The following is a 144179-nucleotide window of genomic DNA, read 5'->3' as shown; positions in this document are numbered from 1 at the left end:
TTCTCAAAAGAGGATGAGAGTCAATATTGTTTGCTCTAATTAATGGCCTCATCAGCTCAGGCACCAGCCCTGGGCAAATCCACCCCAAAAATCCCCTGGAATAAACTCTAGCACTTTGATGATAGCTAGGAGGTGACTTGCCTTGCGTTACAGTAAATTGGCATGTGGGAAGAACAAACCAGCTTCGCCACTTCCCAGCTCCCTCTGGAAAGCTCCTGTGCAGGCTGGGATCCTCCACCCTCCATCTCCAGGGGACTGGGACAGTGTCCTGTGAGTCAGAGCCATCACTGCCAGGCTCTGAAGCCTGATGTAAAGGAACAGGGGCAGGGAAGCCTCTTGCTGGTTCAGCTGCTGTTAGGGTGACTCCAGCATTTTCAAATATGGATTAGCTCTGGATATTTCCAGGCATAAGAGTTTGGCACTGGAAACCCTAAGAAAAAAGCACTTGAATTAAAGCAATTGTGGGGATTCTTATATTAATATTATTGTTGTGTTTTCCTTGTTACAGCTCCAGGGAAGACAGCATGCATGGAAGGATGGCTGGAGGCACCTCCACAGGCAGAGCTGATCTGACAGCAAAGCAACAAATCCTGGTGGGCACAGAGAGGATTCACCCACCTCCAGCACGATGTGATAGCCAGGAATCCCAGGAAAGGTAATTTTCTGCTACAAAGGGGGAAGAAAGAAGAGATTAGAAAAGAAAAATGACTAAGAGTTGCCTTCAAAACTCCAGTAGCAGATTGAAATGGAATCTCTGACTACTTCTTCACCTCCACAGCTCAGCTCAAATTCCTCCTAACTGTTTCCTTTACATCAAAGAATTGAAACTTGAAAAAAAAGATAATCAAAGCAGCAAACAAATCATAAAGGAAAGAGGGCTTCTTAAAGCAGTGAGTGAGGCAGGCCTCCATTTGCCTAAGGAGAGCCCACAGACAGAGCCTTGCAGTTGCTTACTAAAAGATGGGGTCACATGGGAAGGCTCTTGGCTAAATCCTCTGCCCCAAAACCCACATCTAGGCTCAGGTAAGCCTGGTTTAAAGCCTTGCTTCCAAACTGAGCTGCTTGCACTGAAAAACAGCTGGGGGCACAGGAGAAAATCTGGAGTCATTGCTAGGGGCTGGGAAAGGGGTCAGGCACCTTGCCAGGGGTTCCCAGGGGCTCAGCCCCAATTAGCCTGATGGGAAATAAGAGTTTTCATGAAAAGACTTCAGGGTGGGAGGATGTCACTGTGTCACAGGTTTGAATCATCTGCTCAAAATGAGATCACAGCATCAGTCAAGAATAAACATTTCCATCCTCATCTCGGATTTATTGCCATTGGAGGCTGTGAGTGCACGAGGACCCACGGCCACCTCATATAGGATCACAGAATCACAGAATGGTTTGGATTAGAAGGGACCTTAAAGATCATCTGGTTCCAGCCCCCTGGAACACTTTCCACTATCCCAGATTGCTCCAAGCCCCATCCAGCCTGGCCTGGAGCACTTCTAGAGATGAGGAATCCACAATCTGTTTGGGCAACCTGTGCCTCACCACCCTCACAGTCAAGAATTTCCTCCTAATATCTAATCTCACTCTGCCCTCCTTCAGTTTTAAAGCCATTCCCCTTTGTCCTGTCACTCCATGCCCTTGTCCAAAGTCTCTCTCCAGCTCTCTTGCCAGCCCCCTTTATGTACTGGAAGATGCAATAAGGTGTCCCCAAAACCTTCTGTTTCCCAGGCTGAAAAACCCCAACCTTCTCAGCCTGTCAATACGGGGCCCAGCAGGTTTTTCTTCCCAGATGGCCTAGTGGGAAGCAGCCCTCAGAATCAGAGGGTAATTCATTACCCAGCCTGCAGTAATAAACACTGCACGCGCTCCCGACGCGGGACCGATGGATCTGGCAGGGAGCAGCGCACTCCTGGGGAGTTTCCTTTGCATTAAGTGCTTTTGACACTAATGTTGGAGCCTAAGCAAACACATTAGGATGACTAAAAACACCCGGGCTGCTAGGAATCACAGGGCTACTAGGAATCACAGAGCACACACTGGGAATGCACTGGCTGAGAGGAAAGCAACGTGCTTTTGTTTTTAAGGCATGGGTGTGTTGGGTTCTGTGAGGTGCCTGTGGGTGAGACGACGACACTTCCTCGCAACACCCCTCTGCTATTTATGAAGCAGACCTAAATAGTCTGCATTAAAAAGTCACATATGTGGATTATGCTCATGTGAAGTGTAATTGGATTTGATTGTGCTCTTTGCAGATACAGGAAGTAAACCCACAGCCTGCACTCAGTAGAATTAGTGTTGCAAGGAGGGCTAAAAGGGGAAGAAATTCAGTTTCATTGCCTATATTTCCCAGTGCTGCCACACAGCACTAAAGGTTTTGTTGCTCAGATCTGCAGCCCAGATATCCCCGTTTGGAAGAACCTGAGATTCCAGGGATTATAAAGGATGCGTGGGAGTACTAGGCAGATCTCCATGCTGAAGATGAAAAAGACTCTCACAGAAATACTTAATGGCCTTTGAAGCAAGAATAAAGCATGCGGGATATTTTTAGCAGCCTGCCTGCACTTGCCAACACCTGCATCTGCTGATGGCAGAGGCTCCCCAGGGTTGGCACTCAGCACCTCTCGTTGCCACTCCACTCTGGAGAGCAATACCAGAAAAGTGGGAAACGCACATGCTTGGCTGAAGGAGGGAGAGAACCCCGACTAAAGGATCCCTGAAAAATCACCTCTGAAATACGTCAGGGATGATGGTTCCCCTTCTACCAACCTGTCTGTGCTTCAAAGATGCCACCCTGGAGCACCGAAGGTTGCATGGTGGGAATATCCCTTAGGACATGAGAAGGACCACGGTGGGACTTACCCATCAAGACTTCACAAGCTCCCTCCTTTGCCCACCTCTTCTCTTCATTAAGGACATGGTATCTCCAACTAGACCCTCTGTTCTGGACTTCTTTCTGGAAAGCCAGATGGTGGCTGTTGCCCCAAGACACCAGCACTACCCAGCTATGGAAATGCTGAAGTGATGCGAGTTAAAATTTCTTTGGAACTCGCACTTCAAAGCATCATAAAAATACAGAGTGGTTCAGTGTTTTGCATGTTTGCCTACCACTCCAAAGCACAGTTAGGAGCAGGTTGATAAGTGGGGCTTTGTAATTATCCAGTGCATTTTTCCTCTCACCCCATCTGCCATGAGTTTCTTTAGGAACAGGCACACACACTGGAGTGAAGCATTTTCCCATGAAAAACTACCAACACCAGATTGTGTATGTTCATAGGAAATTACTTAGTTTTACTTGTTTGGTTTTTTGACATTAAAAATTTGTAGTGTCTGAATTTTCCAGTAAGAGAAACTTAATCTTATTGTACAAGAATTCTCCCAAGCCAGTAATAACATTTGTGAAGGAACCAGTCATGGAAAACATATTTCTCAGCACGGTTCTCAGGACAAGAAATTTCCTAGGCAAATCTAAAACTCAAAAAAAACCAAAAAAACAAACCCCAAAAAAACAACAACCAAAAAACCAACCAACCAACCAACCAACCAACCAAAAACAAAACAAAACAAAAACCCCAACAAACAAACAAACCCCCCCCCAAAAAAACAAACACTCCCCTCCCCCACAAAAAAAAAAAGAAATTGAAGCCAAGGGTTTGGGATAGAGGGATGGCTGGAACCACTGTTTAAGAGTGATAAATGGGAATTTAATAAGTTTCTGCTCCTAATAAGAGGATTTTCCTGCTTCACCAGGATGGCCAACCATTGTGGTTTAGATTACAAAGGGTAATCTCACACTGGAATAAAACTATCAGTTTATAGGGGCTGGGCCATGCAAAGCTACACACCACTATTCATCAGCTTTCCAGCTTGATGAGAAAGTCCAGGATGAGTTTCCTGGTTGCCCAGAGAAGCTGTGGTGCACAGTCCCTGGAATTGTTCAAGGTCAGGCTGGGTGGGGCTTGGAGCAACCCGGTCTCGTGGAAGAAGTCCCTGCCCATGGCAGGGGGTTGGAACCAGGTGATCTCTGCCTCCCTTCCAACCCAACCCACTCACATGAAAAATACCTTTTGCTGACAGAGTCATATCTCTCCATTCTCCTGTTGGAAAGGGAGACATGAGTTTTGTCTCTTCTAAGGCTTGCGTGTGCAGTAAAAGCCCTTCTGCCAACAGGCACCACGGAAACGAGCTGGCTGCATCCCAACTAAACCATGCAAGATCCAATCTACACCTCGCAGCCTGTTGGATTATTGCCTGCTTGAGCTGAGAGCACTCAGCTGGAGCACGGTCTGTGACCAGGGCCCGAGGAAGAAAGGAGTCACATCACCCTTGAGCCCTCCTTTGGGTTTGCCTTTGCCTCTGCCACCGTGCTTTGTACTCACTGTGTTCCTTTCCATGGAGAGAGCACATTCCTCCTCTCCATCAGGGCATCCTCACTCTGCACTCTGATCATCCAGAGAAAGTCTGGCTACACAAGGAGAAGAAAAATTAAAAAAAAATATTTAAAAATATTTCATACCTACCAAGGATTTAAAGAGAATCAACTTGATAAATACAGTTCACTGGTAATAGTAATTATTTATTGATTTTTTTTTCAGGAAACAGATTAATTTAGAGCCAGTCTGATGCAGATATTTCTTCTCCCCTGAATTTATTGCTGCTGCTCAAAGTCTTTCACTGTGATCTGTGGGCATGTTGCAGGGCTGAGCACTGCAATGAGCATGACTGTCCTGGATTATTCACTTACCAAGGAGGATCTTTGTAACAGGAGGCCAAGGGCAATTCCAATCCCATTCTGAAAAGCTGCATTTCATTTTTTATTCAGGCATCCTTTGAGGAGCAGAGTTTCTCCATCATCTGAAGCTATTGCCTTAATTTAAATTGTTGATTCAATTGCTTTCCATGAATTTAGCACTTAAAGAAATTAGGGAAAAAAAAGCTTCATTTTCCTTCTGACCTTTTAACATCACCAGATGAAAGTTGGGTCATCAGTAAAAGGATTTTAAGTCAATAATTGTTTTGTAGTGACTGTGTTTGTGAGCCAAACACTATCCCTGCCCTAATCCTTGCTCCCTGTATGGAGCAGAGTCATCTGCTATAGTCTTCTGGGTTTGGCTTCACAGCAGCCTTGCCAACAGGACAGAACTTGCAAACAAGGCAAGAGAGAAGTGATCCAAATAAAAATTGCAGAGATGAGGCTGCTCTGCTGGAGCCCCAGCAAGTTCTCTAAATGGGCTGTTGCTGAAATCCTGACCTTGTTTGCTCTTGGGCTGCCTGAGTTGCTGCCTACCCTGTAGCCAAGATTAATTAATTCTCATATTGATGTGTCGAGCAACTGCCATGAAACCATAAAACAGGCAGAAAGCTGTCGGCATCCTGTAAAACTTGAGGAGGAGACAGGGAATCAACACGTAGGGATTTACAGAGTGGCATGCCAAGTTTGCACAGCTTTCATCTCAGGTTGTGTTGCCTGAAAAGAGGCAGATCAGGTACCTCATTCTGGGCTGTTACCTTGGGCAAGAGTTAATGGATTTACACAGGCAGAAAGCAGGCACAAGTGAAAGGACAGTAGCTGAGGAAACCAGATCCTTATGCCTTTGATGTCTCTTCTCTTCCACCAGGTAAGAAACTGAACTGAGAAGGCTGCCTTTGGCAGCCAGCTTTAGTTACAGTGATGGGCTGTAGGTTTAGATTTCCTTTTGGCCCCCAGCCTCCTCCCTGGCCCCATACTGGTTTCCAGTTCCGTCACTTCACACAGTTGCAGTGATGTTGCTGGAGTTAGAACAACTATTTTAGAGCAGTGTGGTCCACGCTCATGGAGGAGATGGAGGGCAAAGCAAAGCAGCTGTGCAAGAAGCAGCAAGGCTGGGAGGAGAGCTGCAAGGAGCTCCTGTGGCAGGAGCCTCCCATCTCCATCCCCTCAGAGAAGAAGGTCCATGGGGGTTGTGCACCACTTGGCTGTGCTGGGGTCGGGGTAGGTGGCTCGAGCCACGGTGGGGCTGTGACAAGAACCCACAGGATGTCCACGAGGCCAACTCCACTTCCTTCTTTCTGCTTCTGCAGGGCTGTTCACTGCCTCCTGGGGAGGGATCTGGTCTTGCGACATCTCTGCAATTTCCAGCACAATGAGCCCCTGTCAGGAGCCTTCACTCACTCCTCTACCAAAGCACAGGGAAGCCACAGACAAGAACGTGGTGTTGCAACACCATTGTGCTGTCACAAGTCATCTCAGCTAAAAATAAACTGCTGCTAAACAACCTTCGGACTCACTTTCACCAAATGCTGTAAGGAGGACATCCATCAAGAGCACTAACTCAGGGCACAAATAACTTCAGAAACTCTGAGGAGCTTTATTTTTTGTCTCTCTTCTGAGAGTAAGTCCCCCCAGGCCCTCTCCTGATCCTCTATCCTGATCAAGTACCCTGGAGCACCTGTGGCTTCTCCACAAGCTCTTCAAGGTGAAGGCTTTTTTCCCTGCTCTCCTCACTTCAGGGTCCTCATGGAGCCCCAGGAGGGCAAATCCCCCGGTGGGGACAGGAACAACCCTCACCTTTGCTCTGAGCTGAGTTGAAGTGCCCTGTGAGCTCTGGTTCTCAGCTCACCCTGTCATGTTTTGTGGTGAGATGCAAGTTTTGCACAGCTTTGCAGGGAGTGGGGAACCAGCCTTGCGGAAAGCTGCGGACAAAAGCTGGCAACAAAGCCCAGTGAACTTTTTTGTTTTGTCTGAGCCAGGACTGCTCCATCTCCGGCTTCTGCTGGTACTGGCAGCAGTGCAAAGCCAGGGTCATTTTCTCAGCTGATTTTGCTTCAATCTTAGCAGGTTATCTCAAGTTCAGCTCTCCCCTGCTGCCCCTGTGTGAGAATGTTGTGTGATAGCTGCCCTGAGTCACAGCCACACGTTGTCCTGTTGCTGGAAAGGCTGTGCTAGGCAGGCTCCTGTCAGCTCCTCACCTTTTAAAACAAGCTGGAGAGAGTGAATCTGCCCCACGATGCTCCTGAGGACACTTTTGCCAAGTGGCTCTGTGCACATCAAACCCAGTCCCACTGCAGCAGCTGCTTCCCCTGTGCCAAGACAACAGCTCTCAGCTTCAGAGTGTGTCTCATTTACACAAGATCTTCCTTCCCTGCCCCACACACTTTCTTTCCATTTTTTGCCAGCTCTGTGAGAAAGACAAAGAGCCTGGAAACAAAAAGTTGGATCTTTTTTTCCCCTCCCTCTCTCCCAAATGCAGAGGTGAGCTGCTGCCCCACGAGACCCACCAGCCTCTCCCACGGGCTCAGTGGAAGCCTTCGGTACCTCCTCAGTCCTACCATCCTACAGACCTGCATAAGACACCAGGATGTGGTCTGGAAAGTTTTGGGATTTTGCCAATCTAAAATTGATGAGGGGGACAGCACAGCCCCTGCACCAACCCCAGCTCCAGCACATGCTCAAGAACCCCACTGATGGCAGCAGAGACCCCATTACCTCCCACCCTGTGTGCTTTGTTTCAAAATAGCCACACGCTTAACCCACGGGGTCACTGAGCCATGCCCAGGAGGAAATTCCCCACCCTTTATCCTCCTGCTTTGCCTTTTGGCCTTTTAAGAAGACTTGGACTAAGTAAGGGGACAGGACATGGAGCTGGAGGGCAGCTCAGGCTGCCTTCCCACCCCGCCCAGGCACAGGCAGTCCTGCTCCTTGGAGAGGTGACATTCAGTCCTCACCTGGACCCTGTGGTGGGTGGGTGTCCTGTCCTCAAAGCTGGCTGCAGAATTATGGGCTGGCTTGTGCTGATAGAGCATGGGGAGAGCTGGGAAAAAAAATGCCCCTGGCTCTTCATCTGCCCTCATGGATCATACCCCTGTTACCAGCACAGAGCAGCAGTGGGACATGCAGGGGTGGGAGGTGCAGTGGTGGGAGATGCCCAGGGGTCAGCACAGGCACCCAGGAAGACTTACACAATGTGCCCAGTTGTGGGACCAAGCCATGGAAAGGTTTTGATTCAGAGATAGGAAACTACTTCTAAGTTAGAGCAAATATATCTTTGATGTTCCTTCATCCAAGGGTTAAATTTTTTAGACTAGCTCAGCATGACACCTCACTGGGACAGTGCTGAGTGAGGGCAGAGCATTTCTAGTGCACAGATCTCTGATGGAGGGCTTTGGGGCTGCCACTGGGATCATTTGCTGCTTTGCCAAAAGATTTCATCACCAGAGCCCCTCTCAGGACTGCTTAGCAGGGAGCAGCACCGTGCTGAGGAGTGTGGAGTGCCAGAACAGGGCCAGACCACGTCCAAACACTGCTCCGACCCAAATCCCAATTGGAGCAGGCACAGGCGTGAGCTGAGCCCATGTTAAGCAAATGAAAAGGAGTTTTGACTGGAGCCTAGTGAGTGGCAAGCACAGGATGCACTCCAGCTCCTCGTAACAAACCTCATCAGCTTCAGCCCTGTGGAAAGGTTTGTGCTCACAGAAACTGCTGAAAAGCCCTAGGCACAGAAATCTCTGGGCAGATCAGTGTGACCAGTATAGAATCATAGAATGGGTTGGCTTGGAAGAGACTTTAGAGATCATCTTGTTCCACCCCCTGCCAAGGGCAGGGACACCTTCCACTATCCCAGGTTGCTCCAAGCCCCATCCAACCTGGCCTGGAGCACTGCCAGGGATGAGGCAACCACAGCTTCTCTGGGCAATCTGTGCCAGGGCCTCACCACCCTCATAGCAAAGAATTTCTTCCTAATATCCCACCTAAACCTACTCTTCTTCAGCTAAAGGCTTGGGTTTCTGTATTTTTTCCATCAGCCTGATTTTCTCTGTTTCTGCATAAATGCTTAACATTCTTCTGAGATGGCCTTTTAAAATTTTCCATTTTGAATAAAATCTGGAGGATAAAAGAACAAAAATGAATTTTAAAAAGTTGCATGTAGCCAAAACAGACTAAATTGCCAGTATAGAGGATTTGTGCTGAATCATTGTTACATTTGGCTCTTCCTTATGTCAATACCCCCTGTGCTCTTAAGGCTGCATTAAAAATATAAAAAGGGACCCAGACAAGGACAAGGACAGTTCAGGCCACACTTTGGTACTGATTAATTGGTCAAATATACAAAGCAGCTGCTTTAAAGTCCAGAATCAATATTTTCACATCGGAGCACTGCACAAAACACAAACCAGAGAAATTGGGGAGGTTTGGACAGGATTTTCTTTGGAAAGTCCTGGCTGGGCTGAGGTGGCCTGGGAGGCTGAGCTGGCAAGGAGTCAAGGCTGCAGGAAGCCTTTATAGGACCTTTGTGCAGGGAAAGATCCAAGTCTTTTATGGCTTTGCAGCTGTATGGATCGAAGTGGAATTTGCTGGGCTACAACAATTTTCCACTGGATCTACTGGGAGCTGTAGCTGCTATTCTGCAGGATAAATTTGGTTATGTGGTGACGTGAATTTCCTCACACTAAGAAAAAACATTTCCCTGCCTGGTTTATGTGTCCTGAAATATACCAAGAAGGGGAAAGCCATGCCAGATGGCACAGAGCAGATAGGAACCCCACGGTTTGCACCCCACGTTATCCCCCTGGCTGACTGCACTGCTGAATAAATGGTGCTGCAGGGATGATAAGCTGGGATGCTGCTGCTTGGAGGGTAAATTACTGCTTTGTGAATGAAAGCAGCAAGGTCTGTTCATCAGATATAACTTGTTCCTATTAGGATGGAAAAGCTCAAGCCAAGGAGCTTCTCTCCACAAAAGCAAAATTTGTGAAGCAGTTCATGCCAGGGAGTCATTACTTTTCTGATCAAAGAGTGTTTAAGATGAATAGAGGATGTCTCCATGTACAACATGTAGATGCACATGAATACCATGTCTCAACTGCTGTGTAGCTCCAGGAGATGGGAAGGTGGGGCAGCAGTAAGAAAAGCTGGATTCATCCAGACAGCACACAGATAGCTGGCTTCTGAGGGGGAAAGAAAGACAGAAAGACAGAAAGACAGAAAGAAAGAAAGAAAGGTTAGAAGAAAATGCTTAGGGTGCTGAAGCACAAGTTCCCCACAGAAGCTGTGAATGCCTCATCCCTGGAAGTGCTCAGGGTCAGGCTGGATGGGGGTCTGAGCAACATGAGATGTCCCTGCCCATGGCAGGGGGTTGAAATGAGATGGTCTTTAAGGTCTCTTCCAACCCAAACTATTCTGTGAAAACTCTAAATAAACTCTAAATATCAAAAAAAAAAGAGAAAGCCCTGAGGTGTGAAAAGGATGCTCAGTGATGCAGTGCTGGGCTGGATTTATCTTTTGTTTCTAGAGTCTCTCTTATTAGTTCAAATCACAAATTGAGAGAAGTCCTTGAAAATGAAACTGGAGTAAACTCTAAGAGCAAATTCACTTGACTGTGGCCTCCCAGGGTTTGCTTTTGCCTGGACAGGTAGGGCCAGGCTCTCCAGCTGCTTCAATCACCCCTGCCAGGGAGGGAAGACACCACCAAGTGAGGGACAGAACAAATCCCTCCAGGCCACTGCTGACCACCACACACCGCTACTGGAAATCACCGCGCCGTGAAGGTGATCCAGGGGCTCAGGCAGGGCAGGGAAGGCAGGAATGACCCACAGATACACCCCCAGATACTCTCCAAGAGGGCAGAGGAGCTCATCTCCCCAGCACCTCCTATTTATGCACCCTGCATCCCACAATTGCCTTGCTCAGAGCTTTAATCAGCCACAGCCCAAACACAGGGGCGCAGTGAACTGACGCCACAGGGAGGGAGCCTCACCCTGCTCAGGCTCCCTGATGGCTGTGTAGGGTAGCCAACACTTTTGTGTGGGGCAGGGGGGAACAGATCTCAGATCCAGGCCCCAATGGCAGTTTTTGGGTGCTGCAGGGGTGCCGGCACAGCCCTGGAAACATCTGCTCCACACCCCAACCTTGGCATCTCAGGGCAAGGGCTGCACCCACCCAGCTGGAAGTTCCCTGTGTGGTATCACCTGGTTTAGGGCCACATCCAGAATTTGGGCATGCTGCAGCTGGGATGGCATGTAAACCTGAGAAAGGCAGCCATGAATTGAGCTCCTGAAGCCCCCATCCCCCCTGATCTGCAGAGGGGAGGAAAACGAGGCACTAGGCATGCCCAAATGCATGGTGTTCAGGCTCATTTCAGGATGGAATGAGCCTCTGGGATACTCTCACCTCACACCCCAGGCCCCAGAGCACACTGGGGATGGGCCAGAATGTCCCAGGAGAGATTTAACTGGTGTGATTTAACCCAGAAATGTGCTGGGTGCTGCAGCTCTATCCCCCTGGCACAGTGAAATAGAGAATGCTTGGGAAGGCAGTGGGAAGGCTGAGCCAGGATGGAAACCCCAGATTGGAAACAGAGCTTGGAAATGCCCAGTGGGTCAGGAGATGAACCCTGGTGTGCTAGGAAGTGGAAGGGTGAAGTAGAAAAAGCTCTGATAAGAAGGGCCATGTAACCAGAACAAATATTGAGTGATTCAGCAGCAACTGACCCAGGAAGGAGTAAAGGGCACTCCCTGCCATGTTTGACTTGTCAGCTGGGATGGTGCAACAGCCCCACACAGGAGAAGTGGCAAAGGCAGCGAGCGGGCAGCTTCTCCTCACTGCAGCACCTGCTTGGCTTCTGAAGCTGGGACCCCAAAAAAACATCTCTGGGCTTCTCTCAGCTGAAAAGATTCCTCTTTCTGTGGTAGGCTTGGGTCTCCATCCCACAGGGATGGCAACAGCCCTTGGTATCTGTCAGGGTCAGCTGGTGAGACCCCAACAGTGTGAAAGTCTTTGTTCCCCTAGCCCGGCAGCCGAAGAGGAGGTCTGGAATGTGTGAAGTTGAGCTTTCAAGGTTGTTTATTTCTCCTTATCTATAAAATTCTCTCTCTGACCTGCCGAGGTCCGCCTAGTGCAGAAGCCATAGCAGTCTCTCCTGAGCCTTGGGTGGCTCCCACATTATATACTCAAAATTACGTGTGGTATGTTTACAGATTTGTGCCCATGCCCACCACCTATGTTAAACAGTGAATCTCTGCCTTAAACCAATAGAAAAGTGTCACCATCACACCAAGACATGGAGGACAAGATGAAGGAGAAGAAGGCCAGGACACGCCCAGATTCCTCCATCTTTTACCCCTGAATTACATTCTAAAAAAACCCCCAAATTCTACTTTTCCACCCTGTGTCAATTCACCTATTACACTACTCAAACCCTCTTGGCTTGTAATTCCTCGTATAGAGTTGGCAGCCTCTCCCATGGGCTAAAATGGAAGCCACAAGTGTTTTTGACTTCTTGCCAAGGTCCCCGAGCCCCCTGCTGGGGTCTTGAGACATCCAGGGCAGCCAGAGGGATGTGCTGGACTCTGACAGGTATCAGCTGCCAGGCAGGCGGCCAGGACTAACAGCCGAGTTGTTTGCTGCGTGTGCCAGTGGACAAACACTGCCACAGCCCATATTCCTGCACCAGGGATGCTGCAAGAAACACAGTCCCCTCCCAGCCAGTGCCTTGCCAAGAGGCAACTAAATGTCCCCACAGCCTGTGTTACTTGTGGCTGGAGAGCAGGTCTGCCTTTAGCCCTCATTTCACAGTGCCAGGATCCACCCCCACAATGTTCACACCACCTCAGCCCTGGGCTTGGCAGCTGGGTCAGTGCCCAGCATGGCTCTTGCCTTTTTTATCCCCTAAATCTCTGCAGCAGGTAGTCAGGAGTGGACTCACTCACTCTCTCCCCATGGGATACACTGGAGGGGTCACACAATGTGTTCAGGCTTTGGAAAGCTGATGGTGTTTCAGGTCACAGACAGGATTTCCATTGCCATCACCAGGAATACAGGCCTGGAGTCCAGGCTGAGCACCCACCTTCAGGAATTCAGCAATGTAAGAAAACAAACAGGAAAATACCAATCCAACTGCAGCACCTCCCAAAAACATGACCCAAAGTTTACTTCTGAAAATCCAGGCTCTCACCCCATATCTAAACCACAGGTGTGCTTCCTGCTGGCTCCACCCTCTCACCCTGGGCATGGCTGTTCTTCCACAATACCCAGCTGGGAGACAGATCTTCACCTTTCAAGCAGAGACAGATGCCAGCTGGGGGTCTCTGACATGCAGGACCCCCATGGTTTCAGCCCTTTTGCTCTTGAGCTCTCACAGATGGGCCATGGCTCAGAGGAAGGCTGGCAGGACACCTCTGGTACCTGTGGAAAACTGGCAACGTTCATGGGAAAAACAGGCAACAAAAATGGTGGTGGATCCTATGGGGAAGAGTAGGAACAATTCCCTGTGCTCAGAGTGCCTGTCTCTTTCCATGGAAAAGGAGAGTGTCTGGCCCCACTATCGTGCTGAGCAAAGGGAAGCACTGCCCTCCCCACCAGTGATGGGGAGGTGGCCATGCCACCCCCAAAAGTGACATTCAAACCAATGGCAACACTGCTCACACCACAGCAAAGACATCCCTACTCTGCTGGACAGAGCTGTGCTCGCTTACACCACCTCCAAGTGCTGACTGAGCACTGGAGCAGCTCGGCAAGCCGGGTGAATGAACAACAAATAACCCCCCCCAAAACAAAACACAGGCTCAGGGAGTGATAAAATCCACTTTTCAGAGGTCACACTGATAATTTTTCCTTGGTACAATGCTGCTCTCCCCCAAACAGGGAGCAGAAACTGCGGTGGAGGATCACAGATGGGCAAAAAGACAAAAGGAGGAGGATGAATAAGACAATGCACAGATCCTGCAGGTACAGAGAGAGGTGTGGCTGTGGGCTGGCTTGGCTGAGCATGGATTGCAAAGACTCGTCCAGTGATTGACCAACCTACAAGTGCCAAGGTGCAGCTGAACATGGCCAGATGGAAAGTCCCTCAAAGACCTGCAGTTACTGGCTAAGAATTAGGGGGGGAAATCCCAACAGATTTTACTGCTGCTAAAGAGCACAGTTCATGGGACAAAAATGCTTCCCCATCAGCATAAGGGAAACATCATTGGGGTTGGAGCAACCTGGTCTAGCAGAAGGTGTCCTTGCCCATGGCAGGGGGTTTGAACAAGATGATCCTCAAGGTCCCTTCCAACGCAAACCATTCTGTGATTCCATGAAAACGTGAAATGTTTGTCACAGGCTTCTTGCCACAGGCACTTGCTGCTAATTTAACTCTACATCAAGGTTCTGTGCTCCACCTACAGTGTCCCTGGCCCTTGGGAACACAGGTAGCAAAACACCAGGGACCTGCCAAGAAAGCCAATAGCTTTGGCTGCCCCTCCAGAGCCTGGTGAAGAGCTGCTGCCATGTCACAGCACCCTGGCCGCCCAGCGCCGGCTCCGGACACCGTGGACACTTTCCCTGCCCACGCCCCAACCATGGCAGTGCAAGAGCTGTGGCTCATTGCATCATCCCCACTCCACCTCCCTGGGCCAGGTCTGCCAGCCCCAAACCTGCCAGCTTTCCCTGGGGGATCTTCACCAGCTGGCCCCAGCCAATATTTGCCCCATGTCCCAGAAAATACGCAATATTTCAGATCATTTCCTGGTCACAGGGCATGCCAAAATTAAGACCTTTTCCAGTACCTGGTGAGCAGCACTAGTTCCTGGTATTCTCCTGAGATAGAATACCAAAATCCTTGCTTCAAGCCCTCTGTGCCAGCTCCTGCCAGCTTGCAAAGAATTGCCCCAGAGGGATGGGGTTGAAGGGTTTGGAAGTGCCTGGAAAGGGCTGCTATGGACATGTATTCAGCTTTACCCATCACAAGCAGGAGGATCTTACTCAGATTCGCAGCAGACCAGAAATGAAGGCAGAAATGGAGCAATTAGCCTCTGAGGAAAGGATGGAGAGGGAAAGGTTTAAGGGCAGGGTGGTTGTTGCACAGCCCCAGGCTTGACAGAGCTCAAGAAATATTTAGACAAGGCTCTCAGGCACATGGTGGGATTCTTGAGGTTGTCCTGTGCAGGGCCAGGAGTTGGACTTGGATGATCCTTGTGGGTCCCTCCCAGCTCAGGATATTCTATGTTTCTATGAAAGTGGAGCCTGAATGTTCCCAGGAATGTCTCAGTAACAGTCAGAGATAAGCTGCTCTAAAACAGTTGCTCCCTTTGGGCTGGAGAGCAACCAGAGTCATTGCACCCCTGTTTCCATGGCTATCCCTGCCTTCCTCCTGGCCTGGGAGGCACTGGGAAGCTCCCTGTTCTCCTGCCCTCTGCAGCAGGGTGGCCTGTGGCTCTGCCACCATCCTGACACAGCAAAGTCCTAAAAGCAGGTGCAACTGCACATTAATATAAAGTCATCAAGAGCTTTTGGCCTGAGGGATCCATGAAATCTGAAGAGGAGGGGCTGGTGCCAGAGCCAACTGAGGACCTTGGACACCTACCTGTGGCTCAGGGCGTGGGGAGGGAGGGCATCACTGGGCATCACTGCATCACACCCACAAATTTTCAGCCTTTCCTTTGTGGGCTATTTTTGACCTTCTGCCTAATCACATAAGCTGCTTTCCAGAGCAACTACAGCCTTTGCAGCCTTTATTGACTTCCTCTGAAAACATGACTGAGGATTGCCAGGAGGGAGATGCCAGAGCCACGCTCACTTTGATGTGGTTTATTCACCTGGACAGTTCGTGGGCTTCAAATAATGCCCAGCTGGCATCTTGAGACTCAGAAGCAAAATACATGATTAAAGCAAGAGCTGTGTGCTTACAGCCCTCTCCACGCAGCAGGGACAGAGCTAGAAAGCCAAATCACCCTCCACTTCACCATAAACACTGGGTATTGGGTTTTAAGGAGCATCTCACTGTGACCTCGATGGCCCATTTCACGCGTGGTGGCATGGAAGGGAGCCCAAAGGTGAAAGGCTTAATTAGTAATACTTAAGCTGATTACCATGGCCCATATATAGGGTGACCTGCATCTACTATCACTTAGCATGGCAATGACTAAGTACAGTTTGTGGTTTAAATATGTCCCTAACGCTGAAGCTAATGCATCTATAACCCTAACCCTCTAATTGACTGATTCTAAATATGATAGATTAGCTTTCCATCTCATTATATGTATCTAATCAGGGGATGAGGGCTTCTATACCCTTGGACACTTGGTTTTTCATCTCTACTGTCCTACAACAGCAATTAAAAGAAAATTACTTCTCTACTTGGGTTTGTTGCAGGCTTATCTTGTACCCTGTCTCAGGAAGATGCTGGATTTAGTTTATGATGGTCATAAAAACAAGCTGCAGAACACTGCTTTCTATCTTGGTGGACACCAAGATTTAGAAGCTCAGATGTTGTCTGTGTGACCTTCTCCCAATGACCCCAAATCAGCACAGGGCTCCTGCTGCCTGTGGTCATCACTCCATGAACAACTGTCTCAAGGGCAGCAGTGCTTTGGGGGGAAAGGCTGGGAGCAAGGAGCAGGGGAGGGTCTAGGCACCACCAGCAGCTTAGGGTTCCATCACCTTTTCTCAACTAAAATGCTCATTTAAGTATTGTCTAAATAAGGGTGGTCTGGTGCAGGGCCAGGAGTTGGACTCAATGATCCTTGTGGGACCCAACAACTCAGGATATTTTATGATACTGTGCTTAAAAGAAGCTTCCTGATTTCAGTCTCAGGTGCCTTTTCATACATTGCCCAAGCCCAAGGTCCTGCACACCAGGTCGGCTCCACTCCCCCAGGAGCTGCTCACCATGGCCCCAGCCCGAGTGCACAGGTGGGTGGAGGACTAAGGCAAAGTCCCTGAGTGACCTCAAGTGCCTCTTGCAGCCCCACTGAGCACTAATAAGCTTTCTGCTTTAAGGCTTTCACTCCAGGCCTGGGTAGCTCCAGGCAACTCCTTGCTCACGCCTTGTCTCTGCCTAGGATCCAGTCTCCAAGGCAGGACACCGTGGGCCACTGCCTGGTGTGGAACTCCAGGTGCTCCAAACCCATTTGTTAGGGCCCTAAATCAGCTCAGGGATACACTTGGGATACACTCATGCTCCACCAAAACTGTGAGACACCTCTATCAAATCACCCTGAAAATTTGGCCACCACCACCAGGCTCCCTGGTACCTCCCTCAGTTCCAGGAGACACATCCCCTCTTGCTGAGAGGAGAGGGCATCCACCCATCCCTCCACCCCCTCTGCCCAGGCCTGGCTAAATGGGAGGGAAGAGGAGGTCGATGGCTTTTTGCCCAAGATGCTCCCAGAGGAACTGAGGACCACTCACCTCTAACAACTGTTAGGCCATGGGTATTCTGTTTCCCCAAAAACAGAGGCCGTGTTTAACCAAACACAGAGGCCATGGAGCCAAAACAAAGACTGGATACCTTTACAGTCACCCTGGCTGCTCCAGACTATGTGTAGGCACAGAGTAATTGACCACGGGGAGATGAACTATGTTATAATTTTGTCATTTTCCACTCAAGCATCCCAGGCACTGATTGCAGCTTGGGGATTTTCTGTGTCAGACAAATTACCAGACTCCACTAAAATAGCTGAGAGAAAGCCCCGTTCTGGGTTATAACATCTCCACCAGATGGGTACCAGCAGAAGACCCCACTGTGTGTGCAGGAGACTTGGGGCCGTGGTAAATTGGTGCACTGGAAGAAAAATTAAAGGAGTCAGGGTAACAGATGAGGGAAGACATCCCAAACTGGCAGAGGAAACTCTTGCTCATGGTAAGGAGAAACAAAAGAGCCTTTGGTTGCCAGGGTCTAATTTAGACACAGGCTCTACATGGCAATTTCCATGGGTCTGCAGGGAGCCCTGGTGAAACTTGGGGATGAAGGTTCCCACAAGTGCAGGGATTTTGCTGAATTCCAGGCCTAGCTGAATGTGCTTAAAGGTCCCACTTGCCTTTTTTTTTTTCTCCAGTTAAAACTGGGTTTTAAACTACTTAGATTAGCATTTGAGAGGGAACATTAACCTGTGACATAGGGCACACTTGACCCATTTCCTCAGGCAGCTGGAGGCAGGTTTTCCCCACTGTCCAGGGAAATGGTAGAAGCACCAAGCTGTTGAAAACCATCACCCGGCCTTCCCTTTGGAGAAAGGGCTGGTGATGAGTAAGAATAAAGGGCCTGAGAAGAGGCAAGCAGAAAGGCTGCCCCAAGGAGAGCAACATGTCCAGATATGTCTGCCAGATAACAATACCTCAGCTCAAGCTCTTCACAGAGCTTAAAAATAATGATGACTCAATTCCAGGTGAAATACTCACCTGTAATGCTGCCCTCCTGCCTCAGTCAGGTTTGAGCTACTGATGGTGCTGCCATTGTTCCAAAGTGTGGAGACAGCAACATCCCAGAGGCTGGAGGAGACACTGGCCAGAGTAATCTGCAAACCCAACAACCCTGTTCTTGGGATAAACGTGACACTGTGTCTCAGTTCAGAAGAAAACTGTGCTTAGCACCAACCCCTAACAAAGCTCTTGATACCCTGTTTCTTCCAGAGAGCATTTGTGAAAAGAAAGCCAGACTTTTGTGCAGGAGGCATCTCTGGGCAGCAGACAGGCCTGTAATGACTGGGAGGTCTGGAATTGCTTCCTGTCTGGGTCTAACAGCAGATAAGATGGAGATACATGAAAATTGCCTCTCACTCCCAGCTGAACTACAGAACACCTTGGCCAGTCTCCAAAAAAGGCTCATTAACAACTCCTGCAATGTTCTTCTCCTGGAAGATGTGGTGGTTATAGTGGAGGTGTTGAAGTTGTTGCAGTGGTTTGAAGATCTGGAGATCCTGTTCCTGGAATCAAATGAGGTTCCATTTAAGAAGAAATGGAGTTTTAATTGTCACTGTTGTAGAAAAACTGAGGCCCTGACCCCAGTTCATGGTTGGAAATGAAAAGCCAGGTGATGAATAAACCCCTCATTTGAAGGAGGGGGAAGGAGGCACTGGAGGAACTGAGTCAACAGTTTTGAGCAATCCTGAACTCACTGCTGAGTTCTCTCAACTCCACTTTTATAAGAACTGCTGCCAACAGCAGCTGTGGGAGCTCAGAGCTGGAGCAGAACTGACACCACGGGCAAGTTAAAACTGTTTCAGGACTAACTTCACACTGACACGTTACCTGGGGGAGCCCACACAGGGAAGACTTCATCTTTGTCTGACCCAAGCTCGTTTCAAGCTTCCTTCTTGAGATGAAAGGGTTTGGGGATGTTCCTTTTCAATCCTGCCCTGCAGCCTCTTGCCACAGCGCCGTCTAACTCCCACATCCCTGAGACCTGTGGTCCCCAAGTCCCTTCACTCAAACTGCCCTCATGGAGAGATTTCCCCAGGGTGGATGGGGCAGAATTGATGATTCTTGTGTGCCTTCAGTGGCCTGAGGCACCTCTAAAATACAGCGAAATCTTCTCAGTCACAACCCAGAGCTGTGACCCCATTTCTTGAGGGCACTGCCCTCTCTCCTCTCTTTTTTAGCTGCTATTAAAGGCATGAGAGGGGAGACAGCCCCTCAGCTGCCAGTCATGTATATGGGCATCACCAGGACACTGGCTGTACCAAAGAGCCCATGAGAAGACACCAAGGTTGCCAAATCCCAGCACTGCTCCCTTTCCTCCATGCTTTATGACCTCCTGCTCTTCCTTCAGGCCTGGCTCCATCAGCAGGGCACTTCCAGCCCGTGGCAGCCTGAGGGATGATGCCGAGTGCTGTGCCCAGGGGAAGGCAGGACGGGCAGTGTGGGATGCAGAAGGTGACAGGCTTGTGCAAGGGCTGATGCACGTGTTCAGAAATGCTGCTGGACAAGCCCTACACACAGTGACTACACAGCACATAAATGCCTTCCCCAGCCTTCCTCCCTTCTCCTTCCTCACTCCTGTGCTTTCTGCGTGCCCTGCTCTGTGAGTTTGGAGACAAGGATGCAAGGGAGCACACTGTGGTGATTGTACGTAAACAGTAGGAAGAGATGGAAAAATACATAAACCTATGCCTGCTCACAGTTTTATCATCCAGCTCTTGGTGTTTGGCATTTTTCTCCATGCTCCAATGCCTGGCTTCACATCAATTCACAGACCTCAGCTTTCATCTAAAAAAATTATAATTGCATGACATTCCTGCTCCTATTGATGTGGAGAAGTGAAAGTCAGGAACTACAATATTTGTAATACAGATGTTTAAAAAAAAAAGAGAAGAAAAAAAGAAGGAAAAGGAGACATTTATTATTTTGGAAAGCTCTTGATTTCTGAGAGAGCTGCAATTTTCAGACAACCTGACTCATCATTTCTGAATGCTTTGGTTTGGCAGCCTTGTATATATTTAGTAATACAAACCCTGACTTGCAGCTTCCAATGAGAATCCTAATGGCATGATAAGACAGATTTTCATCTCATTCACGTCATTTCCAAATATCAGGACATTTACTTTGGGGGAAGAGTTGTAAAAGCTGTGAAATGGTCTCCCTGGGGAGGAGCAGAAACCTTCTGGCTACACGCTTGAGCAGCTGAACAAACCGAGGGAGAGCAGGCAGCAGTGAACAGCTCTTCCCTTTCTGGCCAAGAGACAGAGCAGATGATCCCAGAAACATTTTCATTTCACTGCTCCTGGCTCTGGGCTTTGCTAATCAAGTCTACTGCCATACCACAGCCACGGGAGCTGTTCTCAAAGCTGACTGGAGAAAGAGCAGCTTCTGTAGGAGGAGCACACAGCTCCAAGGGAAAAACTACTGTTGCAAAGCATTTAGGACTTCACAAGGAGTGAGGAACCCGTGCCAGTCCTTGGGAATGCATTCAAAGCATCCTCAGCCAGCAGTCAGAATTGAATTTTTTACCTTAAAATCCTTTGGGCACTGGAAGTCTGTGAGACTTTTTTCCATTGCCTATCAAGCAGCGGTATTTAAAACGATGGCTTTGGCAGCACAGCCAGCATGAGCAGTTGCAAGATGATTTTCATCTCTTCATCCCAGACCATCTGCTTCTTAGCCTCAACTTTCAAAGGCCTTGAAGGAGACGTAGGCCACTGAATTTTATAGCTAGACTTCATGAACCTCTTTGAAAATGAAAGGATTGCACCGAACACAAATTTACAGACATCAAAGGGATCTTCTTTTTTCATGCAAGCACTAAAAGCAGTGCAAAGGGAACTAATTACAATTTGCTCAATTGCCAGTTTTCACACTGGAGCGAATACAAGCATTTTATGCTTTAAACCTTACAAACTTGTGGCTGCCAGCTTAATATACTTCTAAAGCCAGAAGCAAATTAACAGACTAAAACCATCTTGTATCCACTGAGGCAAGCAATGAAGCCAAAAAAGCTGCCAAGGTAGCTCCTGGAAAATTCTTGCGTTTTGTACCCTTGCTTGATTTTTTCTTTCTTTAATAAATCAATATTTATTTACATATCCAATTGCATGGCAAACACTAATCCAGCTTTTCAAAAGCAAAGCTATTGCATTGATACTTTTTATTGAGCTGATCTTCATCCACACTGCTGACAGAGTCTCAGGGAACTCAACTGAAATGGCAGCTCCTCATAAAAAGTATGGGAGAGTTCAGGGATCTTGGCCAAATGTGGCTGACTCAGGATCTGCTGACTCCAGTGGCTGAAAGCATTACCCAGACATATGAGTTCCAGGCAGGCAACGGAGGGGAAGAGCTGCCCTAAATTACAGATCAGGATCCAGGTGAAAACTGTGAAAATCAAGAAAATTCCTATATAGCAGAACCTCAGGCTTCCAAATCCAATCACGGAATTGCCAATGAATTTGCATCAAGGGTGATGGAAGGGTGCAGTGACCCTGATGCCACTTTAAATCAATGAAAAGTGAAGCTGGGGGAAAAACTCCCTTTGTCACTTGAACCCTGCCCCATTAAGCCAACAAGCAGGTAGTGGCTGGCCACAGTGAGAGCTTTGCTGCTCCCCAAAATACCATCTTATATCCTCCAGAAATGCACGAGCCTTCTGGTTTGCAGTTCACCACAATCCTAACAGACCACCTCCAGAGGTGACTTAGTTGTCACTCTCCAAGCTTTTAGGACACAGACTGGTTGGTGAGTATTGATATGAAATATGATACAGTATTGACACAGCAATAAAGCTCTCCAAAGGTGACTACTGCACATTCTTCATGCTGTCAGCGACGTAAACTCTCAGATCCTGGGGCCAGGGAAATGGTACCATGTTTTCATGCTGAAGGCAACACTGTGGCAGGAGCTTCTCCAGCAGGAACTATTCCATAAGGTCTCCTGAGCCCCAAAGAATAACACAACCAATGAAACCCTGGGATGATGCCACTGTGCTGGCAAAAAAAAGGTCTATCACTTTCTGTTCTCCAGCACTGACACCAGGGAAGGAGAGGCTGCTCACAGCAGAGTCAAAAGTAGGAGACTTCTTTTGAGAGTAGGAGAGTCAAAAAGCCACTAACACAAAATTCAGACAGTTTGGGGCTCCCACTCTTGGTGGCCAACTTAGCTGCACTTACACCTTGGCAAGCGAGCACTGCTGCAGTTGTAATCCCACGAAACTGAGAAGGAATTGGAGTGAGGAATTGCCTTGGGTCTCATCTGCACCAGATGGGTGCACACCACATGTCATTCACACGTGACCAAGGTGCCACAGTGCCCCCCTCATGCAAATGCATCCATCCCTGTACTGCTTCTTCCTATATGGGAAAACAACTCAAGCCAGCCTGCACGGCTGGTTCTGGGATCATTTTTCTGGAAATCTGCTCTTTTTCTCCCACTTAGATAACAAAACCTGTCATTCCTTCCTTCCTTCCTCTCTTTCCCTGCTTTGGAGGAGATGGATATCTACACACCAGCAAAGGGTTGGGCTACAATGTGACCAGAAGGTGCCCATGGAAGGGAAGGGAGATCAGAGGATGAAGCTGTACTTACTGGAAGAGGAGACACAGGAAAGAAAGAGGGAGAACTGGTGGAACACACAGGCACAAAGACAAGAAGAGTCCATGGGTAACTGAGCCTCTGCCCCACCTATCAGACAATTCAGAGATGCTTCAGAGGTAGAAGTGACTGAGTCAAGTAGAGGGGACTGGAGTGAGAAGGAATAATTCTTGCATGTACATCTCAGCTTCTTCATCTCAGATTTCTTCTTCACAGCAGGTGAGCATGTACAGACCAGTGGGTCTGTGCTGTACCTCTGTAATTTCCATGCCCAAGGCTCCTGCTCCCCTACACAACTTCCACAGCTGCAGTGGGGCAAGGTCTGTGCAGAACTGTCCCTCTCTGCTGCACCTCACCCTTCTCTCAAGCTAAAACACGTGAGGAGCCCTCTACAAACATAATCAGTTTTGCAAGAGGTTAGACTCCTTTTCCTTCTCCAGGAATTCATATCTGCCCAAGGAAGAGGCTATAAAACTGTCATACAGCTTCAAGCCCAGCAAGGAGTGCAAAGGTGTGCCAAGGAGCTTCAGAAAAATCATCCAGCTTCCAGGAGAACAGGAAAAGCATAGAACCCTCTCCCAGAGCATCTGGGTTCTAAAATCTGCACAGAAAAATCATCTCAGTCTGCCTGTGGCAGAAGCTTGAGGATGCAACCAATAAGAAGTGCCCTGTGAGTAATGAGCTCTTCAATCCAAACCAAGTCACTGTGTATCTTTAGATAAGGTTTATCACTCTCATGGGAGAAAAGTTGTCCTTTTGTGTTACCTATTGGTTGACAACTCTGCCTTCAAGCAGCTTGCCAGCTCTGTGGCTCCCATCGCAATAATGCTACAAATAATTTAAGTGCTACCACTTTGGATCAAAATTTTAATGAGGCACTAAACCCACAAAGGGGGCTCTGTGTAACATAATTAAATAGAAAGGGCCTAAATAAACAGTACAACAAGTTACATTATAGTTGAAAACAGCTGGGAGGCAAAGAAAGGAGCATTGAAGATGTATGATGTAAAAAGGCATTTCACAGAATGCAAACACTAAAACTTTTCAACACGCACAAAGAGTAAAACACTACGAGCACATGACTTCCCTTTGATTTGGAAGAATCTGTGTGGGGCACAGGGCATTTGTTGGTTTTTTTTTTTTTTTTTTTCCTTCTGCTAGTCAGCACAATGAAATATTTCACATGGGAACCCAAACAGTGTCAAAAAGAGCCATTTGTGCTTCGGAAAGAAATAAATACTGCAGGAAACAGGTAAAGTCAGTAGGAACATCTGGTTCAGTCAGGCCATGGGATGTTGGGTGACGTCTCCAAAACGCTGGACAGTGCTGGGACTCCTTAGAAGAGTCTTGCAAACAATCAGCATTGTGACAAGTCTGTTTGGCTCAGGGCTGCAAGACACTTGCTTCATGCTCAAGCCAACTCCTCGAATCCACTGCAAGCAGTGACACTGAGGCTGAGCCAACCAGCTCAGCATCCAAAGCTCTGTCTGCAGCAGCTATTTACAATATCATGTTTGTTCTACCCTGTCAATATTTGATCCAAGAGCTGCAGAAGTCCTACAAACACAGGAAGGTTTCAATTTCACATTAAGGTAACACTGACAGTGGTGCTGCTGTATCGTGCCAGTCAGTGCACTGCTACTCCTTGAGAATGAAATTACTGGTAAACTTGGTTTTCATTTGATTTCCACCCAGTCCTCTCAGTAACTTTTCTCCAGAGCCACAGCTATTCATACAGTTCTGGGCTGGTGAAAGAAAAGTGTCTAAATTCATCTTGATTTATCATTGGAAGGATCCCTTCTTCAATGGGGGTCAGGATGGGCTCCTCTTTTATAAAATCTGGATCAAAGTTGCTCACGTCATCTTTGGATTTCTGTCAAATGGAAAACACAAAGGGAAGACACGTCAAAAGTGTGTATCATCTGCTTGATCCTTGCTCTGTATCTGAGTGCATTGAACCATCACTTCCATAACCCAGGCTGAGCTGACTGAGAGCTTTTTCAGGGCTTGGAGTAGGAGCAGCTACCCCCACAGAGCCCCTCACAGAGCAAAGCCTTTTCCAGCCTCTGAAGGTTCTGACAGGGAACCCCCTCTCAAATTTAACTGACAGCAACTCTGGGGACTTCCCTGGCCAGACATGGCAGGGCAGGGAACATAAATCAGTCCCTCTCCTCAAGTGGCAGCACAGCCCCCGTGCAGTTACCAGCTGTGTTCCCAACTGGCTGACTCCACACAGTCCCTCCTCATCTGCAGAGTGTCTCAGCTGGGTTTTGGGGAGGGGGTGGAGGGCACTCCTCTTAGTGCCAGCCATTAAACTCGCACAATACTGAATTATTGGGCCGTGGGAAGACAAATGGCTGGCCTCCAGGTGTTGGATTCCTTTCTGTGTGCCACAGAGTGGGGCTGTTTAGAATGCACACACACAAACTGTGTTCGTAGCAGATTTTCATGAGGTGTGTTTTTCCCGCACCCAGAGCAAGATATTTTATTGACATTGAGGTCAATAAAATTTATTGACATTGAAGTCTAACATTCCTAGATCCTGCCCAGCTTGTGGCAGACTGAGCAGGCTGCCTTAGCCTTTGATTCAGGCTAAGGGGCAACTGAAGATTCTGCTTTTGAGCTGTCACACCTCCCCAAGTACCTGATCCTGCACCCAGTGCTCAGGGAGCAGGACTGGGTGGACCACTGCCACTGAGAGCTCGCAGAGTGACCACAGCATGAGACAAGCCACCCCAGGCAAGGAAGCCACAGCAACAACCCCAGAAAGGCTGTCCATGAAGAGCAGTGCTCTTCTCTCACACAGCATCCTGAGGGCTGTGTGGCACCACTGTGTCCTGTGCAGCCTCTCTGCCATGTGAAGCACTCACTGACAGTGGCCTGAGCAGGGAGCACTGTGCTGGGTGCTGAACAGACACAGAGAGACAAGGGAGAGACAGCCCTGCTGTGGAGGGGTAGGTGGAGTGAACAGTATGAGGATTACTTACCCTGTTTTATCTTTGGGGCAAGCCAAAGGGTACTTTAGCACCTAACCTGCTGCAGCTGCTTTTACAAATCTGCATCTTTTCACTGAGCTGCCTTTGAAAATCCAGCATGGAAGGGAAAAGAGGTGGCTCACCAGGTGGCCAACCAGCAGCCAAGCCAGGGTCAGAGGCCTCACTTCCCTTCCTTCACCTCTTTCCTGTCTCATGGGAATAAATCTGCTTACAGAGGCAAAAAGAGGAAAAAATCCCGAGGGATCCCCTTGCCCCAGCCCTCCTCCCCACGTACGATGCGGGGCCTGAAGGGGGGCTCCATCTGCCGCCGGTTCAGCAGGTCCCAGTCCAGCTCCTTGAAGTAGGGGTGCCGCAGGATCGCGCTCTCGCCGCCCAGCCCGGGGCTGCCCAGCCGCATCGTGGGGTTCTTTGTCATGAACTGCAAAACAGAAAGGGCTGTTTGTTCCCTCCCATCCGGCACGGCCACGGGAGAGGGACCCATTAGCAGTCACACAAAAGCTTGTCCTCAGCTTTCCTGTTGAACCCAGCTGCTGGCCGGACTTCTCAAGTTCCTCGTAATGGAACTGCGTGCAAGGAACTTGACTCACTCCCCAGAGGAAGAAGCTGGGGTGTATTTCTCCATGGTCCTCTTGCTTTTGGTGAAATCCTTGATTATCACAGTAAGAAAAGAAAGTTGAATTGCATCATTTGCAATATTACAAATATTGCCCAGTGTGTTTGGTCATTATTTGTTCCTGTATTAATTTCTCAGGAGTACAAGCTTTCTCTCAAACGCTGCCCAGCAGCCAGCCAGGCTTTGGCCTGGAGTCAGTCCTGAGCTGTGCCTTTTTCCTAAACCTCTCCCTGCTGAAGCCCTGCCAGATGCCTACGCTTTCCTTCCTGTCATCTCAGGAAACAGAGGAAAACAGGCAAGGCTCTGGCTTTTAGAGCCCTCTGACCCTGAGCTGATGGGAGCAGACAGGTGACCGTCTCCTCTCACGCTGCTGAAACGCCAGTAAAGGATTTCATTTTGTAACATTTTTATTCTGCTGCCAGCAAAAAAGAAATCTCAAATCTCTGCCAAAGTGCCCTGACTTGCCAGGGAGCAATGAGGAAAGCCATACATCACACAGATGGTGTGAGAGGGCCCCGGTGGGTGCGCTTTAGGTCCTGATGAAAATGATGAAGTGTGAGTGCTGTGGATATTATTAAAGGGGAGGAGGAGAATCCTTTCCCCAGGAAGGAAAAGAGCTGGTTGGCTTGTTAATTTAGAATTACAGTTCTTGAAAATTCAGTCATAAACAATCTTTCCCCTTCCCCCAAGTATTTTCAATTCACTGGAGAAATCAGGTTATGTTTAAACTGGGAAAATAGCTGCTTTTATTTGCCTATTGAAACAGCAGCATAAAGCAAGCTGCACTCCGGTGGAGGTGTCCAGACGATTTCCTGGAAGATGAAAGAGCATTATGTTTAGCAAACAGCTGAACCAGCCAAAGCAGACAATCAGTCACTGTTTGGGAATGGCCAAGTCTGCTGCATCTCAGCAATGGGGGAATGAAAAGGGGAGGTGCGGCGAGAGACCAACTGCATTCTGACTGCAGGAGCCTTTCACAAGGTACAAACTCTCCTAGGACAAGTGGATAAAGGGTCTAGTCATTCCCCATCTAGAGAGAAGGTGGGGAGGAGAAAGATGACTGCCTGATTTATAGAATTCTCCCCATTTGAGGGGGGGCTACAGGGACGAAGCAGATGGGGCACCTTTAGCTGACACCTTGCAGCTCACCTTGCACCTTTGGCATCAGCACAAACCCCCCAGCTCTACCCTGACCCCCTGAACCCTCTGAGGTCATGTGCTGCCACAGGATAGTAGAACTGTTTTCCAGCATTCTACCCAAAACATCAGTAGAAAGAGCTGCCAGGTGCACCCAGATTTGTAGGAGGAGCCACAGGACAGGAATGAAGCCAAGGTGGCTGCTGCAGCTGGGCTCTTCCCATGTTCTTCTGGACTCTTCAGCCCCTGGTGATGCAGCATTTCCAGGGTCAGGCTCAAGGACAGGCAGAACTTCTGTATCTCCCTAACCCTTCCAGCCTGTTCTTCTCCCTTTCTACCAGCAGAACTTCAACACAATTTCTTTCTCAAGAGACTGCCCCAACATTTCTGTGGGATAGTGATATCCCCAGAAACAGCTTGGTTTCTAAACAAGAAATGGGTCAAGCCAAAATCTCTGAGAGACCTGGTTCAGACAAGCCTTTGCAAGCCTTGAACTAGGCTTCTTTGTTTTGCAAAACAGACCAGAAACCTCCTGGCAGCCCTGTCTTTCTCTAGAGATTCATTCTTTGTCCCCACAGATGGATATCTGCACCTCACTAGCTCTTATTTGCATTGCTGGAACACCTAGAAAGCTCAAATAAGACCAGAGCTTGCTGGTGCTGGGAGTTGTATAGACTGAAACATTCCAAAAAGACAAGAAAAAAATGGAGAAAAGATCTGGGAATACATCACATGTCTCCTGGCTCCTGCCCTACCGCCACCTCCATTACACCAGGAACTTTCTGTTAAATGTGGAAAGGGAAAAAATAATCATGAAAGTAAATAAACTCTGAAAAGGACTGGCAACAAACTTTGCTTGGGTTCCCATTCATGCCCAACCATATAAGACCAAAACCTGAACCCAACTGCCCATTTCCAGACCAGTTCAGAGTCCTGGGATATAAAAGTGTGTTTATATTCCTATTTGCTTGATGTATTCCATGTGATGCCAAAACTGCAACAAGCAAAGAAATCCAATGCAACAAGTGAAGAGCCAATATAAATTCATTCCTGGCTGCTTAAAACACCCTTTTTGTTAGGACAATGAGGATTAGGCAAAGGCCATCCCTTAAGATGGGCTGTTTTGAGGTCTGAGAAAGTAAAACAACATTCAAACCAAAACTGTTCAAATTCGAGTGGCCAGCTCCGGTTTGTCCATTGGACCCAGAGACTGGGAAACCTCAGCTGGGTAACTCCAGGCACCATCCACTCCACAAAGGAGGCAGGAGAAGAGTGAAGAATTCATCTACTGCTGGAGCACATTTCCCTGGTTGGCTCCTGAAACCGATGCCAGGTTTCCACAAGACCCCTCTGAATTATTCCTTGTCTCCAACAGGAATGAACTGACCTATGGTCAGTGCTGCTGCCTCTCTGGCTACGTAAAAAGAGGGCTGAGAAGCACAAGGGGCTGCAGTGACCCCAGAGTATCATGAACCACTCTGGAGAGGACTCTCTAAGCCTGTTTCCCAGGTGCTGGAAGCACCCAACACAGGCTAACAGAACCTTGGAAGTGAGTTATAGACCATGCACTCTACCAAGAGTGTGAACACAACAACGTGAAGAGGCTCCCCTTCCATGGCAGTCAAACACACTTGGTCTGCTTCAGCAAAAATGTGGCACAGGTTGCCCAGAGAATGCCTCATCCCTGGAAGAACTCAAGGTCAGGCTGGATGGGGCTCTGAGCAGCGTGGCACGTGAAACACAGCCCTGCAGTCTGGGCAGTGCAGCACCCTGCCAGGTTACCCAGCCTGGGGATGCACACACACCTCTGCACCCAGGGGTTGTGATGGAAAACCACAGGCTGGCCATGGCTGCCCCTCCCTCACATAAAATCTCCTGGTGGATTTTGGAGGTGCCAGATCCAACACAGTCTGGTGTTTCTCTGGGAAGTGGCTCCAGTCATTTTCTGGGCTGAAAAGCAGGAGTGCAAATGATGACTCCAACAGAGACACACTGATGTTCTGCACTGGAACAGCTGCCTGCTTTGATGTAAGAGGTATATAAAATGACAGAATGACATTTTTGAAGCCTGCTTGCACTAAAATGAATAACAAAGCCTCTCAAACATGATTTGAATTCACCAGGAATTATTACACTGACACAGAAATGATAAATTTTCAGTTTGTGTTGCCCAGTAGGCAGAAAAACCTGAAAGACTCCAATGACCTCTCAAAGGCTCCAAAACCCATGAATCCTGCTTCCTCCCTGCCTGAGGCTGCACTGACATTTCTCTGCTGCAGCAGGGCAGCATCTGGCAGACCATCTCGTGCTGCCTCTGCTGTCTGATGGCACTAACAGCAAAGCAAAGAGCTCAAGACTTCTGAAAAACTTAAATTACCAGCTCAGTCTCCATCTCTGAAATGAGTATCTGCAGCCCATGCCCCTGTCCTGACCACGTGAGAGGCTCTTGTGCAGCAGGAGGGGTGAAGTGCTGAGACTGCACAGTGTCCCCTACACACACAGGGGAAAGGTTTTCAGAAGTGTAGCTCCTCTTCCCCGTGATCCCCTTGGCTGCACTCAAAAACAGCTGGAAAATGTCTTACAAAGTGTTTGCTGTTCTGGCATTCCTGGGAAGGCCAGAGGTTGACACTTGCTTCACAGGTTTGATAACCCTCAATGTCCTTCCAAGGACAACCTTTCAGTGCAGGTGGTGAGAGATGTTCAACAGAAAGCTTTTTGTGGAAAGATGTCATCTCTTAATGCTTAATTATCTCTATTTTTCCACAATAACCATGAATGCAGCACAAACCTCAGCCTCTGGCAGGTGAAGAAACACAAAGAAAACAAAAAATTAACAGTAACAACAAGGCAAACCAGAGATGTTCCTGAGCAAAAAGAAACCCAAATCCAAGATGCCTCCCAGCAAAACCAATAACAACACTATCAAGCTCAAACCTGAACCAGGCTGTCAAGCCCTTGCTCTGTGACCACATCCAGCCATGGGAAATTACCCCATTCCCAGGGTAAGGAGCCCCTTGGGAGCATCCTCAGACTGGGATCCTTTGGGCTACACCAGTTTGCTGAGCAGCAAACTGGAGCAAAGCTCTCCCTGACCTCAGCTAACCCTCCTAGCAGCCTCACAGCCAAAACCAGCAGCTGGCATGAGCCAAAACCATGACTTCACGAGATCATTTGAAAACCTTTAGTGAGAGAAAATGCAGCAAGCCATGACAAGAAATTAAAATCTGGGGATTAGTCCACAGAGGGCCCGTGAAGTTACAAGGAAAAAATGCTGCTATAGCAGTGCCAACCATTGGGGAAAATCTGTGTCAGCCTTGGGAGCTCAGCCTGCAGCAGGAGAGGGGTCCTCCCCTTCACCCACGGCTCAGACCATGCTGGGAAGGGCTCCAGGACTCTTAGGACACTGGGCAAGGCAGTGGTGGACTCTTCCATTGTTGCTCACATGCAGTATTGCAACTTCTGTCTCAAGAGGCTGAGTCTGCAAATCAGTCTAACGGCCTGGGAGTCACTGCAGGGATGTTTGCACAAACCAGCCATTTCCTTGCATTAATTTCCTTGAATTACAAGTCTTCTTTCTCAATACTGGAATCCCTGATTTGTTTTATGTAGCTGATTATGTGTTATTTGCATCAGGACAATTAATTTCATGAGTAATATCACAGATTACGTGAGATTGCATCACGTTCTAGAAAAACATTAACAAGGCTCAATCCTATCACAGGAGTGCTGCACTTCAGGAAGAGAAATACAACTTTCTGCTCAGCCACTCTCTTCACACTCTCAGCCATCTGGACAAGAAAGAAATCATTCTCTCTTGTACTAAAGAACCTTTTAGACACACCAGTTTCTACCAGGTCTCTGGTGTATTTACCCTGTAAGAGAAATCCTGTGTCCCAGAAGTTCTTTCAAACACAAGCACACAGCAGAGAGGGAGGATATTCCCAAACATACAGGCAGGGAACAGAGGGAAATTCATCATTTTATTTTGCCTGTCACAGATAGGATGACAGTACCTCAGTATCACCTCTGCATCACACCCCGTGCCTCACAGGACCCCTACTCAAATTGTGGCACTGTAATAGTCAACTCAAACTGTTAAAGGATTGGAATATTTCCCTGGTCATGGTTTTAAAATTTGCCTGTTGGTGTTTCTCCCATGTTGGTACCAAAGTAAAGAGCAGCAGCAACAGCACAGGAGATTAATGCCCCACAGTCTTCCCCCCAGTAACGAGGGAGAACAGATCAGAGATACCCAAGGTGCTTCTCTTCATTAAGATTCATGAGCTAAACTAACAGGGCAGAAATTAACTGGAAAGGAAATAAGATTTCTCAAAGATCCATTTGATCTGAGACAAAAGGGAATCATTATATAAATAGAGCAATTACTCTAATTAAGGCTTCCCTACATGAATCTCTCAACTGAATGCTGAAAACAGTTTGGCTGCCTATTATGTAAGGCAAATAAACCCATGGTCTGGAGTGTCATTAGCCCTCAAATAAAGAGGAAGAAAGATGGTTCTGTGGTTCTGTCTGTTAATGCTTATATTATTTTTAATGACTGGAAGCCAAGAATCTTCCTTTTCTTTTCTTTTTTTTTTTTTCTTTTAATACAAAGCTGCTCATTTCGAGCCGGAATTGTCTTTCGCTCTCTTGGGCAAAGCTCCCATCAGCCTCCATCCCAGTCCTGCCAGGTGAATCTCACAAATGTGCCTTATTTCCCCAGGCAAGAGCAAGCCAGGCCTTGGACACACAAGTGGGTTACAAGAGCTGAGGGAAGAAGCACAGCCCAGTTTCACTAAAAGGTGTGGCCAGAGAGCTGCCTCATGGAAGTCCTTGTACTTAGGGCAGCTCAGCCAGTGCCTGGTTGTGGCTGTGAGCCAGGCACTTGGAAGCTGGACTCTTCCTGACCTTCCCTGAGTACTGCTGAGAGCAGGCCTGGAGTCACCGTGGCGCTCTCAAATGCCACCTCTGTCTCATCTGGGGATTTGTCCTGACTGCAGACATCAGAGGCCACGTGGTGTTTCTGCTCCTCTCCTGCACACAGAAGGATCAATTGCTGGAAGCCCTGATCGCTACCAGTGCAATTCGTGGTGGTGCTGAGGCAGGATGTGACCCCAAGGGTGTGGGTACCCCCACACTGCAGTCCTGGCTACACAAAACTGGGAGCAGGTGAAATCCTTCAGTGCAGAGAAGGCCCAGCCAGCACAGTGCCAGGGTTCAGAAGTACAAGGCTGCCCCGAAAGCATTTTAAGGAGAGGGGGGAGGAAGAGACAGAGTGTGAAATATCTGTTATCTCCTTTTCCAGATAAAAAGGGGAAGGGAGGTAAAAATAAGTCTTCAGCTCAGCTCCCTAAAAGCCAGAAGAATGTAACAATAAGCATGACAGAAGTCACATGTCCAATGTGCTAGCCCCAGGCAAGAAGGACAAAATGTCAGTGCAGTGGGTATTAAGCAGATAAATTTGATCTCACTTTCCTCTGGTGCAGAAATGGCTGCTCGATGCTGCCCAGACAGAGCTCAAGGGAACAAGAAGGACTCACTGGATTGCAAACAGTGCTGAGCAAGAGAACAGCAAAATAAACCAAGGTGGACTGACTAGCAAAATAAACCCAGGTGGACCGAGCAACTCCCATGTGGGACAGACACATCTGGCACCAGATCTCCCAGTGGTGTAAACTGATGAGACTTTGCTGACTACCACAATGAAATGTTGTCTGAATAGCTACAAACTTCCTCCTCACTGTGCTAAAATCTACCTGTTTCCTTGCCTCTCCCCTCTCATCAACAACAAACTCATCAACACAAAAGTAGAATAAAAAGGCCACAAGTATCAAGTGCATTGGCCCCTGAGGATAACTACTGATTTTTGAAGCTTCTGCTTTTGATACTTCTGTAATAAGTAATAATAAGTAGACACTAACTTCAGTCATTGACTATGTGGAATATTTGACAAATGTTTTAGTGAGTGTTCTGTGCTTTCAGAAGTGAGGAGTCACCCCCCACAGGGGTCACCAGCTGCAGAGGCTGCTCCGACAACATCAAAATCCTGCTGCTGGTTTTCAATTACCACAGTCAGGCTACAGGTACAGCTTGGGGATATGCAGGTCCATTACTAAATCAATACATCAATCAGAGTAGCACAAACACGAAGGCAAAATGAGCATCACACTTATTAACAGACAGGGAGCATGATCCCACTCTCATTTTAAGCAGAAATAAAATCCTCCTTGGGTTGCAGGGGAAAACAATTAATCCTTTTCTGATAGTCCTGTCAAGAGGAACTGGGAATCTGTTACACAACCCTGGGTGGTCTATTTACATAGGGTCAAGTACAAAGGGGACTAAAGTGCCCTGAACAAACCTGTAAAGTCCAATAAAGAAAAAAAATACTTCAAAGAAGCTTTTTTTTTGTAGTCCTGGTTATATTTCAATTCTTTTAATTTTAAAGTTCCCGAGGAGACACAGCATGTCATAAAGTTCAAAGCTGGAGGGATGAGTAAGACCTAAAGCCCTGGACAGTTCAGTCAGTCAGAGTTTTGGTACCTCTATCACAGTGTGAAGACCTCCCAGTTAGATGGACTGGCCCCTTCTGCCAGGGGCTGCACAGCCAGAGCTGGCCCCATCCCAGCAATCATTCCCAACCCCAGGCTGGACCCAGGTTCTCAAAGGAATCCTTAGGATTTGCCCCAAGACTGGATTTTAATGGACTTCACCAAACCCCTTTTATGGGTCTTCGGTATCAGTTTAGATATGGCAGAGCTGAGGAAGGAGCCTGGGCCACAGGTCTTAGGCTCAGACATGGGAATTGCTCCTTCCTGAGCACCAGGGACTAAGGAGGAAAAAAAGATGGGGAAGACAATGTTGGCACTATGAATACACCTTCACCTTCCCCCATCCCTGGCAGGAAAGAGGAGGATGAGTCACATTTGATGTTACAATAGGCTGCTTCAGGAGCTTTTTCTGAAGTAAATCTGAGCTTGCACGCTGCTGACTTAAACAAGAAGCTAATTTCAGCCTGTTGGAAAGGGAATGGTAAAAGACCTAATGACTACTTCAAGATTAATTTGGCCTTGGCAAGCTCTATACAGATATCTGTAGTTTTCTTTCAGAGTGAATTATTCAGAAGCATGGGACTATCACTGTGGGGAAGAGAAGTGCTTCAGAAAAAGGTGTGATCAATCAACAGAAGAGATTAAAATCACTGGGGAAAACTGTTTGCTGTTTAAGAATTAGGAGGGAAAGAGTAAGAGACAGCAGGTTACAGATATGGATGTAGAAGCTCAGGCAAAAGAGGTAAGAAGGCAACCTGTGGTGGGGCACAGCCCTGTCACCTCACCACGGTGTGTTAATAGCAGAAATGGTCTAGGCAAGAGGTCATTTAAAACTGCAGAGTTCCTCCCCAGCTGGGAAACAACAGGCTCCAGAGCCCTGCTTTTGCAGCAGTGGTTGTGGAGCCAACCAGGAAATGCAAGATGAAAGCATTTCTGAAAAACAAAATAAAGGAAAAATGTGTACACAGATCCAGCACGGAGCTTCACAGAGAGATTTCAATATCAGCCTCATGCTGAAAGCCAAAGCTTAATCAAATTGTGCAAGAGAATTTACGGAGACTGCCAACTCTGAAGAGATGCCAAGGAGAATAATTTATTGGCATTTGAAGGCACTTTTAATATCTATCTGCCTTTGTTAGCAGGCTCCTCAGCTCTGAGGATAAAGCAATGAGCTCATCCAGCTCCCTCTTTGATTTCAAAGAGGTCCACCATCGTGCTGTTCCTTTTCCTTTTGAACTTTGCCTAAAAAATACATCTGGTTCATTCAGAAACAAGTTCATTCTGTCTATTCCAGCACTGAATGTGAAACAGATTATCTGCCTTTCTCTGTCACTTGGAAAGGAAGAACCTGGCTCAGATCTGCAGGACACAAATGCAAAGGGGAGACACAACTTGAGCAGTGACACAAAGGCACCATCAGCATCTGGCTGCCTCTTTTCACTCCTAGGAGGTGTTCAGGAGAGGCCTGGGGAGCACAAACACCGGGGTTTGGTCGAGTTTACACAGGGGCCAAAGTGACTGCCCAGGACTTAGGGAAAAGGTGAGGCATGAAGGCAGCAGAAAGCACAGATGTTACAATGAGTGATGTGCTGAGGGAGGAGGCAGACACCCCTGTGACATCTGAGCTGGTGACAGCTACTTCTGACCTCCTCCTATCCAGAGGTGCTTGACCCCAAAAAACTGCAGAATATGAACAGAATAAACTTCTCCAAAGTCCAGAGGACCTCACCCTCCTGCTGATGTCAGGGGCGAGCAGCTGCAGCAAGTAGGCAGCTGGGATCATCCACACCTCTCCTGAATTCAGACATCCTCGTCAGCAGTTTGGAAACAGACCTTTCCCCTCCACTCCTCTGTCACAGCAGACTGTTTGTTTTGATTACATTAAAAAATCTGCCTTTAAGTCTTTCTGCTGTAAGAGCTCCACCCCTTTGCCTCCTCTCCTCATCAAGGCATTTCCAATTTGCCCACAGTGGTGGGGCCAGTCTGGTTCAGCACAGAGCATTCACCATCCACAAAGCCCTTCTGAAAACAAGGGGTCCTCACTGAAGGCTTGGGCACTCAGGGTGGCACCCTTAGGGCGGGCAGCTTACTTTGCTTTCTCTCTCTTAGCAGGCCCTGGATGAAGTGTTCCAGGGAATTTTCTTTTTTATTTGTATGTGGACACTTCCAGTATTAGAAGGGAGCTTATAAAAAAGAGGGAGAAGGACTTTTTACACAGGCAGATAGGGACAAGGGGAACAGTTTTAAACTGAGAGAAGAGATATAGATTAGATATAAGGAAGAAATTCTTGGCCATGGAGTGGTGAGGCACTGGCACAGGCTGCCCAGAGAAGCTGTCAATTATCCCTGGAAGTGTTCAAGGCCAGGTTGGGTGGGGCTTGGAGCAACTTGGTCAGGTAGAAGGTGTCCCTGCTCATGGCAGGGGGTTGAAACTAGATGGTGTTTAAAGTCCCTTCCAACCCAAACCATTCTGTGATCTCGCCACTCTTTTCTTCTCAGGTAAGTGCCTGCACAGCCTGAATCTCCAGGGGCTCTGCTGGAGCTGTTATTCTGCATCCAGCCAAACTGGACTGCCCTGTGCACTGGCCATGTGGGACACAAGGAGCTCCTCAGTATTTCTTTGGAATGACAACTTGTACTCCCCAGGGAGTCCTGGATTCAACGCATACACACAAACATAGCAATAAAATTTATCTCACTTTATCATCACTTAGGATTCCTGAAAAATGATGGGAAACACTGTTCCTTTTCATGACAAGGAGGGACAGAGGAAGGTACCCTTCAAATACAGTTTTTCCTCACCTAGTGTCAGCTGCAGATTTAGGGAAGAAGAAAATCATACACATATACGCACTTTCCTAACTTCCACCAAACTTATTTCTATGTATGCACATGGGTACACGTAGGAAATCCCAACTCCCTCACCTTGTGGTCTGACAGCCAGAAACAAGTCCATAAAACATAGGTTGTCAGAGCAGGACCCTGCTCCTGTTGACCCACAAAGCACCATTACTGCTGCAGCTGAGTCTGCAGCACCACTCCCAGACAGGACAGCCTCCTGGAGTTAACCTGACAGTGCAAAGGGGATTTTACACAATTCTGCAAGAACAAAGTCTCAGTGGTGTCTGGAGGTGGGAAAGGAACTCAGTGACACAAAGCAGGAAAGAGTTCACTCAACCACACCATTTGCCTTTTGAGTCACTTCCAGGCTCTTGTTCTCTAGAAACACAGCTCGAGTTTTACTTTTGCATCCTTGGCACTGTAGTGCTGATGCAATTTTTCTCATGCTTGCCCTCAGCCAATCTCCCTCACTTTCCCACCCCTCTCACTCTTCACACCAATCCAGGGGCATTTGGGCACCCTGGTGCCATTCCACCTGCACTGAGAGAGAGCACGGGCTGCTAAAAACACAGCCAATTTCCTCTGCACCTTCTTCTTTTCTTGTCTGGTGTTTATTTCTCACACAAAACCCACTTGGAGGTGGATATAACCACTTCTGCCCACTCTCTTAACTCCAGTAGGGTTTTTCTCAGAATGCACGTCTTTAACCAGCTGGAGGAAGAACAGGCTTTAGTCTCATTTGTGTCCCCAAAACATAAAGCTACAGGCAAGGCTGCCTAAGCCTCACTTTTGGAAGGAGCATTTCAGCTAGGCCAGAAGTATTTCAGAGCTCTCATTAGGACTGGGGGTTAGCATAAAAATGCCAAGAGACATCCTTGGCTTTAGCAAACTCAGCTGTGACAGGAGTTTGGAAACCCAGGGTGTAGAAGGCAAAGCAGTACTAACACTTCCCTAGGGAGATGCTGCTTTCCAGCCCCTGCTGTTACCAGGCTCTGAGGGTGAAAATATCTAAGCTGCACTTGTTCATCCAAATTTCCAAGCCTTTGGGCCAAGCATTGCTACTTGAGATCACCAATCCATGGAGGGACTCAATAGGCTTAGCCCTTCTCTCCTCATCTGAAACCAAGCTCAGAAAGGAAAATCCCTGCAGCTTTCCCAGGGAATTTGCTTCCCATTACGCCATCGACTTCTGAGACCTGATTTTCAGTGTGTGCCTGCATTCTCCCCTCAAACTAAGCTGCCTGTGAGCCAGGCAGGGTGGCTGAATTGCATTTGAGAAAGGCATGCATGAAGTGAGTGAAACACGCTGCCAAAAACCCACCCCGCTTATGGGAAGCAAGAGGATTGTATTTCATTTTGCAGTTCACTCAGCTCAATCCCAAAGCTTCATGCTGCCTGGAAAGCTCTCCTCTGTGCTCCAGCACTTTTTGGTGGTGACAATTAACAAATTCAGAATATTGATATGCTGTAACAAAGTAATCTCTAGCTGCACTCTCCCCGTAAGAGATTTGCTGCAGCAGTCTCTGCGCACTCACACAGTTTCTCCCTCACAGTTTCTCCATGATCAGACCCTGGTTACTGCTTTGTCAGTTGATGGCAAAGTATTTTAAATAATTTATTTGACACACACACAAACACAATAGCTCCTTGTAACTGCCATGAACTCCTTGCAATTGCATTCAGGTAGGGCAATGGAGAAATTAGGAATTAAAATCAAAGCAAAACTTATGTCTAGAATAAGCTGAAGTGGTCTGAATCCATTCAGCAGCAATCCTCCTGTCCTGCACTTTTATTACTCCTACAAGCAAATCCATGCCCAGTTTGACTTGCTCACACAAGCAGAGGAGAGCTCAGTTTGAGTCCTCTCCTCCTGGCTTCAAGCATCAGTACCTGAATTCCCCAGTGACACATTCTGACACAGCAGAGTACACAAGTGAGATGTTCAACTTTCCTCCTCTGGGAATACTGACTCTATCAAACCTTGCTGATTTACCTCTGTCCTACTCCCTTCCCCAGCACTCCAGGGGAAATTTCAAGGACAAAAAAGAAAAAAAAAATCATTAGAAAGGGAAACAGATAAAAACCTTTTTTTCTGGAGCACAAATATTTCCTATTTCAATTCTATACAAAGTCGGAGGGCACTGAAGTCAGTTTTGTTTTCCTTGGTACCGGTGTTCACAAACCCTCCAGGAACACCCAGTGACGTAAATGAGGTCTTAAGAACATAGTTTTGTTATGATCAAGAAACTGCAAAGATGAACAGGGTGCAATCTTCAGAAACCATGTGGTTTCTGATGGGGGGAAATTGGTGAAATGCAATTACGCAAAATGAAAGCCAAACAAGGCAAAGAGCATCTGTGAAATGACTAATAAAAGTCACTATCCTCGTTTAAAATGAAGCTCTTCACAAAGGCAAATGAATCCAGTGCTTTCTAAACCTAGATATATCTATTTGTAGAGCATCACTAAGCACCTGTACCAAAGTACACCTAAGAATTTGATTTTCATTTCAGAGCTTTGTACCATTCAAACTCGGTGAATTCTCACTAGTCCTGTTCAAGGTTAGAGACCAGAACTTGCAGTGAGGGGATAATCCAGTTACTAAGGCTACTAAGGCCTTAGCCTGCAATACAAGAGAATCCAGATTTAATTCCCTGATCTTCCACGGGCTTCCCATGCCATGTAATTACTTACAATCATTTATGTCACTGAAGTAGTTGGATGCTGATTTTCCAGAGCTTTTAGCATCATGGCTAGAAAGCACCGTCACAGCTCCAAATAGAGAGCTCAAGTGCATGTTTTGTTGGAGAAAAAAACAAAACAGTAATTAGAAGATGCTCATTTAGTCATAATGCTGCATCTAAGAGAAATATTAGCATCAAAAGTGTGTATAAAAGAAAATCTACATATTTAGCATCTAGAAAATTTACTTTCTCAAAAAAAAAAAAAAAACAGGTTTACCACTCTGTGTTATACTAACACCTAAAAATACTGACCAAACAATATCAAAAATATAATGAAAAATGTAATACCTCAGCAGTGATAACATTTGTTATCATTCAAAAGAAATCAAAGTGTCTGTGTGTGTGGCTTCCATTTTAATCTAGAGCCCCAGAAAATCTCTTGACAGGATGTTTCCTTCCCATTAAAGCCATCATGCTCTGATGCTTCTTTAGAACTCAGTGTAAGAAGGAAAGGAGGAAAGGAGGAGCTCTTCCAGTGAACAGCTCTTGGCACAAAAGCAGCTACTGTGAAGCTGCAGAAATTCAGCCTGTAGGCAGCTATCACCAGTGCTGTGAAGTGAGATGCAACAATCACCTCCAGGCAGCAGAAACACTGAGGAGCTGAAGGTCCAGTGAACATCTCACTTGTCAATTCCCAAATCCCAAATCCAAACTGTCAAATCCCAAGAGTTTTGGTGAATGCCTCAAAATCCAGCCTTTTTCCCCAGAGCAGACACAGTGTAGTGCTCTTGAGCAGTGCATGTGCATTTCAGAGAGGCAGCTGTGATTTCATTTGTTTGTCACCAGCAACAAATAATACAGCAGACAAGCATAATACAACATACAAGTGTTTCAGGCAAGGAACCAGCAGTTACTGAGCTGACTGGTTTTGGAGATGCTCAATGCTTTCTATTTAAATTCTCAGCTCCCTGCTCAATTCTGGCCTTCTTCTTCCAGTGCCCCTCATCAAGTTCCTTGTCTATTAATCACAGAAGGGACCTTAAGCTCTTAAAATCTGAGCTGTGAATACAAACTAGAGCAGCCTGGGGTGACTGCAGCTTGCATTGGCTGTTTCTGGCAGGCCATATCAGCATGAGGAAAACACTCATTTCATCAAGAAGCTAAAACACAAATCATATTTTATTACACCCTGAGATTCCTGTTATGACAAGCATCTACACGACCACATTTTGCCTCCATCTCATAATTATGCAATATACCTGCAACAAATCCACTCCTCTAGGACTTGTCACTGCAGAAGAGGAATTGGTACTTAAGAGGTACTTAAAGTCCCAGTTCAACCACATAAACACTGCTCCAGAAGCTGCAGTGAGTCTGAAGTTCATGTTTATATTTAAAATATGTAGCAAGTTATTTACAAAACCCAAGAGGGCCTCCAGCATCACAAACAATCACTTCTGAACACAACCTGTGATTTCAAAGCTCCTCTTACTCCTCCAGGAGTGGATTTTATTGTCAGTTGACGTCGGTAAAATTTATCAGATGTATTTTCAGCTATAGGAAGCAGTTGCTTGACTCACAACAGAAACCCTTCAGCAGAAAATTTCCACATTTTCGCAACTAAAAACTCTCCTCTTTCCCTCAAATGGTCCCATCACTGACTACCCCATTTCTCTGGGCCAGTGCTCCATGAGTTTCTATAAATTACTACCTTATTCAATGATTTCTTAGATCCTCTATTACCATAATATTTACTGGTATCCACTCTTAAATGCATCTTTGTCCACAGTGCTTTATCAAGAGAAGGGAATACTCTGATCCTTCTCTTTCCAAAAGGTTCTTAGAGATATTTGGTGATGTGATGAGGGCCAGGAAGAAGTCAGTAGCAGAACTGTCAAGTTAGGTCTCCCAGTTCATAGTTTAACACTCTTGTCATAAATCACCTTTTGATTCCTTACAGGCAGGCAGTTCCAGTACATTAGGCTCACACAGAGCCCAAAATCTTCAAAGCTTAGTTCCCATGTCATAGGCAAAGATGTGAGGCATGTGGATAAAGAACTCATGGAAAAAGTTGGGAATACAGGACAGAGTGTTGCCAGCAACAGCTCTCCTCAAACTTTTTGCTGTTTCTTTTCCTCCCAAACACACAAAAAACAAACCCCTGTCTTTGCATGCAGATAGGCAGCAACCCTGGGGGACGTTGGCATTACCAGAGGATTATCAGGAAGCCTTCACTTCTTGGCCATATGGCTGCTACTGATTAAACCCTGTGTTTGCCTGCTGCTTCTGTTCTGGGAGATGACCACACACTGTCAATCATTAAGCAAGCAGGGGAATGCCCAGACACACAGACAGGTTCACACTCCACTTGCCAAATTGGCTACTAAACCATATAACTATGCAAACACACCTAAGTGTGGCAGGATGTTCTTTCTGTTTACCCTTCAATCCGAGATAAGAAGAGGGTCAGGGTCAGACTCTCACGCGATTTCAACGTGCCAATACCCTGGCCCTGCTCTCTTTTGCTGGAATTAGGCTGGAGAAAGCTAGGACAGAGAGCAAACAGCCAAAGGAACTCACTGCTTTGAGGATTGCCACTGCATCCTGCTGGAGCCACGTCGGGTAGACGACTTCATCATTCAGAATGGCCTCGAAGAGGTCGTCCTCGTTCTCGGCCTCAAAGGGCGCGTGGCCACACAACATCTCGTAGAGCAGCACTCCCATGGCCCACCAGTCCACATCAGGGCCATACAGCATCTCCTGCAGGATCTGCAGCACAGGGAGGAAAGAAACACCTGAAGCTTCATATAGGAGCAGGGGAGGAAAGAAGGATTTGGAAATGGTAACACAGAAGTTCTCGCTAACAGCACTCTCTGTTTGGTTGTCCAGGAACATGAGGTGATCTCACTCTGGGAACCCCCAGATCAGCACAAAGGTACATCAGGTGCTTTAAGCAAGGGCTGAATTAGCTTGGCTGGGTCACCTGGGAAGAAAGGCCTTAGAACAATGCTGGGGCTGAGCTGGAGGAGAAGGGGCACTCCAGCAAAACTGGCTGAGCTCAGAAGCAGCTGAGCAGCCACGTGTGTGAGCTGACATCGCCTCCTCCTTACCCTTTCTTGGGAAGAAAACACCTACCTGGCTCCTACAGCAAGGCTTTCAGCTGGACAGGGGAAGCAGTGTCAGTGTGGGAGAATGGTGCAAACATCAACCACAGGCAAATTCAATTGTGTTGAAGGATGTGAAACCTTGTCGGAACATCTGGCAGCATCTGGAGGCAGCTGTTCCTTAAAGAGGTGTTTATTAATTTTGTAGTGAGACTGGGGAATGACAGGGAGTGTGAGGAGGTAGAAAAAGGAACTGTGTAACGAAGGAGAATTCGATCTCCTTTCAAATCAAGCTGGGACAGCATCTGTATGTGCCTCTCAAGATTTTTGCAGCTCTATTTCGATTTTTCACCTCACATTTTCTAGAGAAAAATATAGGCTTATTTTGGTGTATACAGCAGCCTGAAGATTTACTCATGCTTTACTTCACAAGGGGCTGATAATACATCTAAGGAGGAAACCTTGAGCTCAGCAATCAAATGAGGCAAAGCCAAAGACACTGGCAGTTCCAAAAGCTAACTTACACTTTTCACATGGTGGCCATTTTCCTGACCAAAGAAAGGTTTCCTCACCTCTGGAGCGATGTAGTCTGGCGTGCCACAGAAGGTGGCTGTGGTGATGCCATCGTGAATGCCCTCTTTGCACATTCCAAAGTCTGCCAGCTTGCAGTGCCCCTCGTAGTCCAGCAGCACGTTGTCCAGCTTCAAGTCCCTGAAATGAGAATCATTCAGAGTCACTGCGTGCTTGGAGCAGCCCCACACAGATGCAGGCACCATCCCAGGCCTCCAAAGCTCAACCTGCAACCTGGACAAACCTCATCTTCACAAAAAATATAACAAAAGTCATGCAGGAGAGGTTTTCTTTTGCTTCATCTCTTACAAAAGGGAAGCAGGAAGAAGCATCATTCTTCCACTGCCATTTAATGCTGCATGAGTTTGCCCACATGGGTTTCCAAACACACCACAAACCTGGCTGGCAGGGCTCCTGCTCGTTTAGCTCTGGGACTCACTGGAGCAGAGGTTGCCAGAGCTGTCAGATTGTGTAAGGATGTTATGATGCAGCAAAATGCTGCACACAGGCTGCACTCTGATTCAGCCAAGCTGCACTGGAGCAGCCACTGGAGCTGGGGAGCACAGCAAGGCCTCTGCAGAGGGTAAGCACCTTCCCTGCTCTCCTGAGGTCTTGGGGCTTCAGTCCCAGATCTCCTTGTTATCAGCCTGACTGATAAACCCCATCTGGAGCATCATCCAAGCTGAGAAGAGAAGAAACTCCCTACTGACATCACACCACATGGGCAGGGGGAATCTTTGGGCAGCACAGGATGTCTCCATCATAAGGCAAACTCTTATAGTCCTCCCAGCTGTATCAATTCCAGCAGTGCACTAATATAAGCAGTGAGCATCCCCCATAGCCCTCACTGGAGTGAGGACCTCCTTGTCACTGTCACAAGAGACCTGCAGCCCAACAAGCTGCAGGGGGACGCTTTTTCCAATACGTCACCTCTAACAGCCTGGGAACTCCTCAAGGAAAGCAGAGCTGCCAAAATGACAGAGCCCTAACAAAGCTTATCAGCTTGCCTGACCTTGAGATTGCCCATGGGAATAGCCTGCAGCCAGAAGCACTGTCAGGAACACCACAGGTCATCTGCAGACTTAGGCAATGCCTGCCTAAAAATAGTGCAGCTCGTAGCACCTCTGCTTTGCAGTTGCCAGACAAGCTCCAGGCACCACTGCAGATGCAGGAGAGGAGCTCTGATGGGAGCTCTGTGCAGCACAAACAGCTCACAGCTCAGTTTTTGAACTGTGTCAGGTGTTGGCCCAAGAGCTGCCCAGAGCCATCACAGCAGCACCGTGACGGGGTGGCTTGACAAAGCCATCTTTAAAGTCATTCTGATGCCCACATCAGGATCAAAAAACAAAATACATCCTAGGGTCTCAGAACTCCTTCATGTGAGATTCTTATCCACTTTGCCCTTTGGTTGGATATCTCCTTCCCTAGGAAGGGAGAGCAGTAGGGAGGGTGGTAACATAGGTGGTGACATCTCCACATGAATATAAAAGCCTATGGTTGAGCTGAAATCTGAATCCAGCTTGATCCTGTTCATCCTCTATCTATGATCCTAAAGTGAGCATCAGGGGGTTGATGGCTGTGTTGTGCATTGGCATTTCCACAGGACTCCAGACCGCCCTCCCGCAGGGCTACACTGCGGCACTGGAAAGATCAAGGACACATTGTGTAAGACAACCAGAGCCACATCCTCTCCTAAAGAGATAAGGAAAAGTATTCTTAGCCTCTTTTGAATGGATGGGAAAGCACAGGATAGAAGTTAAGAAATTTGCCCATGTCCTCCAGAGACAAGGCTGAACAACAGCTTCCTGAATTCCAGCTCGGATCTTAAATCACAAGATCACACATCCTCTCTCTTCAACTTTAAGATGGCTTGGCTACACGAGCCAGCAAAAAGCCTTTCTGCAACACTGCTGCCCTTCCCAGCAGGCCCACGAGCTGCCCAGTGGCCAGTGAAATTTGGATGCCAAGGGCAGTGCCCATGCCTGTTTCATGCCGCAGTGTTTGCTCTGGGTGGAATGCTCAGCAGGAGACACTTATTTTTTCCCTTCTGAGAATCACAAATGATGGCTGAGGCATGTGGGCAAAGGCTTGTCCTGGAAAGGCTTTAGGCAAGCACAGGGAGAGGTTTGTGCATGGTTGCCCAGAACAGCCCATCTTCAGCAGTAGTTTACAGCCAAAGCTCCTGTTGCTCTTCCCTGTGGTTCCTGGCAGGGCAAGGAAGCCCTCCAAGCATGAAGGCAGGCCTTGTTTTCAGGAATCTGCCACAATGTGGCTGAAATGCACAGTTTATTCTTGGCTTGGGTTTAAATGCAGCACACACCTTCTCGGTCCTGGGCAGTGCTGGCTGTTGCGGTGTGCCCCTAAAGATACAGCTGGAAGGGGAATTTTGGTGAACTTGCTTGGAGATCCCCCTAGCAAACCTTCTTCTGTTCCCTGAAACATCCACCATGTCCTGGAACACCTTGGACATACCTCAAAATACACCATCCTTACATCTGAGCCAGCAGAAACACAGTCACGAACGTGGAAGAGCAGAGGCAAGAGGCAGCTACGGGGCTGGGCCAGCTCTGCTGACCACGTCGCTAAGGCACGCTGCCACTTCCAGCCTCTGCCCCACAGGACATGCTGCAGGAGCTCCCAAATCCCTGTTAGCTGCACAGTGCACCATGCTCATCCCAGCTCTGAGATGGCAGGAGCCGTGCAGGTGCGAGAGCGCTGCGCTGGCTGTGTCCTCCCAGAAAGCCTCTATCTCTGTCACTGCCATTCAATTTAAACTGTCTCTCGCCGGGTAAGCGTAGTTCTAACCACATGAGGCAAAGCTCCAGCCCTTGGCTTCTCCACACTGCACGTTAAACCCATTAACAGTGTCTGTTGTCTCCTCCTGACTTCTGTCCAGCAGTGTGAAACCCAACACTTGCATTTTCTATTTTCACATAACCTGTAGTGTGACGTTACTCTGGCTCTCACTTGCTCAGGCCCTTGGCTACGTGCAGATCATTTCAGAAGAGGACCTCCCATGACCACAGAAGGCTGCTCAATGCTCTTTGCTCGGCAAAGTGACAGGAGATGATCCTACGCTTCCCTCTCAGAGGTCTCATGGGCCAGCACAGTGGCAGCCTCAGCCACGGGCTCCTCTGGAGCCTGCTCTCTCTGGCTGCTCCATATGATAAATCCCTGGGAAAGCTGTGGTTTGAGCATTTGTCCCAAGCCATCCCAGCAGTTGTGAGCTCTGAACTCACTGCTTGATGCTGACAGGTCTCCCCACGCACCGAACCCTGTAAGCCAGCACGGCCACATGAGAGGAAAAACACTGACAGTTCTCTGAGATTTACAAGGAGCTCTTCATTTTCGCAACAAGGATTCCGGGAAGCTGATGAAACTGGAAGCCATCCAAGCTCAGAAAGGCCAAATCTACCTCATTTCCTTAATACTTGCATTTTCCATCCAGTATTTTTAGCAGTTCCATGAAGCAGTAACGGCAGAGAGGTTTTCTGAGGCTGCGTTTCTAAGGTCCAGCTGAGGTTCTGCCTTTCACTGGCAAACCTTCCCTGGAAAACAGGCTTCATCCTGACTCAGAAAAGGCTGTCTTTGTCCTCACCCTCAGCTATGGCACACTGGCTTAATGGTCTTGTTTAGTCAAGACCCAGAAGAAATGACAAAATGAGCTGCTTCAGTGTCACTCACTGGGAGAGGTGTTCTCTGCACATCTGCTGCTCAAGTTTGACATTCATAAAAAATCCAAAATTACAATTGCAGATGATCTGGTCCTTTTCCAAAGCATCTGTCAAATGCAATTTCCCTGCACCAGGGACTTTTGCCAGGGAATGTGTGTGATACACGTACCTGCCATCTCACTCCTGATGTAGAAACTGTATTTGAAAGGATGAAGCTTAGTGGGCTTTTTCCTTATTTTGGTTCCATCACCCTGTTTTGGTAAGGGCTGTCCATGTAGTAAAGAACCAGAGGTGTAAGGGTGGCAGACACTGGCTTCCTGCCTCCCCTCAAGTTTATCCCAGGGTTGCTAATCTCAGAGGTCCAGTTTAAAGCTCATTAAAGCCTGGTGCTCCCATCTCAATGCAAATCACTCAGTTGTGAAAGCAGTGGGTGCCAGCACAAAGGTAAATGTGGCTAACAAAAAACTCCAGCCAAATGGTTTTCAAAAAATACACAATGAAAAACAAAATCCCCAAACCTGAAATTAGCTAAATGAGTAACTTTGGCTTTTCTGAAGGGGAAAACTTTCCCTGTAGACACTCCTTGGAAACACTTTTGGGTGAGCAAATGTGCATTCAAGTCCCTTTGCACGCAGGGATAACTTTTTAATTTTTCTCCACCTCTTCTGCTGAAGTCATTTTACTTTGCAAAAATACTGCAATCTCCATCATGACGCAGAAAAATGCATTTTTATTGCCTGCTCTGGTAGCCAAAGCAATACACATTTCCAACTCCTGCTCCAAAAACATTGTAATTTTTTTTTAATGAAGCAACTTCAACAGAGGAGAATGAAAGATGTACAACCAGCAGAATAGCACAGTTGGTAAGATAGTTAAGGAAAAGGCAGTAGTTTTCAAGTTGGAGGCTTTGCTCCAAATACAGTGGACAACAGATTTAAACCCATACTTTGATTAAATAAGGAGGAGAACAGATGGAGGTCTCAGTTTTATGTAAAGCCCTAAATACTCCTCTGAAGCTCATAATGTCTCCCATTTTCCTTTGCATTCATAAGGAACATCCAAACTAAAATACTTCATTTTACCTGAAACTAATGCTGTCTTGACTTGCAAAAAAAAAAAAAAAAAAAAAAAAAAAAAAGTAAATTGCTTTTAAAAAGCCTTAACATTTATTTTGGGCCCACAAAACTATTTTCTATCTTTCTTTCCATACTAAATCTGGGAGACTCAGTTAGGAAACTCAAAGAAAATAATTATTTTCATGAATCTATTCCCACCAGCTTTGGACTAGGGATCTCCACATTTTGTCCTCAAGATTTTATACTACTTTGGGAATTAAGGCCATTTCTACTGTAAGTCTTGGGTTGTAGAGAACTTGCTTATAAGTTCCTTCGCAGAAAATGGTTCATATCTCCCACATTTTTCTAATAATAACCAAACATTATTTATTTCTATGATCAAGTAAACTTTTATAACCAGAAACTCATACTCTCATAGCCCCAAAGAAGAGATAAACGTGTCCTAGGCAGTGGTAAAGCTGAGTGGCAGCAGTAAATACAGGCTGAAGCTGACACCTGCAACATATTCTACCAGAGCTAAGACATAAAAGCCCAGGCTGAGCTGCTGGTATTTGCTTAGGCACATCTTTAGGGCAGGAGGAAACACTGAAATCACAAGTGAAACATCAGCTTACTGGCCTTTGATAAAGGGAGCCACAAAGCAGAGATCAGAAAAGGATCAAGCTGCAGCAAGCTGGAGAAAAACAGTTGAAATCTGAGTTTTGCTGCCAAATAAAAAGAGATAGGACACTGTTGTTACCCAACATATAAGCAGTGTGTAGGCATTTACACACACCACTGTCTGGGCATTGCAGGCTGAGATGGAAAGTGTTGCTTTACACACCTGTAGCTTCTAGCACAATTCCCAAAATCTCATGAGATTCAGTCTGTGTGCTCCATCTTCCCCAGCACGGCATGAAGTAATGTCAAAATACACAGGGACTGCAAAACGTAACTTCAACTCTTTGTTTCCTTGAAAAAACATTCCTTTGGGTAAAGAGAACATTTATTTTGGTTTCCAAACAACCTCTGAGGTGAAACCCACCCAGACCACTGTCAGCCACACAGACAGCCTGGCTACAGCAAACTGCAACCTGCAGTGCTGCGTAACAGGACAGAAAGGAAGGGAAGATCTCTCCAGACATTTGTAATTTGTAATGACCAGAAAGTAGGCACAAAACATAGCAAGTGCCCTTCTACACTGGCCTAACAGCCAAAAGTTGTTTCCAAAATCTGACCAGACTTCAGTGTTTAGGGACTGTAAATACAGCCACCACGGCTCCAGGCTGACCTTCTCATTTCTCACAAAGAAAGCAATAGCAGAAATGTGATATAATGATTCATGGATCCAACCCAGAATTCAGGGTAAGTGGTACAAGTAAGTGAAACTCCACTGAAAATCCACACCCATTGCTGGGCCACTTAACAGTAGACAGCTGCCTGTCCTTGCTGTCCACGGGAGCCAGAGGAGGCTTGGGGGAAAGGTCCATCCTACAGCCACCTCAGCATGTGAGCAGTGCTCCTGCCAGGAGCCCAGCACCATTCCTGGGGCTTTTACAGCCCCTTCCCACCACAGCACATCCTGCAGACTGCACAGACAGCTGGGGAGGGGAATGTGGCAGAATACAACAAGAGCCTCCTGCCTTGTCTCTGCTTCACCCAACACACCCTGCTGCTTCACCACACACACCACACAGAGCACAGACCTTTGGAAATGCTCTTCAGCCATGTGTTAGGATAAAGGTGTGATGGATTAGGGATACTCAGCCTCCAAAGCAGGCTCCACCTCTCTTGCAACACAAGATGTTACAGACTGATGCAATATGGACTCAAGTCCAGGGTCAGACTCAGCACTGGATCATGCTGAACACTCTCACCACAGCACATGGCTAAGGACTGCCCTGAGGGCAAGGTCAGGAGTGGGTGAATTAGCCCAAGACAGATCCTCACACCTGCATCTGTGCTCTTCAGGATGCCTAAAGGCACTTGGTATCAGTCTTGCACACTCACAGGGTAATTCTGATTCTTGCTCTGCTGCTTGAGCTTCAGACTAAACAGACTGGCAGGCACTGTATCCAGAAGTGCTCTGTTATTAGTATTTTAAAGTCAAGCAGCCCTCGAAGCACAAGGACAAGTTTCTACAAGGAATCTGCCTGTATTAAGGCAGCACCATGGGGTTTTTGGCAGAGATGGGCTGGCACCCAGCGCTGCTGGCTGTCCATCTGCCTGACCCCTTCCTGCCTGCAAGGGCTCCCCAGCCCACATTAGAGCACTGGCCCTCTCCTGCTGAACCCCGGGCTGCTGCTCTGAAGACAAAGCAGTGCCCAAGGCACTGACTTCTCTTACAGCACAGGAGATGGCACTACCCAGCATCCAAGACCTCTCCCGTGGTTTGAAGCACCAGCACTCCCACCTCCCCTCCCTCTGGGCACTTCAGAAGGGCACCAGTGGAAGGTTAACACAATTACTCACAGGACTTCATTGCTGCTGAGATGAGCAGGCATGATTCATCCTCCAGTTAAAACAAGAGTGGTAGGCTCAAGTATGAAGGCAGAGACTAAAAACCCTGGGCACACCATGAGAGATGATCACAGAGCTTCCCCCACGCTGGTTGGTGGTACAGATCCAGTGGGACCTCACTGAGTCTCTCTGGGGTCAGGCACACCCACAAGCTGCCCCTTTACTACAGCCACAGCAGCTCTAAGAGGGCTGATGACAGTGTCCAAAGGCAGCTTTACAAGGGCAAAAAGACATGGGGGACATGTGAAATGGGGCAGCCATGAGCCAGAGCCATTACTGGTGAAACACAGGCGTGCTGGAGGTTGCCACACTGGAGTAATCCCAAAGATGGCACAATCCCTATAATTTATTTATACATCTAAATTGGTGTGTGTGCGTTTTTAATGGATACTTATATATAATCTATGTATTATTTGCTGCACTTTTATATGGGACTCTAATCAGGAAAGAGGAGCTACACTTGAAGTGTTTCCTTGAATCCCAGAGCATTTGTCCCCCCGTTTACTGCAGGAAGGGGAGAGGTGGAGGGAAAAAGGCTTCGTGTCCAGCTTTTGGTATGGATGCCACACGTTCTCTCTCTGGATGAGCTGCCAGCCTAGTCCTGTGATAGACTCCTCAGTCCCACTGGGCAGCAACACTGGAATTTGCTGGCCCTGAAACATTACTTGCTGAGTTGCTCCCAACAGAGCTTTTATTCTACCGTTGCCAGAAAAAGAGGGGAAAAAAAAAAAGAAAAAAACCCCACCAACCACAATGCTTCTTTTTGTGCATCCCATTGCCCAAACTCTTCAGAGGAGGCACACAACAGACTCAAGACCCAAAAGCAGGAACAAGAATCGGGACTGATGGAGCTAGGAGAGGTTAAAAAGCACAAGCCTGTTGTGTCACTTGGACAGAAATAGATCAATGTTGATTCAAAGCCTGATATAGAAATTAAAATGAAATCAGGTTTGTGCCTGCAGCACAGCATGGTCTCAACACTACAAGATGGAGTGAGAGTTATCCAGGATTACTCATCACCAGCTGCCCACAGCCCACCACAGGGCTGCTGAAGGCTCCAAGCTGTCCTGGTAGCATCAGGGTTGGTCTGTGCTGCTGCAAAGGCTCCTCCTTCCCCCAGCACCCAGCAACACGTCCCCACTGTGTGCCACTAAACCTGCCCTGGGGGGATGAGCCAGCAGCCCACACCAAAGGGACTCCTGCTCATCCCACAGCTGCCATGGAATCCACCCTCCTCACACTCCAGACTTAGGGGGAATATTTTGCTCCTAGAAATAGCAAAGAAAATAAAAATGAAGGTGTCCCTATCCATCAGGATGATGTGTGCAGACTGCCTCTAGCACTGGCTTGGGCAGCAAACCAACCTGTGCTGGTACTGGCAATGCCAGCACAGTGCTCTGTGGGAAGGACACTCCTGCCTGGAACCTGTAAATCTGGTCAGGCAGACTTCTCCACATTCAACTGATACAGGTAAGGTTCACTGTACTCTAAGCCTGACTCTAAGTCTAGGGAAATCAGTGAAAAAAACCAACTCCTGTCAAGTTCACTCAATTCTGAAATAGGCCCTGAGGAAAAAAAAAACTACTTAACCTTATTAAGGCTCTGAATTACAGATCCAGATTTATAAAGCTAAGACTACAGGTGCTAATCTCCTTTCTATAATGGAATAAACAAAGCTGAAGGCAGAAGTACTGTATTTTTAGATAGGATTTTTAAAAGCACCTTGCTTTGGCCTGTAGATTTGCACTGCCAAACTTACTATTAACTTTTGAGAGAGCATCTGTGCTGGCCCAGCAGGGCTGCTTTTGAAAACCTCACTATCTGAACTGAATTTTTATGCACAGAGCAAAAGAACAGTCTCCCTGCTAGTGACACATTGTGGGCACAAAGCACACAGCCATCCCACTGCTGCACAGGAGGGGGTTCTGCCTGGTTCCCCTTAGAAGAAATGAATGAATTTATTAGGAAATGCTGTCCTGAGAGCTGTTTCTTAAAAAAACAGACCGACACCATCACTGATAAAATTGGCTCTTTTTTTTTTCCAAGACTCCAGGGAACCTTTAGGCAAACAGTGCTTTTCTGACTGCTCTGATCTCTCTGCTTTTGACCACAGCAATCACTTAAATATAAAATGGAAGAAGCTTTTCTAGGAGCCTAGAAGATGGGTCATTTTCCCAAGATTTAGTTTCTCATTTCATGTGAATTACAGGTGATTCACCCAGAGCTGTGTGAAGCCCAAGGATGCTGGATAAGCAGGGCAGAGCCAGGTGGAATTCCTGGCTGGGCATGCTCAGCTCTCAGCAGTCCCACTCTGACTCCTCCCAGGCTGCCTGCATGCAGGAACCAGTGACTCTGACCTTTTTGCCAAGCCAGCAGGGACAGACCAGATCCCATGTGTCACCCCAAATGCCACACAGCATCAAACAGACCCCAAACTGCCCATCAACAATGCTGGCTGGTGTTATCCCCGTGGCACATCAAGTGCTTAACCTCGAGTCTCATTGGTCTGGGCTCCCTCTTCAGCTTTCCCAAGCCACTTCAGGCCCTCTAAACTTGACTCACCAGCTGACAAGGCTACCAAAGTTCCCAAATCAGGTGCCTTAGATGGCTGCCTGGTTGTCAGTAAAGCAGCAGTAACCCAGAGCAGGAATCAAGTGGTGCTCACCTGACATGGCTACCAGGCACAAGGAGCTGCCAGCTGCCTTGTTCCTGTTATGTATGAAACAAATGAATCACAAAATGAAATAAGCACTGTCTCCTCTTCCCCATCAAGGAAAGAAATAGAAATGGGACATGAGTGAGGAAAGTCTGTCTTCACAATGCTCAGCCCTTGAATTTTTAGCACATTCACACATCAACTCCCTGCAATTCCCTTTGACCTCTGACACGTGTGACCATGGAGAAGGATGCCCAGGGGACTGTGTGTCTATCTGGAAATATTCCTCCTGACATATTCAGATTTTACTATTTTAGCTGTGGAAGATCTGAAGCCGTCAGGTCCCTCTTGCTTACACAGGCTCAAATTATATTTCTTGCTTATAAATCCCTTTGGTCGGGAAGAAGACACCACAAATCCCCAACAAAACTTATTTCTAGTCTAGGGTGACAAGAAACATCAGGCAAAAACCTTGGTGCCTCTTGCTGAGGCACCAAATCAGATCAAAGCTCAGAATTACAGATTTTCTACCTAAACCTCCCATGTTTACAACACAGGCCAGAACTGCACAACAATACAAATTTTCTATCACAATGCAAAAGTTAGTCAACTTGAAGGCAAGGTGATTTTCAAAAAACTCCTTGTCTGTACTCACTAAAGTTACACCCAGGTGGCATCTAAAGTGCACTGTTTTTTAGCTCATGTCCTCATCAAAGTTTAGCACTCTCCACCTACAAGGCTACATTTTTATTTTGTGGCAGGAAAGTACTTCTTAATGTTATTGACAATTCCAGTGGTTTCAGCCATCAGGTACTTCAAACTCATCTCCACAGTCAAGTAAGTACTGCTGCTCTCAGACTGGACTGCTGCTCTCAGATACTCTCCCATGAATAAATAATTGATTGAGGACTAATGGAAGACCATGGAGGTTCAGGGAAAGCAGAATGACTGTACTGTCCTGAGAAAAAGGAATAAAAAGGGCATTATTTTAATACCAACATGCTGAAATGCATTACCCACAATTGACACATTAAAGCTAATGAGCTCCTGGAACTTTTCTAGATGGGTTTGCAGACATGGAGCAATAGATGGCCCATGTCATCTCTGCACTTTGGGGACATAAATTTTAAGCTTACCTCTCCCTCCATCTCTGGTCTCAAATAGATTCCACAGTGCTTTACTTCACAAGTGGTTTGCAAACTTCTCCATGCTTTTGCATGAGGAATGATTCCACAGTACCTGAAATGATCCCACGGCTGTGAGAGCACAGGACACTGCTTGGGGGGTGGTGCTGTGGGTCCTGCAGTGTGCTCTGTCCTGGGCTGTTAACAGGAAAGCAATCACACCATGCCATAGCAGCTGCTTTCCCATCAAGGTTATGTCCTTGATGCATTTGGAATCCGTTTTTGAACACTGGTTTACTTCACTTCCCACCTCCCATTGTCCCTGTGGTGACTTGGGAAGAACCACAGTGATACAAACACAAACCCATCCTGCTTCCTCTCCAGCCAATCCTTTAATTTGGCGCTGCAGGTTTGGAATCCCTGAATTTCCCTTGCACACGCCGGCATCTCCACAGCCATTCCACCCACCTGGAACTCAACCCTCGGGCATTTGGTTTGCTGCCCACACCCCAAGTGCCTGCTGGCACTACCAGCAACCATCACCATGGCTGGAATGACTCAAAACAGAGAACACCCAACAAGATGACAACGTTTATCAACATCCTCTCATCCCTCCACAGCAACCAAGGTGGCTCTGCCCAGGCACAGAGCGGGAGCAGCCGACACCCAGGGTGATGCTCGGATGCAGCAGGCTCTGTCCCAGAGCTGATCCGAGCTGTAGGGATCAGGCAGAAACACTTTTTCTGCACATCCCCGGATGAGCCTGCCTGGCAGACTTCTTTGCCAAGTGTTCCTCCACCCTGGCTTTCCATCTCGAGCAGAAGCACTCCACAGCCCGCCGGCTCCAGTGCCCACACGGCACCTTCATACCAGAGGAGTCAGAGCTCGGCACTGGTGACACATGACTCAAACACGCAGTGAGCTGCTCTTAATCCCAGCAGCCGAGCGAGCAGAGCTCCCCTCTGTCCTCAGCTGCCCTTTTCTAGGCAGCTGCAGCTTTTCCTGGCACCTGACTAGAAACCCTGTGGCTTTTACCTCATGTGTGTGAGGTAAAACGTGGATTTGGGCTTAGAGCCTTCCTGCATCTTGAAAGGGAAGTGTTCAGGTTTAGCACTGTCCAGCTGCTAAGGCGGCATCAAGGCTGCTTTTCAGAACCTAGAGACAGCAAGATCCCTTTTTCTGGCGATTTAAGTCTCCTCCTCCAGCAGCACAGCCACAATGCTCTCCATCTGTACCTGCCCCCCCTGTCCCATCTGTGCTTTTCAGGGCAGCGAGGGTGCAGCATGTCTGGCAGGCAGTGTCCTGCAGGGAGCTGCAACAATGGAGGGGGAATCCAGCGCTTCCCCACACCCTACAAAAACCTCAAAGGCAAGAGGAAGGCCCTCTGTGTGACACAGCTGCAGGCTCTGCCCTGGGCAGAGGACAGCACTACACCTTACTCATGTTACAAGCAGTTACAGGAATGGAGTCATTTCCCGGGTGGCTCTGGCCAAGCTCCCCCCACAGCTCTGCGTGGTGCTACACAGGACTTCAGGGAATCATAGAAGAGAATCACAGAACGGCTGTGGTTAGAAAGGACCCTAAAGATTATCTCATTCCAACCCAGTTGCCATGGGCAGGGACACCTTCCCCTAAAACAGGTTGCTCCAAGCCCCCTCCAGCCTGGCCTTGAACACTTCCAGGGATGGGGCATCCACAGCTTCTCTGGGCAGCCTGCTCAGGTGGCAGCCTCAGTGACTTCAGCCCTATCACACACCCCGAATTTTGCCAGCCCCTGCTCATATCACACTCCGCTGCTCTGCAACACTGTCCCGTTCCCAGGACCAAGTTGGGCCATTCCCAGGACCAAGTACCACTCAAATGAGCGAGACTGGAAAAGTCTCGCCCCACCTCCATGTGAGTCCTACATGGGCCTGCTGCTGGTATAAACCACAAGTTACTTCATGACTTTCTGGCACCCACAACTGGCATCATCAGCCAGCGAGTGGGATGGGCTGTACACCCATGAGAGCAAAACCACAGAGAATTAACCCTGCAGTGGGGCTGGCAGAAAAGCCATGGTACTGAGAGCTCTCAGAGTAGTCAGAGAGTCAGAGGCTGTGACTCACTGGGAGAGGCTGCACAGAAATAGGGCTTTCAGCAAGGCCCACAGGAATTTCTGCAGGGAGATTCTTCCCCTAGAGCCAGGCAAGGGGACTCGCCTCACCTTTCCCATCAGGGAGCAGATCTGATGAATGCTCTGCCAGAAGAGGAATTCACTATTGTCCGGCTGGTTGTTTCCAGTCTGGCTAAAAATGGGATCACAGGAGACTAATTGCTTCACTGGAGGGAAAAAAAAAGAACTAGTCTGGAGTGGATGGAATTATTTTGTAGACTGTTGTTGTTTGGGTTTGTTTCCATCCTGGCTTAACGAGCATTAATGACTTCAGATGGGGGGAGGAAAGCCATTAGGGAGAACACGATCCACACAGATACGTCTGGCCCAGCACACACTTCTGTCCCAGCCAACCTCTACAGCTGTAAAGACATCCCTCCCTCCTCCAGCCCTTCAGAATACAGGAAGGTGGCTGAGAGCAAAGGGAAATGTTAATTTTTCCCTTTTAATTGGTCTGACTGGAAGTGCCAGCCTCCCTGCAGCTCAAATACTTGAGCATGTTAGCTATGCTCAGCAGCATCTCCAGAAAAACTGCTGTCCCTCCTCAGTGGCAGGGAAACAAAGGGAAAACATCCCAGAAGAGTGGATGCTCCTGGCAGAAAGCAGCAAAGCCCAGAGCCTGTGAAATAAAGTTTGTTTTGTTTGCGGAAGCCACGCTGAATCTTCTGAGACTCATTCTGGTGTCAGCAGAGACAGAATGAAACCCAAAGCCAAGACAGGTAATTAATGTTGAAATTCCTCCTTACATAACAGTGCTGGGACAGACACTCACTTGGCCAGTGCTGAGCATGGCTGTGCCAGCACAGCCCAAAGAAAGCCTGGGAGCAAGCAGTGCCTGTGCTACACCCAGAGGCCCCAGCCACCTTTACATGCTGTGGGCTTCAGGGAAATAGGGATTGTCTGGGAATTATGTGCTTATTTCTATAACCCAGCTCTGCTGAAGGACAGTTGTCTTTTAACTGCATCCCTCAGGGAACAGGAGAACAACCTGAACTGCCCCAAACCACAGCAAGGTCCCAAGGAAGATACAGGCAAAGCAAAGACTTGGAAATATTAGGAGCTTCCCTGGAGAAGAGGTAGAGATTTTCAGCATGAGCCTGGTTGTAGGAAAGTGAGGAGAAAGTAGGGAAGGCTCTCAGACAACCAGTGACTTCAATTACCCTGACCCAGATATGACAGAACGTGAGATGCCCAGTACTCCATGCCACATTTAACTCATGCACAGGCAACAGCCAGGCCTCCAAAGACCATCCTCTCTCTTCCATGTGTCCCCATCCCAGTGTCAGCTCACTGGCAATATCTGGCATTTGCTACCTTGCTTCCTGGCCAGCAGGGAACCAGAGATGCCACAGGCTGATGCTGGGAAGCAGCAACCAACAGTTCTGGCAGGAACTTCTGACTGTCCTGCGGCTTGGGAAAACCATCAGTCCTGAAGGACCCCAAGGCAGCTCTGAGTGGAGACAGTGAGGGGCAGTAAATAGGGCAGGCTGCAAGATAGCTTCCCATTAATTGTATCGCACCAAATAGCTGTCCTTCCCCCGGGGCTATCCCTGTCAGGGCAGTCACCACTTTGAGTGAGCAAGGCAATTTCACAAGATCAAAAGAGTGTAGGGGACTCTGTGACATAGAGACTTTCCATGCATGAATCCAACTTCAGCCCACTCAAGCCACAGATGACCTGTGGCTTTAGGGGTTTGAAAGCTGGTTTCCCTTTGCTCTGGCTCATTTCCAAAACCTCATGAGTTCCAAGAAGCAGCACAGTTTAGTATTGCCTTTTCTGACAGCAGACAGGGAACTATGTTTCAAGTGGCTCAGTCACTGATAAAAGATATTTATTTAACATATATGATGCCACAAAGGCTTGTTTGGGCATTTTCTCCTTCTGTAAGGAGAGGGAAAAAAACCCATCAATTCAGGCGGGAGTTATACCAGTCCTGCCTCAAACCTCCCACCAGCAGATCAGCTGCCATCCATGGGCCACCCCAACTTCAAAATTAACTCTGCAGTGCAAGGCATGAGCTGACTGCCTGAATCTCCCCTGGCTTGCTGCATCCCAAGCAGCACAAAGGACACCAAGAGCTGTCACCCTCCTGTGGAGGGTGGCCCTGGCCCCAAAGAGACCCCAGCAGGAGCAGGACTGGCAGGCCCAGCTCTGGCTCCACGCTCTATGCTGCTGCAAGGGTGGAGTGGCCGGGCAGGGCTGCCTCCTGACCTTCCCAGTGGGTGGACTATCTCTCTGGGAGCTTGGCCAGCTGGCAGGAGTCACAGCTTCTCCTTGGCTTTCTCATTTATCAAGGCTGGACAGAGCAGCAAGAAGCAGGAGTCAGCTGCCAAGGTTTTTGCTCCCTCTGTGCTCAACAGGGTCTGAAGGTAGAAATTCTGGCTGTAAAGCTGCTGTTTGGGCACCAAGTTTCAAGCTACTGCTCAAAATATATGAGAAATTATATGAGTAATACTGCAATGGGGAGCTCTAGCTAGGAAGAATGGTTATAAAGTAAAAGGAAAAAAAAAAAAAAAAAGAGAGGGTGCAGGAAATGCTAAAGGTTACAAAGTTGCTAAGATTGTGTCAAAATCTCCGAAGCACAGATAAGCATACAATTCCTCAACTTATGGTTAAGAGATACTGACAAACAGAAATACAAAGCACACGAATTCAGCTTTTAGGCACGAGTCAACCAGGACATGGGACCCTGCTACATTTTCATGCCCAGGTAAATGTCAAAAGGAACGTAACAAGATCCAGAGAAGGAAGGAGAAAGCCCAAAGCCTGCTTGCTAAATGTCACACACCAGCTCAGACCCTTAGCACAAGTGCCACAGAGTCTGGACATGGAGACACATGGCAGCCTCACTACCACAGCCCACGCTGGCTGACTGGAATGTCCTTGGAGAGTCTGAAGGGAGCACTTCCTACCGCCCCTGCTGCCACACAGCTTTGCACATGGCAGAATGTCCCCCTGCTCCCTTGCACAGCTAACCCTGCTTTTCCCAATTTATCCTCTCCTCCATCCCACTTCCTTTTCCAGCACAACAACCAAAGATGGCATGACCCACTCTGGCCAGGCACCATGACAAAAATGCTTCAGATCAGAAATGCTTCGGATGTGGATGCGCACATCCTATTGGATAGACTTAGCCATGGCAGTATGCCTGGATCAGGGATTTAGCTAGTAAATAACCTCTCCTACTTGGAATTCATTTTCTTGATTCATGAGCACTCCTCTAACCACGCTGCTGAGAGATCTGTGAAGGCAGCCCTGGACGTTAATAATATATCGTGCTTGTGAAACTTTAATTGATTCAGAAGGAATCAGCTCAGAGCGTGAAGGATCTCTGTGGTTCTGAATATATCACATTTGTACACAATTGAGACTTGAAGGCTTGCTCCCCTTTCCATTGTTGTCAGCTGGAATACTGCCACTGCTTCTTCAGTGGAATAATAACCAGGTAATACAATTCCAAGATTAAATTGTGCCCTCAGGCACAGCCTCATAAAAGGGGAGGTTCTCCAACCTATTAACAGCAAAGGTGCCATGACTCAGAGGCCAAATGATGAGCAATGCTTTCCCCTTGCTCCATGAGAATAGGCCCCATAAACAGCAACCTGGCCTGCACCAGCAGCTAAGGACAAGCCCCAGCACTAGTTCAGCTGGCACACAGAGGGCAGAAACAAAGCTGTGCCCACCAGCCTGCCCAGGGTACCACTGACAGGAGAGAGAAATCTCTCCGACAGAAATTCTGAATTGTAAAACACTTACTACTGCAGCACTACCCTGTCATAGTTAAAATTTTCTATTGTGTTATTATTTTTAGTTTATATCTGTATCATTACAGGCACCTCTGAAACAAAATCTATAGACAAAGTGTGACAGCGATGCACCACTGATATTAAAAGTTACTGGATGGCTTTACAAAATTCCTCTGCTTGCATAAAAGCAGAGTAACCCACATGCTCCCTGGCATAAAGAACAAGATCTAAACATGGAGATTATTGACGAAGGAAACATCAGGTGCCAATCTTGCTGCAGCTAAAAGAATAAGTCAAATTCTCCCTGGCTAACTACAGCTGTTGCTGCAGGCCAAATATTTCGACACAGAGCCTCTCATTGTGTCCCTCACAAATACAGCAACTTCACCCACTGCAACACGTCGTGATGCAAGAAATCTTCAATTTCAGCAAGCCAGAGGAGCAGATGCAACAGTGTTTTGTCAGCATAATCCTTCTTTCAAGAAGTTGTACAAAACATTTATTAAGGTTGACAGAGAGACCTTTTCCCCAGCTATATATATCAGCCTCCTAATGCCAACCCAGGGCTCATGTTCTCAGAGAGTGACACTGAAAGCTTCCTCATTTTGAGATGGGTACAAAGATCAATAAAATTACTGGATTAATGCTGGGCAATTCTGGAGAGCTCAGAGCAAATGTTTTCAAAATTTGTGAAATTATATACCTGAATGCCCTTGGTATCAGGGAACATGTTAAAAGCCATATGAGCAGTTCTGGCTAAAAACATAACAGTTATATTTAGGGGCAGTTTTTAAAAATAAATTTTAAGTAACATAAAATATATTTAAGTTTTTATGTTTTCTCCTTCTGCTGACCTTTATGCTTTTAAAACAGAATGAAGAGAGCAGGAAAGACAGATAAACAGTATTTTTGTAGAAAAGTTTCTTAATTTCAAAAGTTCTAATCTAAATACTCCCTGGTCCTCTGGGACTTAAAGATTGAACCTAATTCTGGTTTCCAAGTCTCCTTTCTTTGCAAACTTGTAATTGTTACACATAGCTATTTCTTAATTGCATCTGCATGCTCTTTAATTGTGAAATGCCTGCATGAGGATGTATTAGTCACAAAGGAATGTCAGAACACAACTCACATCTAATCACCTATCTCCTCCACAGATGAGGGGATTTTTTAATTTATATTTTTATTGCACCAGCACCAGAATTCTCAAACAACACCAAACTCTCATTGCAAGCCTTCCCTAAATGAGTCTGTGCCTGTAAGAGTTCACATATTTTAATATGCAAATGTAGCAGCTACACCAAAAAAAAAAAGGTGAAAGTATGAGACTGGCATTCAGCAAAGGTTCTCCAGCCTTGGGGCAGGTGGATGAACTACAGAAACTCTTGAGGCCCCTTTGAGCTGGGTTTTTTAATGATTTATACAAACTCATTATGTGCAGGGTTTGCAGGTTTTAAATTAGTCCCTTTAAATAACCATAAAGGAAAAGTAGACACTAGCAGAGCCAACAGCTTCTGTGGGCTATTCAGTAGTCCTTAGTCATGTGGAAAGTTCCACCAAAGTTCACAGACGATATACAGTGGAGTCAATGGGGCACAGAGATCTGATCTGTGGATCTCAAAACAGGACAGCTCTTCGTAAGCACAACTGTAAATCAGGACTAAACTGTCCTGCACTCTGACTGATTAAACATGACACGGAAACGTGAGAGGCTGGGGTTTTTTTTCCTCTCTGCACTTTCCATTTGATCAAGTGCAGAGAAGCAATCCTTTAAGCACTGCATGCCAGAGGCTGTAAAAGAGCCCATCTCACAAGCATGCAACAACCACATTGGAGTGGAAAACTCTGTGGAAGATGCACTGTCTAGAAGCACAAATCAGTCTACACGAGCTGTTGACTGTCAGATAAGATAACTACAGACATCACTACACTACTGACCCTCAGACACATCCCTTTATGTTTTCTAAAGCTGAATGAAACATCTCCAGAGACTCCAGCATGAAAATTCCTCTTCTACACTAAGCAGTTGTAGGGATAGCTCTGCTGGTGGGGTATTCTGTGCCAGTTTGCAGCTTTTAGCTGATTTGCTTCACTCATTCACCAGATAATCAGCTTATATTTCATCCCTTCTGCTGCTCTCAGAATGCAGCACATCCTTCATTTTACTCTGCTTACATTTATATCCACTCTGGTCTTTGGAGCCCCAAATCCCACACAGCACCGAGCCTCGGAGCTCTCCCAAACAGAGTTCTTGAAGTGACAGCCAGCAGATCCCACAGCTGAGGTTATGGAGACTCACACCCATTTTGGCACTGGTTGGGCTGTTCCCACCCTTTCCTGAGATGCAAACAACTCTGCCCACACAGCCAAATCCATGGGGAACAGAGGCATAAAACACATCAAATCAGCAATGGTTACCTAGAGAGGCATCAACTGTAGCACATTCAAGCAAAAAACTTTCACTGAGCAATAAAACAGTTTGGGTTGGAAGGCACCTTAAAGATCATCTCATTCCAACCCCCACTGCCATGGGAAGGAACATCTTCCCTGTCCAACCTGCCCTTGAACACTTCCAGGGATGAGGCATCCACAGCTTCTCTGGGTAACCTGTGCCAGGGCCTCAGCACCCTCACAGTAAAGAATTTCTTTTTAATATCTAACCTCAATCTACCCTTCTTCAGCTTAAGGCCATTCCCCCTTGTCTTATCACTGCATACCCTTGCAAAAAGTCTCTTTCCAGCCTTCTTGTAGACCCCTCTTAGATATTAGAAGGCTGCTATCAGGTCTTTCTCTTTCAGAAAATCTTAAAAACACCTCATTGAACCAAAGGCTTATCTTTATTTACCAAGAAAACAAAGCTATGCACAGCACCTAAGCAAACCACCACTAATCCCTGAATAGCCCCCCAGCCAGCCAGTTTGCCTTGCAGAGCACTGCTGCTATCAGTCACAGATCCAGTTCAACTGCTCATTTACCTCCCTGGGGAAAGCCCCTTGACTTCAGGGGAAACAAGAGCTGGCTCCAGATGTGAAAAAGGGCATGAGATGAGACTAAACAAAATCACTGGTGGAAAAAAAAAAACCAAAAAAAAAACCACCCACCAAACAAAAAAAACAATAACCAAAAAACAAATCAAAGAGTGAACATGAGGAATCCCATGTCTACACTGTCTTGACCTATGGAAAAAGCAAACATCACACTAATAAAAGTTGCTCTGTTAACAGTAGCTGTATGTAATTAGGAAAGGCATTCAGCTTCTGTTTTCAGCATGTAATTTTTAATTGATTTTGCTGAAAGAAACCTTAGTGTTGTTTCAGTTAACAGCAGTCTTTCCAGCAAAACTGGTCTCCATAAAAGGCTTATGTAAAGCTTCCTTCAAGTGTCACAGGCTCATTGTTTGAATTAGTAGGGAATTAACCTGTTGCAAAAAGCCCCTTCCCTATAAAAGCCAATAGTCATGAGACACAGAGCTGCAGACCTGATGGGTCTCCTCCACCAAGGAAAGGTGATGAATTCAGAGGCCTGGCCAGTATCCAGCAATCTTTCCAGATCCCAGAGGAGAAAGCTTTTCCCTGTCATATGAAGTCCCCCACACAGTAAGGAGATACTCTCAGGAAACACACAGAGGAGGAAACACTACCTGTTATAATATGCTTATCTTATTTTCCCCAAGAGCTGGAGTTCAGCCCCAAGGCCAGACCATGTTCTCATCTGGGCATTGCATAATTATCTCCTGCCTTCCAAAAGGACCACCCATCCTATTAAAGACCACTGAGTCACAGGACCAACACACCAGAGCATAGGCATTCTTTGCACACCATCCCACATGCAGAGGTGTGGCAGGCAGCAGACCCCCAGCCTCTCCAGTAGGGTCAGCTGCATTAGAAACACCAATAGAGACACAAAGGCAGTGAAATGAGCTGACCAGCAGAGCCCTCAGGATGAAAGCAAGGTTCTTCAGCCAGCCAATAACCAGTCCTTCTCAGCAGTGTTTTAGCTCCTCTGGCTCCTGGCCAGCTGCATTACCTCCATGCTGCATCACCTGTAGCCTTAAGGATGGATCTGCCCCTGTGCTGTGCCAAGCACTGAGCTGGGCCATGGAGTTCTCCAACTCTACACCTCAGGCTGCCAAAACCACCACTGAAGTACAGGGTGCACAGCTGGCTGTGTCCTGCATGCTGCATCACCGCTGCAGGTAGTGGAGGTATGTTCTGAAAAGAGACCCTCTCAGCCCAGGCACCCTGCTAGTGAGACATATTTGCAGAGAGGGAGAAAGGTTTGTCATAAAAATTAAGGCTGTGCCACTAGGCTGGGCTGACTGCTTTATGTTGCCTTTAGAAAGGTCTTACTGTATTTTACTGTAAACCTCGAAGCCCCCTCCAAAAAAAAAAAAAAAAACAAAAAAAAAAAAAAAACAAACAAACAAACAAACAAACAAACAAAACAACCCCATAATAACCAAATTTAAGGAAATACTTGCATTTGCCCTCAATACTCAAGTAGGTGACCTTGGCATGTGGATCCACCCACTCCCAAAGCTGTACCTCAGCCTATGCCAAGGTCTGAATTCAAGGACAGCAGGGCAGTCCAGCCATTTTCACAGTAGTGCTACTCAGAAGGAAATACCCTGATTTTAAAATAAACCCTTACAGTCATCCACTATCACTTTGCCTTTTAGCAGACTGTGAGTGGACCAGCTCCCTCGTACTGAGAAAGCCATTGTGCAACCTAATTCTGCTCAGATATGCTGCTTTGTTTTGTTTCTGGCATGTACAGAAGCCAAAATATGCTTCCCCTACTCTGGGAACTGCTGAACTGGAAAGTGAAAGTCGGCAAGAGCTGCCTCAAGAAAAATAGCACATCCAGCCATTAGAAAAAATGACAAACCAACCTACCTATCTGCAACAGAGCCCAGCACAGTAATTTCCTTTAGAAATAATCTTAGAGAAAGCAGCAGTGCACAAATATTGCCCTGTGAGCAAAGATTTTATTTACAATAAGCATGATTATTACCTAACATTGTCCTGGCAGCATTCAGCATGAGCTGATCCCAAATATGTCTTTGCCCTACTCCTCTGTGGTTAGGGGTGATGTAAAAGGATTGTTTTCATGTCTGGATGCATACTCCTGTATGATGGGCTAAGGAACTCCACTGTACTTGCTGATTTTTTTTTTTTTTTTTTACAGGAAGCAACTATAAATAGGTGCTGCTAAGTTGACAGCTAAACCTCAGCTCAGGGCAAGACAGAGACCTTTCCTTGCTAAGGCCAAAAAGCCATCTCTCCTTTGTAGTGCTGCAAATGAAGAGAGAAAAAGAAAGGTTTTGAAACTGAAAGCTCTCTTTTAAAGAAAACAAAAAGGTCTTTCCTCAAAATGAGGAGCAAACTCACAGAGAATTTCAGTTGAATCGTGAAAACCATCCCATGAAAGAACTAATCCAGCTGTAAGCCCAGTTTTAAAATTAAAAATCGTATATAGCCAAAATGCATTATCTGCCTCAAAACCCCATTACAGTAGCAATTGCAAAAATATTGCTCTACAGCTATTTCAAATTACTTGTGTGAGGCTGAAAAAGGAATCAATGAACACCTGATTTTAGCAGCCACCAGCACTGTCCTGCCAGACCACAATGATAAGTTTCAGCTACTTCTTGATGAACTTTCAGTGCTGTGTCTCAAACCTCTCTACCATTTCAAAGAAGAGAAAACCCAGCTTTTGGCAGCACTTTTGGCAAATGCAACTTGACTTGCAGAACACTCATTGCAATGAGTGTTCTCCTACTAAGTCAAGCTGCATTTGCAGATGCAGATTCTTTCCTGAACTGCTCAGTCTTGAAGGGGGCAAAGAAAAATACAGTATTATTAAGTTAAGCCCAGAAGAAAAACAAATTACACAGAGTATTCTAGGCCAGCAACTCTCTTCCTCTACTGACCCTGGAAACCCAGAAAGAAGACACCTTGAAGAGCTTGTGGTAAAACCCTTTCTGGTCAGGCTACTTCTGGTGTCTCTGCCCCCTGCTCTCTAAGCAAGCACTCACATTCTTACCATAAAATCTGATCCAAACTTCTACACAAGTGCAGTGAATATCCATTCTGAATATCCCCTTCTATCCTACACACTCCTTCCCAGAGCCTGGTGTCTGTGGCATGACAGAAGCAACCTCAGCTCAGTACAGCCCCAGCCAGCAGCTCTCTCCTCTTGTATCTTCCAGAACCCCAACTAATTATAAGAAACCAAGTCACCCCCCTGCAGACCTGCCCCATGAAGCTGAAGCTACCTGACTCCACAGCTTAACCAGTTTCTCAACAAGATCAGAGCCTGTGCAGTTGTTCGAGGAGCTTTCCAATTATTCCTCCAGTTTCTATCATGAATTACAGCAGCACTTGAAGAGTGCCAAAACCCAGAGGGATCAGTTATTCCTGCCCTGTGACAGGCAGCAGGCTGGGACAGACAGGACAAGCTATAAGCACAAGGCTTTACATTACGCACAGACCCAGTTTTGCTGCTGAATGACTGACAATAACTACTGGATGTCACTATTTTAAGGATAATGTCATTTGTGTAATTATCTGGCAGGGTCTCTCCTCAGCAGCTGGCAATATTCACAAGGGAAGAATTAGACTGAAATCCAGCTGCAGAGTAAGGAGATTTGCTATTCTGTACAGACAATCACAGTGCTTTAGGAGCTCAATACATAGGGTATATATCACTAGTCATCTTCAGACTCTCAGGACATGGAGAATATTAAAATGACACTCCTTCTCTATTTCACTGTGCCATATATGTCACATGAGTTCATACTTAAAAATATTTTAATATTCTCTGTCCTCACCTGACCATCTGTTTCTTACTGGAGCTCAAGCTAGAAAGAGACAGAGAAGCTGCTTTTACTTGGCTGATCCTATCATCCCCCCATCAGACAGGAAAGTGCACCTTGCACAGCCCCCAGCCCTTTGGCCACTTTAGCCCTCAGCTATTCTGGTTTTTGTGAGCTCAAACCTGAGTTCATCTGTCATGGGAGGATGTCCTACTGGCTGGGTTAAACTATGTAAAGTCCCAAATCAGCTGACATTTGGCCCAACCCACAGAAATGGCATTAACAGAGCTGGACTGGGATTGGAACTGGCCCCATCCTGCACCCAGCTCTGGATCCCAGCTGTACAACTGTAACCAAGCAGCAAAAAAGAGAGATTTGACATTATTCTTTGCAGTGCTGGCATGCCACAAGTGGGACTGAGCAGGGATACACTACACCATACTCAAAAATACATGCTTCACTGCTGGATTCCAGGTAACAGCATTCCAAAGAAAACAACAGCCTGTTCCTCCTCCCCAGTGCTCTGGGCAGAAGGATTTCAGAGGTGTTGTGTGAAGTATGGCAGAAAGAAACCTTTCTGTACAACCAGACTGTCTCAGTGCTGACACCTCCCGCTTCAGCTGTCCTACTCCATCCCAGAAGAGGCCTTGCTCTGCCGCTGGGGCATGAGGGAGGAGGCTGGTCAAATGGTGATGCTGGCCCAGGGAGGGCTCTGCACGGCAGCCTGGCTCTGATCCATGCTGGCTGCTCTATGCATTTGTGCTTGAGCTGACAGGGGAGCACTTCAGCAGCACAGAAAGGAAAAAATATAACCAAACTGCCCCCCTGAGTACAGAAAAATGACAAATAACAAAGGAGAGCTATCTATGGGAAATAGCTTCCTGAGAACAGCCTTGAGACCTCGAGCGGCGACTGACGCATGGAGGCAACAATGCTCCAATCCTGCTGCAAACACAAAGATGCCAGACATGGACAGGAAGGAAAAACTCCTGCTGTAGAGCCATGGCAGAAGTGAAAACACTTTTAATGGCTGAGATGAGTGGCACTGAATAGGTATGTGAAATAGACATACAGAATAGACATACATACCCAAACAGAGTAGCTACTGCAGGGAAGTACAGGCTTTAGTGTGACTAGCATATATTAGCCTTGAAATAAGATGGCATACTGTGGCCAAAGTAACAGATCCTTACATTCACCTCACAGAAAATCTGGGAAGGTTTCATTTGATGCTTGCCCAGAAATTTCACTCCCTGGGAAGCGGTGCACCTTGACCAACGTGCACGGGGAATGTGGAGGCACTGTGACACCAGCTGACAACTTGCTCCTGGTGGGCAGCAAGTGACACTTCTCTATTCAAGCAGAAAACTCCAGCTCTCATCTCAGCTGTGAGGTTCAGACAAAGGGAAGCCAGGAATGCAGAGCTCACCGGTAAATGATGCCTCTGCTATGGAGAAACATGAGGGCTGAAATAATTTCTGCAGCGTAGAACCGGGCCCGATCTTCGTCGAAGCGCCGCGACTTCTGGATGTGGAACATCAGGTCCCCGCCGTTGACGAACTCCATCACGAAGAACAGGCGATCCTACACACAGGCAAACACAACAAACACGAACAGCATTAATCACAGCCTTGCTCAGGCTTGGAAAAGTCTTAGTAAAACTATTTTCTCCCAAACAGAAACAGATTAAGTAAGCGTGAGACAGTGAGTGAGGGGAAAGGCTGATTTTTTCAGGAAAAATCAAATTAATACCAGGCAGACCTGCTAGTACCTCCTTGCCCTGCACTCCTCCCAAAAGTTTTGACCCCAGTGGTGAAATGAATTCTTGTTCACGTGTGGATTGGGCATGCTAATAAGTGTGTGCTCATCAGTAATCAGCTCCCATTGGGTTTCTCTGAATTATCCTTAGCCTCAACCAGCAGGGATGATACCCCTTCATCAATACTTTCTGAGCTGAATGGCACAAGAGAAATCTGCAAAAAATCACTCACTCCCTAGTAAACAGCTCCGATCTCGGGGGAAAGCTGCTCCATAACACAATGTACATAACCAGACTGCAGCTTCACCACAACAGCACAACATTGTCTCGAGGATATCCCAACATTATTTCTGGAGAACGTGGGCTGTTTTCCAGGATGGGATTTCCTGCCATACACTTGCATGGCAGCAGCTTTTTGGGCCCTCAGGTTCCAGCTTTCCTCTGACTAACCTGCAGACACCTCTGGGGAACATAGGAACTGATAAGCATGAAGCGTAAATAAAAGTTTCTGCTGAGCAGAAAAGCAACCTGTTTGATAAAGTTCAGTTCATTAACCACAGCTGTTGGTCTCTGAGGTTTCTTTTTTGGCTTTGTTCTGGCTTTTGCAAAAGCCTACAGATAGGGAGGCACTTACTCAAGTTGTGTACTCTGCAGTGAGTAGGGGTTTCGCCTGTGTTCACTTGATTGTGAGAGGAAGGACACAGAGAGATTTGGCACAAAAATAAACCCTGGAATTGTTGCTGTCCAGTTCAAAAATTCCTCTCAGCAATTGTTTCAGGACTTTCAGTATTTGTTGTTTCAGTTTTCCTCTGAATATCAGGAACAAGCAGATTGGAAAACAGGCATAGAATTCAACTGAGATCAGCCAGGCTTTTAATGGTAATATTTGCTCTTCTTTCCCACAAGCCTCTTCCCAAGTCTGATGCTAATTATCTACAAGCTACTTTTAAACCCTCTCTAAGTTTAAGAGGATAAGCATTGTCGTGCTCCACTTTCTGGCAGCCAGCCAGCTTGAAATGACTACTGGTATTAACATCTTGAGATGCACACAGCAGAAGAAAAAAACAGAAATTCTCTCATTTCTCATTGGACATGAGCAGGAAAGCAAATGGCTTGTAACACATGAGGACAGCCTTCTTCACATAGCCAACCTGGGCTCTGCCCAACAGCTCCTCCTGGGCTCCTTCCAGAAGGTAAAGATAATGAAATCACAGAATCATCTGGGTTGGAAAAGACCTTTAGAGACCATCAACCACTAACCCAACTCTTCCAAGCCCACCACTAAGCCATGTCCCCAAGTGTCACACATCTACACATCTTTTAAACACCTTCAGTGATGGTAACTCCACCACTGCCCTGGGCAGACTGTTCCAGGCAGCTTGACCACGTTTTCAGTGAATAAATTGTTCCTAATATCCAATCTAAATTTCCCCTGGTGCAACATCAGACCATTTCCTCTTGTCTGTCCTTTGTTCCCTGAGAGCAGAGCCTGACCCCTACCTGGCTCCACCCTCCTGTCAGGGAGTTGCAGAGAGCCACAAGGTCCCTCCTGAGTCTCCTTTTCTCCAGACTGAGCCCCTCCAGCTCCCTCAGCTGCTCCTCATCAGCCTTGTGCTCCAGACCCCTGCCCAGCTCCACTGTCTTTCCTGGACACACTCCAGCACCTCAATGTCCTTCTTGCACTGAGGGTCCCAAACTGAATGCAGAATTTGAGATGCAGCCTCACCACTGCTCCCAGCACTCCCACAACACTACTGCAGCACCAAGGCCACGTGCTGAATTCTATCTCCAGTCCATACAGACAACACCACCCCATTGTTTCACTCTGTCTTTATGAGAGGGCACTGAAAGAGACCCGAGCTGGTTTGTCTAGGCAGCGGTCTGAGCCAGAGCAGCATGAACTGTGCAAACCCACCACCAGCCTTGGCTCTTCAGCCCACATCAGTCTTCTAATGCCACATCCTCACTGCAGATGGTTAAACTCAGTCTGGCTGTGCTGTGCCTGCCTGTTCCTCTGGCTGCAGCACAGGTATCACCTCTGCCTCTCCAGTCGGGCCAGCTTTTACATCTCCTTGTTATTCTTTCCCACCTCCTTCCTTGCTGATCTCTCCACATGACACATGCTTATCTAGCCCAGCTTGTCCAGGCATCTCCTCAAGCCCATACTTAAAAAGAAATCCCTCTTGCCAGAACCCCAACAGGAAGCAATTTAATTTACCAGCAGCCTGGTGAGGGACAGTGTGTGTATTTATGTAAGTGGTACATATGCCTGTATAAACATGCATGCACTTAGGTGAACACACATGGATTTTCTATTCTTTCCTTAAAGGTGACCTTCAGGGAAACAAAATTAACACTTCCTATCTTAAAACATGTATGTCCAGCTTCTCCAGAACAAGCAAAACTCCACAGCCCCCTCAGACTTCTGCCTGTACTCATCTTTACTATGATGCTTACAGAAAGACACTACTTCTTTCTCAAATGTTCAGGTAAGCACCAAAAGAGCTGATTTTAAAATTCACATCACTGCTGCCATGGAATTAGCAGCTTTTTTCTAAAAACTGCTTTTGCTTCAGGCTAACTGCAAATCTGAGCAAGTATAACTGCATGTGTTATATGGTCACACCCACCCATGGACTCATTTCACTGGTCAAGCAGAGATACAGAACTTTGGGCTACTGCATCTTTAATTTTTTTTTTTCCAAATTATTTTAAGGAGGTCCAACTTATTGTCTTCCCAGTTTCCTAACACTTAGAAATCCCATGGGACTGCTGAAGAAAAGATCAGGATGGGTATTACAATTGCTTTATAATGCAGCATTTGTGCACTGGTCAGCTACATGCCTGGCAACAAGCATTTGGAAAACAAGCACTAATGATCATCCTTTGGGGAAAATCATCTAGAAGCCAGGCAAGGCTTCTAGATAATTTGTATTCTTAAGGAAGACTATCAGCTTGCAAAACTGCAAAGACCAACCACTCTCACAGGAATTGTTAAGAAATAAAATAAACAGTGGTATCCTATTAAAAAAAAAAAAAAAAGAGGAGGGGAAGAAAAGAGGGGAGAAGGAAAAGAAAAGAGGGGGAAAGAAGGAGGGAGATGGAGGGAAGTGGGGGAAGAGGGAGGAAGGGAAGGGCAGGGGGAAGAAGGGAGAAGAAGGAGGGAGGGAAGGAGTGAGACGAATAGAAAAAAAGAATAAAGAAGAAAAAAAGAAGGCAATTTGCAGCCAGAAGAGTAAGACAGAGTAAATAACTTAAGAAGAGGCCAGGAAAAGTAAATCTTAAAACAGCAGACAGTTCAGACACTTGCAAATTTGACCTAAGAGTCAGTTATGTGTATCCTCCTTCCTTGGGGACCATCAGTGGGAATTAGGAGGGGCTGAAAGCTGGATTGTTTTTTGACAGAGCCCAGTGCTGAACTCCTCACATGTCTATTTTTCTATTGTGCTTTGCCCAGAAGTCTGCCTGATGTGGGATCTCTGTTTGACGTGGTAAGAAAGGAGCATTTGAGTCAACAGGAAACAGTGACACGAAAGGCTTCGCAGCAAGTGGCAGCCACAGGAGGAAATCACATTGCACCACTCCTGGACTGGGATCAAGATGAATAAACTCTCAGAGCAATTGTTACTGTAAATTAAAAAGAAAAACACTTGGAGGAAACAAAATCCATGGGATCAAGCAGGTTTATTTCAACTTACATGTAGAGACTAATCCTGTCCACTTTCACGCAAGAGAGCTGTCTTTTTTATTTTGCTTGGCTTTTCTAAAAATTTATTTCTTTTCATTTTCCATCCCTATTTGTTCACCTGTTAGCAGGGCAGGGGCTGTTGGAAGCACAGCAGTGGCCCATTATATTTGTTCATTGTTTTAGGGGGTTTTGTGGGGCTTGAAGAAAGTCCCTGACTGCAAGAGCCACGGAGGACAATCCACACACTGGTTACTGCCCCTTGCAAACGCTAAAATCCATCTCAAGCATCACTTTAGCCCTTTGCCCTCACCAGCTCTACAAGCTGTTTTGGATCCTCATGCCTTTCTTCTTTGTCATCCCAGGGGAAGAAAAAAAAAATCCAGATTTTATTTACAGAGCATCCTTTTTCTCCCTGTGCCCAAAAGGGACTGTGTGATGGCCAACTTCTACCCTCTTCTACTTAAAAGTCATAGCTAATGTCTATTTACAACCCACACAAGTCCAAAGGCCTCCTGGGACCTTATCACCAATCACAAGGGTCCCATTTTCCCCCACAAAAAAGTCAGCTTGGCTCAGGAATTCCACTTAGTTTGCATTTTATCTTTTTGGAAGTAATTTATGCACACAACTCCTTAGAAAATCAGCTTTGGGCTCAGTCTGAGTTCACTGAAGCCAAAGGGCTTCCCCAAGAAAACAGTAATTTTTCCCTGTTTTGGTAATTTATGCTTTGCAGAGCAGAAAGGAGGTTTTCCAAATCATCCCCAAACAGAGACAGCTGTGTCACTGCTTCCCAGAGAAACGTTATTGTTTCCAAAAAGAGCAGCATGGCTTAGGGAGCTTGCAAGCAAATTATTACAAGATAATTACAAGAGCTGGCAGGCTCTCTCAGTGCTCCCAGTGTTCTCCCTTCGTGGTCCACAACCCCCACACAAAGCAAATCTGCCCCAGGTCTTGCTGAGAGTGAGCAAATAAACCATGATTTCTCAGTACTGGGCTTCAGAAAGCCACAGGTCCAACTCCCCAGCAGTGCAAGTGGCCATCTGTGTCTGGGTCAAGGCACTGCAAAGCACAGGATCTAGAGGAGGAATAGGAAACAGGCTTGTAACTGAATATTTCTGTAGGACTAACACAGTCATGCCCCACTCTTAGATGTTGTTGTGTGAGGAAATGCTCATCCTCCATACCCAGGCCTCACAGAACCTACGAATTCCTGTTGGAAATGCCTCCCCTCCATACCCATCCCTCCACAGCATTCAGATTCTATGAATTCCTGTTGGAAGTGCTTCCCCTCCCTCACTGTGGTTGTTCAACGTCCTCATGAGGGAGGCAGAGGGGGAGGCACTGATCTCTGTGGTGCCCAGTGACAGAACCCGAAGGAATGGCTTGAAGTTGTCAGGGAAGGTCTAGGTTGGATATCAGGAAAAGGGTCTTCACCCAGAGGTGGATGGCACTGGAACAGGCTCCCCAGGGCAGTGGTCACAGCACCAAGCCTGGCAGAGCTCAAGGGGGGTTTGGACAATGCCCTCAGGCATAGGGTGGGACTCTTGGGGACTCTGCTGTGCAGGGCCAGGAGCTGGACTCAATGCTGCTGATGGGTCCCTTCCAACTCAGCATATTCCATGAGTCTATGATTCCATACCCAGCCCTTCACAGAGTACACAGATTCTAGGAATTCCTGTTGGAAATGTCTCCCATCTACACCCAGCCCTTGGACCAAGGCAGCTCTACACCCCACGAGCTACCTGCTGCTCCCAGCTCCAAGGGCTAGGGAGAACAGGCTATCCAGGGGGGTTCCACATGGCTTCAAACCCAGGGAGGATCACAGGTATCCTGTGAACAGCCTCACCACAACCCTTGCACAAACACGTGTGTGAGCACAAGAGCAGACCTCATGAGCTCAGCCCCAAATTTCCAGACAAAGCCACTCTCGCTCAACTGCAACGGAGCAAGGCAGTGACTGATGTCAGGTGAAGATTTAGTCCTTTCATTTCAAATCACAGCAACTACATCAAGGAACACCTCTGCCCCATGCTGGCACAGATGGAACGCCATGCATGTGGCCCAGGACTCCCAGACAGAGAGGCAGCAGGTTTTACAGCCATCTGCTCTGTTGAGCTGCTCTTCCTCCCTGCTCCAGTGGCTGCAGAAGTGCCTGCCAGCCCCAGGAACCACTTCTGCCACAGAAGGCACACACAGCCCTGGGGTTCCCAGATGAGGGCTCACTGTGTGATGCAGCTGAAAGGCTAAGAAGGGGAAGGTTTCTTCCTTCTGCTGGTTTTGGGTGGTTTATAAGCTAGAAGGAGGTGCAGTGGAAATTAAGCCAGCTCAGAGTGGACATAAGGTACATGTGGTGTCTCCTCTGGGCTGGGCAGCTGGTGAACACATTTCTGAGAATCTCACGTCACTTCCCCACACCAGGCTCGTTTTCAGGTCCTTTAATAAAGAGTCACCAACCTAAATGAGGCAGTTATCACTGGTTATCATCTCACCACCTCTGCTCTCTGACCTTGCTGACAGTGGGCACCACGAGGCTCCCTGTGAGGCCACTGCAGAAAGGCACATACACATGGCCCAGAGAATCATGAAGTGGCTCTTGCCACTTGCATAAATAAACTCTGCAGGGTCCCTTGGGTGAAGGTGGCCCTGGCACTTGGGTGCACAGTGCAGCATCAACACTGAGCTCATTCCAGAGCAGCTCAACGATGACAATCACAAACCAGGATGGGCTGAGGGGAGCTGTGGATTCCCACTTGCCCCAGAAGGAAAAAAACAAAAAAACAAAAAAACAACAAACAACCAAACAAGCCCAAATCTATCTGCAGCCTCCAAATTCCTGCCCCTATTTTCTTAACCACTTGGTTGATATTTCAAGCTCATATGCTGAAGAGTTTTCGTAACAGGCAAATTCAGTCATTTGTCTGGAACAATGCATCTTCTGGGGTATTCAAGTGAAGCGTACACACATCCTTCCTCCTCATCCCCTCCCTGCAAGACAGCCTAATTCACAGCACTATTAGCTTATCTTTTCACTAGAAACTTTTACACACCATATGTGCAAAGGGATGATTATCCTGTTCACCCGTATCTGTTCCACTTGAAACAAGACCAGACCCAAATTAGAAAAAAACCCAAAACTCAGATAAGCCAATCAATTATGTACAAAAAAAGTCTGTTTTGTTAATCCCAATTAAAAAAAAAGACACTTTGAGCATCATTAAAATTAAATATTGAAAGGATACAAAACAAATTGAAAGAAGAAGCAACACAAAATCTTCCTCCCAGACCTTTTAAAATGGTAAAGAAAACCAAGTAAATACTCCTTTCCACCTGAAAGATTACAAAAATTCAAAGGACTGACTGAACTTAGAGGGGAATAAATTGAGAAATAAGGAAATAAGAGTGTATGACACTATAGACATTACCTGTTAATCAAAGATTTATAGGTCATCTGCACCCCTCAGCTGGCTGCTGGCATCTTGGTGTGTCAGAAGAGAATAGCCCTGTAAATACCATGCTTTTTTTACAGCCCTCAGTTTAAAAAGGCTACTGAAATTTGTCTTTTCAGTTCAGAGTGACCAACCTGCAACAGCTCTTCCCATTTTACAAAATACTGAGCTCTGCAATGTTTGCTGGCTCAGGCAGGGCAAGGGAAGGCTAGAGACCTCTACAAGCTCAGCCAAAGGTCTTCACAAAAATTAAGAGTGCCAAAACACCCAAAAGCCACTTGGAAACAGCTTGCTGTGAGGATTTGTGAACCATCTTCTCACCTTAAACATCACCTGGAAAGCAATATGGATTCAAAGAGACTGAAACCTAAAGCATCACTGGCTTACACCTCAGTTACCTCTTCTCTGAGCTTAGATTGCCTTTGTTTTTTTCTTCCCCTTCCTCCTCAATACTGACTGACATCTGCTTGCTCAGGGCTGCTTGAGAGCTGCTTCCATTTTGTTCTCTTTTTATGCAGCAACTTCCCTGATTTTAAGGACAAAAAATATTAATTTCACATACTGTGGCTAACCATAGGCAACACACTTGGCTACCCTTGTAGTGAGCTTGATGATTTGTCCAAGCTACAGTCTCGCCCCTGAGCCACTGCAGATGGAGACAGGCATTTATATCAGCTTCATGAAAATGCAAATATCCAAAGTCCCTCAGCCATCTGGGGTCAGAAAGTTACACCGGGGAGCTACGACAGGACGATGGCAGCTGACCCTTCCAACCCTCCAGCTCATGTTTTCACCTCAGCTCACATCGCCTCAGTGTGCAGCCCAAGCATGGACGTCCAGCAAAGTTCACAGATTAGAGTCAGAAATGTCAGTCTGATCTTGTTTCACCTCCTGCCTGCAAAAAAAACCCCTGGCCTCAAATGTTCCTGCAATGAAGTGCCCACTGCAAGGTGCCACTGCAGATGTCAGAAAAAGCAGAGATTTTCCGAGCGGGCCGTGGAGGCCTCGCACGTCAGGTTTACTGACAACTGGAACCAGCAACAACTGGATGTGGACACTGTCAAACCACAGGAAGAGGCACTTTCAACCAGCCTGCCTTTATTCTGTGCTAGACAGGAGCCAGAGGAAAGCAGAAACTGGCTGTCCCTGCTGTAGGCACAAAGCCAACACGAGGGCACACGGCACACACACCTGCAGGATCTACACTAGAGAGTGAAGGGGAAGAGAGGAAATTCCCCTGTACCTCCCTGTCCAAGAGTACCCCAAAAACTAACCTGCCACCCCAGGTAAAGAACAACTCAAGCTCCTTCCAGCCTGAGTTGCAGAGCCTTCCAGCAGAGTGGCTTGGGGCTAACACAGGTGTCAATTCTCAAGAATAAGAGAAAAAGTGTCAATGCCTGCAGAAAAGTATCCAAGACATGCACTTGGCTGTCACGTGAATGCATGCAAGGAGTTGTGCCTCCACAGAGGGAATGCTGGGGGTTCAGAGCCTGGGAGTGGATCAAAGCCATTCTCCGTGCTCCCAAAGGGCTCCCTCCCAGTGCCTTTCAAAGAACATCAAAGAGGCCTCACAGCTTCCTGAACGCCCACCAGCACACTCCAAAGTCTGTGTCAGGGCACTTGTTCATCTCCCAGAGCCCTGGGAAGGCTGTCACTGCCTCTCCAGCCTCCCTCGCCTCCACCACACCAGGCTCTGCACTGTGCTCTGCCCATTTGGTGACACTGGAGTGGCTGGTGGACAACCAGGCTGATGCTGGAGATCCCCTGGGGAGACCACAACTGAGGACTCCCCTGGACATACAAGGGCATTTCGACCTCCCTTGTGGCACCTGGGGGCAAGGGGTGGGTGAGCTGCCACCTCTCAGTCCCACCAATTTGGCTCGTGGGCCCTCACTTAAAAATGATGCTCCTCTTGAAGGCTCCAGGTCAGCTCTAGCAATTCTAGGAGGTGAAATGCAGGCTCAATTCTCTAAAGAACAGGGTCCCATGACAAGATGACCATGGTGACCCTGGCAGAACTGCCTGAGTTGCCCCAAGATCCAGTGGAGGTAGAGAGAAGCCTTCCCCTTCCAAGCTGAGAGCATGACATGAGCCCTGGGCCAGAAATGGGGACAAAAAGCTGCGTGCCAAAGAGCAGGCTGCCCTCATAAAACGGGACCAGTTCCATGATTATACTGTCCTGGAGTCCCAGGCCAGTCCTGCCTGCTCGTCATTATCTGGAAGGACGCTCGTTATAGAAAATCACATCCCGCTGCCAAGTTCTCGTGTCTCACTATTTTTGGAACAACAGGGGCAGGCTCTGAGCTTCAGCAACTGTCAGCAGAGCCAGAGGGAAAGCAAATCCATACAACGATCAGGCTGGCTGACCGGGACAGCGCTGGGAACAGCATCGCCTGGGGGACAGTCCCCTGGAAGGACACTTTGGTCTCCAGAAAAGGGATAAGGGCAATAAAAGTAAAACCCAGAAGCTATTCAACACTGTTGGCATGGGAAGCTGATCTCCTCCACCCCTCTTCATTCTCATGCATATGAGTGGAGACAAAAGGATTTAAAAGCAAACCACCTGTGCAGGAAGGATAGCTGCTAAACCCCAAAGAACACAGGACTTACTGCAAACTGATTTTAATTAAAACATTCCAGCATTCACATTCCCCAGGATTGTATTACTAACTTAGCTATTTATACATTTAGCCTCTATCACCCCTCCTAGGACAGTATTGTTGAGGTGTTGGATGACACCAGTGTCAGGTAAAAGGAAACAAACACTTTTTGGTGCTTGTCACCCTTAATGCAGGATCCACGATTATCCACAGGTCCCAGCACCTGTCAGCAACTCACAGATTACTGGAGCAGAAGCATAATCCTCTCTGGCACTAAAGAATTATTCTAAGGCCCTAGAAAAAGCAGAGGTAAATGGCTTAGGCAAGGTGGAAAGCTCCCAAGGCAAGGCCTTAAATATAAAAAAAAAAAAAAAATAAAAAAACAGAGAAGTGGTGAGGAAGGAAGACCTCCCATAGATGCAGCTGAAGCAGGATTAAAACTGCCCCCCTGCAATGGAGCATCTGGACTCCTTCCTTGCCTTTCATAGGAAAGGAATCCAGAGGTTCAAGTCCAAAACTGCCCAGCCCAGTGCTGGGCACACAGATGGCTACATCCAGCCTCTGCCAGCCTGCTGAGCTGCTGATATTTCATCTTTACACTCTGAAAACTGTGACCCACAGCAGGCAGAGACAGCCCTTGCAGCTCCTACCACCTAGTGGCTGCAGGATTCAGCCCTGATGGAACGAGGAGGCTGCCTGGAGGTCAGGCAGCCTCAGCCCACCCTGGGAAAATAAAGCTGCCCTTGCTGGAAGTCATCACTTAAGCAGCAGCTGAGACTAAGGCAGGCTCACACTGAGCACAGAGGCAGCACAAGAGAACAGAAAACCTTTCTGAAAACCATCAGTGGTTAATGTAAGCTCAGCAAAACCTCAGCCAGCTCTAAAATAGGCAAGAAGAAGAAGCAGCAGTATAGATTAACTCAGGTAACACACTGCTCTTTCGGGTACTTGTGCCTGCTCAGCGAATCATGGAATCACAGAATGGTTTGGGTTGGAAGGGATGGTAAAGATTATCATCTTTGCAATTGCAACCCTCCTCTCCTGTAGAGGGACACCTTTCCCTAGATCAGGTTGATCAGGGCTTCATCCAGCCTAGCCTTGGACACTTCCAGGGATGGGGCATCCCTGGAATAATGCTGCATTCCTGGCACCACAGGACATCACACCGTGCAGCACAGACATGTCCCAGGCTGTTAAAGTCACCCTCAGGCTGCTTAAGCCAGGGGAAGAGTTTGCTGGTTTGGGTGGGATATTGTAAAATAAACAGAATTCAAGTGGCTCTGGATCTAGCCAAATTCTCAGATGCTATGAGTGCTCTGTCCTCACACTGCAGCAGCCTCTCAGGCGCTTCCAAGAGCCTTCCTTTTGAGTTTCCATGATTTCCTCTTGAACTGGGATGAAGGAGGCTGTAACTGGACACCCCTGTGTCAGGTGCAGCCTCACCAGTGCCAGGCATGGATGGTGCCTGGCAGAATGGACAATGACTCTTCCAAGTTCCTGAAGCAGCCTGGTCCATAACTTAGCTCACATTCCATGGGGCTGCACTGCTGGCTCCAACTGAACATGGCACCTACCATAAGCCCTGTCTGCCTTCCAGCTGGGCTACTGCTGTGCCAGACAGGCCCACCTTGTCCTGATCTTATGGGATCAGGCTTTGACTTGGCCTTGACACATGGTAAGAGGCCTCAAAATGGCTAGTTCTTCAACAATTCCCAAAGGCAGGCCCTGTAGGTCATTATGTACCCAGGATCTCCATGGCAGACTGGAGATGTGTTTTATTTTTTATAACATGAACCATTAATACCACATTTTAAGAGTCTGGGCTGTAACTGTGATACATGTCATGTGGTTTCCATCTAATTGCAAACTGGGTATTTGTGCTACCATGCCCAATATCCATAAATTTTTAAATATGGCTGCAGGATGACATTTTGGATAAGTGGTTACTCTTTTCATATCTATAATGGTTTATATATTTAGATATCTTTTTCTGCCAAGGTCTTGTTAATGGAGGGGATATCCCCATGCCATACAAACAATAAACAGAAAACCCCAAGTTTGTATCAGCCTGGTTAAGCCTTCCTGGAAGGACTGTGACCAGTGAATATCCTGGTGTTGTAATAATTTCTCTACTATAGCAAAGGGGTTTAATTGTGCTTTAATAAACAATATAAACCTTATTATTCTGGACTGAAGTGGGTGTCACTGAGTGCAGACCATGGGCAAAAGACGTCATGAACCACCTTAATTTGAAATCTGCATTTTTTTGTTAAAAATGCTTCCCTTCTTTGTGTTATTCATCATCAGAGGGGAAGTGGGATTCAAGTAAAAGAGGAACCCAGGAAAGACTGGAAGTAGCAGGGTCCTGCTATACAAGCACCACTCCTACACCATTTCAAGGACTGACCAGCTCTGTGTTCAGGCACCAAGGGCTGAGGGGTTCTTCCCTCTGCTCCTCTGATGATAAGCTGGTCCAGAAACTCCTGTTCCAGGCTGCTCTACTGTTTAGCAACCTCCTTTTAATTTCCAGTCTAACTGTACCCATGGCCAGTCTAGACTCATTTAATCCTAACCAGCATCTTGACAGCTTTGTTTCCCTCCTCAGTGCCTGACATCTGTAGACATCAATCAGATCCTCTTTTTGCTTTCATTTTGCTAGTCTAAACAGGCTGAGTTCTCCCCTTTTCTTCCTCTTTGCAAAAGACTGCAATTACTTCACCAGCCCAGAAGACCTTGCCCGCACCCACAGCAGACTGCACTCAGTTTTTCTGAATGTGACAAACAGTGCTCACACAGTGACCTTGGATCTTCCCTGAGGTCATAAGAAGCACCCTGCAAGCCCAGGAACACACTGACTGTTTTCACATCCACAGTGCAAACTTACTAAGCAAAGCCATAGCAAAGGCCATAGCAATGAGTGGCAAAGTCCACATTTGACCTCAAAGAGAACACAACAATACTGGACATTCCTGATATTTCAGGAAAGCCATTACAAGTTGAACTATCACGAAATGAAAGTTTCTTTGGTTACTAGTGACAACAGTGAGCTTTAAGTTTCATTTCTGCTATACAGCACAGCTGCTCTGTGAACCATGTGAGCTGTGCATTAAATAAAACCCTACACAAACCACTCATTTCTATTAGATGAGTCTACCCAAAGGCTCCACCCTAAATGAGCACACTTCTTCACATCCATAGCTGGCTGTTGCATCACCCCGGTGAAAAGAGAAATGGGTGGGTGGCTGAATACATTTGTCTGCTCTTTTTTTGGTTTTTTAAAGGTATTTTGGGTTTATGTAGGAGGAGCAAAGCTGCAATTAAAAGGGCAAGTTTCTCCTACGTCTTGGAAGAGGAAAAAAAGCTCTACTGCCCTTTAGCAAAGAATAAAATGCAACTGGAAAGAAGCCCAGGCAGTTTTTAAGAGCTACACTGCATAAAATGCTTTGGTCCTAATAACAGCTTAGCTGAGGGATTCCCAAATTCACCTTGCCATACATGGCTGTGGCCACTGCCTCCATGTCAGCCACTCCTCCCTCCACCACCCACACCAGCAAGAGGCTCCCAGCCACCAGCACACACCAGATGAGGCTCCCAGCCCATGTTCTGTGCTCCACTTCGGTACACGGGGCACAAGAGACAGCAATGCTGCCATTTGCCTGCCCCCCACAAAAAGAAATACCAACCACACATGGATCTGACCCAGTGTCCACCCCTGTCAGGCAGACCCTTTCCAGTAACTCCAAAAGGATCTTTTGTTCAGTTCTGAGCAGTCTGCAAATGCTGTCAGAGACCGGAGGCTACCTTCAGTTCCAAGTGCAAATCTTAAAGTTTGCAGAAAACTCAAAGCAAATACAGTCTTGTTAAAAATTCAGGCAGCAACAGAGCAGAGCCTGAGATCCCAGAGGAACCAGAGGACACTACAGGTGTGCAGGTATTTGCACTTGGAAACGTTCAATGGCACAGAGATGTTTCTAGGGAAGACACAAAGAAAGGCTTTGTGCCTTACCAATTTGTTAGGGAGCTTAGAAAAGGCCAGGATTTTGCTTGCCACATGCCCAGCAGATGTTAGAGGTGCAATACAGCACAGTGCTCTGTTCATCCTCCAGCAGAGAGGTTTCTCCTGGGTCTGAGGTGGACACTGATAACAGGCCAGGGGCCAAATACACAGCAAGGTTCTTCATGCCAGCCAGTGTCAGGAGGAAGGTTGGCCACTGCCTGGCTATACTTACAGGAGTCTGGAAGCACCAGTAGAGCTTGGTGAGGAAGGGGTGGTTCCTGGCTAAGGAGAGGATGCGTTTCTCAGTCATGGTGCATTCAACGTCGTCATCCTGGAGAATGACATCCTTCTTCAGCACCTTCACTGCATACAGCTGCCCACTCTCTTTCATCTTGGCAAGCATCACCTAAAGCAAAAGTGAGGGTGAATGGCAAGGGCTGAGCCCTCTGTCTCTGAGCAGCACAGAGCCTGTCACACCTTCCCAGGCTGGAAATGTCAGTCATCTCATGACCAGGCTTGCGGACCAAAGTGAGTCAGCCTGTTAGCATGGGCACCAGTGTACAATCAATGACACACACTACTGCCTGCAGCAGGCTGCTCTGGACAGAAATACCCACATGCTGCTCCTGTCTGCCACAGGGCTGGCTGGTCAAAGGTCACCCACTGTGCCAGCACAAACTGCCCGAGCAGGGCCTTTCGTTCCACCTCTCTCCTCAGTTATAAAACTCAAACACACTCACATCAGCTTCCTGACAAAGCAGAGAAACAAAACCACCACCTCACCATGCTTGAAACTACTGCCTTGTTGCCTTTAAAGGAAAAGTCTTTACATGCTCCAAGAAATGCTGCCCAAACGGGTGTTAACACACACTTGCAGCTCCTGGTATGGGCCCTGGCATGCAGCTGTTCCTTCAGGTGCTAACTTCTTTTTTGTGATATCCAGTTCTTCACTTTGCTGTCAGCTTTCTTTCTCTTCCCTTTTCTCCCTGCTCTCTGTAACCAACTTTGTTGCACAAAGCAAGTACCACTTAGTACTTGCTCTGGAGTACCACTGGACAGCCTGTGTACCATGTTATGAAATCACCTACCTTGGGGCTTCTTAAATAAGGAATGTGGTTTCTCACAAAATAGCCAGGAATAACTCTCACCTTTCCAAAGCTTCCCTTTCCCAATACACGAAGGAAGGTTAGGTCTTTGATCCCAAGTTTGCTTGCTGAAATTTCATTAATGGTGTCGCCATCCTTCAGGCTGCCTTTTCCCTGATGTTTCAATGTAGACCTGGAAACCAGTTTCTGTGAAAGAAAGCAAAGAAGTGTCAGTCTGCAGAGGAATTGTACTTCTGCTTCAGAGGTGCTCACAGGTAGGCAATCTACCAACCATGGCATTTGGGGCCTTTCCAGGGGCACTTTATGGCTGCAGAGACAGAAAGTTGTGCTGGTAGAATCACACAGCTGCCACATGTGACCAGCCAAACTCAGCACTGTTCAGGGCTGTGCTGACATCTCAACACCATCTCCTGATCTGGGCATTTCAGGTTGTAAACCCACTGCCCAGCACATCACAGAAAATCACAGAACATGCTGAGTTTGGAAGGGACCCACAAGGATCAAGTCCAACTCCAGGCCCTGCACAGGACCATCCCCAGTAGTCAAGAGGCAAGGTTGACTCTCTCCACCCCTACTCCCCACAAAAAATAAAGAGAATGAGTGGGGAAATCCAAGTCTTCTATCTATCAGCAAAGTAAGGAAGACTGCATAATTTCTGCAATAGGCAAAGGGCTGGTGAGATTCAAAACCCTAGCAGATCTCATCTGAATTTCTTATGATTCTACTTGATTTTAAGACTCTTACTCAAAGCCCAGCTCAGTGGGACCCCACCTTCAACACATGTCTCTTTGTCCACATTTGGGCTGCTGGCTTACTCCACTGCTCCAAATTCAATGGAAAGCTGTTCATTCCCATGCCAGCAGTGAGGTGCTGCATATTCAGGAGTTGTACCAGTATTAGCACCCTTTTCTAGAGCTCTTAATTTTGAAGTACAGAAAGATCAAGCCAACCTCCGGTGCCCTCTGCTCACAGCTCTCCAGGTATGCATGTGCATACAAACGAGCACTTCTATTCAGTTTATTGGTCTGAACAAAGTCACAGGGACTTCATGAGCTCCATCTTGTGACTGCTTTGGTGTACAGCAAAGTTCCTTCTGCACAGGAGACTTGTCACCGTGGGCAAAGAACCAAGAGCAGTCACAGAAACACACAGAGGTTTGTGTTGGAAGGGACTTTCAAGATCATTTAGTTCAAATCCCTGCAGGGACACCTTCCACCAGACCAGGTTGCTCAAAACCCCATCCAACCTGATCTTGAACACTTCAGGGATGGGGCATTCACAGCTTCTCTGGGCAACCTGTGGCAGGGCCTGACCAGGCTCACAGTAAAGAATTTCTTCCTAATATATAATCTAAACTCACCCTCATTCAGCTTAAAGCCATTCAGGGTTGTTCTTACAGCACAGTCTGAACACTTTCCTAGATCCTTTATGTCATGAATAACAAGAAGACATCATTAAACACCAAGCACAGATTTTTTTTTTCCTGTTTTCATCTCCTTTTGATGTGCAGATGATACAAACAAGTGTTAACAAGTGTTGACTTTTGCAGAATGGAAAAGGGAGTATGGGATTTCCCTGTAATTCTCAGGATAACTGTCCCCCAAACTGCTACAGGGGGAAGAGCAAAGATAAGAGTTTGCTACAAACCAACTGAAATTAAAAGGGGCAGCACAGCCTAATGAGCCTGCTAGGCTGATACAGCCTGATGTGCTTGATCAATGTAGCTGGCCAATTGTATGAGAAGATTTACCACATCTGGAAATTATGGTTTGGGCTTTAACATTTTCTTTTTGTTGTGTTGACAGGGACCATAGATTTTTGGCCAGGGATGTAGTGAAGACTGAAATGGTTTCCCCAAAATCACACAGAAAAAGTAACAAAGCTGGGAAGAGAACTAGGCTTCTTCTTGAGCTCTTTTGCTCTATCACAAAACACGCATGCAGATAGCATTTGCACTTGCAGTAAAAAAAAAAAAGCATGGCATGAATTACATTGATCACTAATTAGTCAGGGGGGTCTTATTCTGCTCTCATTTGTGATAAGCAGATGAAAGAGTGTTGAAGAGTCACAGCACTGTGAAACATAAGCACATTGCAAAGCAACAGCTATAGATTAAAACCTGGATGTCAGACATCCATTTTCCAGGTGAGGCCTTTGCCACAAGCCGCAGACCTACTCCTGCAGTCCACCACCCAACGTTACCTGTCCTGTGGGAAGCTTCTGCCCCCTCCTACACCCATAGAAAGACTCAGTTGTAAATGCTTTAAATAGAGAAGGAAAAAAAGAAATACTCACTGAATTTGGGGAAATGCTTCCTGGCTGCAGACCCATGCAGGCCAAGGTTTTGGCAAGCTCTGCTGAGTTCACTCCACAGTTTGGAGCAACGTTTGCTTGGCATCGGATGTGGACGTTCATTTTACAGACTGACGGGGGCAATGGAAAGTAAAAGCAAAGGAACAATTAAAATAACTTGGAGGGGTTTAATGCTGAGAAACAATTTACTAATTCTGCTTCAGGAAATACACCCATCTGGACCTACCCTGCATCTTTAAACTAGAGGGATTTCTTTGCCACTGATCTAAGTGGAAGCAAAATTAGAACTTTAATAAGAGAATAAACTCCTGAAAACCAGGAACAGACCCCAAATTCTCCAAGCAGGATGCCATTGTTGCCTAAAGCTTTTCATAAGCACGTATTTTTGAGGTGCATAACTACCATTGCAGCTGTGTCTGTAAGTACAATTAATATTTATAATGCCACAGAATTCGCAACAAACGTCCCCTGCATTTTCCTGTATCTAATTTTAAAGACAGCATTCAGTGGGAAACAAAAATCATTCTTGCCCTAACTCATGGGCACACACACTCCCTCTTGTGGGAGATGAAGGCAAGGATTTTACAGTCTGGATCACTGAAACAAAAACATAACACTGGAACATGCTTAGTCATCAATTAATAGGCAAGATAGTCAGCCTAAAGCAATAACCTTTTTTTCCCTTCAGATGCCTTTTCACTGCCTTACCTCATTAGCTGAGGAAAAACCTACAGGTAAAGGGAAAATACGAATGCAGAAAGCAGAATACTTTTAATGATGCAAGTTAAACAAAGCTGTGCTGGGAGTGCAAAGTAGAGTCTTTCTGGCAACCAGAGATTAAAAAGGAGAGAAAAAAAGGAGATTTTTTTAACTCTTACAAAGATAAATATTCATTGCTCAGCTTTCTCCTGAAGGTTGCACAAATCTACACAGTGCATCAAGAGCCTAAAAATAAATGTATTTTGTGAAAAGGCAACAGTGAGAAGCTGCTCACTTTTACACTGTAGACCCTGTCGCAGGATCCCCCAGAGCAAGGAGCCGCAGTGGTCACAGAACGTTGGGACTTTGTAGTTGTGGATGCCGAATTTATGAGGAATGTTGATCCCAAACCTCTGTTCAGTCACCTGCAGCACCAAAAGGAAAGAACAGGTTTAAAATTCAAACACATATTTCTAAGCTGGTGTTCATTTACATACAGACATTTAAGTGCAAATCTAAGAAAATAATTTCAAGTCAGAAAATGTCCCCGTACGTCACCTCACTGAGGTTTATGGCAAGTGAATACTGAATTAACAGCCTCATCTGCTGTGAGCCAGCCCTGCCTTCCTTGCTGGTCTGGCCAGACTACCTGGCAAACCAGATTTTAAAACAAGGGCTCCCGAGCCAAGTCTAAATTCTTAAAGACAAGATAGAATTTGAATACCTCAAAACAAACTAATCCCACTACAGTGTGAGTTAAAGCATTTTTTAATCACACAGTTTCAAAATGATTGACTTGCATACTATGTGCAAAAATATGTAACTTTAGGTCAAACTGTTGATTTTATTAATTTTAACATAGAACTGCTTACACATCTCCTCCTAAAATTCTCATTCCTCTTTTTGCCCTCCTTGTAATTAACAGCCTTTCAGCCACACATTTCACTTTATCACTTGCACTCATCCCCTTTTTAAATCTGTCCTTTTCCAATTGTAAATCATTCACATCTCAAGGGCACCTTTAGAAAATGTTTCAATGGCTGAAGAAATCAGTCCCCATTTAGCAATATTCATCACTTTTGACTTTGTTTCTCAACATGCAGATCCTGGAAAGCTGAGGTGGAACCCACAACTCTATTAAAGAAAAGTCAGAGGTGTGACTGGAACAAAAAGTTCAAGGTGAGTGGTGCCTCCTCACTTCTGGCTTCTTTTAAAAGTAGTTTAAATGTGTCATAAAACCTTCATAATCCTGAGAGAGGGGCAAGGACATTCACTAATTAACTTGCACTCTACTCTTAGGCTTCTTAACTCATTTTCATCTGGCTTGTCAAGAGGTCATTTTAAGGAGTTCAGCTCAGCAGTTTGGAGGCAAGAAGTAACAAAGGCAATTGCATGGCACAAAACACAGAGCTGCCTCGTGAATAAACAGATTTGATTTGATTTTTCCTCAAACAGTTATTGAACCATTTCCAGTCCCAGAAATGAGACACGCAATGCACAGGGCAGTGTTTGGTGGGGATGTTACTCCCATCAAACACAGCCAAAACCAGCAAGAAGGAAAACCTTCAGAAACATAAGTTATGCAAGGGTTCTTTATTACAATGTATTTCAAAGAGCAAAGGTGTGCAGTGACAACTAAATGAGCCCTTCAGGCAATCAGGAAAGAAAAGAGAAGCAAAACAAAGACCAGTGGTTGGCCAGAGAAATCCACATTTAAGAACTTGACACCAGATTTTGATTGCGCCACGGTTAATCATGCAAGAAAATTACCAAGGAAACCAGTAGATTTGCCACTTATTGATGTCTTCCAGTGAAAATAGCCTGACTTCTTAAACCATGTGCTACTCCAAACAGTTAATGGCATCGACAGAACAACTGGATGACACTGCATGGCTTTTAAGCAGGTCCCTATCACTCTTTTCCACTTTTAAACCCATGAATAAAAATAACAAAGTAAATTCTCTTATAGGACAACCCCAGCAACCCAGACAAAGTATGATGACCCAAAATAACCAACATGACTTTACCTTGAGATCGTTCTTGTTAGTATTGTTTTGGCACGTGCAAGCTGTGACAATGAGGTGATGGCAGCGCTTGTGTACAACACAGGTGCACACTAGGAAATAAAAGAGGCACGCTGAGAAGAGCCCTTGGAAGACTCAGAACACATCAATCCACCAGCTGGGCTCTTTAAGGCTCAGCTGCATCATCAGCACACAGTGCAGATGTGAAAAATAATTGGTGGCTTGGAATTTACAACAGACCTGGAGATGTATCTTCAACCTACTGCAACAAAAATTCTGCACTGGATTATTCACACAGCCTAGAAAACAGCTGCCTATATCAAACATGGGTGATGGACTCAGAAAGAAGCAGGATAGCTTCTCAAGCTATTTAAAAAATGCTGTTGAAATAATTATCCAGTGAAAAGGGTTTCACACCCAATATCCATTTTGTTTACATGCAGCTTCCTTTCACAGGACACCAGTGCCCTGTTATACTGCACAGGAACAGGCTGTGTTAGGCTGTACTGAATGACCAGGAAGCAGACAGTTCTGGGAAAAAGGGAAAGGCAAAATAAAGAGAAAGGTAGAACAATAATTAAATGCAAATAAGCACCACATACATCTCCACAGCCAGTCAACCAAACCATGCATTCTGGCACAAGGGCTGTGCCAGCCCACAAAGTCGCAAACTCCCAAATTTTATTTTGTTGAAGTTCATAGGGAGAGAAAGGAAGGTGGCCATTCCAGCAGGGTACTTGGTGTCCCAATACCAGCTGAGCACTGTCCTGAAAGGACCCTGGGTGCCTCAAGCCCAGCTGGGTGTTGCATGCAGCAACTGAGTGGACCTGCACAGGATGGAACAGCAACCGGACACGCAGGTGTTTGCAGGAATGTTGGTGGCAAACCTGACAGGGGCTCAAAAGCACAGGTCTGGCTGCCTGGGGAGGAAGAGGAGTGGTGACTCCAGAGCAGCTCACAGCTGCAGGATGTCCCAGCACATCCCAAAGCAGCACATCCCACACACACAGCACACAGGAGCAGAGCACCTTACCTTGGCACTGGTATCCCTGCTTCCCAAACACGCCCCTGGCCAAGAGAAAACATGGACACAGTTCAGTGGCAGAAGGACAGTCGTCTTGCAGACTGTTTACAGAGGGCAGAGCCAAAATGAAGGAGGATCCCAAATTATCAGATCCCATGGCAGAGCTGCCCAGCAGTAGTGGTGCAATCCAGCACAGGGGTGTGAGAGCACAGGAAAGCACTGCACAGGCATGGCTCACAGGGCAGGCTGTCAACATGCCTGTATTCCCCATATTCCCCCTCACTCTCATTTCTCAAATAGCTCACTTCATTACAACACACACCACACATTACACTGATCCCAGCAGCCCACACCCTGTTATTATTTCTCCCACTCCATGTTCTTTTGAGGCATATCTACGTTTTTCTCCTTACTCTGCCTACTCCTCCACATGCATCACTTCACACCTCTCCGATGGCTTTTCTGTTCTCAGGAATTTTCTCTAAACATTCAGGCAACTTTTTTTTTCCTCAGTGTAATCTCAACGTTCCACTCCAGTGAGTAGGGTCTTTCTTCAGGTTGCTTCATTACTTTTTTTCTCTTGAAATAACATCTGTGGTTACAAGGGAGGGACACTGCCACATCCCCACACCAAGCCAGTTTGCTTCCAGCATCCAAGATACACATCACCTCTGGCCTCTCTGCAGCAGACTCCAGTTTGCAGCACAAATGCACCCTGCCAAACCTGATGGGCAAAGGGCATCACATCGGAGGCCCTGGGTAAAGTCCTAAGTGACATTCAGGATTGGGGCGCCTTGTCCCCAGAACACAAAGGACTGGGGAGCTCTGTGCCAGGGTGTTTGAGCTGCTCTTACCAGATGAACTCCCTGCAGTGAGAGCAGTAGGTGGGCTGTCGCAGGTAGGTGGCCATGAACTTGTGCCCGTTCACCTGGTGCACCCGCCTTCGCATCGCCCGCTGCCGCTTCCGAGTGAGGTTCTTAAAGATCCGGTCCCTCTGCAGAGTCCCTGAGCAGGGGAGAAGGAGAAAAAAGGACAAGACATTAAGGTCATCACACACAGTTATTGCTTCTGGTTTTGCTACAGCATTCAGTTTGGGTCCTCAACCTAAGGAGGATGTGGACCTGCTGAAGCAAGCCCAGAGGTGGCCATGGAGATGATGCCAGGGCTGGAGCCCCTCTGCTGTGAAGACAGGCTGAAAGAGCTGGGACTCTTCAGCCTGGAGAAGAGATGGCTCTGGAGTAACCTTAGAGGTCCTTCCAGTGCCTGAAGGGGGCTCCAAGAGAGCTGGAGAGAGACTTTTGACAAGGCTATAGAGTGACAGGACAAGGGGGAATGGCTTCACACTGAAAGACAGTGGGTTCAGATTGGATGTTTTGAAGAAATTAATGACTGTGAGGAAGGTGAGGCCCTGGCAGAGGTTGCCCACAGGAGCTGCGGCTGCCCCATCCCTGGAAATATTCCAGGCCAGGCTGGATGGGGCTTGGAGAAACATGGTCTAGAGGAAGGTGTCCCTGCCCACGGCAGGGGGTTGGAATTAGATGATATTTAAGGCCGCTTCCAATACAAACCATTCTATGGTTCTATGCTAAAATGCTTTCAAAAGCCGTAATTACATCCCTGGTTTAGAAGTCAGGGGACTGTGGTCTAGAACAAGGATGGCATCTGGAACAGGTACAGAACTTAATTGCAATGTCCCCTTTAGCTCAAAATTGTATTTTTTATCTAGAAATATCTGCCTTTTCCTATCTTCCCCTCACTCCTCTCCTATATTGAGACATGCCAGTAAGCTATTAATTCAAGAACTGTAAATAGACCAGAAGGTCAAGGCTAATGAGTTGTTGTAACTCACAGCTTTTTGGGCAAGAGCTCCTGAAAACAAGACTACACATACCCAACTGACCACCACCACACTTGCTGAATGAAAGCAGTGCCTTTCTTTGAGAACAGTGTTCATCCACCTTTGGTATTCTCATGCTACGTTTCTTTATCACTATTTGCAGCATTTTTACATACTTCTAATACTTCCTGTGCTGGTTAAACAAAACATAGGCTACTTTTTCAATGATGGCTAGTTGCCTGATATGTGCCACACTCAGCTTCTTTTAAAGGGTTCATTTTCCAAAGGTTAGGTAATATTTAATCATTCTAGAAAGATGGATCTAGGAACTGCTGGCATTCAAATCTGAATTGTTCCAAAATAAAATTTAATTTCAGAACAGAGTAGAATATTTCAATTAAAAAGGACTTAGAATAATCATCCAGTCCAACTGCCTGACCATGTCAGAATGGACCAAAAGTTTATGTATTTTAAGAGCATTGCTCAAATGCTTCTTAAATATGACAGGCTATGGGCACTGACCACCTGTCTAGGAAGCCTTTTTCCATGTCTGAATCACCTCTCATTAAAAAATGCTTCCTCATGCCCAGTCCAAACTCCTCTGGCACAATTTAATATCACAATTTAATTACCTATCAATATAATCTAATCTTTTTACTGAGTTTAGTTCAGCCACATAACAATTTCCTAGCAAAGCTCAATTTACACAAAACAAGTGTCTCTCAAAGGGCATGAACTGAGCTCTAGATCAAGAGAGCCATTCTCATTTAGGCAGCAGCTGTCCAAACTGCATATCCCAGCCAGCTGGTCTCTGGGATCCTCATACAGACCTAGTCAGACTCAGCTGAGCTTCCCAGATCAAAGCCTCATCTGGGGTACACTTGCTCAGAAGAAAGAAATGAAATTTGCAGTTTTCGAGTTAGTTAATTTGCAAAGTGAAGGCCCTCAAAACAACACACCAGAGTCTGCCAGAGGTGACTGTGCAACAGTGTTCTGTGTTCAGGACTTTTGTTTTGAGAGTGGACTGGATGCAAGACCAAAGCCAGCTCCTGCCAAACCCTCTGCATGGATATAATTCCACAGGAAGGGACAGGTCTGTAAACTCCCAGAGCGGTGGATTGGCAGCAGGACCCAAACACAGCTGTCACCCTTCCACTTATCTTGCCACAAAAAAGGGGCAGAGCAATTCCCTGCTTTCAACTGGCTTTGCTCATTAACCACCGGGGGAAGGGAGATGGTGGAAATAGAGGAAAAGCTGTCAACCTGATCAAGGCCTGAAATGTAGGAATCCCACATCACAGGGATATTTCCTGGTTCTCTTTGTAGGAGTCGAGATAAGGGAAACCATCCTGTCAGTATTGAGCCCAGCCACTTCAAGGGGCCGTGAGCCACGGGATGTATTCCTCCTGGTACTCTTGCTACAGGTTTAGAAGCAAAGCCAGCCATAAAGCCCAAGAGTTTTCTGCTGAGTTCTCCCTGTCATTTCTGCATGTGCCCCTTCCACAGGCACTGATGGAAACCTCCTACCCAATGGCATCAGAGTGACATGGGGCATGGTTTGACTTTAGGACAGCTTGCATTTATTTTTTACATGGAAGCACATGATATAAATTAGGATTTTCCCATTTCAACACACCAAGAAAAAGGATGTGGTAAGGCTGATCCAAGCATTTAACAGAAACCTGCTTTCTTCAGTGCAGAGCTCCAAGCAGCTGGGCAGAGACTGGCTCAGAAGAGCCTGCCTTTGCAGGGAAGTGCTTAAACAAGTGTTTAATTCCCACTGAGGTCAACAGGACTCAGGGGACCACAGGAATTACCAGACTGAATCAGAACACCAGTCCATCTAGTTCAGCATCCTGCCTCTGTCAGTGGGCAACCAGAAACACATGACAGCAAGATGGAGGAACTCTGCAGCTGGGAGATAATTTGCCTCTTTCCCACGCACGAAATGTCATTTTGATCTCCAGAAGTGAGATCTGATTTGTGGAGGTTTAATATTCCTTTCAAACATTCAACCATCATTACACAAGTTCAACTGCCTTGTTATCTACCATAAAAAACAAGCCCAAGAAGAACCTCAAGAGGTCAACCAAAAGGTCCTCTAAAAGGAAGATGAAGAGACAGTTGCTTTGCTGAGCCTGAGCCTCCTGCAACTTCATGTGGGAATAAAAAAAAAAAAAAAATTCCTTATAGTATTACAGAATGTTCCCAACTTCAAATTCAAGAGATCATCACTTTGATCTAGGTTTAGGCAAACACTTAAGTGTTTTTCCTGGATCAGGGCCAAACACCTCAACTGGCAAAGTATCCTGTATAGGTGTTCAGCATGCAGAGGAGAACTTCTGATGGAAAGGGAAGCACAGAGCTTGAGTGGACGGTGAGCACCTAAGTAAATCACCTGAAGAAGCAATCCAGTTACCAGCCTGCTCCATGCCAGCTGCTCCATTAGAAGCCCAACAGCTTTAAGCTCCCATTTAGCAGGGTTTAAAAGAGTATGTTCCCAATTTAGCTCCCACAGCTTCTGTTTTTTTTATGGTTCCCATCAAGAACCAGCATGGGGTAATCACCTCCCTGGTGCTCTCCCATGCAGTGCAGACCACACGTGGCAAGAGGGAATCAATCCTTGGCACCAGGAATAGGGGACAGTCGATGACAGCCTGCAAAGCCACCCATGGGACACTGCTGTGCATCCCTGTGGTTTGCCCAGCTTCAGACAGACTGCAATTTTGAAACAGTTCACAAAGCCCAAAGAATTACAGGCACTTACTTTTTCCTGGGCTACAGAGGGAGTTTCCATGCTGCCAGCACTGGTGGATCACATCCAGGGCCAGCCTGAAGCCTCCTCCCTAGAGCTGTACTTGGCTTCCATCCCCCGTTCTCCAGACACCAAAATCTCACAGCACAACAGTTCCATCTTGCAGACCTGCTTGTCATTAATGCACATGCCACAAGTTGGGGTTTTTTCTTTACTAAAAGCTAACTCATATTTAAAACACTCCTCAAATTTCACACTTTCTCCCACTACTTGGCTGTCAGACCCAGCTAATGTTCTGCTGATACTGCATATCTTTCAGGTGATCTTCACCCATACTTAGGTTCACCTCAATTTACAATATAACAAATCTGGGTGTTACTAAGCAGGCTTCAGAAAGGTCTGGATTACTTTCCACATGCCATCAACTCTTTTGGGCACTCTTCTTTCCCATTTCCTGGTGCTGGCTCAAGTGAAATGGAGAGGGAGAGCTTAGCTCAACCTCAGCCACACCTTGAGCCCAGGTGTAGCTGCAGGAGACCATCCACCACATGATTTAGTGGAGCTACATATACAACCACATCTCACAGAATAAATCCCCCTGTCTCAGGGCTTGGGTGCTCATGCATGCCACTCACCACACCATGGAGCTGGCAAGTTCAGCTCTCCAACAAGCTGCAAGTGATTTTGAAATGGTGAAACATATGGCTACCAAAACCTCCTTCCTTGCAAGCACCAGGATAGCAGTTCCTCAGCTCACACCCACCACATCTGTTCAGCAGGACCCAGTGCCACTGAGTGAGAGGCTGTAGGCAGAAATCATCCATCAATGCAGCACTGAAGCCTGGTAATGGAAAGGCTGAGAGAATTGGGATTGCTCAGCCTGGAGAAGAGGCAGCTCTGGGGTGACCTTAATGAAGCCTTTCAGTACCTGAAGGGAACCTACCAGGAATCTGAAGAGAGACTGTTTGCAAGGGTATGTAGTGCTAGGACAAGGGGGAATAGATCCAAACTGAAAGATTTAGATGAGTTATTAACAAGAAATTCTTCCCTGTGAGGGTGGTGAGGGCCTGGCACAGGGTGCCCAGAGAAGCTGCGGCTGCTCCATCCCTGGCAGTGATCCAGGGTGTGCTGGATGGGGTTTGCAGCAACCTGTTCTAGTGGAAGGTGTCCTTGCCCATAGAAGAGGGTTGGAATGAGGTGATCTTTAAGGTCTCTTCCAACTCAAACCATTTTGTAATTCTGTGACAGGGTGGCCAATGCAGCAGCCCCTCATGCCTCCCATCCTTGGTGTCAGAAAATATAAAGCCATCAGAGACATTTTCCCAGCTCATGTTTTGCATTCTGGCCAGATTCCTGTAGGATACATATTTTCCTTCTGGATGCAGAGAGTGTTTTACAAAACAAAGCCATTCTAGACCATTAAAGAGACCCAGACTTTTAAAAGCCTCTAATCTCTGGTAAAGCAGCAACCATCATGAATGGCTCAAATGTCCAAATACTGCTATAAAAGAAGACAAGTAATTGCTCAGTGAAGGGAGTTGCCACATCCGTGGTTCAACTGGGACATTTGTAACTATGGGGTATCCACTATGCCTGCCCATGTGCAAAACTTAACTACAAAGTTCAACACTAAAAAGCCTCTTCCCCTTTCCTCCTCTGCACTCACACTGAACATGTGTTTATGGCAGTGGAAATTATACATGCAGCGGGAGAGGAGAATAAATAACCCACCAAGTCATCTGAGGACACATGCAAGCACCAGCACATCCTCACCCACTCAGCAGCCTCTACCACCACTCCACCTGCCCCCTGAGCTTCCTGGGCAGAGATCTCTCCTCTCCCCCCTGCCCCAGTTTGTATTCCAGGGGGTTATGCCAGGCAAATCCTTACAGTGGTGGCATAACTACAGCAGGAAAACAAGAGGAAGAGCTGCAGGATGAAATGGTGTGTTTGGAACTGTTTGACGAGTCAGGTCTCATCTGCTGGAAATAAATCTCACCGTGGTGCTGTTGACCACTGCTGTAACTCCAGCACAGCAAAGGTCAGCCAGGTACCTCCTCACACATGACGGTTCCTAGTGTTGCACTCCCATATGCACCATGGCATTTTAATTTGAAAAAAATAAAGATATTTTAAAAAGCAATGTAAGAGTCTTAAATCAATAATGTTATTAGGTAAAAACTTAATTAAGCCTTTTTTTTTATCAGTACCAGGAGCAGTATACACATTATCCTCCCCTAGGAGCACTGCGAGCAAGCTCCCCTTGCACTGAGTGACACACAAGCATGGAGCAAAGACCAACCACTGATTTTACTGGAGTATAAAAATCAAGATAGAAGATTAAGGGACCCCTCACCTCTTGCAAGCACCACAGCACTGAACAACAATCTCAGATCATGCTAAATGCTCATCTAGCCCATGAGTAACAGAGAGTAGCAGTGGGTGTTTTAGGAACAGAATACATAAATCAGATCAAGTAAATTAATTCACCCCTCACACCCTCCAGCCATCAGTATGTAGGTGTTCTCTCAATATTTACCCAACAGTGGGCTTCCTCACATCTACTGAATATAAATTGAGGCTAAACCAGTAAGTTTATTTTTCTGGCTGGAAAGCATGTAAGTTATGACAAAAATCCCTTACTAAGGTTTTGCATCTTTTAAGCAGGAGTTTTATCACCATAATCCTGTGGATGGTCAAAACCATGGGAAGCTTTGCTAATCAAAATGTTATAAACACAAACACACCATTGAAGAAGCTCACAGCTGGACCCTGAAAAGGGAAAAGGATTTAAACATCTTATTCTGTTTCCCTAACATTAGTGCTGCAGAGTGAAAGCCTAGTCTTTTTTATTACAAAGTTTTTCTTCAGCTCCCCTCAAAAGTTAAGTTGGATGCACAAATCAGCCAGGTGGAAAACAGCCACCCCCACAAAGATCATGTTGGCCAAATGGGGTTTCTGTCCCAGCAGCAGTTGATCTTTCTGTTGCTTTTGCCAGTCTGTGCACAATCCGGTCTCTGCACTCTGCTTCCAACCCCACGAGAGGCTCCTTGCAAAGCAAACATGTGGCACAACAAACACGGGCTGGGACTTGTGGTTGATCCAGCTGTTGTTTTGCCCTCTGAAACTGGATAAAGTTTTGTGTGAAGATCACAGAAAGAGCCAGTGAGGGCTGGCAGCACTTTGCTGTCTTCCAGAACTTCACAGAAAAGCCATGTTAACGGGCAGCTCATCTCAAGATGCCAACCTGTCAATATTGTCTGAAAGAGTAAAAAGGAACAATGATGTTCTGAATCCAAAAAAGGTTTCCCCACTCAGGAGTGTGAAACAGCACTATCAGCAGTCTTGGAAATGCAAACATGTAATCATCCCTGCATCAAATCACACAGAACTGTGCACTGGAGGCAAGACCTCTGTTTCTGGTCCAAGTGCTGAAGTAGGGCAGATCCATCTTCCTTGTTTTCTTGCCAGATCTAGGACATAAACTCTTCTCAGCTCTCAGTGATTAATAGTATTTGAGGACTGAAGCTGAAGGATGATGTTTCAGTGTGGCAGCAGTGAGAACAGGACCAGTGAGGTTCACACAACAATACTGGTGAGCATGACAAAAAGCACATCACAGGCTTATTTCTAGAATTACACAATGATGCCAAAGCTCTGGTGGTACTAATAGGTAAGACAGAAGAGCAACTTTTGGGGGGCTCAGTTTTTTTCAGCCTCTTGGACTTGGCTGTAGCAGTGCCAGGGAGAGCAGGACAGCTCTGCAGAGCTGGTGTGACCAGCGTGTGGCTGCTGGGAGCATCCTCATCTTCAGGAGGGGAGATGGCTGCAAAGCCAAGGGTACAGCCCAGTGCTGGGGCTGAGTGAGGAATAGCTGCTTTTTATCTGCTTGCATAACTCCTGTGAGAACATGAGAGAGCAGGAAGAAGGCAGCTTGAGAACCTCTAAACAAGTATTCTTCTGCCTCTTCAAGTCTCCCAACCAGTTATGAACACCATACAGGTTACTTTGCATAGAGTTTTAATCCCAACTGCCTCACAGGTTTTCAGACATGCACAGAGCAGCTTTTCCACAGTTGCTATTACAAGATTTTTCTTGGAAAAGGTTGTTTTTTTTTCCTAAGAAAAGCTGGTTTTAGACATTTGCTTGCAGATGTTGACAGCTGTGAAGCAAGGCACCACAGTATGTTGCACAAGGCTGAAAAATGTCAGTGGAAAAGCCTTTCCACTCATTTCTATAGTGAGTAACCTTACCATTCCATCTCTGCAAGTTTTTGCATTCATTTGCAAAACCTCAGGATATATCTGTTTGCCAGAGAGACCAGGCTTGGGCAGTGATGGCAAAGAACCATCTCAGCCTGCACAGAGAGGAGATTCCAGGAGAAAAGGATTTTATATAGAAATCAGAAGAGGGATTTGAGGGAGACAAGAGAAACCTGAGCACTGAACTGAGGCTGTGAGAACCCCAGACAGGCACTGAGACCAGAATGCCACCATGTATCTGTCCCTTACACAGCAAAACACAGTTTCAAAAAGCAAAATAAATTAGTCTGGTCATATCCCAGACAGGTGCTTCCCTCTGGCTGTAGCTGAACATGATCTTCCAGTAGAAGTTGAATCTAAAAGTCACCCCATCCACTGTTCCCTCCTCACAATGGAGCCCCCTTCCTGCCATCTCAGACCTACCAGCATTCAACTGCTCCATAACCCACTCCTGTCACACTGACCTACGTAAGAACAGGCAAAAAAACACCCAACAAAACCCAAAACACTTCTTACTGCATGCATGGCTCATTAGAGCCCTAACAAACTGACTCCTCTCCCTCCTCCCCTCACAATTAGAATCATTACTATTTCCTTGGGCTTAGGCAAGCGAATTTCCATTATAAAACCTCCTGTTGGTCCTTCCCACTTACCAAACTCAAAGAGAAAAATGCTGAGATTTACTAGGGAAGGAAACCATTTTAATACATTATTCATTAAAAACAGGAAAATAAAGCTAACAAAGCAACTTTGATCTTTTCCATGATTAATTCATGTGCCAGAAGCCCTCTGATTTAGAAGATCTCAAACCACGCTGGCTGCAGAGCAGAAGCAGCAGGAACAGAGTGACAGCATTTGTAAGTCAAAGCTCCCATCACTTGTGCAAAATCCTCCAGAAAAGCAGAACTGGTAGCAGGGAGATCCTGAATCCTCCCTGCTCCTGCTGCTTGGGGGCTCCTGTGTGTCACAACCACCAGCAGCTCACATGCTGTGGGTGGTTCCAGAGCAGGGATCACAACTCACTCTTGGGAGGCCCTGCCCAGGGATCACAACTCACACAGGGAAGCACCAGATCCAAGTCAAACCTATTTTTAACCAAGGGCAGCTTAAAGCTATTTTTGAAGTGGACATCCCCCTTTTTGGGCACGGGGGCAGCTTTAGAAGTTGGATACTTTGGTATTGAAACAAGGGTGTCCACACAATGTCTGACAATCAACCAAATCTGCTGAAAACTCACATTTTTATGTCCGGCAGTGTAATTTGTAGAGACACAGGTTTAACATCAACCTCAAAAGAAGAAGTAGGAGAATGCTCGTTATGGAACACAAAGACAAAACACACAAAGCAACTAGGACGAACAAAAAGCCAGTTGAGATGGGAATATCAAGCATCTTGTGTCCAGAGGATCCCAAAATGTTGCAGCATCTCCAGAAATAAATAACCACGTTACTCAACACAGCAGCCATCCCTAGGATGAAATCTTGAGCCTTCCTCACCAAGGGCACTGCACTTTTCTCCACAAGAAAGCAAACTATATACCAAAGCACAACTGGAATCTAGTCAGGAACAAAGTACCTGAGAAAGCTAATTCAGCAGGACAAGTTAAATATTCCCCTTTTTCTGCCACTGGGGCCTCTGACTGCTGTCATGAGGCCTCAGCTTTTCCCCTGGAGGTGCACTGGCCTCAGGCTCACAGGGCAGGATGATCAACACCTGAATCACCACCCTGCTACACCTGGATTCTCCTGGTGGACTGGTCACCCCACAGCTGTGGAGCCCAAGTGGTCCAGCAACAAACTCAGCTCTGATTCCACAGCTGACCCAGGAACTTTTGAGATTTCCATGTGGCAGCTTGCCAATGAGTCCTCTAATTTCAACAGCCTTAAAAAGCAGGTTGTTTACCATGCTGTTCTCCCACACAGGTTCCCACACACCATGGGCTGAGCAAGACACTGCCACTGCAAAGCATCTGTCAAGAAAAATAAATTCAGCCTCTTATATTCCCAGCTTATTGGGAAGAGCTCTGCCAAGAAGCAACACCTCTTCTCATCAGCACATCCCCACCTTGGCAATGCAGCAAGGAAATACTCAGTGCTCAGTCTGGGCATCGCACAATCCATCCTGAAACTTCTGCAGATGGCAGGAACCATGAGTGCTCTGCCCCTCCCAGTGCCAGGGGATTATTGGGATTTCCCAGAGGGATTTCCCAAGGCCTTCAGGAAACACAGTTGGCCCCAACAGCTTCCCAGCAGCTAACACAGCCAGATCTGATTCTCTCCCCCTTCCCCATCTCCTCCCAAACATGGTTTTCACCCTGCAATACATATTTCTCCACTTCTGAAATATGTCTCTGGTATTTCAAAAGCAGATGTCCCAAATCCAAACAAATACAGAGTTAAAAATGCTGGCTGCCACATGGAGAGGGTGTTGCTTGCCTCGGTTCAGGCTCATAGAATCACAAAGGTTGGAAAAGACCTCCAAGATTATCGAGTCCAACCTCGGACCAAACATCACATTGTCAAACCACAGCACTGAGTGCCATGTCCAGCTGTTTCTTTAACACTTCCAGGGATGCTGACTCACCATTAGATTGCTTGGGCAGTTTGGTGTCAGCAGTTCCATAATGTGACGCCACCAATTGCATTCTCCCAAACAGGTGGCCCTTTCCAGCAGGTGTAAGAACAGCAGTAAATACACACCCTGCCTCTCCACAGGCTCTTCCATCTCACTCCTCTCAATTAACAACCAAGCAGACTGGGTGAGCAGAAAGGAAGTCACTTTCCCCAACAGCCTAGGGAGAGACACCTAAAACCTGTACCTCGCTTCATCTTTTTTCCCAGTCCTTCAATGGGGAAGGAACACTTCAGGAGGGAATTAGTTTAGGCTCAAATGACAAGGGATGAAAGCCAGCTTGTGGTTTGAGGGTCACAACAGCCCTCACACAGGTTTAAGCAGCTCTCCCCCAACACAGCACCCTGCCTTCCTTCCAGCACTGCCTTCCCACACAGCCATTTTCCAGCCAGATCGTGGGACACGGGGATTTCTCTGCCTTGGCCTTCATGTGCAAGTTGTCATCAGCCCTTTTAGAGGCAAATGGACCCTTCCTTGAAGGGCTTGTTTCTCCCACTCTGCCTCCCATTCACAAGTGAAATACAGAACCAGAGCTGATACAAGTAAAAACAGGTGTAGGACTGGACTGAGGCCCTCACTCAATACCTAAGAACTCTGAGCTGGGCAGGCTGGACAGGAAACATTTTTCTGCCTTTATCCTTGCTGACTTTCAAGTGTGATCTGCAAGTTTGTATTGTGAACATACAGCAAGGACACATCTTAGACACAAAAATTCAGCATTGCCTGACTTTTGAGAGTTTTATTTTCTAATTATTTCCTTCAAATGAAAAGGTTTCTGGCTTTAAGGCAATTTCCTACATTTTATAAACAAAGAATTTTATTATTGGAAGCAAGTTCATCTGCTGGAACTGCAGCAGTCTCCTCGGTCCTGGCTCAGCAGCAAGGCTGTGGTTTTGAGCACACAGCTCCAGGGAGAAAGGAGAGCACTAACAGGGGAACACACTTCCCAGGAACGGACTCTGCTTTACTGTGTGGATCAGTGCTAGAGACAGACACACATGCTCAACAGTCTGGCAGCTAGACGGCAGAAAAGAGCTGAGATTCTGGGATTAAAAACAGTTCCAGACTCTAGCAAGAAACTGGCTTTGATGGTCACAGCTATGCTGCTGCTGCAGCCTTTCCCTGTCCCCTGCAGCTCCTCTACAACCCCCTCTGTCCATATTCTCTCCTCCTCCCACCTCCTTTAACCTTTTGGGCTTCTTTTAAGCTGCTTCTTTCTGACTACTCCTGCCCATACCCATCCATCACCACTCCCCAGACCAGTCTCCTACTTCCTTCTATCTCTCCTAAAATTCCTTATCTCTGTCCTTCTTCCAGACCCTTATGGCTCTATTTCTTCTCCAAGCAACTCTTCCCAGTGTTTCCACCATTCACTGCCCTGGTCCCTTGTCTCAGCAGATGGGAACAAGGAGAGCAGGACACCTGCTCAGCCAGACCTCCTGCCTTGCTCCCTCCTCTGCAGCACTGCCAGGGCTCCCCTTCCTGCCTCACTGCAGCACCCAGGGCAGGGCTGAGCTCAGTCAGGGAGAATTCTGGCCCAAAAACCAACCACAGCCCTGCTCCAATTGCCCAGTCCAGACAGCTGGTGCAGAACTGGCCTCACCCAAGGCAGCCCCAGGGAAACCCAAGAGCATCCTTTTCAGACAGACAGATTTACCCTCAATTATGAAACTGCTTCATTCCCTCATCTGCACCAGCAGTGCAGGCAATGCCAGGAGCAGCAGCCACTGAGGTGGCTCAGTGCAGGTGGTGTCCACAGCACCCCAAGCCATGCTGATGGCATGCAATTTATCCCACATTGCAAATGAGTAAATATTCCCCAAAGACAGCAGACAGGGACAGCAGCAGCTTTCATCCCTCCCTCTCTCGCCTCTGCCAAGCTTGAGGTCACCCTGGCCAAACAACGTCAGGATCTCTTTGCTCAAAGCTCTATTTTGATTCAGCATTGCATTCCGGAAAACAAACAGAATCATTGCTGCTGAAGCACTCCAGGAAACAAAACCAGCTGGCACTGAAGAGCAGGAAACCTATTATTTTCTGCTAGGCATGGTCTGCAACAACCTAAAGCAGAGGTGAATCAACTGAAAGTGTGAGTATTCACCTCCTAAAGCACCACTAGGAGATGAGCTCTGCTTCCTACAGCTCCATGCCAGCTCACCCAATGCCAAAGACTCAGCTCTGCTGGGTCAGAGCTCAGTTGGTTATTTGGGACGTGTTGTCCTCCTCCAGTGAAGTGAAGGACTGAACTGCACAACACCCTCACCAAGCAGACTGATGCTGCTGATCCTCCTCATGTCTGTGGAGCCAGAGGGACCCTTGGGTCTCCCCACAAGCACTAACCATGCCTGAACACCTCCCAGGTAAACTGAGGTAATTAAACACTGCAGCACAACAGCACTTGTTACCTTCAGGGGACAAGGACTTCTGGATGCTGGACAGGCTGGGCTGCCAGGCTCCCAGACACAAGGAAAACCCTTGACTGGGGTGGTACCACCTAAATCAGGAGTCTCCTCCAGCAGCCAGAATTGAGAGACTCAGATATTAAATGGGATACAGCCTAATTTGATAGTTGTTGGAGCCAAAGGTATATATACATATATGTGTATATATATATGTGTGTGTGTGTGTGAATATATATATGGATGAAAAAATGAACAGCATGGCTTTGTTGGTATTTTTTCCCTGCAGTTTCTGGCACAGCTTTACAGACTGACCCCTGGTAAAGCACTGAGGCTTCTGAATAGCCATTTACCTATTCCATCAGTCAGGCACCTCACAAACTGTGGTCTAGAGAAATCCAGGCACAGCCTGAGGTGTGCTACTTGTCAGGGCATCCCCTTCATTCCAGTCAAGGGTATCATCCAGGTGCCTTCAACCACACTGGGTCCAGAGAGGGATGGCCATGAAACAGCATCAGGGTGCAGCAACCAGGGCTGTGCCATCATCCCTGCATCCCAGCACTCACCTCCTACACCTTCGTGTTCCTCTCCTTCCATCCCACACTCCCCATCCAGCCCCACTGCAGCACAAACACCAGCTCCAGCACAGCCCTGTCCTCCAAGGCCAAGGAGATTTCATCTCCCCTGGGAACTATCGTCACCTCTTCCAGGAACCACATTCAAATAAAGCAAAGAAACCTCTGTTCCTCATTACAGCCAGGAACACTGAAATCCCACTGATTGCAAGCCTGCATATTTATCTCTAGGTTTCAGAGCCCAGACAAAACAGAGCCCACTGAGGAAGTGAAGTTAACCCTGATATTGATGTTTGTTGCATTTTTACAGTGCCTGGGTATCTCTGCAGTTGACAGACCTTGGCAAGTCACAAATGAATGACAAAAACCTCTTGGCATTAGAACACTGCAATAGCTGTGGGGCTCATATGGATCATTTTCTGAGAAATAAAAGTAGTCTTGTGGATATGTGGCAGGCTGGGGTGCTGTTCTCCTCCTGCCTCTGCATTACAGTCCCTCCATAAACACCAAGCAAATCACTTCATTTCCCAGGGTCTGGCTCTCCCTGCTACCAGGAATACACAGCTTTGTTTGTTTGCTTTCATGTTGAAATATTTTCTCCCTGTGAAAATTCAGAATTTAACAAACTTGCTTTGTTTGGTTTTCTTTTTTAATGGCAGAGAGACATATATGAGATATCAGAGTTCCAGGGTGCAAGAATACTCGGTTTTCTCGGCAATATTTACATGTGAAATGCAATGTGCACATTTTGAAAGTTTCACTTCTAAATACAAACAAAGAAACTCATGGAGGCTTCAGGACAAGGACAGAGCTGCTCTTGCTCCACCTGCTTGGCTGATAAACCTCTGTTGGGGTGTGCAGAGTGTGACCTCCAGGAGACCAATACTTGCTCAGGACTTCAAGATCAGCCTCTGGAAACCTTTTATTTTTTTAACCTGGCGTTTTATTTTTTAACCTGAGTGACATCTTTCAGCAAGGCTGGGAATCCACTGAAGCTCACCTGCCTGCCACACAGAGATGCACAGCATTTGTGGATTACATTCCCAGTCCCTGCAAGGGCTCAATCTTCTCAGGGCACACTTAGGGTGTATTTTCTCCCCCATGAGACTCAACACTGTCCTGACCTATCTCCATCTGAAAATGCAGAGCTGAACCAACATGGAGTGGATCTGGAAATCCCTTGCCTACAGCACACAGGTGTGACAAGTGTAAAGCACTGAAAAAACGTGCAGACATTGGAAAAAAAAAAATACAAGAGCGTAGAAATGCATGTTTCCTGCTGGTCTCTGCCACATAAGACTTTGGGCTAGACATTAAAGACTTCCATATCCTCAGACTGTGAACCAAAGACAGCAGAACTTTCTTATTCTGCACTGGTATGTCCTGTTTGGACCAGCAGGTTTTCTAGATGGTGTCTACTACAAGTTTTAAAACTCTGCTAGAGTTTCAAACCAAAAGAGAAGAGTGGCCCAAAACACAGGAGATGAGAACAGGGCATTTTTTTAAATTTCTGGTTCCTAGTTTCCAGTATTTATTCCCTTAACTATAAAAGATGGGCTGAAAGCAGTCAATGTTGCAGTTTACAGAGGATTGGTAAAACTCTTTTTCCTCCCTGTTGTGCAAGAACCTGATAACAGATGTGTCAATAGAAATTTTATGGAGCTACATTATAGTGCAGAGCAAGGATCTTGTTAGCACAGTACCTCTGTTCCACTTGATACTTTAAGGCTACAGATCTTTAGTGGTACCTGTCAGAGAAAACATTATTTATTTAAAAAAACTTTGTGTTAGAAAAATGTATTCTAAAAAAAATGACAGCAAAAGACCACAAGTCTCTGTGTTTGAAGACAAACCTTTTGAATGTGCCAGCTGCAAAACAAAGAAGCATTTCTTGGTCCAGAAGCAGGTTTGGGCTTCTTCAATCTGCTTCTTAGGTTACCTGTAGGTAAACAGGTTCAGTTTCCCCCTTGGGGGGATGGGACTAGATGATCCTAAAGGTTCCTTCCAGTATGATTCTATGATTCCTTGCTGCTGCAAACCCTACCAACATGAAATATTTAGTAATAGGTGCTCTATCTGCTCTAGGTGCTATATCTGACTCACTTGGCTTTTCAATATTCTATTTCTTAGCCAGAACTCAAATTTTTCATTGTCTTTACTGACACTGAAAGAAAAGAAACAACCATTACTTATTTTAGAACAATGAAATTAAAACCGAACTTCAAGCCAGAATTATCACTTTGAGTGACAACACAAAAAAAAAAAAAAAAAGGCAAATTACAAGAGTTCAAAGCACTAAAATAGAAACACACTGTTTTCTACAGGGCTTGCTTCATTCATTAATTCAGTCAAATACTTCATTTGTATTAATTTAATTAGCTTTGCTCAGAATTAAATAGAGCAAACAGAGAGGTGGCAAACTGAGGGCACACAGCACACCTTGCAGGCAAAGTGCGAGGGGACTGGGCTGGCTCTGGGACTCCAGTGTTGCAAGGGGAGAGGTTCAAACATCCAGGCACATACCTGGGGCCTCTCAGTGTCCAGCCTGACCTTGCTGCAGCCAAACAGCCTGGCCCAAGCACCACCATCAGCTCTTGGGAATCTCTTCTAACTTCCCACAGGGGTCCAGAGGCACAAACCACAGCAGTGGTTCACCCACACTCACTGCAAGGCTTTTGATTTCAAATCATATCCTGCCCAAGAAGAGTTCATTCAGGGTTTGCTCTTTCACAGCTGAAACCAGTGTTCAGTGGGAAAAGCAACAAGGACTGGAGAGCAGGTCTGAATTCATGTCACCAGCTGAGCAACACCCTCTGGGGCACCTCAAGATCCCTACGTGTGTAAGAGAGCAATAAAGCAGATTTTCTCCCTTTAAAGAGGGCCTGCAAGAGTTGAGATCTTGTGGATTATCTCAGAGATCCTGGCACACACATGGGATCACAGGGAGGGAGGGAAGCAGGACTCTCTGGGTTCTGTTAAACCACAGCTCCTGCAGTCCCCAGGGCTGGGCAGAGCTTGGTGTGGTCCCACACACTGCAGCCTGCTGCTCCCAGCTCCTCAGCTGACAACATGCCTCACATCCACAGATGGGGCACGTCCACAGCAAAAACACACCTCAGAGAAGGCACATTCACTATCCTTAAGAGAGCAGAGGCAAGGAGACACAGAGACAGAGGTAAGAAATGCTAAAGACACCCTTGGGGGAGAAAAAAAACCGTATTTATATCCAGAGTAAAAACAATAAGAAAGTTTTCAAAAGGAATCATAGGACTTGAAAAAAAAATGATGACTGGAAAAAAAATCCTAAAAGGGTGAAATAAATAAAACCCAGGAAAGAGTAAATAAATTCATTTGAGAAGAGACAGGAAATCAATCCCTAAGCAATGCCTGAAGTATGGCAGGCAGAAGTCAGTCCTCCCCTTCTCTGTAAAACAATCTGGACTGGAACAGTTCCTGAGTCAGTGAGGGAGATGGCTGGGGAAGAGTGTGCTTCCCTCCACCCCAGCTGCGTGCCAGGGCCACCAGGGATGGGTCACCCTTGGGGAGTTCAGGAGTTGGACTTTGCTGACCCTTGTGGATCCCTTCCATCTCAGAGTATTCTGTATTTTCTCTGAGAGGTAATCTCCTCCCAAGGTAAGGAGACTTTCATTTTAATTTTGCACTGGTTGCTTTACACAGGAAATGTCAGCTGAATGAGGGTAGTTAATATAATCAAATACAGCTTAGCACAGCAAGTATATCCAAGCAGAGAAAATAAGGAGAGGCAGGTATAATTTCTCTAGGCCTCCCCCACTTCCTATTGCTCTGTTCCTTTCTTTTTCTGAAAAACTACATGTATTTTTAACACATCAAACAGGCAGATCTCCTTGCCTCAAAACAGCAGGGTAGCAGTGATGGACAGATACAGGAATCTGCAAAGAACTGACCTCTTTGCAGCTGCATGTTTGCTATACTGCCCTCACATCCTGACAGCTCTCAAATGCCTCTGGCAGACTCCCAGGAGTCACACCCTGCTCCCCATCCCTGCTCTAGGTGAGCAGAACCAAATTAAGGTTTTGGTCACAAGAACTTCTGATCAAACCAAAAAAGCAGCACTCCTAAAGGTAAAGTCCAAGCACCACCAGGACTGCCTGTTTTGAGTAAGCAAAACAGGATAACAAAATAGGGCAGTCTCAGGTGGGCCTAAAACCCCAGTCTCAATTGTTTTGTTGGGGTTTTTTTTGGGTTTTGCTATTTTTTCTTCTATCCCCCCTACTTCCTCCCTCTCTTTAACCACTTTTTGGACTTTTACTTTACTGGAGGTAGACAGTGGTGCCTGAGACCCTGTGAATTTGGCTATTTCCATAAACAAAACAACTAGCTCAGCATAAGAAGTCATAGGGAGCAAGGATGACGTGGCAGTAGCAGCTGCCCTCCAGATCAGGGGAATGAGTGGGAAGCCACTTTTTGAGCTTTCAAATAATGAATTATTCTCAGACTTTTTTTTAAAAAAACCCTTAAAATTTCAAATACCATTCAGAGCCTCCACACTTCCAGCAAAAGAGGCAAAAGCAGACTCAAATATGATATTATGAATGAGACCTCTCTGTGTATCAGAGGGAAACCACTTCTTCATGAATATCTCCTTTACCCAATGACTGGGAAAAGTCAGTATCTGCAATCAGGCTTGCCCTGGCTTAAGACTTTTCTTGGAAACTCTAAATGTGACCATACATGGGAACAACCAGACAAGAAAAAACCCAAGTGCCATATTTGATGTTCCTGTTCTGTAAGTCTACACATCCTCAAGAACAACAGAGGAAAGAGAAGTAAATTATTTCCAACATTTCCAATTTCCCTCGGAAAGCAGTAGCTGTACAAACATCTGAGTTCTGCATTTCTCATCTCCTGAGACCTTGTTAGCAACATGCTCAGCCACCAGCACAGGTCTGAAACACACTCTGGCTTTATGCTCATGCCCACCATCCCTGCTCAACCCTGCTTTAAATGGCCAAGCATGGCATTCTTGCATGTGGATACAAATTGGGATGTAAGTCAGTAAAAGCACTCCAGTTTCTTCTCCTTCCTTCCCTGGCTCTGTCATAGGAAATTAAATCCAATTTCTAACATCCTTTTCATCCCTGCAAGAAATTCCTCCAGGCTTCCCCAACACACCTTGGCACTCTCCCTGTTCTCTGGTTACAAATACTGAGATTTCCTGGGTTGCTGCAGCACAGCTCACATCCATGCTCGTAACTGGTATCACAATAAACAACAGGGACATCAAAACCATCACACTATTAAATATATATTAAATATAGTTACCGAAAAAAGGCTGCCCAGATAATTTTTGGGGCAGCTGTCACACTAAAATCTTGCAAGCTTCCTGTGCGAAGGGAACACGGGAAACAGAAATGCTCCTGAAGCAGATGTGAACCATTATGGAACAAAAACCACCCAGATGTTTTAAACATGCTCCATTTTAAACATGCTCTGCTTTCTCCTCAGCTTGCCCTTCGAGAGACAGCCAGGTGAAAAGCACAAGTGACAAAAACAACCTGTCTGAAGGAGAACTTAAGGGAAATGAACCAGAGAGAGCATGACCCAGCTCCCCAGGTCTGAGATCAGAGCAGAGGGCACACACAGCTCCAGCTGCCACCAACAGCCCCTTCCAGATCTCCCCCATCACTCAGGAAACCTCAGGCACACCACAGCCTGTGGCCCCTGAAGAATCCAAAATGTCTGCACTGCTCTGGAACTGATGGCAGGGACACACACCAGAGTCCAGCTCTGAATGGAAACAAGCCAGAGTAACTCCCTTACCTTCTGTGAAGTTTCCTGTAAGAGTTATGACAACAAACACTTTGCCTTCTGGCTCCAAATCCACCTGAAAAAAAAGGAAAGGAAATGTTAGAAGATTGGTTTCTTTGAGGCAGAAATTTGAAAAAAATTTGAACGTGTATATATTCTCATGCACACCTTAATTGGGAAAAAAAAAAAAAAAATCAAGCATCCAGTGCCCAAATTGTTCAGCATTCAGGGCTCCATAAAAAATAAGGAACTTGAGTCCTCCTTTTTCATGGAAGTGCTGAACAATCTCAACCTTGCTAGAGGAAACAGAAGTTTAAAAAAAAAATATGGTTAATAGTGTTCCAATTTGTGAGATAAATGAAGCAGGACTAACACTGGATTCTCTGAAAAGATCAATGTGCAGCTGTTTCGAGAATTACACGGATATTTCCTCTCTATTATATTTTATCTCAGTGAAATTGTTTCAGTCTCTCAAAATATCATCATTGCTGAGGCAAATGCTGATTTCTTACATAAATCACCTTTTGGCCTTAAACCATAGGAAATAGAAAACTATTAGTGCTGTTACCTAAGGACTTCTTGTCGTTTAATCTAAATTAGATAGAGATACAGAACATAATTTTAGGGATCAGACATTCAATCCCAGTGTCAGTCAGCCTGTCCTTGTAAGAAAGCATTTATTTTTTGGTGAGTAGATTTTTCATTTTGAGATACATTTTTAATAAAGGTCTTGCTTTTGGTGGTTTGTTTGTTTTTTGTTTTTTTTTTTTTAATTTGCCAGCTAAGGATTCCTGACATTTGAGTCAGGCTGTCACACAGAAATCTCAGTTAAAAAACAAAAACAAAGAAAGAAGTAACAAGGCACCCCCCGAATTTCCCACAAATTTCAAGATTAAAATTAGCAAAGAGGAGCTTCACACCTCATTGGTATCAATCACCTGTGCAGAACAGGAATTTTGAAAATGGAGCTCTCTGGGGGAATTAATAGATTGCTCATCCAAACCCTCCCTGCTCCTCCTGTACAACCACAGGATGATGAGCTCAGGCTGCCTCCTGTACCCTGTGAGCCTTTGATTCCTCTCCAGTGTAAACACCCAGCACATCACTGAAATAAACTCCCAACATCAACCCGAGCTCCTCAGGCAAGGGCTATGGACCACCCCTGACCCAGGAACTTGCTCCTGGTTTCCAAAAAAATGCTGCTGCCACGAACCTAACAGGCAATAATAATATTAAGATACTGGAAAAACAGAAAGATGAACCCTAAAGAAAAGCCAAACAGCCAAGCTACAAATGCAAGGAAAGCACCTGCACAGCTGTAGGTGGGAGGAGGTGACTGAGCTGGGCTGACTCTGCAGGGCTAAGGTACAGAATGCTGACACAGCCCAGAAAAAAAACAGCCTTCTGGGGTAAGTGAAGGGGAAGCACAGACAGCCATACATTTCCCTAGCCCACAGTTTGTTGCAGAAGTAGAGAAATTGTTACTTAAACTGCTGGGAATTTGTTAGGATGAGCAGAAGAAATGTTCTCAGGAAAAAGAATGAGTGAACATCTCATTCACATGACTCCAGCTATGGTTATAAGGTGCCACACACACACTCCTATCAGTGGGACACAAACAGGGAAACTACAACTGCTTGGGAAAATCCTACCAAAATGATGATTTTATGGACACTACATTCTCCACTAAAAAAAAATAATTAAAATCAGTCTCACAAGGAAATTTTAAAGCAAATATTTAGTCTCAATATTAATTTTTGTGCTTGTTTGCACTGCATATTACACTGGTTTTAGGAAGCTGTGTTTGAACAGCCCTCTGTCTCCATTAATATTGAAGATATTTCCCAAATAGATTTCAACTCCAGCAATACCATGCATCATTTTTGCCTAAATTTCAGTTCCCTGGAGAGATGTGCAGCTTTGTAAAGAGATGGTTCTTTCCAAAATATATAATAATATATAATCACACAAATCGATTTACAAGACTAAGGATTCAGGTTTTATGGAAAAATCCTTACTTACTTAGGTTTCCAAACTCATTCTTCAGTGCTTAGCATTTTCCTACCAGTCTCCATACAGGATATGTCAGATTCCTGCTTCTACACTGACAAAGAAGAACCTTCCTCCCTTCTTCTGACACATAGTACCTCTGGTGGGATGTGGAATAAATCCTGTACTCCTTGTTCAGTCTTAAAAGCAAAGGATTGTCAGGACTCAAGCTTCTGGGATAAGGCCAGGGAATCCAACAAAAGCATCACCCACCTTCGACACAGGGCACAGACAAAAACTGTCCCAAAGTCCTGATACACTTTGTTCTCCTTCTCTGCAAAGAGGATTCCTCTGCCCCTAGCACAGCGCAGTCCTCTGCCTATAGCAGTCTTACAAAACAGAAACAAATTAATTCAGAAAGCAATAGCAGGAGATTTCTGAGGGTTATAAAACAATCTCTCTCCCCTCCAGACTCCAAGATTAAAGACCAGTCAAATCCCCTACACCTACTAAGCAGCTGTGCTCATGTTGTACCACAGTCCAAGAGCACTCAGCCAAGAGGACTTGAGCTACACTCAATATCTTCTTACAGAACATCTAAAGGGGATCTAATTAAAAATTACAGCTGAAAGGCTCCAAAATGAGGCTGAAGCCCCAGCATGCCAGGAGCTGCTGAAACTTTGGCACACCAGCACTGATGGATGCAGGACCAATGGGGAATTCTTATCCTAGACAAGGGTTTAAACCAGACAGTCTTAAGGGTTTCTCTCGTCTTAAATTGATAGCAACAGAACAACAAAAGATAACATACCAGGAAATGAAATAATAACAGACCATAGGGAAAAGTCTGACTTTTGGACTTGTTGTGATCTCCTTTAAGGATTAATTTGACCAGCTAAGTAGCAGCCAACTCGGTACCTGAGATAACTCAGACATGCGGAAATGCCCGAAACCGAAAGCAACGCCGGACCTAAAAACCTGAAAAGAAAATGTCTGACCACAGAGCTGAGCTGGCCTGAGAAACATCACCAACTCCCTGAGAGCAGCAGCTGCCTGACAGGACATGCTTCCCACCATCACAGGGACACCTGAGCCGTGGCCACACCATGGTCTTGTGCTGGTGGCAGCTGACACCTGCGAGCTGCTCACACTTGCTGGACGCGCGGTGCCAGGGCAGCCACGCGTGCTGAGCTGGGTGTGAACAGCCAGCACCTCGCTCAGGCCCTGGGGGTGACCTCAGGCAGCCCTGCAGCACAGCCACTCATGCTCCTGCCCCTGCTTCACACCCTCAGCACCGCTCTCACCTTTGCACTGCAGCCACAGTTGTAGCACACGCTGTGGGAAACTCTCCCAACCCAGCAACTGCAGCCAGATCTGGGCACGCAGAAATTGCCCAGAGCCAGCTGAAACCAGAGACCCAGAGTCAGGAGTCTGGTACCCCACTGTGTCCCCACAAGGAGGAACTCCTGATATAAGCCCTCCTTCAATCTTTGCAGCCACCAAAGCACTTCCAGCACCAGCACCTACTTTCACAGACAGACAGGGCTTCTCACCGTGTTCTGTTACTTAATAAGACCTGAGCAGGTCAAAAGGGAGCAGCTGCCAAAGGACTGGCCCTCCAGCCATGGAAGGGATAACCCGACCTGGGCTGGCAGCCCAAGCCCTGACTCCATGCTGGCACAGCTCCGGTGATGCCAGTACCTCCCAGCACCAGCAAACACCCTCGGGATCCTCCCAACAGCAGCGTGGGTGGAACGCAAGCACCACGCAGACACCAAATTTTGCTCCTCACTTCTTCTTTGTTTTTCATTTCCCAGCATTGACATTAAAGGCAAAACCCCTACATTTTTACAGAGAAACAGGGTGTCGCAGTATTAATCTTGACAGAGTTAATAAAGTCCAAAGTAGACCATGAAATCAGTTTGGGTCAACAAAGCAGCTGATATTCTTTCTTAAAGAAAGCAAGAGAGAGGCTCAACAGCCTGAAGGCAGCACAGGTGATGCTCAGGGGGAACTCCTACACCATAGTATAAGAGAAGTGATACGGGAATGTAACCATCCATATGTATTTGACACAATCATCAAAAAGTAATATGTACAGAGAAAAGTTTCCTAATGCCAAAGATCTAGCATGGGATAACGTATTTTAGGGAATCACAAGCTTATGCCTGGAAGTAATCTTAGTATCAAAACCAAAGGAAAGTCCTGCTGTATTGGGAGCAAAGGAGAAGTATGAAATTCTATGCGTGCCTGATACTGTGAATGCCGTGAGGTGCAGTGATCTTAGAATAAGTCAAACTAAACTGGTGGCATGCAGCATACCACCGGCACGTAGATCTGTAAACAATCATCACCCTCCCCCCTCGCCAACACTTTCATCCTCAGCCTGGTCCCCCAGGGAAGAACCAGGAGGAAAAACATAGACTTTCTGGCTGGTTTAGACGTAACGTGGCCAAGTTTTAGCTTACTGGGAGAGGAAAGTGTGCTTATCAGTGTAGTAAATCCTTTAGTCACCCTGAAGGAAATGAAGGCAGCACATTTGTCCACAGCACAAGGAGAGGAAAAGATCAACTCAGCTGTACCTGTGAGAACAGCACAGGATTTTGGCCCAGAGCTAAGCACACACTTTAACTTCTGTTGAACTTCACAGCCGGACCAGGGAAAACAAGCGCTGGAGGATTTTGGCAGGCGAGCTGGAAACGAGCAGGTAAGGATGATGAGCTCAGCCACGGCTTCATGACACTTCCACTGCAAGGCACAAGCCTTTGCCAGGACAGTGTGCTGGGAGTGAGGAACTCCATTCCTAACCCAAACCACTCACATGGTGCCCCATGCCTGAACTTGCCAGGATCCTGCTGTTCCACGTGACTTCAAAGGGAGCTGCCAGGGACCAGTTTCCCACAAGGAGGGGCCCCAGTGAAGCATCTCACACACCTTCCCCAGCAAAGGGCTGTGCTGGCATCACTCCCAACCACAGGGCAGCTGTTATTTACACCCCTTCTCTGCATCACAAAAAATAAGTCAGTTCAGGAGCGGAGCAGATGCAGGGAGACCAAAACAGGGCTCCTTAATCACATACCTTCCCACATATAATAAAAACTGGCCGTGCATGATTCATCAATGGAAGAGGTTTGGAAAACAAATTCAGAATGAGGGTAATCTCTCAGGCAACATATCAACACCCAGCTGAAGCATCCACTGAACTTGAAGAGCAGGTATAGTGAGTTGGCCTCCGAGAGAGCCCAGCCTGCCCCGGGAAAGGATGGGAAGAGGCAGATCCAAAGGGTGCCTGCCTGCAAGTCACTCACTCTCCAAAATCAAGATGAGGTAGATATGGTGGGTCTCCAGGATGAAAAGACATCTTCAACACTGCACCTGGCGAGAGCACTACATCTTGCAAACGCAAGTTTATAAGATTTTTTTTTTTTCCCCCCTCCCATCCCCTCAACAGATAATCCAGCCTGGGAAGTCTGATCTGAGGCACATCAGAATCAGTGGGAATCTTTTTATTGTGTTTGGATCAGACACAAAAGGTGACTGTGTTTACCCTGGAGCCTAGAACATCCCTTCTCCCATTGCTGCCCTGTCCCTCCTTCCCCATAGGCACAATCCATAAGCATCCTAGAAGTACAGCTTTTTCTAAGGCATGTCAATGCTGACATGGCTTCAAAAACAGAACAGGCCAGACACTTGCAGTGAGTAAAGCAAATATAAAAGCTACCTAGGGACTTCATTAGCTTAATTAAACAAGTAGCTGTATCTTTTTACTTCCTACATAATTTTTAATTTTAATTAACAGAACTGCATATGTAATCAGTAGTTTGTAGAGGCAATTCCCAAGGCTCAGTCGAAAGAGCTGAAGATTTGGGTTAGGCTAAAGCTGGTTTTTCACATGCCTCTAGTTATTTCTTGTCATCTTTCTTGTTTAAGCTCTTACCAGATCATGCTTATGGAATGCCAGATCTTTCTTTATTTTAATTAGGTAGCACTTCCTTGGACAGGTCAACTGGCAATTTTCTCAGCCAAATACACAATGTCTGGGTTAATCAGTCCCTCTTACACTTTTTGAGGCTGACAGACACCTGTCTATCAAGTCAGACACCTTTGAAAATCCTCAGGGCTGTCTAGTACAAAGGGGATTTTGCATTTCCAGACCAACCCATTAAAGTATTCTTCCTACAAATGCACAGCATGCACTTTTTAAGATTCAAATCAGGGTGCCTTAAAAAAAAAAAAACAAAAAAAAAAACAAAAAAAAAAAAAAAAAAAAAAAAAAAACACACACACACACCAGGGTACCAAGTATCTTCTTATTGCTTCGAAGGCTACCAAATGCTCAGGGCAGCAATTCCCACCACAGGTGCCAGGGGCAGACCTGGGCAGCAGTGGGAAAAGCTGCCAATCCCACCTGCAGTCAGCAGGTCCATGTACCATGAGTGTTAAAGCCCTCACAGCTCACCTGAACAAAGTTTAATACTCTGCAGCTAAACTCACACATGGGTGGAAAGTCAAGTCTCTCTCAAAAGTCCTATAACCAGTTATTCCAGCTATTATTGTAATATTGTCATTCTAATTTTTTGTTTCAGGACAGCTGCTTAAAATATTACTTTTGTTTTCGTTCAAGCTGACTAATTATAACCTGTGCACCAGCCATGAACAAGTATGCATAACTAATGACTCTTAGCCAATCCTGGACTCTTTAATCAATTTTAGTCTGGTTTCATCCAAGAGATTACCCACCTCTACAGGAGATTTGCTGAGGTGGGAACAAGATTTATTTATCCTGTGAAAATTCCTGCCAAGAAAACCTGCTTGAAGAGCTACAAATATAATACAGATAAAAAAAGGAGGTTTCAAATCTTAAAAAAAAAAAAAAATAAAACTTTTGAAAGCAAGGAGCTAGAGCCTGCTCCTCTGGTGTTACAGCAATTTATATGGCTTTTGAGAAATACTTCCAAAGCAATGAATGATTTACAAGTAATGATTGCAGGAAGATGCTCTTGAGCATATTTGAAAAAAAATTAATGTTATAAAGTTAAAAAGAGAGAAACATAGACATGACTGGTTCAGGGACTATTACGTTTTGGTTCTCCTAATATTTTCAAAGAAAAACAACAACTCTCCAGAGGGATTTTTTACCTTTTTTCCCAAGTTATGTGCCGGGGGAGAGGTCCAATTACCTGTTTACAAATCCCATGGTACTGAAGTTTCTTGAAGACAAGGCACTGATCCCAACAGTACCATCACTGAGTAAAAACCCACTCCTTTAGAAATTTAAGTGAAATTCAAAACAAAATGGGGGGGGGAGGACATGTAAGAGTCTAAGAATGTCGTGCACACACTGGAATCTGCAACAGAGAAGAGCTTTCATCCACCACCTCCTACAAGTGTGGGGCTAGAAATGGCTGGTATGGTAAATGGGCTGAGAAGCAAATGTGAAGGGTGACCAGACCCTACCAGCGAGGGTCCATTTCCTGAGGGCACAGAACATGCCAAGCGTGGGATGACTCTGTGAACTGCCACGGACAGCAAAGCTGCTGGAACCACCCCAGGGACAGCACATGGTGGCCAGGGTAGATGCCAGGCAGAGAGAAAAGGGTGCTCTGAGCCTCCCTGAGCAGAGAGAAGGGGCAGGAACCCCCCAGCTCCCTCCCACAGCCCGTGTAAAACCAGAATCGCGTGGGCAGGACGGATGCTGCCTTTCCCTACCACAAGCACATACAAGCAGAGCTTTAGCTCTGCTGAGCACAATTAAACCTTAATTATTCACCATGCATCTTTGTAACACCGTGCCAAATGTCACCATGTCCAGTCCATCACTGTATTTTCCTTCTAACTACTCTTGTCTTCCTCCTACAGCTAGTTTTTTTTAAGGGATGGGAAGGAAAATCACAGATTACTTTAATTTCCCAAAGGCAAATGCTGACATCAATGCAGGACCACTAAATTAAAGGACAGCAAATGCAGGGCTTCATTTTCAGCTGTCTGAACACTTGATTACAGCAAATACACCCATGCTCACATTCAGTAGCTGCTATCAGGCTATCAGCTTTGCATATGCAAGGTATAGAAATCTGCCTGCAGACACCTGTGTGTGCAACTGCAGGTAAAAGAGGCTGACAGTGGGACAAGGTCTCTGCTCTTGAGGGGACTTCAAAGCATTGCCCAATAATCAGACAACAAAAATCTTCTATTTCCAGTCAATTAACAGTGACAACATATCGATAGACCTCAACAACCAGTTATCACCACCAAAAGAAAAACCTTTAAATAGCTGTAGAGCTGGAGTTGCAAAGGGATGATCCCAACAGCTCACTATTTAGGTCTATCACTGAGCACACAATACAGGAATTGCCCTTCTCTGTCTCCAAGATCTGGAGATTATCAACCAGTGTATTCTCTGTCTCCTACATGAACCCAACATAACTTGGCAGAAAACACAGGAAATTGTGCCACTTTTTCTGTTTACAATTATAAAGAAATAAATTTATTGACTGGTACCAAGTAGGCAAGTTGGTGGCACTTCCCACATGGAAACACTCCAAGGGCCACCACGGTGAAATGCTGAGCAGAGCTTCCTCAAAGTAAAGCAATGACACAGATGTGCTTAGAACTGAGGCAATGCCCCTCAGGAAGGAAAGAGCAGTGAAAAAGCCAGCTCAGGTAGCCCAGTGCACACCAGAGACCTGGGTTTGGCCAGAGAGGAACAGAACAGCCACCAGGCAGAAATACGGGAGGAGAAACAAAAAGATTGGGCAGAGAAGCAACAACAGTTCTCTCAGTCTTGAGAAGTCTTCCAAGGCTCAGCATTCACCTTCAGCTTTAATTAACCTCCCTGACAAATCGAGGCAGACTTTATGAATCATTTATGACTTTACATTAAGCAGCACAGTCTGCACATGGTCTGAGGTTCTGTGTCTCATGGGTTGCCCAGGGACCACCACTGCACACCTACAGCAGGACAGCACTTAGGGGTAACTTAGGGGCAATCCACTGGGTTGTACAGCATCAGGCAGAGCCCCCAATACCCAGTTCATGGATTGAACCCAAGGAGCAGGGACTCCTAAACCAGCTGCATCACTGTGTGAAGAGCCCCTCTGCAGCTGTCTCCCCAGAATTTTGCTCACTCACCTGCTTGTGTTGTTCTCCACTATTCAGTGCTGGGAAATATTTTCTCATTATTCATAGGCTTTATTGCATAATCCTAAACTTCTGAGAAATTATTCTCATTTGAGTCTCCATTAGGTGTGTCACTATTTTTAAAATATCTTCCTACTACATGTAATTCATCTGGTGTACTGTTGCTTTTCCATTTTTGTCCAATAGCTCTTTCTTCTTTCTAAAACCAGGCCACAGCAGATGAGATCATGAACCATTAAAATCCATTAGTCCTCAAACTAATCCATCAAATTTCTCAACACCTCAGGTAGAAAGGGGAAAGGTCATAACTTTTTCCTACTCCAACCATTTCAGTCAGATACTGAAGAGCCAAATACCATCCTTTTAGCAACAGTAAAAAGTTAAGTCCTGGTGCTGCAGCAAAACACAATCTGATGGAAAAGTTCAGGTGTTTATGATGCTTGATCACTAATAATGAGCACTATAAAACTACAAAAGAAGGATTCTGGAGTGAGATGTGCTCAGCATCTTGATGCCAGGAAGATGGGGCTCCACAACACAGAGGCAAAGATGCAAACCAACAGCTCTGCAGAGAGCTTGATTTACAGGCACCTTCCTTCTTCATCCCTCCCTTCGACACCAAGTGTTACAAAGATTTTACTGATCTTCACTGCGCTGGGGACAGCTGGAACCCTAAAAAGTGGATGGCAGAAGTTTCAGGAAGGCCCACAGTGCTGGCTGTCACCCAGGCTGCCACCCTGGTGTCACATTCCTCTGGACTGTTGCTGTATCTCTCCTGAAGCCAATGTGACAGAGGGAAGGAGCTGCACAGGAGATCGTGCACTCCAAACACATCACCCACATCAGACACATCCCACACATCTCCACCTTTCCAATCAAAGACAGCAAAGCCCCTCTGGGTGCTGAGCACATCTCATGCCATCAGTTTTACAGAAAAGGAAAACAATGTATGGAGATGGCAGGAGCAGAGGTAGAAACAGGGCTTTGGGTCTTCAAAAAACAGCTCACTGCACAGCAGCCACACTGCTTGGAGAAGTGCAAGGGAAACTAGGCAAAACCCATAAAAGCAACATGTACCTGGACTCCAAAGAAGTCCAGACATCAAGAAGAGTCAATTGCTTCAAAGCACCAGAACTCTCAGTCTTTTCAGTGACTTTAAAGCCTTGAGCTAAGTGATGGAGGGGCACACAAAACCATCCCTGTCAGCATCACAATGAATTAATTTATGTGCAGGATCAAGTTATCAGCAATATTTCTGGCAAATCCTGAGATTTCAAATGGCATGTCTCAGGGGCATGCCAGTCTTTAGAAGTACAGTTCCCAACATAGCTCACATTCCCATTTAAAGTGTTAGTCCCATTACTCATCCTTAGTGAGGATACAAAAAGGAGAGATTAAATCCAGCAACTTTCAACCTTAGCATGGGCTGTAACACTATGGGGAAGCCTAAGCACCTCAGCTCTGATAATTCTTCCCAGATCTGGAATTGATCAAAGTGACTTCCTTCTTCTTCCTCTCACTTCCTCACCTGGCAGTTTCTTAACACTGAAATTATTAAGGACTATCATTTATACCCAGCCAGTATTAATCCACCACATCCCCTCTCCATGTTGCAAGATTATTTGCCCAATAATTTGAGACAGAAAGATGAAAAGCAAACTCTCAAATATGAGTGGCATCTCACAGAAAAGAACCTGCTTGGGACACAGGGAAAGATGAAAAGAAAGGTTTAAAAGTACTTTAGCCCACATACTGCCTCTCCCATTCCCTGCCAACCACTTATGGGATTGCTCCATATCCCTGGGTACACACATCCCAGCACATCATGTAAAAGCACCAGCAGTTTCTGGTTGCATAGCCAATTAGATGCTTCCAAAGGTACCAAAAAAAAAAAAAAAAAAGAGTGCCAAGGCTTGCACTCCCCCAGCATTCCTGAAGGTATGATGCTTGCTCCTGCTGTCCAGATGTTACTGCTCACATCTCTGCTCCAATCCCATGAGGTCCAGTGCTGGGAGCCACAATCAAGTCTTCAGGCAGCACAAAGAATGTAGGTTGCAGATGACAACACCCAGAAAGGACACGCCACTGCCAACACTTGCTTTGCCAAGTTAGATCATATCCTATTTGTACAGTGGGTTTTGTTTATGTGTTTGGTTTTCTGTTTGGGTTTTTTTGGTTTTGGTTTTTTTTTTTTTTTTTTTGGTGGGGATGATGGAAGAGTACAATCAAAATATTTCTGTGAAATAGCAGTTAGAAAAAAGGGTGCAGAGGTGAGGTTTTTCATGGGGAAGGACAGTGGGTTGGATATCAGTACCAAAAATAACATGGAAAAAAAAAATGTCCTCAAATCCTGAGGCCAAGCATTACAAAAAGAGACAGACTGTCCAAGACCAAGCAATTTTTTGTCCTATCAAGTCTGTGATTACAGTTTTCCTCATCTACCTCATGAGAGAGATGATCTCACTACCCACTTGTGACCATGAAGTCAGAGCTGTAACTCCAACAATTAGGCTAAGCCAGGAAGGAGCTGAACAGCACCAGCCTCCAGCCTTCCCAAGCCACCGGATGGTGACGAGGTGCCGTGTCACTGGGATGTGCTGCTCAGCTGACCCAGCCACCTGCCTCCCTCTGAAGGACAAAGGCTCTCCAGGGTTTTGTGAACAATTGCAAGCTGACAGGCAGCTTGCTAGCACCTACCAGCAGCATGCTGTCACGTATTTCCTCTTTTTAGTGTTTCTTTTTCCCTTTCTAAAGTGTGGTTTCAAGATGAGGAACCAATGTGACCAAGATTTACCTTGGATTAAATAAACCAGAGGGTTGAGACACCCAGAAAGGGTATGTAGAAGAAAAGGTCAGAACATGGTTGGAGTGGTTTTGCTGACAGGTCAGTCGAGAACATAACTTTGGTGCTGACCACATTTCCCATTCACATTTCAGCATCACCCACAAACCTGCAGATAAGCCCTCTGCTCTCCAAACAAAGCTTTTGCTGAGGATTGCCACAAGCCCCAGCACATGGCAATCCTGGGTAAGGCAAGAGCAGGACAAGCTCACTTACAAAGCCAGTCATATTTAGGACAACTGTTGTCATGTTCCCTCCTTGACAAATGTTTTAATGTTTTGTTCTTTGTGAATGGAAGGCCTGGCATTTTATCTGTGCCAGAGTGTTGCATGTGTTTTATATACAAACACACATGCTTTTAACTCCAGCACGCTAATGTGTTTAAAGTATAAATTTCCTCCTGAAGAAAAGCACATCCCCACCTGGGTGGTACTGCTAATGTGGACCTCATGCTCCTCTTCCTGCTGACAAACAGCCCTTGCTGTGTGTGGGGACATATTCCCGTAATTCCCAAAGCAAGAGTTTACTCACGCTGGGAAAAGTCACATTAGTTTTAGTCTTTTACCTTAATTCTCACCAGCTGAGGACAGAAATCCCTTGGACAGCATTCATCTCCTCTGAAAATAAAGTCAAATTGCTTGCCTTCTTTAAGATTTACCAAGCCCTGTGATATAAAGCCAAGAGCCACTCAGTTCCTGTCCTCTCAGCAACCACCTTGGAGGGAAGTAAAAGAAGAGATCCAGTCCCTTTTAATGACTGACCCACATTCAGTGAAGGGAAACATTACAAACACAGTTCCCTAAGAAAGATAATAAAATACCTAACACTGTTCAACTCCTAATACACATTACATTGAAAGAGCCTGAGATAAGATTACAGTAGTGAGGAGTTTGATGGAACCACAAAAAAAAAGCATAGAACAGTTTTGTTTGGAAGGGACCTCAAAGATCATCCAGTTCCATCATCTTGCCATGGGCAGGGACACCTTCCTCTAGACCAGGTTGCTCCAAGCCCCATCCAGCCTGGCCTTGAACACTTACTTGATCCTGAACTGGAGCTGCTGACTAGATCTTGGCCGCACCACGAATTGCGATTTTTCATGATTCCAAAAAACTCCTCTTGCAGCCCAGCAGAGTTTGAAAGGCTTCTGAGGCATTACCACACAGAGCAACATGAAACAGGGGGGTGGTTTCGGATACTGAGCTAGAAAGTCTGAACAAGTACTGACCCACGGGAAAATTCACAGCAAGAGATGGAAAGATCTGGTACTCTTCAAACACCTACGTGTTCTGGCTGTGGCTTTGAAGCAAGCCACAACACTTGTCTATTGTAAAGAGCACTGTTCCTGTGGAAACACTTGCTTAATATTGTCAGAGATGGAGTAAGAAGAAATGCTATAGGTGTACAGAATTTTGCAACTACCCATTTACTGGCTAAAATATACATATATATTCAAAAGAGAAAAAAATCCTTCTTGCTGACAGTGAAAAACATTATCAGGCACTGAAACAGCATATTTTTTGTGCAGCTGGAGTAATTAAAAAAAAAAAACAAAACAAAAAAAAAAAAAAAAAAAACCAAACAAAAACACCAAACCCAAATTACATAGAATCATAGAATGGTTTGGTTTGGAATGGATCTTAAAGATCATCTCATTCCTACCCCACTGCCACAGGCAGGGATACTTTACCTAGACCAGGTAGCTCCAAGCCCCATCCAACCTGGCCTTGAACCCTCCCAGAGATGAGAGATCTGCAAATTTTTCTGCAAATGAAGTTTCCTACGACCAGAACTATTAACATAAAAAGATAGTTTAGTCAACCTAGAAATGAACCACAAAACTTATACTGAGAAAACGCTGATGAGTTTTTTTGAGGTCACAAAGATGTTTTCAGAGCAATCTTTCAGAAGCCAAACATGGGGACACCAAGGGCTACTTAAAACCTGCAAGCTTAGTTACTCTTTTCTCACCTAATATTCATGTTCAAAACAGGAACAGGAGCTTCAAAAATGTTACTAAAATAAGAAGTGCATTACTTAAAAACAATGAGTACTGCATATGCATTGCTGAGGCAAGCCTCTTTGCACTAAGCTTATTTATATATAGAAATAACATCAGTGACCTCGTATTAATCACAGACACAGCTTTCTCCATGACAATGGGAAATGACAAACTTGCAAGGGCACACCAGAAACCTTCTGAGATCACATCCACATAAGCCAAAACATGTGACAACTTGAATGATCTTTTGCTCCTCTTTGAAGAAATCCACTCAGATCCTTCAATATTATTCTTGACAAAATCAGAATCATGCAATTCTAAAATGAATCAAGTGATGATTTTAGATACAGCTTCAATTCTCTGTTCTAAGCTCCTTCTCAAAATTTCTGAAGCTTTTAATTCTAAGAACATAAGCAGGAAAAGGGTTTCTCCTCACTAGATACAGCGCCAAGCAAGAACTAAAATGAATGTGTGTCATGTCCTGTCTGTGCCACAGCAGGCAGGCGTTCACAGGCAGCTCCACACCACTGCACCAACATCCTGCTCTCCTGCAGATGTGCAACCACACACAGCAACTCTCACCTGAGAGAGAGAGGAGAGCAGCCACCAACACCCCTCCAGAGGAGTACAGGTAACTTCAGAACAGGGCTTGGTACAGTGGTCATCAGAAACCGCGGGGGAAGTAGGGGGTTGATGATGGTTCAAGCTGAAGGAGGGTAAATATTAGAGATTAGGAAGAAATTCTTCCCTATGAGGGCATGAGGCACTGGCACAATTTGCTCAGAGAAGCTGTGGCTGGCCCATCCTTGGAAGTGTTCAGACCAGGTTGGACGTGGCTTGGAGCAACCTGGTCTGGTGGAAGGTGTCCCTGCCCATGGCAGGGGTTGGAACTTTGATAAGCTTTAAGGTCCCTTACAACCCAAACAGTCCTGCGATTCTGTGAACTGATAAATCATTAACCAAGTTCTTTGGTAGATACAAAATACAGGGGAAAATCATCCCGGCATCAAGCTTTGACCAAAAGCAGATTAAGGGCCCCAGCTGCCCCAAAATTCCGCTCCCACCTCTTCTTCCGGCCGCCACCGCTCCTCCGCAGAGGCAGCACAATGGACGGTTGCTTTCGCACGACTCCAAAACCACAGCAAACAGCCCCCCACACTGACTTGCCCGGCGCCTGACTGATGGTTTCTTTAGCAAGCTCAGCTGTGAAATGGGGTATGTGAGAAGATGAGACTCGAGCAGGAAGCTCTCCACCTCTCCTGCTGCACAGCGACTGCCCATGGGGCAGAGGAGGGCAAAAACCTGCTGGGTGCCCTCCTGGATCTGCCCTGTCCAAACTGCCAGAGCCCACACGTCACAGGCCTGCTGAAAAAGTGCTCCCTCACATTTAAACACAAAACTCATTCCTACACTGGATGACTTCATTACTATTATGTTAGCCCAGATGGAAAGGGTCATGCTAGCACATGAACCTCTTTTGTTTACAAGGGGCTGAAAAACACTCTGTGAGGATGTGCAGCACAGCCTGGATTTTTGATTCTTTATCCCTGATCCTCCAGAATCCAGGAGTCTGCTCTTCATTTCGACACTGTCACTCCCAGAAGATGACAAGTCCTAAGGATGTGGATACAGTGAGTCTTGGCCAGCAGAGACAGCTCCTTAACAGTAAATACGAGGGGATTCCACTGTGTTTTAGATAGAGCTGGAGAAATCAGCCTCAACCTGAGCGAATGTGCCAAAGAAACTTTTATCTATTCCTGTACCACTTATTTTGCCAATATCACACCCCTTTTGTCCTTCAAAAGGAAAGAATAAAGCTCCATTTTCTGGGCTCATTAGGACAGCTCTAGACCTTGCTCCTTTCTTGGACATAAGCAAAATGAATTTGAAGATCTAGATTTTGATAAACCTTTCAGCAAGAGGAAAGTGGAACATGTTCCTTTCTAGAATCAAGGGAAGACGGGAAAACACCATCCCTATTGGCAAGACAGGCTAGATGTTACTCAAGCTAATTGATTTAAAGCATGGTCAAAATAAGTTACTATCACAGGTATTGACAGGATTATTGTAACACGGGCTAATTTTTGAGAGGAAGATGGCTTATCTTTTCCACCCAGTTCTGCTCCACTCTAAGCTGAGAACAGCTTAGTTGCTTGTAAAGTAGCTACTAAATGACCATAGTTACATCCCATCATATTCAAGAAGACTAAATAAACCAGCATTTCTTCTTAGCTGCCACATCAGGAGTCCCTTGCAGAAACAAGGGACAAACTTCTATAAAAGAAAACTGATTGCAGGGTCATTTTCAACAATCTCCAGTAAATCACCCTCCCTTACAAACCAGTCGGGTGAGGAGTTCTTGGGAAGTACCCAAAGCTGGACTTTTTACTGCTACCAAGTAAACAGATAATGAAGTGATAAGCGTGGGACTCCGTGTAGAAAACTGATTATCAGCAGCAATACTCCCACCACGCCCTATTAGGAGATGGAGGCTCACCCTACACAAACCTTTGTAGCTTTTGTATTAACAGCGTGTTCCATCGAGCAGCACTGACAAGAAATCCCACCATGGATTTGGACTGCACGGGAACACTTTCCTCACATGGTTATATTTTCTTCCAGGCTCAGGAGCAAACTGCCTGAGGGAATAAATTTTCATTGAATATATTAGTGTGAGATGCCTCAGTCTGTGAATGACCTAGATAATAAACCCATTGACGAAAACCAATTCCTTCCTCTTTCTCAGAGCACCATGGGCACTCGCTGTGCCCAATAAATAATGTACAACCCAGCCATCATTATCAACTCTGTTGCATGCAAGAAGGGGGAAGGAAACGTGTCCAGTTCTTCTCCCAATTAGCCACTGCAAAGCTGGGAGCATAATTCCATCGAAGCCATGGGGAATCCACTGACGTAAACCTCACAAGCAACAGCAGGAGCAAACACCAGGCTCCTGTTCTGCTGGAATCTCACAGAAGACACAGGCAAACCTTTTAAAAACAAGCAAGAAAGGAAAAAGGCATCTTTAACATAGATGTTATTAAAAATTGATACCAGAAAGAAGTGAGGTATGGAGAGCTTCATGTATGTGCCAGTTTACATGTGAGGGAAGGATAACATTAAAAGCACGTAAAACTTAAAAGAATTGAAGGATATGAGATAGAAGAAAACATGCAGTAAATCAATCCCAAATTTCACTACTTAGAACTCTATTTTTCCTCTGCTCTGCAGTCCTGAGGAAAAGGCCAACAAGCTATACGTCCTTGTTTACCAAGAAAGCAAATGCAAGACAAAGTAGGAATTCAAACAGGATAAGCTAGTCTTTCATTAGTCATTCCTGATTTAGACAACCTTTGTTATTCTGAAGGAGCAAAGCCCAGAACTGAATACATTTAGCATGGGATGAGCACACTGACCAGTCTAGGTGGAGAGAATCCCTCTAGGAACTAACTCACACATTGACAAGCCAGCTCCAATGCTATCAGAGACAGCACTGATTTGCAACTCTTCTGTCAGATAAAAGCACTTTGGAGCACAGACATCCCATGCTGACTTTTACTGTCATAGTTAAACTGTCATCCTCTTTCCCATCCTGACTGTGGAGCCAGCCAGCTCCAGAGAGCTGCCACAGCCCTACATGATCCCTCTGACAGTGCACTTCTCCCTCTGACTCACACCCACAGCACCCAGCAGCACTGCTCCTGCTTGAACCTACTACAGCATCTATAAAGCTGTGAAGGATGGCAAACATTTTTCTATCCAAAAATGACAGCAGGATTCCCAAACTAAGATGCTACTGCTATCATAGGAGGTTTAAGACACTAAATTTAGCAAGTGGAGATCAACATGAAGAATTTAATTTCCAAGGGATGCCTTGCTTACATGACAGAGTAAAATTAAATGCACTCATGAGAAAAAATGCAAAAGACTGTGCTATGCTAAAATGCAGACTGATGGCAAGGAATTAAAAAAAAAAAAGAAACAAGCAAAGGCAAAACAGAAGCCACAGAGCAGGCCAGAGAGCGAGAAAGAGCTGGAAGCCAGAGGTGCTGCAGAGAGGTGTGAGTTGCTTTTTCACACCAAATGAGACCAGCTGGCAAGTCAAAATCCTGTCTCTGAGAATGGCTAATATAGAATATATGAGAGAAAGGCAGGAAAAACACCACAGTGTCAGATATGGAGGTAGCAGCTCAAACCTCTCCTCAGCCCCTGGCTGCACATTATCAGACAATCTGTCACTGTGATTCTTACTATTAGATGTAAAGTCCTGGGACAGCAGAGACACACAGCCTGTTTCTCACATCCTGTCCCTTACTGCCTCATTTTGAGAGATTACTGGGCTCTACTGATCTGTTAAGTGATTTCACACTGCAAATGATTGTACCAGTCTTTTTTTAAACATACAGCAGACATGCAACACTCATACAGCAAATCACGCATTTAGAAATGTGCCTTGCATGGACGCATTTTCCTCCTCTCCCCATTTTGACAGAAATATCTGTACTACAATAAAAAGTAAAAAAATAAAAATAAGAGAGAAATTCCACTAAGGCCTAAATAGCATTCTCATGTTGGTTAAAAAATAGATTATTTATTCTATCTCCCATTTCACAAACTGAAGTCAGCTACCAAAGCTGCCCAGCTTGTGTTTCTGCATCAATACTTCATCTCCTACCTGTTCCACAGAAAGGAGATCCCTCCTGGAAGGAGTCTGGAGAGCTGCCACTGTATCACTGATTCAAATACAACCAACTCACTCACAAAAGTCAAAACTTACGAAACTGCGCAGGTGAGCACCAAGAAAAAGCCCTTATGTAATGTCATCTAACAGATTCATACCTCCCTCCCTCCTTCTTCCCCTGCCAACATTTTTTTGCACTGGCAAAGCTCCTGGGTAAGCACAGTGACAGCAGCTGGGTTTCAGTTCTGTGTGAGCTGTGCTGACCCAAAGGGCAGATCCACACCACATGGTGGAGCACTGAAATTCCCATCCAGAGCCACGGAGGTCCAGCCAGCAAGTGAAAATCTTATCCCAGACCTGACATCCCAAAATCCCTGTGGCTTTGCAGCCCAGGAGAGCATCTTCCCCGGGATGGGTTTAATTGCTTTGCAATGTGGCACTCAGAGGAGACAGCCCGGGGTGTGCCATCCATTTGTCACACAGGTCACAGGCATCCTGTCTCTGCTTGAGAGCTGCATCTGAACACAGAGCACCAGCAGGCTGGAGAGCATGAGGCTTTCTGAAGATGCAGTGGGTCTCACAAGGAAGACCAGCCAAAAAAAAAAAAAATCCTGGCAGTTGCCAGAACAACTCTTCTGCCTGCAAGCTGCCCCACATTGGAGGAGCCCCAGGACAGAGCAGTGCAGGGAGTGGGGCCATCAGCTGGTCAGACTGCTCTGGCAGCCTGAGGGATAGATCTGGACATTGATTAGATGCCTCTGATTTAACACAACAAGGGCACAAAAGGTCTTGCAGGGGCAGTGAAAAAGCAATTTTTTCCATCACCTTGGGCCCAGGACAGACACTGAATATCAAGAGCACAGGAGTTGCTGAGGGATGCTTGTTTCCACACAGCATTGCTCAAATGCGACAAAAGCTGGCTCACATCTGCTCGTGGTGCTGGCTTCTAAATTAAAGCAGGATGGCTTCCTCAACAATTGACCTCCCTAAGTGATGACAACATCTCATCATATCAAAGCATACAAAAATATCAGTGGCATTGCAGAAATATGGTTGTTTGTCTGGCTTACCCTAAGTGGCTTAGCAATGCTAATGGGACGCTTCTGGTTGCTCTTTGTTTCAGAAACATATTTATCTTTGATATCATTATTATAAAGCAGGGCTTTCCCTCACAAGCAGCCAGCAAAAGGGCATGGCCTGGGAGAGGAACAACCATGTGGTGATCTCCACCAGGACACGGCGCCAGGTTAGTTATCCATGACTCCAGCCTGGGTCCAGCATGACCCTACAAATAGCACAGGGGTGGAGCAAGCAATCAGAGCAAAGATTGCTCATTGTCTCCAGAAGAAATTAAATTTGCAGCATGGTCTGACATGTCTTAACTGCATGCCTAAATAGGATGAAATCTGGGAGGCAAGAAGGTGCGATGGCTGATCCAGAATCCTTATAAAAGCTGCCAGTAACTCATTTCATGTGGTAACTCTGCTGTTCATCTTTTTCTCCATGGTTACACAAAAGGCCCCCAGTTTTCTGGCTGTATTAGCAAAGCACAATAGCTGAAGCCTAAAACATCAAAGGAGCCTTGATAGTTTGTGAAGAAAGGGTGGGAGTCTTATTCACTTCAGTAAGGGATATGTTTTTCATATTGAATTACCCTGTAAATCAGTAGACTTTCTAATGGCATTTCAATAGCTCAAATGGCCCCCTTGACAATTCGTTCTGCAGAGTTTATTGCCTATAAGCTCAAAATGGCCAGAAACCAAATCATTACTCAGAAAATACTCCTAACAGAAAGCCTCTGACAGCCTGGGTGAAATGTGCTTTATTAAAAGACCAGTGGAAAAAGCTAAATATAAACCACCAACAGGGTGAGGTGGGGCCAGCGGGGTGCAGGGCTGGGGACAGAGCTTCCTGGGGTGCTGGGCTCACTTGTGCTGCGGTCACCCTGCTGCCCCCTCCTCCTCCTCACAGCCTCTCTGCAAAAAGCACCCTCAGGGCTGCGGGTGCAGGCCTGCAAACACCTTCTCATGAGCGTCTAACGTGACCAAATGTGGGCATCAGCCCTTGGCTGCCTCTTCTCCCTCCAACCAGGGGTTCCAACTGGTTCATCAGCAACTCCATCAGCAGGAATGTAAAGGTACCCCTGGCATCAAAGTCAGCCCCCCACTCCAGCCAACCACACCAACAAGGGCTTGAGAGAACCACAGAATAGAAGGGACCTTAAAGACCACCTCATTCCATACCCTCTGCCACACACAGGGACACCTTCCACCAGACCAGGTTGCTCCAAGCCAAATCCAGCCTGGTCTTGAACACAGCCCAGGATGGGTCATCCACAGCTTCTCTGGGCAACCTGTGCCACTCTCATTGTAAAAAATTTCTTCCTTACATCCAATCTAAATCTCCCCTCTATCAGTTTAAAGCCATTACCCTTTTGCTGTCTCTATGCTTTTGACAAAAATCCTTCCCCAGCTCTATTTTAGCCCCTTTAGGCACTGAAAGGTGCTGCCAGGCCTCCCTTTTGCCTTCTCCAAGCTGAAAAACCCCAACTCTTCTCAGACTGTCCTCTTAGCAGAGGTGCTCCAGCCCTTTGAGCATCTTCATGGCCTCCTCTGGGCTCCCTCCAAAAAGCCCATGTTTTTCTTTTATTGAGGGGCCCCAGGGATGGATGCAGTACTCCAGTACATCATTTCAGTCACCGTGAGGTGACTGCCACTGCTCTTGGTGGCAAGAGTACCCAAAGGATGCCCATCAGCCATGTGACCATTTCCCTCCAGGTCACTGCAGTACCCAATTGCCTGGACTCTGTCCTGCCTTGTCCTGCACTCCTGGAATTCTGGCTCTGCCCCAGGCACAGAACTCCCCCGCCTCAGCCACAGTCCCTGATGAATGCAGTGACAATATCTTTGAAGGACAGGAACACTGTCACTTCATTGCCCATATGCCTGCCCCCCAGAAAACCTTGAGAGCCAAACTCACATCTTGCTGCACTCAATTCAAAGCCAGGACATGAACACCAGTCCCATAACCTTCTACTGGCCCCAAATACTGGAAACTGGCTCTTCTCATGCTTGGGTCAAATCTTCCCAGCCAAACACTCTCTCCTCTCAAGCAAAATTCCCATGTTCTCCAAGGATTCTCACAGCTGCCAGCCAGGTCTTTTATTGGGGAGGAGCAAGAAACAGGACTCCAAACAGCTCAACTTCTGATGCTGAAACAGGGCAGTACCTGTGCAGCTCTTTGTGACAGTCAGCTGTCTCATCTGCCTCAATCAGAACAACTGTTTTTAGCATCACACCCCCACAGACTATTAACACCTGACAAATAGCAACAATTTTCCCTTACTTATTACAGCCTTTGTCTTGGGCTGCAGGGCACTCTCAGGTAGTCCTGGATCTCTTTTGACATTTTGAGGGGGTCCATTCATAGGGCCAAAGGACAACTTTATGCTAAAGGAAAGAAAGAAAAGCTGAAATTCCAGTAGCTTTCAGACCCATCTTACCCCATCTTACCTCCTGCAGTGGGCATTTCTCTCCACAAGTCCTATTCAACATAGTAACTGCGTATCAGTAATAACAATTACAGAAACAAAGCTTCCAAAAAGTTAGGGAAGGAGCTCGTTTCGCTCAAGCCTAATTAATATGCAGTGTGACCTTCACACAGATCAGAGATCTGCACTATGTATACCACTGTCGTGTGCATGGAAACAGAAGTCAAATGGACTTCACCCCAGCCTGCTGCTGCCCCGTGCATGGAGACACCACTTATTCCAGCTCTACAAGCTTAATTTATCTCTACAGTTGGGCAGACACAAAATACTGCACCACAAAATCCTCTGTCAATAGCTATAAAGTATTTTGGCTTCCTGAAGCAACTTTTGCCCACCTGAAGAACCCTGCAGTCAAGCAGGAGTCAAAAGAAGAGGCAACCATATTATATTTGACCTGCAGCACTCTGCCTCTCTGCCATGGCCATGATGTTCTGGAGAGAAGGTGAATTATCTTTTAGCTCTTGAACTTCACTTTCAACAAATATAATTGTATATAAACATGGGTGAAACACAATTATTTCTGCCCTAAGAAAGAAAAAAATTATAGGGAAGCATACAGGCAAAAGAGCTGAAGTGAAGGAACACACAAGAATTGCCTTAATCTCTTCCTGCACACGAGCAAATGGCAACAAACTCATCAGGAAGTTGTGACTGGCTCACTAATCTTATAGCCCATCTGTTATGTGATTTCCTTCAGTGTAGTCTCATGATCTGCTACTTCAAGATCAAGGTTTAAATTTCTACTCCTTGTTAAAGTCTTAGAAATTATGGCATCTCCACTCAGGGACTAACAATTTTTACAATTGTGATTAAATAATCCCCTTGTAACAATGCCATTCAGTATCTGTAAAGAGTGTTTCCCCAAGGTTAAAAATTACTTCAGCTACTACATAAAACTCAGGAATAATCCTAGGTATTGTAAACATCGCCCATTTCAGCTACACTCCATTTGTTTCACTGATATATGACAGCTTTCTATACTGCACTCAGAGACAGTCAAAGAGGAGATAATACCTTTTAAAGGTGCATATGTCAAGTAAAAAGATCCTAGCACAGGCTAGTGCAAAATTAAATGCTTTCAAGAGGCAAGTTTCAGCCCTGATGTAAATCCCAGCAAACAGCTCAGCTCCCTCCCTGCACCTGGTCATGCACACCTGTGTAAAATGCAACCATTCAGGTTTGCACAATCTCACACCCACACAGGCAAATTCCTACCAGAGACAGAACATGGCACTGGGGAGATGGCACTTAGCTGTGACTGCGTTACAGCACGGTGAAGGCACTACGGCATTTAATTGACAATGTTAATAAAAATGACTTTGCTGAAACCTGACAAGTTAATATAAGAAAGGGGAAGCAGTGAGAAGGATCTTGAAGTTAATAAGGTCTTGCAAATTTGATCCTTGGAAAATAAGTCAAATGTGTGTAACAACAAACACGCAAATTAGAAGCTATCCAGACCATGCTAATCTGTTTTCTAGAAAGACTTTGGAAAACAACCCGAATGGTTAGAAGGAAAAGGGTCAGTTTTGAAGTCTCTGAAACATGAATTTTAAAGCAAACCATGAACAGAGAACACTGCCCCAGCACCCAGTGGGATGACTCAGGTGTATAAGCATTACTGATGAGACAGCTCATGTCCATACACTTACTCATCTGCATAAGTGTTCAGGTCATAATTGCAGTTATGTACCTGCAAGTCATCTGGGAAGCACCAACTCTTACACACCAACTGCTCCTCCTTGCCTCTCGCTGAAACTTCCTACAGGTCTCACAAAAGGTGCTGACCGATGTTACAACTAAACACTTATTTTTTTCTTTCAGCAGGAGAAAATCCATGTTTATAAACAGAGCAGCATGAGCCTGACAGCTGACACCAAGACTGCCACAGGTAATTCTTGATAGCTTCCTCTCAGGAGGAGAGCTCAGGGAGCAGAAGCAGCCAACTGCCCTGTTTGCCTGTTAGTAATCATTTGGATTTTACCGAAATACTGTCTCAGAAAAGTGAACATAAAAGTTCTATTTCAAATCAAAATGAAAAATTGTGCACAGCCAAGTAAGCATAAGCCACGTTAAACTTGGGAAGATTCACCAATTTTCCTCTCATTTGATTCACTCCTTAGTTGTCTATCTGTGCTTTTATTTTGGGGATGGAAAAAGGACAGAAATTAAGGATTTTGGAGTGGAGGTGTTTCAAATCATCCACATTTCCTTGCGGTGTTTCACCTTGTGCCAGCAGCTCATAGACCTTGGGTTAGTACAAACCAGCATTTCCTATTCTTCTGGTTACACAAACTCCCGTGACAGCCTTGCTGGATTTATCAAGACATATTAAATTATCAGGGCAAGATGCTGTTCCCTGTCATCATGTGATCCAGGCTGCACGCTATGTGAGATGCTAACGAAGCAAATCAGAAGGGAGGGGAGAGAGAAAGGCAACAGAAGACAAACATTTGCTCATTCCCCACGAAATCTGTAAGTTTCAGACATTCATTTAAAGGAAGAGCAGCAGCTCTTAGCCTCTGTCTACATGCCCAAATATAAAATCAGTTTCCATCAATCTAGTTAAAAGAATTCTCTGATTTCCCACCCCATTGCACCCATCAGCTCACAGGTACAGGAGTTCATAAAACACATGTCTATCCTGCAAGGATTAGAAACTTTTCCCTCACCAAAGAACAGATTATTATTTCAGGCCACAGTCTGCATCTGCCCTAAAAATCAGCACTGCAGGATGGACTAAATGGCAGAAATGTATGTGGATCCACACCAGCAGCAGTATTATGACAGGTATTTCAGTAATGTAAATAAGGCCACCACCTTTGCAGCAGAGGAGTCCCACCCCACATGTAGCCAGCTCCAGTGTGTCCAGGACTCCAGCCTCCCTAGAGGACTGGGCCTCTCTAAACAGCAAACATCCCCAGCAACTTAAACATCAAGAAAACCCTCAAAACCACATAGCTCTATCCCAAGCTCACTCTCTGCCTTGCCCATGGGGGTCTGTTCTGTATTTGAAACTGGTTTAGCACAAACCCAAGGAACAGAGCAGATACTTTCCAGGAGCACAGGTAGTGTGGGAAGCTGGGCATGCATGCACCAGGCAAACCCCATTACCTAAGCTCTGGTTGGGCTGTCAGGAGCAGCACCTCAGCTAAGCCACTGGAGACTGGCTGGGACCCTTCTGTCCGACACAAAAACCGCATCAGGGACTGAGAGAGAACACCTCCAGTGCATGAACCTCACACCTATCCATAAGGGGCCTAACTAAATGGCCCCAATATACATTTATTAATCATTGCCTGTAATCACCCCAAAGGTGTGTGTAGCATCGCACCTCAGTCACAGACACTGACTGAGAGCAGAAAGTCCCAGCATTCTCACCAGTGATAGGATCAAGATGTCTATCTGTTCTCTATACTGTCAGCCTCAACACCTGGTTTTATTGTGGTGGTTATCTGACCGCATATCCTGAACTTCTTGGCCTCAAGAAGTTTATACCCATCACAGCCTTGAATATTCTCAGCACTTCTGCACCTTCTCTACTCAGAATAAATGCCTTTTTTTATAAAACTAACTCTTACCAGCAAACTGGCTGGATCAATGCAGTCACCTTGTCCTCCTTTACAAGGCTGGAAACAAAGGTACAACTTTAGAGACTGTACTGTTTCTCTCACCATCAGGACTAATCCATGAACGAGGTTCTCTGGGCTGCATACAAGTGACATTTACCTGAAAATAACCTAGAATTAGCTCAGAGTGAAACTGCATTGACGCAGAGCAGCAGTATACATAACAGACACAAGACTAGTCCTGCCATTCTGCTAAGAAGTCAAAGAAATCCACATGCACACATCAAACTATTGTGCAAGCATGTGTAGAGCTGGGCAGAAATACGTCCAACCCAGGTATCCGAGTCTCCAAGTGCGCCTCTGTGTGCTGAGCAAAAGGAGGGAGGAATACCTTTGTGTGAATTTGCTGGTGTAGTTTGCAAGTTACGTATTACAGGACCTGTCTCCGTTCATTTACAAACATGAGGAGAGACTTCACAGCCCTCCACTACAGCGTCCTCACCCTCAAGCTACGACAGCTGAGGGTCCGTAGGGTCCCTAAGGAACAGCAGCCTGAGCAAATGTGAAGCAGAGGGGCACAAACAGATGCGTGAAGGAGCACACCTGTGTACCTGCAGACACACACCGGGCTGCGCGTCTGCGGCACAGGCATGCAAGGACAAGCCCCGGCGCCGCCAGTGCCCTTCATTCATTCCCAGAGGAGCTCTCCCGGCTTCTCCTCCGGACGGGTACTCACCCAGCCCTCGAAGGTGTCGCTGGGGGCGGCGGAGCGCAGCAGGTCCTGGAAGTGCAAGATGCAGTTGGCCACGAAGTCATCGTAGCCGATGGGGGTGTCGTGGAAGACGGAGAGCTCGATCTGATGGCCGTCGGTGACCGTGGCCGAGAACTCCTCGTTGTAGGTGGGCTTGTTGGTCTTCTGCTTGGTGCTGGTCTGCCCCACGCGCACCTGGTCCACGCTGACGGTGACATAGGGATCCAGGAGCTGGTAGCCCTTGCGGAAGAGCGAGTGCCGGAGGGACCAGCGGGTGGGCTGCAGCCCCACCGCCTCCCCGATCCGCACCTTCAGGTACCCGCTGAACTTCATGGCTCCGGACATGGCCGCGCCCCCGGGGCGCCCGGGCGCCGGGAGGAGAGCCAGAGCCCGCTCCCGCCGGGAGAGGCACCCAGCCTCTCCTGCCGGGCCGGCACAGCCCCGCCGCGCCTCCTCAGGGGGCCGGGCGGTGGCACCGCGCCCGCCCCCGGGCTCTGCCGGGGCTCCGGAACCGCCCCGCCCGCTCCCGCCGCCGCTCCGCCGCCCGGCCCGGGCTGCTCCTGCCGCGGGGGAGCGGCACGATCCGGCTCGGGGACACCTGGGCGTGGGGCGGCGGCGGCGGGCGGGGAGGAGCCGCGGAGCCGCGCCGTGAGGGCGGGGAGCGCGCGGCTCGGCCCGTCCCGCTGCTGCCGAGGTGCGGCCCGGAGCCCCCGGCGCGGGGCGAGGAGCGGCCGCTGCCCGGCCCCGGGAGAGGACACAGCCCCGGGGGCAAGCTCCGAGACACCCCCGAGGGACTCCGACCCCCGGGACTCCAAGCCCCCGCTCAGCACCTCCCGGGAAGGGCTGTGGACCCGCGGCCCCTCGGCGGCTGCACGGGGGCAGGAGCGACCCAGAGCAGCGCTGCCTCCGCCGCCCGCACCTCGCCCTTGGCTGCCGGCGCCTTCCCGCATCGCTCAGCCGGGAGAACGTGCGCGATGAACACAAGGATGGGTTGGCTCCGCCGTTTGGGGCTTAATTGCGGCTGATTAACGTGCCTGGCACTCGGCGTGCAGGGTTGTTTTTAGGGTGGATTGTCTTCGGGGGGTTGATCGCACTTAATAAAGTCGGAATTTAATTAGTTTTAATTGCTTTGCAGATTTCACAGCGAAGCGGTGTGAACTGGGTAGGGAACAATGAAATCCTGCCTTCCCGGTGGCATTGTTCAGCCGGCATCGTCTGAATTAGGTTGTGCTCCCTAAGATGCGGTCCTTTGAGTGACCCCACCACAGCTGGATGGTGCCAAGAGTGGCTGACAGCTGGCAGCCTTTTTTTGATGTGGTTCTTTTTTTTTTTTTCTTTTTTTTTTTTTTCCAGACCACTCCTCTTACCTCAGCTCTGCCATCTTTCACATTCCCTAGCAGACTGTCTCTGTTTTCTCCCATCCCCTTTCCTCGCTTTCCCCCTTTGCCATGTTGTTTTCTTCTTCTAGAAGTCCCAAGTTTTGCAGGAGCACCAAGCCAAGGCTCCTTCCAAGCCTCAGACAGAGCAGGTTGTCTCTGATTGCCTCCTCTGGAGAGAGCAGGTGGAACAGGTTCAGTAATGTGATCACTCCTCACATGGAAGCAACTGTTCTGCCAGAAAAACTTGTAGACTCTTAAATCAGACTTCTGACAGGTCTCCTTTCAAGGCTTTTAAGTTCCTTGCTCTGTCACTATTAACTGGAGAAGACAAGTGTTTAAGATTTTTTTTTTAGCTTGGTTAGGACAGCTCATCCTGAGGAGAAATACAGGCTTAGTTTTTGAAATTGCCACCCCACATTCTGGGATTTTGTTTCCAGGAGTGACTGGCTCCAGATCTTTTAACAGCAGGTATGGCCAAGTAAACAGAGTACTCTCTTCTCATAAAAGACTTGTAGACTTAGGATTTTTGTGTTGATGTTCCTTCTGAAATGCATTTTAGCATTAGCTGTGATCATTCTAGGTAATTTTCTTTTCCCTGGTTTTAGTCTTTGTACCTTCTTGGATTCCAGTATCCCACAGCAGTGAGCTGGTCAGAAATAAAGATTTCCTTTTATCAGCTGTGTATCTGCTACTGCTTCTGTGTCTGGATTCATGACTTTGTCTTTCATGACACTATAAAATAAAAAAGTCCTGTATTTACCTTTTCAAGAGCACCAGTATCTGTCATTTGGTACTTTCACCAATTCTGTCCTTCTGAGTTATGAGCTGTCCCTTGAAGCCAGGGCAGAATCCATACTGACCATCATGGGCAACCCAGAGTTCTTAGAAGACTTCACCAGGACTCACTCAGGGCTGCAGACAAGGTTTAAAGACAGCCTGAACTTTAAAGTACCCAGCATGAGTACCCAAAGGATGAGGCTGAAGGCCTTAGAAAGGGTGAAGCACTCACTCTGTAAATTCCAAATCATCAAATACAGATTTTACTTTGCTTGGAGCCCTTTCAAAGGGCTCAGTGCAATAGCAGTGAAGAACGTTTGGTTAACTATACTTAAGAGATAAACATGAATTACAATCACTGAGTGACATAATACTGTCAAAATTTCTCTTTACCTTTTCCTCAGTTTCCTGAGCAGGCAGAGATGAAAGTCACCCCAAGCATTATGTGTTAGAAGTAATGGCTGGCTCACATATTTACTGTCAGAAACAGGGAGAAGACAAAAATCTGCTGGTTAAAGGCTCAGACAGTGCCATTTGCTCTGCTTAATCACATAAGGTGAAGTACTTTGCCATGCTGGAGTTTCATCCATAATAGGAGTGAGGATGTAAATAACTTTTTCTATACAGTGGTTCATTGGAATCTCATGTCATAACGTGATTCCTCTACCCAGACTTCAAATAAACCTAGCAAGTATTGTAAAACTCGTGGAAAAAAAGCAGGTGAGCCACAGTTGTAAGTATTTCTGGTGAACAGCAGTGCGAGCCAGTTTTCTGCTGCAGGAAAAAATCAATCCTGTGGACTCATAGGATGTGAATCTAATTAATTTTGTTTATGCACTCAAACCAGTCTGGAACAGATCATCTCAAACAGCATCTGAACACACCCCTATTCTGAACTCCCAGCCAAAGGCCAAATGTCCTGTTCTCAAAGAGAACTGAGCAGCAACATGAAGTCAGAATCTACCCAGCCTACTCTCCAGACATCCATGCAATAGAAAAACATCCCCAGTTAGGTATTTTCTTCCAAGAACAAAAGCATCCCTGCACACCCTGACCTTGCAAGGCTGAATGCAGCTGTACCATCTGGTGATGGCTGCATTGATCCTCCTTGTACAGCTGTGGGGGCCAGTCAGGTCTGCAGGAGTGTGGATTCTCTTCCTTTCCTCAGCAGGACCTTGGAGACCAGGCTCCAGGCATGGCAGGGTGATTCATTCTGTGGCCTCGAGTGCTCAGGGAGGCTGAGCTCTTCCCTGTGCTTCCTGCCAAGCTGGATGGTTCTCTGAGCAGTCAGCCCGTGGCACAGAGCTGTTCAAGGAACCCACTGAGAAGAGTGAACAGGTCTCCTGATGTGCCTGAGCAGCAGAGTGGTGGGAGACATGCAGTGGCAACAAATAGAAAATAAAGCAGAAAGGCAGTGCAATCTGAATTATGGGTAAATTACAGGATAAACAAGCCAGAGTACAGGCAATCTTATTAACCTGGCACTCTAGGAGAAGGTTTCAGTGTAGTAGTGGAAAACCCCCTGGGGAAAAAAAAAAGCTTAGAGCTCACCAACAATCAAAAAGACAAGTAGACTATTGGTAATTGTTTGAAACAACTAACAGCAATGCCAAAACTGTCACTCAGGCACTGTATAAATGACACACTTCATACCATTTATTGTATGCAAGCCTGCTGCTCCCATCATTTCAAAAAATGCAGAATAGATCTAGAAAAGGCACAGAAAAAGATGACAAAGGTGATGAAAGGCACGAAACATGGTTGTGAAGGGAAAGAGACTGCCTAGCTTGATATTTCTAAGTCTGGGAAGGAATGAATGAAAAGGAAAATATGAGCAAGATCTGTACAATCATAAACCACATGAGCTGTATGAATGGGAAAGGATTTTTCATTCTTTCCCAGCCAAGACCTAAAGGACACTTATAATTGTTTTGAGGTCAGAGGTTCAAAAACATACAGAAGCAAATGCCTATTCAGAGAATGCATAGTTATAATTTGGAGTTCATTGCAAAATATGGAGGCCAGAAATATAAACAGCCTTATCCAGGACTAGGTGTTAATGGAGGATAGACTTAATAGTGGCTACTTGACCATGAGATAAACCCTGGCTCAGGAATGTCTTAAACCACAAATTGCCAGCTGAAAGGAATCAACAGGAAGGACATGGAACAGCATGGCTGGGTATGATGGATCTAGGAGGGACACAGTGAGCATGCTATGCTCCTCTGAACTGTAATTTCCATATCTAAGTAAAAAAAAAAAATGAAGAATGACAAGAATGACACCTCCTTAGGCTGGCTTAGGCACCATTCCCTGCAGGTGGGTGCATGGTCAAAAATGGGAACAATTCTCAAAGTTTACTGCTGCATTCTTCCTTCAGGTCACAGTAACCTTAAGGATAAGTTTATGCAACTTCTCTCTTGTGTTTTTGGGAATCTGTCTGAAGAACTTCCAGTTCAGATCCACAAACAAAGCCAAAGAGCTTGGCCAAGTCCTGTTGTAACACTATGATTTAAGCCTGGCCCCATCTCACACTACAGATATACACAAATTAGAGCCCATTTCATGCACCCTGTAAAAATCTCCATTTCTTTTTCCTACCAAACTGTGTGTTATTCCCTTCCCCAGTAGCCTATAATTCTGTAATAATTTAGTATCATCCTCATTTGGCAAGTTAAGGGCAAAGTCTTAAAATGCTCCACATTAAATTTCTGCCAGACATTGGTTACATTCAGCAGTGAGTCTGTAAAGCAATGGAAGAATTTTGTCTTTCACAACTACCATTGCAAAAAGTGCCAGTGACACTTTTTGTAACTGAAACTGCAGCTAAATACACTATAAAAAATACAAAATATTAAGAGAACTGTAGAGGCAATTGAAGTAGGAACTAACTCTATTTTGTTCCTCTATTAATTTTAGTCTATTTATACCACTTCCCTTTTATAGTTCTTTCTATAGGACTGCTTGTTAAACCTTTAAACAATGACAGCTGCTAAAGACTGAATATCCCATATGTGGAATCATTTGTGGTTTAGGGAGAAGAAGAGAAAAAAAAAAGATCAAATTCCTCTCTAATAATAATAATTATAGGATCAATCCAAAACTCACTGAAGTCAAAATCAAAGCTGCCACTCATTTAAGCTATACAAGAATCAGGCCTGGTTTGCATGTTGTTGATCCTGATTTATTCCAGTACAAAACAGAAAAAGAGATTGTAGCCTAATATCAGCTTTTCCTAGTTGCCATGAATACTGATTTTCTAAACTGTAGCTCACCTGATCCTTTTTTTTTTTTTTTTTTTTTTTTTGGAAAACTAAATTGTTTTAAATTGTAGCTCACCTGATCCTTATTATTTTTTATTTTTTTGGAAAACACCAGGTCATTTTATAAAGTGCTGGTATTATAAACTGCAGAATATAGTTTATAAGAGCTCTAACTCCTACAATCCAAGCATTAATACAGCTAATGGCCTGTTTGTTGTATTAAACTGCTCTCATTTGTCTGGGTCCATTAACAAATGCAGTGGTCATTAACTGTTAACAGCAACTCAGTTATTAGATTTTATTACTTGTACAGGAAACACTGGAGAACAAACTGATTGTTCTGGTTTACTGGGGTTTATTTCTTTCCCAGCAGTCTTGCTCTATTATTTATAATTTAGTTTCTCACTTTTTCCCGAACATGACGGACATGCTCAGAAATGGGTTCAAGGCATTCATGTGGACACTCAGTTCACATGCCAGCCCCCTACCCCTGAGCCCAACAAACCTCTCCTCCAAACCACAGAGCTCTGAGGCACCAGGCATCTGCAGTGCCCTCTGCTTTCCTGATTTTCTGTATTTTTTTGTTGGGCAGCAACTTCCACCCATATGCTTAATAATGAGATTTCTGTAAAAGATCCAGTAGCGTGTACATAGAAGGCTGGAAAATCTTCTGCTTCATTCATGGTTCTCTCTTTCTAATCTACTGAAATCCAACATTCAAGTTTAAAAATGTCTTTTACTTCCTCTTCATAGGGACTGATGTGTCAGCTAAGGGTGAATGCTTTCTGCCCCTCATTAACATTTACTCCAGATAATTGTACAGTCCTCTTCTGGCCTTGTGGCTTACAAATAAGATTAGAGCCCAAATCTTGCTAATGCCTGCACATGAGGAATATTGCCCAGTATGACTGAGATATGAAAGCCCTTCCCTCCCACATTTTGAATGCTGAAGGTCTCTGATCCACTTTTCTCTCTGCTTTCTTCCCCTTTTTGCAGTTCAAAGCAATGGAAAAACAACACCAGTGTCAAAATGCCATGAAGGCCTGGCAGCAGCTTGTCATGGAAGTGGCTTTCATGGAGCAGTCTGAGCAGTATTCTTCAACCTGCAGTGGTACCCAAATGAGGGAGGAGACACCCAGAAATGCATTGTTAGTGCTCTTTGAGAGCACCATCTTCTGGACTCCCTCAGTGCTAGACCCAGCTGGTGTTGCAAGACAACTGTCAGCACTTCAGAGGTGAAGATATGTGAGATGACTGAGCCTTGCCCTCTGTGTGGTTGGGTATATTTAATGGTATTGAAATAACTCAATTTCTCAGCTGTTGGTCTTTTCCTACCGCACTGCACTTATTAATGGTCCTTTTAAAGTTGTTCTCTCCTACAAAGGCACACCTGGAATAGGTGATCCAACCTGTTCACTAAAGGCTTGGATCAATCAGATAGGGCCACAACCAGCACAGGGTATTGGTGGCACATGTGATGCTTAACTCTCTGAAGAGGAGAGGTCACGCTCCTCAAATAAAGTGATTCACGATGCAGTATCTGAATGCATTGCACTGGAGGTGCCTCACCAACCCTGCTCCTGTTTGGCTTGTGAAATGGGATCTTGTCATGGTTTGACTACACACAAAGTGGTCAGAGGACAAGCATGGACTTCTTCAAATTTGGTCAAATTACATCAGCCCAGTGCTACCTGCAAGCCCATTGAGATGTTGTGGCAGCCAATGGATCCAGTATCAAGAGGAAAAAGATGGGAGATTTTGATAAGAGCAGGCTAAAGACACTCTTGGTTTGTACAACCAAGGATTAAAAAGTGCTTCTGTCATCCCTGAGGCAGGGGTTAAAGCCTCTGTGTCTCACATGGTATGAGCATGGGGATGTTGTAGTGCTGGGGACTCAGAGATATGAGTCACCTTATCTGTTCCTGTCTATAAACAAGGCACTTGGGATACAGCTTCCCTCCTATCAGCTTCTGATAACAACTTCCTTCCCACCACTTCTTTCCCAAGCCAGCACGTGCTAACATGTTGTGCAACAGAACCAGTTGGACAAGAAATTCAGAAGTATTTAAGAAGCCCAAGGATGTGCACTTTATGCCTTTAAGCAGCACAGGCTTGCTGGGAATGGCCCCAGACTGTCAGGTGTGTGCATTCTCTTTACCTTTTGGAAATGGGGTAGAATAAAAGAGCATCTCTGCCTCTTTCAGCTTCTGGTCAGATCAGAACTTAATAAATCCCAGGATTTTCCAAGAGGAACATAATAAATCCCAGGATTTTCCAAGAGGAACAGCAGGACTGTTCAAAAACTGAAGAGACCCCAGTGTCTTTGCCCACCTGGAGTGCTGCATC

General features: G+C 46.3%; 1 protein-coding gene across 1 annotated transcript; it reads right to left on the bottom strand.

Annotated features, from left to right (window-relative positions):
* Nucleotides 1-23597: 23597 nt before the first annotated feature.
* PRKCH (protein kinase C eta) lies at nt 23598-136842 on the bottom strand. The gene is made up of 14 exons (XM_053946327.1): nt 136400-136842; nt 109903-109966; nt 90496-90646; nt 89651-89685; nt 88621-88709; nt 86889-87018; nt 85877-86004; nt 83624-83767; nt 82708-82881; nt 68415-68569; nt 43243-43381; nt 42147-42335; nt 26015-26158; nt 23598-24617 (listed from the first exon to the last, which is right to left on the bottom strand). Exons 1-14 carry the CDS (start codon nt 136757-136759, stop codon nt 24471-24473), a joined length of 2049 nt encoding a protein of 682 aa, XP_053802302.1. The 5' UTR covers nt 136760-136842; the 3' UTR covers nt 23598-24470.
* Between the last annotated feature and the right edge of the window lie 7337 nt (nt 136843-144179).

Source organism: Vidua chalybeata, chromosome 6, assembly GCF_026979565.1.
Source record: "Vidua chalybeata isolate OUT-0048 chromosome 6, bVidCha1 merged haplotype, whole genome shotgun sequence".
NCBI classification, from domain to species: Eukaryota; Metazoa; Chordata; class Aves; order Passeriformes; family Viduidae; genus Vidua; species Vidua chalybeata.
This window is presented reverse-complemented; position numbering and strand designations above follow the sequence as displayed.

Coding starts and splice junctions, on each gene's coding strand:
- PRKCH (XM_053946327.1), bottom strand. CDS start 136,759: ATGTCCGGAGCCATGAAGTTCAGCGGGTACCTGAAGGTGCGGATCGGG. Junction 109,967..136,399: donor GCGACACCTTCGAGGGCTGG/GTGAGTACCCGT, acceptor CTTTTTTTTCAG/GTGGATTTGGAGCCAGAAGG. Junction 82,882..83,623: donor GAAAGGGAAGCTTTGGAAAG/GTGAGAGTTATT, acceptor CTTTTGCTTTAG/GTGATGCTTGCCAAGATGAA.